Source organism: Nycticebus coucang, chromosome X (genome assembly GCF_027406575.1).
Source record: "Nycticebus coucang isolate mNycCou1 chromosome X, mNycCou1.pri, whole genome shotgun sequence".
Lineage (NCBI taxonomy): Eukaryota > Metazoa > Chordata > Mammalia > Primates > Lorisidae > Nycticebus > Nycticebus coucang.
The window spans coordinates 59,306,420-59,449,677 of NC_069804.1; the positions used below are offsets into that span (position 1 = coordinate 59,306,420).

Consider the following 143,258-nt stretch of genomic DNA (forward strand, 5'->3'; position numbering starts at 1 on the left):
TGGCATACACTACCCAGGGTGACAGAGTGAGACTCTGTCTAAAAAAGCAAAAAAGGAAGAAAAGAAAAAGAAAACATTAAGTGAATGAAAAGTTAAGGTTTTTTCTGTATTGCCTTGAAAGTCTTCTGATTATCACTCTTGGTTAAGTGAATTGCTATTATTTTACAATAACCTATGATTCTGTTTTGATCAAATGTTTTGAGCCTTTTAACACCTTTGACAAATGTCTACTAAATCTAGGCAATTTGAATGTGTAGCTACCTGTAAGCTTTTATTTTCCTGTCATTATAGGAACTAGACAGGACTTATAACTTTTTTGTTTTATAATATTGTTTGTTCACTCTGATGCAACAGTCTCTAAATCCTTAGTTCGACTGGTTTTTAACAAATGTTTATGTTTTGTAAAGGAAATTCCTACACGGCTGACAGTAGCTTGATGTTATAGATAAGTTAATCTTATAACCTTGCTTTTGGCATTTAGTTTCTTTTTCTCATATGTTGCTTAAAAGGTTTTAAAGTTTGATAAATGCCTGTCCACCTCCATTCTCATCTTCCCTAGAACAGTTAATTGGCTATAAGTCTTTTGACTTTAAGCCCTTTGGCCATAGGGTCTCACCTAAGGACAGTATGGAATAGAGACAGGTAATAGCCACACCACCCCAGCAATGATGGGGCAAAACCAAAGTTTGGCCATTGATGTTGCCTCTGGAAAATCTTGGCCAAAAGGATGTAAATGTAAACTGAAATAAAATCCTAGGCATCTCTCCCACTCCCTAGGGGACCACAAGGACAAAACCTCAAAACTGAATTCCAGGCCACGAAGGGGAAAGGAGGTTGGACATGCCTCATTAGTTTATTCCCACCATAGAGGCCAAACGGAAAAAAACATCTGGAACCCACAAATACTAGTTTTTTCAAGATCTAAAGGCAATAAACTAAATAGTGGCAGATATTCTTCCTATAATACCTAACCTTATATTCTCCTTACCACCTTATCTGGAAATTTTGCCTGATTTTCAGTAATATATGTGAAGGTTGTTTTCTTTGGCATTCCTCTTGCTCCTGAATCCTAAGTAGAATTTGCTTTTGAATGGGAAGACTTAAAGTCTAAAGCCAAATGCCAACACTGCTGGACTGGTACTTCTTCAGGGGTTTAAAATAAAAGGTCCTAAACAATCATTGGAAAATTCTGGCCAGAGACTTGAGGGAAATAATTTTAGGCAACAAAATGATTTTACAGTATGTAGACAATACTCTGCTTAGCCAGTGAGACTGAACCTGAATCAAGGCAACAGGCTGTCATTGTATTAAATTTACTACTGACAAAGGATATAAATCTTTTCAGAAAAAGCTCCAATCTCACTTCCCACTGTCAAAATACTTGGGGTTTCAATTGTCTCTTGAAACTTAGAACCCCCTTCCAGAATGGAGAGAGGCTGTAAATCAAACAGCAGTCCATACCACCCATAAGCAGTTGCAAGGATTCTTGGGTATGGCCAGGATTTTCTGGATTTAGATTCCTAACTTCAGGCTAATAGCAAAACCACTCTATAAAGCCTAAAAGGGGGAAGAAAAAGAACTGCTTATTTGGACCAAAAATGCCACAAGGCTTTCTTTTTTTTTTTTTTTTTTTTTTTTTTTTTTTTTAATTTTTTTATTAAATCATAAGTGTATACAATGATATGATTATGGGGCATCATACACTCACTTCATAAACCATTTGACACATTTTTATCCCAGTGGTTAACATAGCCTTTCCGGCGTTATCTCAGTTACTGTGCCAAAACATTTATATTCTACATTTACCAAGTTTCGCAAATACCCCTGTAATATGCACCACAGGCACAAGGCTTTCTTGACTGTTAAAAATGACTGTTGCAGGCTTGGCCAGACACATACCCCGAGGGTGGCGGGTTTGAACCCGGCCTGGGGCCAACTAAACAACCGCAATAAAAAAAAATGGCCAGGTGTTGTGGCAGCTGTAGTCCCAGCTACTTGAGAGGCTGAGGCAATAGACTCGCTTAAGCCCAAGAGTTGGAGGTTGCTGTGAACTGTGACGCTATGGCACTCTACTGAGGGCAACATAGTGAGACTCTGTCTCAAAAAAAAAAACAAATGATTGTCCCTGCCTTGGGCCCCCTAGGCTTACATTAGCCTTTTGATTTGTTCATTCACAAAAGTCGAGGAACTGGACTCAGATTATTGACACAAACTTTGCAGGATCGTAAGCAACCGGTACCATATTTCTCTGAGCAATTGGATGTGATAACGAAAGGCTGGCCCAGTTGTCTGAGAACAGTAGCTGCTACTTAGGATAGTTTATAGGAAGTTGAAAAGTTTACCTCGGGGCAAATGGTGAATGTTCACACTGTGTATTATGTATTACCTCTACTAGAACAAAAGGGGGGCTTTTGGTTCCTGGCAAGTGACCAGATGGGTAAATATCAGGCTATTTTGTGAGACAATCCTAATGTAACTCTGAAGCTGGTGTCCTAATGTAACGCTGAAGCTGGTGTCCACCTTAAATCCAGCCACCTCGCTGCCTATGGACTCTCCTTTCCCCATTCTATGAATACATTCAGATAATTGACCAATTGTATTCTACTCTCCAGGATTTGATTGATAAGCCCCTGTCAGACCTAGATAAGGAGCTCTTTATGGATGGAAGCAGCATTAAAGAACAGGGACAATACAAAGCTGGGTGGTGGGTATGCTGTGGTCAATGGTCAAAAGGTAACTGAGGCCCAGGCCTGACTCCCTGGGATATCTGAAAACATATACACTGTGTGCCTAGCTTGTACTTTGCAGATTTTCATTTTCCTGGTAAAACAACTCTTTCGTTAAGATCTCTCAATCTATAGTCTCTTTCGCTAACCTATCTCTTTGCTGGATCAGCTACCTAAAATTGTTTTCATATATGACTAGGGGAATTTTAGCATGGAGATTCCATCTGGAAAACACTGGGCCAATATTTCCTGGGAGGGATCCCAGACAGGGATGGGTACTTCTTTCGATAGACTTTACTGCCTTGGTGGGGAGAGGTGGCAACTGAAGAGAAATCAGAGCATTGTGGCCCATCCTTTAAAAACCCATGATATCTCTCAGTTGGAGAGATGGATTTGAGGCAGCTTCTCCCATTCTCCTGATAACGTCTGTCATATTAATAATTCCTTTCTTCCTTGGCAATCCTTGGCAGACCTCATTGTCTCTTAGTTGGATCTCTGTGCGAGGAGCAACTAAACTAGACTGAAGCCACCTTGTGATTTCAACACTTTTCTCCTAAACATGGGTTTCTGCTCAAATGCCACATTCTCAGAAAGACCTTCCTTGATCATTCTTTCTGGAAATGCTCCTCCTCTCTCTATTTCATTATCCTGACTTAATTTTCATTACAGGAATTAGCCACTGCCTGACAAATTTCGTACTTACATTTTTGTGCTGTATGATCCCAACAAAATGTAAGCTCCTTGAGGGCAGGGTATTTTGTTTCTTTCCACATTGCTGTTTTCCTAACAGCTATAACAACGTTCTGTCACATAGTTTGGACAGAACGAGTGAATGAATAAACAAATGCAAAGTTATGGTGAGAGACATAGCTAGACAGGTTTAGAATTCTGCTAGGGAACATGTTCAGGAGCGACAAAATTTATTTGACCTACTCAGTGTCTTTGGGGACACTGGGAGATGACTCTTTCCCTAACAGAATCCAGAGCTCCTGCTGTCCCCTTCCTCCATTACTGACAGTCAGGGACAGAGGCCTAGTCCGCATCAGGCCTTGTAGTCCACATCAGGTCTTCTGACCCTAGTCAGGTACTCCATTCCTCCTGCCCCTTGGGCGACTGTGGCTGGGTTCCCAGGCCTTCTATTAGACCTATTCTGCATTACCCAGGGAGGTACAAGGGAGTACCACGCCTAGCATGTGTTAAGCGCTAGAGAGCGCTCGCTATTGTTAAAGGTGGGTGCTGCAGAGAGGTAAATGTCAGCTTAGGAAGACCTTTTTCTGTGCTTAATAATGCAGTAAGCATGCAGTCAGTTTTCGTCCTGTCTTTGTTCTCTCACGCTTTGGGGACCAGTCTGTGGCTAGCAGCATCAACCAGCTGTTCCTTTTTTGCCCCGTCAGGGGGCGTGTGCAATGGAACGGTTCTGTCCTGGGACATACCACCGAGGGGCCCAGAGGTAAGACAGTCTACTGTGGGAGGTACCACAGGGGAGGCTCCTGAAACCCACGTGGAACACCAATCACAGTTTCCAACGTAGGCACTAATGGCTCCGTTCACTCCATCCTTACCTGCCATCTCCGTTCTCCAGACCTGGCCCATTTGAACCTGCTACAGCCATCACTTCACCCTTTCTTTTCTGCAGAGGGAATCAAGCCGGGGACTGCGAAAGACCAAGCGACTGGCTCGGAGATGTGAAGGGCGGGGTTCTGGGCTGTGATTGGCTACCGCGGAAGCGCCCGACCAAGCCTTTTCGTGGGTGTGAAACAGCTCAGATGGAGGCCACAGTCCCTGCCTCCCTCCTCAGGTTCCTGGTTCCCATTGGCCGTCCGCTTGGGGCAGGCCCTACGCTTGCAGACTTGAAGTTCCAACGCGGGATGGGGACGGGTGGAGGCATGGCTTTGTAGACTACAGAGTTTTTTGGACTACTCACCGACTGACCCAACTCGCTGTCCCAAAGGGGCTGAAGATGCTACCAGGGCCGGGTTCGCCCTAGTCCCTTGCTTGTAGCCAGAGTCTGACGCTGAATCCGCGGGATGACAGGTGCTTTCCTGACGTGAGCCCTTTTAAGTCTTCTTTACCTGTAACTCAGTCACAAGCCTAGTCAGGCGCTTTTAGTGCTGCACCATTGTTCCTCCAGATACACTCAATTACCTTCCAGGTAGCTGTCTCTGAGCGTGTTTGACAGTTGTGTCGCTACGTATGGCATCTCAGATACTGTTTGGGCGTATTTAATCACCTGATCAGGGCCGTTTGGGGCCCAGATTGTGTCTGAGTGGGATATTTTATCTGAGTGAATTTTGTGTGCCATGGTATGAGGTCTCTGGGTGTGACTTTTCTGAGCTTTTTCATCATTTGTATCCCTCGATGTCAGATCTCTGTGTAGGCATCTGCATCGCAGAGTATGAGGTCTCTGAACCGCTTGTGATTCTCGGTCCCAAGTTATGATTTCTGAGCTTGTGGGGTGCCCGGAACGGCCTTGTCTTAAGGTGTAAACTGTAAAGTATCTGAGCTGTTTGGGAGTCTCTGTCCAGGACGTAGGTTCTCTGATTTGTCTGAGGATTTTATCATAAGGTTATGTGATGTTTCTGAGTTATTTGAACCTCTGTATTTCTGTCTTGGGGGTCTGTCTCGAGGGTGTGAGGTATCTAAACAGTGTTAATATTTTTCCCCAGAGTGAGAACATTGGTCTGTTGTGTGTGCGGGTGTTTGTCACAGTGTGGTTGGTCTCTGTTCTGTTTGAGGATCTGTGTCTCAAGCTATGAGCAGGGATTTTTGGAGTGTGTCTTAAGTTGCAAGTTCAGCGAGCTGTTCTTGGTATCTCTGAGATCTGAGCTGTTCGGGAAGTCTAATGCCTCAGGAGTGAAATCTTTTACCTTTCTGGTTGTGAGGTCTCTGTGCAGCAACTGTGGGTTTTGGAACCTGGCAGACATGATTCCAAAGCCTGGAGCCCCCAAGTCCTGGTTATGTGACATTGGGCTAGTCACTTGTCTCCTTGAACTTTGATATAGAGAGTGGTGCAAAAAAAATACTACTAATAATGTATGCACATTTTAAGGAAGGAAAAAACTGTATTAAAATTGTTAATACTCAAGTCATGTCTAGCTTCTGCAATTACGAGAGATACTCAAACATGACTTGTATTTACCTATCATTATCTGCTTAGTCTTAGTATCACAATTTTAATACAATTTTTTCCTTCCTTAAAATGTGTATATATTTCTTGGCACTATATATATATACATATATATATATATCATAATTAATAAAATGGGACCAACGTCCATCTTAATAGGTATCTGTGTATCTTAGGAATGTGTGTAAAGAGCTCCACTCCCAGCCATTCTTCAACAAGAATTTTCTGAGCACCTGCTATGTGCGTAAGTATTGTTCTAGGGTTCTGGGGATACAACAGGACTCAAAACTAACAGTGTCCCTGATTTCTTAGAGTTGGCAAGTAAATATATAGCACATCACAGGATGGCAGGTGGTATGTAGAAAGTTACGACAGAGTCAGGGGAAAGGGTAAGTCAGCAGGACGTCATCATTTTATTTAGGGGACACAGGGAAGGCACCCCTGAAAAAGTGATGACAGTCCAAAGACCTGGAGGAAGTGAGGAAGCAGGTCATGTGATTCCCTGGGAGGAAGAGCATTCCAGTTTAAAGGAACAGCACATCCAACAGCCCTGGGGGTGAGGGAGTAGCGCTTGGTGGGTTCCTGGACATCAAGGAATCAGGAATCCTGTGGTAAGTGGCAGGGCCTCATCCCAGGTTTTGGCACGTAGCACTCATTGAAAGGTGCTTGATGTCCCCATCTCTATTTTTTCCACAACCTGTGAGGGAGGTGGGGATATCCCTATGATGCAGATGAAGGACCTGAAGCTCAGAGAAGTGACCTACTGCATCATGGGAGACAGGGGGCTTGAGCCCCACAGCTAGAGGGAGGATGCCATCCACATGGAATGTCAGCCAACCAGCCAGTATAAATTATAAATTATACTACAGGAACCATGGCCATCATAACATCTCTACTTTTGATGAAGGCCAGGACTTCAGGAATGAGAAAGGAATTGGGGTGGAAGAGAGAGGGGAAAAGGGGGAACTGTGAGGAAAAACAATCTGACTGGGAGGGGACACTGAGGACTTCTGGGATGATGACGGGCCCTGAACTTTATGGTCGTTTCCTGAATGTGCAACTTATTAATTGTAATTAAAAGTTACATCTATGTTTTATACCCTCTCAGGGATAAAAGCCCACAAGTGAAATAAAGTGCAGCGAGAAGTGGGAGCAGCATGACTGTCTGTGACTCCCACACAGTCTCTTGCCCTACCCACCGCCATCTCCTGGCCTAGACCCTGAAGTGTAGGTGGCCTACTTCCTTCAGAATTTCCCTGGGCTCTTGGTCTTGTATTCAAGCCTGGAAGCTGCAGAGGCTTTCCCAGCCCTGTTTGTGGAGATCGTCTTGTGGGGAATCATTGATCCTGTGTCTCCTGACACCAACCATGGAACAGGGACAGCTATCTGTCATGGGATGGGCAGGACCTCTCCGTTTTGTCCTCAGATGTTGGGATGTATTTGTCTTTGGGCCTCATTCACACCTTCAATAGCCGAAGACACATGCGCTTTGGAGCCTGGCAGACCTCAGTTGATAGCCTGAAACTCCAAGCGCTGGTTGTGTGACCTTGAGCAAGACACCTGTGCTCTCAGTTCCCCATTTATAAAAGGGGGCTATAGCCCACTGGGCTGAGTAGGTGTGGGCCCTGGGGAAAACATATGACCCTTGCCTGAGCCCACGTTTGATGATCTAGTGGTTGAGGCAGTGCTGCTGGGTGGGCAGGGGCAGGGACTGGAGTGACACAGGCCAGGACCAGACTGCCCCCCTGCCACACAGTGGGCGAGTGACTTTAGCTCTCTGTGCCCTCTCTGCTTATCTGTCATTGGGTTAATAGCTTCCACTCCTTGCAGGGTTATGTGAGGAAGAAAGGAGACAACTCGTCAGTGACCAAGTGTAGCACCTGGCACAGAGCAAGACTGAGTGCATGCTCACTTTTACCATCCTCGCTAGAATAGGTTCTAGGGATTAATGGACGAGGACATGTTGGGGAGGGGGGGTCATTACTCTGCTTACCACATACACTCTCCCTTGGCAAGCCTTTATGGTAACTGTCCCCACACTGAGACCACAGGGGTGTAGAGATGGGACTTACTCTCCAAGGGAGCAAGATGCCCGCCCTGTAGAAGAGAAAAACAGACTGATTCCTGTTAGACTATTGTGATGGTTAATTTTTGGCATCAACTTGACTGGTTTAAGGAATACCCAAGTCGCTGGCAAAGCATTATTTCTGGATATGCCTGTGAGAGTGTTTCCAGGCATTTGAATCAGTGGACTGAGTAAGGAAGATCTGCCCTCAGCCGGTGTGAGCAGGCATCATCAGATCCCTTGAGGGCTCAGGTAGAACATGAAGGCAGAAGGCAGGCAAACTTACTTTCTCTTCTGGAGTAGGAACACCCATCTTCTCCTGTCCTTGGACATCAGAACTCCAGGTTTTGATGTCCAAGGACAGGAGACCTTCAAACTCTAGGACTTACATCACTGGTTCCCCTGGTTCTAGGACTTCAAGTCCTAGATCTTCAAACTCTAGGACTTACATCACTGGTTCCCCTGGTTCTCCAGCTTTTGAACTCAAATGGAATTAGACCACTGGCTTCCCTGGGTCTCCAGCTTGCAGACAGCAGATCATGGGACTTCTCAGCCCCCATAATCACACGAGCCAATTTCCATAATAAGTCTCCTCTTACATAGCTACATCTGTAGATATATACCCTGTTGGTTCTGTTTCTCCAGAGAACTCTGACTAATATGTGACTATCTTATAACAATACCATCAACATTTACCTCACAATTGCACTGTGCTAGGCACCAGCTGACCACTTAACATAAATCATGCTTTTCTCTGTCCACCAGAATACCCGTGGGTCTTCGATGGGCAAGGACAGTATATGAACCTTCCCCAACCCAGGTTCCTCAACCGAGTGGTGGCTGCTCAACAAAAAAGAAGTCAATGATTAAATGATGGGATTCTAGGCATTAGACAGGGGGAGATGTTTGGGTGAGTGTAGATAAGCAGGAGACAACAGGTGGGTTCTTAACACAGTGAACGTCTCACCAAGCGTTTATTAAGCCCTGACTGTCTTCAGAGCTCTACGGGAAGTGCTGGAGATGCAAGACTGGGTTCCGGTTGTCCTGGGGGAGCACACCTGCACTCAGGGCATCAGAGATGGGCCAGCGTGTGTGCGTCCCCCAGGTGGATGCAGCTCACCAGCTGGGCACACGACAGCCTCAGTCCCTGATTCCACAGCCTTGTTGCTGGTTATGCCCGTGGGCAGATGGCCCTGTCCTAGTCCAGGTCTCCTGGTGGGGGATAGAGCCAGGGAGATGTCTATGCTCCTTCAGTCTGCATGAAGACCTCTGGCAACTGTAGAGCCCCACACGCGACCCTCCCCATGCCCTGTAAAGCTGAATTCGGCACTGAGAAGGCAGGGGCAGTTCTACTCCCCAGGGATGGGGAGGATGAGAGTAAGGAACAGCTGGGAAATTGGTGTCCCTGTATCAGCTCTTCATCTGTGCCACGTACCCCTATCCTGCCTCTGGCACAACACTTTAAACCCCTTCCCAGTCTCCTTCATCTACCTCTGATTCACTCACTCACTCACTCACTCGCAAAGGATCTACAGGTGCCCTGTTCAGGGCAAAGGACCTAGAGGAAGCCAGGTGTCCACAGGGCCTCCTGACTGCATTTGCTCAGGAGGCCGAAGCAGTGCTGTTCAGGGCAGATAGGATAGGATGTCACCAAGCGGTCCGTGGAGGTTGTGGGATGCCTGGCCCTAGTGGCCTCTAGCACTCCTGTGAGCAGCACAGGCCCATCCTCCTGTTTCACCTGGGCAGACACCCCCTCTCCACACTGAGCAGTGGCTCCTCAGCACAGGAGCAGCTGGGGCCTTAGTCAAAGCGGGAGTCCCCTTGGAGGACGGCATGGCTCCCCTCAAACCTAGAATGTATCTCCACTATCATTGCCCAGAAATGGCCTCTGATGGCAGAACCTGGGGTCTTCCTTCCCCCTGGAAGAGGTGCCTGACCCAGGGTCCTGAGGGAGGGGCTAACTCACTACCCTAAATCTCATCCTGCCCACACTTCCTTTCATTCTCTCTGTCTCACTCATGAGACTCGGTGGTACATCACTGTGGCTCTGTTCTAACATGTGTCCTGTACGGGGTGACTTTTTGCATGTCGCTAAGGCAAGATGTCATTCCAGGGTCTGTGTCCATATTTGACCTTTTAGGAGGTCCGTGGCACAGGTTGTGAGGTCTCTGAGCTGCTTCCAGTCTTCGTCCAGGCCACGAGGTCTCTGACCTGGGCCTTGTGTCCAGAGAGAAGAGTTCCCTGGGCTGGTTAAGGGTCTTTCTCCCAGTGTTGTGATGTATCTGATCCGTTTTAGGTGCTGTGTATAGAATGCAAGTTATCAGTGCAGTTCTCCTTCTGTATTTAAAGAAGTAGAGCTTGAGCTGTCCTGAGGGTCTGTCAAGGAAGTGACATATTTGAGTCCCTTAGGGCTCCATATCCCATAAGAGGAGGTGGCTGTGACCCCTTGAGGGCTTCGCCTCCTGGTGTGACCTCTCTGGCCTGGTTGCAAATTTGCATCCCAGGGATTGGGGTTGCTGACGTTTTGAGGGGTTTACTGTGTCTCAGGTTGCAAATTCTGGGCTGTGTGTGTTTGTGTACCCCACACTGAGGTGTCTTTCGTGTGTGCTGCACATTAACGTGTGCCCAAGGTCTCTGTCTTCCCTGTCCCAGTCCTCTCAGCTGTTTATGTGTGTGCTTCCCAGGCTGTGTGCTCTAAGATTTTGTGGGCTTCTGGGTCCAGGGTTTGAGGACTGCAAGGTAATTGGGCTACTGTGTCACAGGTTCTGAAGTTAATAAAATGCATGTGGGCATTCTAGAATCTGATGTCTCTGATCTCGTTCATTGGATTCCTCTGAGGAGTTTGAGTTCTGTGAATTGTTCAATGCTGTGTCTACAGTCTTGACACGTAGAAGCTTGCTCTTTCCTGAGTTGGTTTTCGGATTCCATTTGTTGTTGGGGGCATTTTGGTTTTGTGACAGCCAGTGTGAGGTCCCAGAAGTATTTGGGAGTCTTGGTCCAGGGTAGGATGTTTCAGAACTGCGTCCCACAGTGAGGTCTGGTCTGTCTTTGGTTCTACGTGTCAGGAATTGAAATGGCTAAGATATTTGGGGGGATTATCTCAAGATGAGAAGACATCACAGAGCAAAGTTTCAGGCATGAGCTGCTTGTGACCTCCTTCTGATGTTTCAGTCTGACAACTGTCCAGAAAGACAGTGTGAGACTGTCCTGAATTGAATGTCTTGAGAATTTGTCCACTCCAGCTCCCCACATCCCAGCTTCGCCATCACTCTCCCCCAGGGCAGGAATCATGCCACTGTCACAGGGTTTCCCTCAACCCTGCCTGTAAAAATCTCATCGTGGGGAAGAATTTATCCTGCACCTCTGACAAAAGACTCAGAGCAGGGATCCCCTCTCTCGGGATCAGCGCCCACCCATCTTGTCCTCCATTGTGTGGTCTGTGTGCTGCCAGACCTCACTGACAGCCAGAAAATAACCTGGAAGTGACTTCCAGGTTGCAGCTCTACAGAACACACACTTCCAAGCCTGGATCCCCTCTGCCCTGGTGGGATGGTAGGAGATTCTAACTCTTTGGATCACCTGTCCAAACCTTAACTTGACCTTCACATGATGCGGTTCTAAAGAACTGCATCTCAGCCGTTTCCCCAAGTCACACACATTCTCTGAAAGCAGAATTCAGGGCTGGGGTGGGAGGGGATGCAGGTGAACCCAATCTCCAGCTAGGGAAAACATATGCACCCGAGACTGTCTCAGTTGGAATGTAGGAGCAATGTGTGCAGACCATTCAGTAGAAATGTGTTTGAGCTGAGCAATTAACCTATCCCATCTCCAAGAAACACATGCATGCCTTCTATTACCTTGTGAGGACCTTTGTGACGCACTCTGCACCACAAGGCAAGGATTCAGAGTGAGAAAAAGCATTGTTCCTTTTCTGGAAACATACAACCGGAGACAAGCCAGACAGGTGTGTAACTTCCCTTGCCCTTCCATAAATTGCACACGTTGGGCTCACCTGGCATGTGGAGTTGAGTTTTTCTGCCACCGCTGGGCTGGTGTTTTAAGCTGCTTTCAATAGAGCAGGAAGCTTTGTCCTCCCTACTAAGCGCTGTTTTGTAATACACCCTTTATCTGATGTAAACCAACCCCTTTCTTCATTTTCATGTGTTCCCAAGCCTGGGAAGGCTCAACGCCTCTGCAGCAAGGCTGTCAGGCAAGAGCACCCCTGTCTCCCCAGTGCTGGGAAAACATCCTTCTCGTTGACATGTTAGCTCTTCAGAAACTCTCCTTCCTGCCTGAGCCCTGCTGTGGTCATGGTCATGGCCCCGCTGGTCAGTTCTTTGGCCAGGTGAAGCCTGGGACACCTCCTACCCTGAGGCGGGCAGGGGAAAGGGAGGTCACTCCCCAAGGGAACACATCAGAGCATTTCTAGCTTCTCCTGAAATGTTCTCTAAAATGCAGTAAGGGACATATCAAATGTTGATGAGTTAGTTCAGAACCCTTTACATCAAAGCATGCTGAGCCAATGCTTGGTAACAGACATGGAAATCATCCTGCAGGGAGGTGAGTGGCAGGAAGTAGGATGTCGACCACAATGGGAGCAAGTCAGCTGAAACACTGGGCGTGTGTGTGTAGGAGGAGGGGTACACTGGTACCTTTCTCCTCCTTTTTGAAAGAGGATGTTTTAAAAAATAAAAAGCTTACAAGTGAAAATAACTGGAGGAAAAAGCAGCTATACACACAACGAGACTGAAGCATTTCACACTGGCCTAATCAAATTAATCACAAACATTGATCAATCGCTGAAGTGTTTTCGTAAATTGCTACAATTTGTTTTCAGTAGTTGAACATATCAAGAAATAACTTGAAGCTCCAAAGTAAAGCCACAATAGTGAACAAATCTCAATACCTGAAAACTGTTTGGGTTTAAAATCAAGCTCAAAGTCGAGGCCCTCTCATTCAGATCACAGCAGTTGAGGGGCAGCAGTTGTGCCTGACACCAATGCAGCTTCGGCCAGAAGGGGACTATGCCTGAGCACTCCAAAGGCTCCATCACATGGGGGAGAACCAGACCCTGCTCGAGGATTTGGCATAGACACATCAGTGAACCTAATCAACTGAAAGCCCTTCCCTGGATCTCACATTGCTCCAAGGGTAAGCCATAGGTGGCAGACAATAAATGCTCCATGTGGTAATTTAATAAACTGGACAGTACAGTAGAAGGTGATGCCGGCAGTGCAAAGAAAGAAACATGTAGATCGTGGTAACAGACTCGGGAATGCAGGGAGGAACTGGGTGAGCCTCAGATGAAACTGTTAAACAAAGCAACCTGGGGAGGCTACATTGAGAAGGTGACATTTTGACAAAGTCGTGAATGGGGTGAAGAGTCAGCCAATTATTTCAGATAATGTGGGGACAGGGCTTTCCAGACAGAGGGGACAGCTGGGAAGAGCCTGCTGGCACAGCAAAGACACTATTACAAGGATGTCAGTGCAGCTGGAAGCAGGAGTGAGGGCTGAACGGGGATGGGAAGTGACAGGGATAGGATCCTGCTGTACCGACTAAGTTTCTGGTCGGTCAGCCAGACCAAAAAGGACACCCAAGGGGCACAGATACTGAGGGCAGGTCTGTGTGGCACAGCCAAGTTCAGGCAAAGCAGGGACGCAGGGGAAGAGCAGTCTGAGAACAAGATAGTTTGGGCAAATAGCCAGGAAATCCAGGTGAGGCTGACAGATGCCACCTGGACTTGACTCAACCTCTTCATCTGGTCTTCACGTCCTGGTCTCCTGTGCATCTGTGCTGAAGCCACAGAACCACATATTCAATTAGCAGGCCTGAATTCATTAAAACATCTTCCCAGGGAACAGATCCTTGGGGGTGGAGAGGAGGGGCTGCTAGGTGCACTGGCCACTGGGACTTGGGAAAATTTTTTTTTTTTTTTTTTTTGAGATAGCGTCTCACTCAGTCACCCTGAGGAGAGTGCTGTGGCATCACAGCTCACAGCAACCTCAAACTCTTGGGCTCAAGAGATCCTCTTGCCGCGGCCTCCCGAACAGCTGGGACTACGGCACCCAACACCACGCCTGGCTAATTTTCCTATTTTTAGTTGAGATTGGGGTCTCGCTCTTGCTCAGGCTGGTCTGGAACTCCTGAGTTCAAGAAATCCACCTGCCTCGGCCTCCCAGGGTGCTAGGATTACAGGCATGAGCCACCGTGCCTGGCTTGGGACTCGGGAAACTTTTGATGACTGACCACTACGGTTCCACTGGGAAGCTAGAGCTGAGCCTGACAGTGGAACAGATTGGCCAAGATGTTACCTAAAGAATGTTGTAGCCTCCTTTATTGTGAGTTCTGGAATTAGGGATGGGATAAAAGATACAATCCTCCTCCCTCACCCAAATGGAAGAGAATGTGACTACAGAGATGCCCTCTGTTCACTCCGTTCTCCTCTATCTAATTTCTACGCAGAAAAAACTGCTGCAATAACAGCTGCCCATTACTGACCAGCACCATGGCTCAAGGTCCTTCATTCACCCAACAGACACATCCCAAGAGCCAAATGGACACTGGGTCTCTACATACCGGATGTGGGTGGGGGATGCAGGGACGCACCAGGCTATCTCCTTGTGGGCAGATGACCCCCGCACTGCCCACAGTGTTGGGGAGGAGAGCAATGGCAGATCTCAACTCACAGTATCTTCAAAACACAGAGGGGAGCAACTTACTCCTCGCCTGAGGGGTCCATGTGAGAGAGGGTCTGGTCAGGACAGATTTCTCTGCCGTGGGGAGGGGAGGTTTGTGCAGTAGACCCTTTGATTATTCACACTTTGCACTTGAGAGCGCTGAGAACAAAGAACTCAACACAAGAGGAGCCTGGTTTCCATCTTTGGTTTTTGGAGTCTGATCAACTCCAGAGCCGTGTTGCAGCCACTAAAAACACTCTGCCTGGCTCTGTTTGTCTCCAGATTCACATTATCTGTTAAACGGAGTGAGGCTTATGGAGACATAATTTGGGGTTTGGATTGCAAAAGTCTCTTTCATGTGGCAAAGTACCTCTTCCAGAGTAGCCCTAGAAGTGAAAGTCCCGCTGGGCTGCAAACTCTGAGGCAAGCCTTTCACACCAGGGGAATCCAGGGAAGTTCCTCGGATGGTAGACACAGAGCATTTTAGGATCTTTCCAGGTGGCTCTGGCGGGCAATTCACAGGTGGACACAGTGTTGGAACGATGCTATCCCATCATGGGACAATACCTGCATCTCGGCAAGGGGAACTTAAGCAAAGTTTGTCGTGAACAATGTGTCAGTGGAGTGGACAAAGGTCTGGCTGTAGAGTCAAAGAGATTCCCCAGTACAGCCTTTTCAGTATCAGCTACCTGACCTCTTTCGGTTTGGGTCCTTGTCTGTAGACGGGGAGTCTGACACTTAACCTCTCCGAGTCTTTGGGAAATAAGAAGTGTACATGCGCGGTACACAGTAAGTCCTCAGTAGCCAGGCTCCAGAAAGAGCCATTCACACAGTGCCATGTGTTAGGAACACATCAGTATGGAGGCAAGCACCCCAGGGTCCCAGAAAACCCTGCCCTCAGATTGTATTTCCCATTCATTGGCCCTTTTGGGGAATCTCAATGAATCTCTATCACGTGTCCTTCAGTAAAAATAGGGGACCCGGTGTGCCTTTTCATCTAGGTAGGTAAAATGGAAATGGTTCTCCTTAACCTGAGGTCTGAAGGTGAGCAGGCAGCAGGCAGAGGAGGAAAAAAGAAGTGCAAGCCAGACAGGTGTGAGGTTGTAGACATCAGAGAGACAGAGAAAGAGAGGACATGGTGTGGGCCATCTGACGAACAGAAAGAGGTTTAGATCGTCTGGAACGCTGAGTGTGAGGAGCAGCATCAGGAGGCATCTGCCACGGGTGAGGCATTTTAGGGTAGGTCAGGCCAGATGCGCCTAGTCCAAGAGGCCAGGCATTATCCTAAGGGCAGCAGGGAGGTCCTGCAGGATTTGGGCAGGGGAGAGATGACCCCACTAGGAGTTATGAAAGGTCCCTCAGGCACTGGGACAGAGAATGTGTGAGAAGGGGTCAAGGCAGGCAGCAAGACTAGCTACGATGGCCCTGGCAGTCATCAAGGAAAGAGATGAGGGTTTGAGTGGACTAGGGAACTTGCTGTTCTAATGGAGAGAAATAAATGTAAAGGCCTTATTTAGCCATGAGAGGTCGAAGTGGCCAGGTGTGGTGATTGTGGGGGTGATGACAGAAAGACGGCAATCAGGATGGCTTTAAAGGTCTCCGGCCTAAGCTATTAGGTAGAAGGTGGTGCTTTACACTGAGTTAGTGACCACTGGAGGAGGGACAGGTGTGCAGAGAATGGGGGTGGATGGGTACAGCTTGGGACATGTAGATTATTAGTTATTCTGGGACTCGAGCACCTTAAAACCTGAGTGACTTTGGGGAGCTGACCTAACTACCCTCTCTGTGCCCAAGAAACTTCATCTGTTAAGAGGAGAATGACAATAAATATTAGGAATAATGACTAATTTGTTGCATTTGTTCAGTAGAGGAAAATGTTCTTTTCAATATAGGAGAGTGGTGGTTTTCCTGTCAGGTTCTCCCAGATAAAATGGGAAATTGTCTACTTATTCATGTTATCAGCTTGATTTTACATACCTGCTCTTGAGCACTTTCACTGTTCAGCAGGCATCGCCAGTGCTAGAAAAAAATAAGTAAATAAATTCAACGTATTAATCACACGCGTGTATTATCACGTGCAGTATGACAGCCCATCAGCCTCTCTTTTGAAGAAACCCTCCACTCCTCAAATACACTCATCTACCTCTTGTAGCCTATCTCTCCCTCCAGAGGGTGGGGTAGGGCCTTTGGGACCCTGGGTCTCTAACACTCTTCTCTCTGAAGTCACCTCCACTGGCCAGGGAGTTGTCTTGGATCCTTTGAGTACAGTCTGCCTTCCGGGTGGCAGTTGGCTCAGGATGTCTGCAGTTTAGGAGACATGACTGAGCCGGATGTGTGAATCTGGAAATGACAGGTGGGTGGCTGTATAGCAGCGGGGGTGTTGAAGACACCCGGATTTGAATCAAGCCTCCACTATTTATTCCTTGTGTGACTTTGGGCACTCTCTGGCTCAGATACGTCACTTGTAAAGTGAGGATGATGATACTATTCTGGGGTAATGTTTTTAACGAAAAAATTTTCATTTAGACCACAAAAAATATTAAGTTTTAAAAACTGTAACGTGCTGTTCGTGAATCGGTTACTTCCACAGGAAAAGGAGAATCTCTCTACTTATTCCTGCATGTGCCTTTGACAGGCATGAAAGATGCCTTGCTTATTTTTACCTTGTGCAGACAATGAGGAACTTCACCTGATAACTGAAATAAGCCACGGTAAATAAGGGCTGACCAAAAAGGATTACTCTTCTTCGTGTGACTTAGATAGAGGCTGCCGTCTGGCCACTCTGTGCCAGGACACTCCTGAGACTCCCAGAGGACAGGACACCCCACCCCCACCCCCGACCCGTCCACTTCTTGTTCTTTGTCTCATGAATGATCCATCATATCATGGAGATGGGAAGTTTGTCTTCCTGAAAGTAGCTACCCACAGAGATAAACATTCTCTGTTCGGCTGACTGAGACTTCCCCGGATACCAAAGCACCCTCCTCCGTAGACATCCCCGCTAAAACTTGTCTACGCCTTCCTATGAAAGTAACAGGCAAAAGCACCCCGCCCAGACTCTGTGATCGCCCTAATGCGGTAGCCTGAATAAGTTCGATTTCTTGGCATGTTTGATCTCTTTCTTTATGGGTTGCCCACGCACAGACCATCCGTAAATACACTAATTCAAAGAGCTGGGGCCACTTCTCACGTGTGCACTGAATGCCAGAACTCTCAGCCAGTCACCAGAGAAGTGGGCCTCCTCTGATCACTCTAGCCGGTTCCCACCCCCCTCGCCTGTGAAGTCACCTCCGACGCCTGTAATTTCTTCCCACGGCCCCAGGAAGCATTCGTCGCGTCCAGGAACCAGGCTCCCGGGAGGGCCGACCTCTACGCCTTCTCTCGGGAGAGCTGAGCCGGGCCTGGCCGGCCTGGGTCGCCACAATTCACCAGGCCGCCCACGCAGAGACGCCCACAACCCTCTCTCTCCCGGGGCGCCCTGCGGCCCGCGGCAGCCAATCGAACTCCCCGTTTCTCTCAGGCGTCCCCATCCCTGTGACGTCAGAACAGGCCCGCAGACTCCGCCTTCCGCGGTGCAGCCTCTCTAGCCGGCCGGAGGAGGGCTCTTCTCCGTGGTCTTAACCCTTCTTTTCCGAGCGGGCTGCGCTGCGTCTCAAGGCGGAGGAGAAGAGGCAGCGCGCTGGCGTCTGGACGGCGGGAACCGGCTCCGGAGCAAGAACACGCGTGAGAGAGCCCGAGAGAGGGAGACTGAGAGAGAATGAGCCCGGGAGACAGGGGGAGAGCGCGAGCGAGAGAGACGGATGGAGAAGGGGGGTGGGAGAGAGACAGCGAGATACAGCCTTCCTAGATCCGGGCAGGTGTGCGTTAGTGTCACCAGACTAGAATCCTTCTGTTTGGCCAACCGGGAACGGTGCTTTCGGAGAGATCACCTGCTTTCCTCCGACGCCCTTCTCTCTTCAGCGTGAGAATGGCGGTGGTACAAATCGGCGCGTGTCGTATTTCTCTTTCCCTAGTTGGCGATGGCCGATTTTAAGCGGAGAAAGCCCATCCTGAAACTTGCTGTGGGCACTTGCAGGCACCGGGATATAATCCGGCTGGAATCAGTGTTCAACAGGTTCAGAAAGAACCAGTTTCCTTGGCATCACCTCTCTCCCCACCCCACGTCCCACCCCACAATAGAAGACAGAATGACAGAAGTGTTTTCAAAGAAAACTACATTTCCAGTATTGAAACCCTCAGAGAAACTCTTTCTAGGACGTGTGAGAGAGATTTGGCATGTGAAAAGACAAGCATTCCTTAGGCTCTGTGGTTGCTGCCTTAGTGTGCAAATTAGGTTGACCTAATATTTTTGTTTTGTTTTGTGCTTTAAATCAAGTAACTATCCAAGCTGCAGTGTTTAATATTTAGAGAAGGAAGGCATCTTTGCTTGTCCACTTTGCTGGGGTGCAGCCAATTCTGGGCAGCAGACCTCTGTGCCATCCAAAACTTGTTTTTATGATTAGTCACGGATTTCCCTTTACATTTCCAATACCATTTCCCCATATCTACGTTTCCCTATTGGGTGTATAGAATGTGTGCGGGTGGGTGGGTTGTTGTGTGTTTATGTTACAAAAAAAAAAAAAATAGGGAATGGTTCTCAGGGTCCCGGCAAGGGAGAAAGGGGACATAAAGAGTGGATTTCTGTATTTTTAGGAGAAGCATTTCAAGTGTTGCCTGTCAAAGGGGCAGTGTCTCTTATCTGGAACTCCTTGGCATTTTATAACATGTTTTGTAAATACTTTTCATGGGGAAGCACTGGTTTTACTGTTTCTAGTTGGATATTGATTACATGTAAAAAAAGAAAAATCGTGCTTCAGATTGGGTGAAATAGCCAAGTTAAAACTGTAAATTGGAGTGATCCATTTCCTCTATCCAGCCTTTGGGTGGAATAAAACTCAAGATAAATAAATGTTCACTTCTGGACTGGGCAGTCGTGTGTGGCAAGGGAAATTTAGTTTTCTTCAGTCAAAGGCCTGACGTGCTAAAATGCAATCCATACTGTATTTAGCAGGTTATAAGAATTTGAAGGTAAGGAGAGCCACAGGTAAGTATATGACAGTGAATGTGAATTAAAACAGGTGACAACATGAAGAGAGAGAAATTGGTGTACTGAATATAGTGCAGAGACTTTGCATTTTAACAGACCTGAGTGAGAAATTGTTCCCTACCACAACCGAGCTGTGTGACCTTGAGTAAGTTACTCAACCACTCTGATCCTCAAGTTACCTCATCTGCAAGTGGGGATGGTAACATCATGTAATATATTGGACCCTGGCAGAATCTGTTCCCCACCAATCTGTTCCTCTGCTTTCCAGACCTCCCCTGGCTCAGGCCAGTCATGGCTCTCATCGCTAGTTCTGTCCTTATCTTCCCTGCGGCTCCCTGTTCCCCCAGACCGTGAGCTCCCCGAGCACTGTTATCCTGCAGGAACCATTCCCATCTGTGCAACATGTACCCAAGCACAGGACCTGGAACTGGGCACTCAGCAGGGCAATGATGACCTGTGCTCTCCACTCAGTGCTGCTTAGCTATCACTAGACCGGGAGTTTGTTGACTGTAAATGATACACAGTCAGCTCTCTGTACCCCTAAGTCCCATATCCCAGGATTCAGCCAACCTGGAATCAAAAAGAGTAGAAAAGAAACAATACAGATAGTACAAATTTTATAAAATTCAGTACAGGCCAGATGTGGTGACTCAATGCCTATAGTCCTAGCACTCTGGGAGGCCAAGGCACGAGGATTGCTTTAGGTCAGGAGTTGGAGACCAGCCTGAGCAAGAGCGAGACCCCGTCTCTACTAAAAACAGAAAAATTAGCCAGGCATGTGGTGTCATCAGCCTATGGTCCCAGCTACTCAGGAGGCTGAGGCTAGGGGGATCACTTGAGCCCAGGAGTTGGAGATTACTATGACCTAGGGCAAGGTCATGGAACTCTAGTCTGGGCAAGAGAGCGAAGAGTCTGTCTCAAGACAAGAAAGGAAGAGGAAAGGAAAGGAAAGGAAAAAGAAATACAGCTACAGAAACTGTTTGCATAGCATTTACATTGCATGAGGTAGCATAAGTAATCTGGAGATGGTATACTGCATGATAATACTATGCCATTTTATATCAGGGAGGTGACCACTGGAGGATTTTGGTATCAGTGCAGGTCCTAACCAATGCCCCATGGACAGACAGAGAGGTACCACGGTATTGTAAATGAGTACACAGAGCAAATATCTTGGCTTAATTTTCTGTTAATCCTAAGGGTGCTTGTGTCTTTTTCCCCCCACACTATCCAGAACCATATGATACCCACATAGTCCCCTTCACTGTGTGTAGCTATTGTTATACCAGCTGTTTCTCCACCGGAAATAATATACTGTGAATGAGCAAAGACGGCCAATCCCGTGCTGAAATTTCTGTTCATTCGGGGATGTGAGGAACACTGTGTTCTCTGTCCCCACTCTATCCATAAGTGCCTAGTGTCAGTGTATTCCCTGCTGTTTTCCCTTCGTGCTATACCTTGGTCAAGATTTTACTTCCTTAGACTAGATGAGTCCTGGGGATGGGGCTGCGTTGGATAATCCACTGAAGAGATCACCGAATAGAGTGGGCCCACAGGAAACACCTGTGGGGCGAATACACCCTGGCCAGTCAGGTCATTTTATTTTGTAGGTGAGAGGTGTAGCGGTCACTCTGGCCTGTATCAGCAGAACTGATGACGCGAACCCAGTGATGGTTGACCTTGGGTGAGTCCACATGAGCTCTTCTCTCACAGGAGACTTTCTCCTTGGCTGGCTCTTGCTGCTTTGGCCCCTCCTCCCTGTGGCCCTTTCTCAGTGCCCCTCCCTTGCACTCCCATTGCTCTTCTGTGGATTGTGTATGTCTCTGTCCCACTTGCTGTGAGACCCCCTAAGACAGGGAGCCCGTTTCCTTGGTCTCTCCCTTTTCACCTTTCACACTCAAAAGTGGGCATCGGTGGGTGTTTACTGACTTAACTGTTCTTTTGTAATGGCGCTGCTAAGAAGAGTATCCCCTCCATTCTAGACCCAGTAGGGTAGGGGTTATCAGGGTAAGCGTAAAAGACAGAGAACACCTGTGCCTGGTGCAGGACAGATGCTTGTACTAATCTAGGTGGTGGTGCGAGGCTGGAACTCTGACTCCTTATTCCCTGGCCATGTCCGAGGTTGGGAGCACAGTTCTCAGCACCCAGCCACCTTGCAGGAATCCCAGTCACTCAGCTGTAGGATTTTGCCATTTCTGGAAAAGAGTCGAACTACTATTTAATGGATGTTATTAAATGAAATTTGTTTCTTTCAACTGGAATAAATTGATTTCACACCATTGTGTAACGTTGAGGAAAGTATCACTTGTCACTGCCTTAATTGTCCAAATGAATACAATGCTATTCGTGGCCGGCCTCGCCTGGACATACTGTAGTATGTGTTTACTTGCTTAGCTATTTCCTTTCTACTTTCCCACATGAGAATCAAGCTAAGGAGAGCAAGCAGCTTGTGAGGTTTGTTCTGTGCAGCAGTTCCTGGCACTGAGAACACAGCCTAGCACTAGAAAGTGATACGAAGTAGTTGCAGGGTCAGTTACCCGACCCCTGGACCAGCTCTGCACACACAAGCCCCAGCCCCCAGGACTTTCCTGTGAAGTCTCTCCCTTGGGATGGCTTTCTAGCTTAGGCATCCAGTGGGGCTGAGAATGTGGAGAGGCAGTGCCAGCAAGGGTGGCTACTTCTTGAGTCAGGCAGACCTAGGACGGAATTCTGTTTCTGGCTGGTTGTGTGATCTTAGGGACATTACATAACCTCTCAACACAGGAATGTCCACCTTTGCAAGACGGGAAAATATGGATTCTGCGGGGCCGACAGACTAAGTGAGACATTTATCAAGGGGCCCCAGATTCTCCTCCTTTTATCTGATAGATGTTTGTGAGTGTCCACTGGGATCGAGGCTCTGTGATGGGTGAAGAAGACAGACAAAAATTCCTGTGTACCGTCAGCTCCTGGGCTGGTGAGTGGGACAGATAGATAACCACTTGTTGACAGATGGGTGGGGCTGGAACTGGGACAGGGGAGGTGCAGGGTGTTATAGCAGCTTAAAGGAAGGTCCCCGGTTCAGGGCTGGTGAAGGAGGTCAGGGAAGGCTTTCAAGGGGGGAAGTACTGTCTCAGCTAAGTCCAGAAGGGTGAATAAGAGGTGAAAGTCTTGCAAGGAGCCTGTCCAGTCCCAAGCCTTTCATCTAAGATCGCCATGGTCATCCCATTCCCCTTGTCCAAGACTCATTGAGGAATGGGCCTGGGGCCCAGCGCTGGCCCATGGGCAAAGGAAGAAACTGTCTGCTGGGGGGCTTCTGGGATACCTCCTTCCTCACGGGAATGCTACAGGAATGGAAAGTGCCTTTCCGCACTTGGATATCCCCATACCTGGATGTCAGTCCTAGAGCAAATGTAACAGAAAACAACAGATCAGAGAGATGGTCCTTGAGGGCAACAGTGGGTCATAGATTGTACTGTGCCTGGGCCCACCCTTCCCCCCTGACTTTCTTTTGTAAGATGAATTGGCTTTGTGCTTTGGCCTGATAGAGGATGAGTTTTCTCTTTACTCATAGCCAAAAGCAGACTTCCTGCTACAGGGAGCACTGTGGCATGCTTTTGGAAGGAGCAAGGCAACTTAGTGGTGAAGGACACCAGCTGTGCTTCTGGACAGACTTCCGTCCAGCCCAGTTCTGCTGCTTGCAATCATATCATCTTGAGAAAATTACCCTCCTCACCCACGAAATGGATTTTTTATTGTTAATACTAATAATACCAAACTGAGAGGGGTATGTTTGTGAGTACGTAAGGAAATATGCAAGGAAAGTTTGTAAAAACGAGCCTGACAGGTAACTTCTGGTCACAACTACTGGTGAGGCCATGGGATAGTTTAGAGAAAGGCCTTTACAAAGCTGCATGCCCCATAGCGATCTCATTAGATTTTTTCTGGCCATCCTTAGAGCCTCTTTCATTCTCTGCCCTACCATTCTCAGGTTTTCCCTCATGCACTGAAGACCTCTCCCCCAGAAGGCTGGCCGTTCCCCTGTGTGCTTCCGCATGTGGAAGCCACAAATACACGTCATCTTATATTGAGTGGATCCATTCACTTCAGCTCCAGTTCTGTCCTCAGGTAGGTTGAGGCTGCTGCTGGTTTGGAAGATGCCCGGGTGCAAGTCACAGAGTGCGTGATTCTTTGCTGCCCTCACGTGGCATTGGAAGCTCTCCGTGACCTGGTCCCACCTTGTCTCTCCAAACTCCTCCTCCCCCCCCCCCCCCCCCCGTTCCAGATCCCAGAGTATTCACTCACACTATCTTGCAACATGGACCCTGGCAATGAAGTCTTTCTCCTTAAGCCTCAAATTCCTCATAAAATGGTAAAATGACACTAACTCTACCTACTTGAGAGGTTTGCTGGGGAGACCTACATGAGATAAGGGATGTAAGACTCCTAGCTCACCTTACCTGGCATGTGGAAGGCACCAAATACACAAACGTTGTTTTCAATAACCCTGGTTTTAGTACAGATTACCAGGCATGTGATAATATGGTTACTTGGTAAATGTTTTTGTATTGGAAAGATGTGGTATGTTGTGGAAATATTAGTCAGGGTTTTCTTGAGAGGAAAAGAACCAATAGGCTATCTATACATCTATACAACTCTCTCTCCCTTTCTCTCTCTCTATCAGGAGATTGATTTATCTTAAGGAGTTGGCTCATGGGATTGCGGGTACGGGCAAGTCCGAAATCCAGGGGGCAGGCCGTGTGAGTTGATGTTGCAGTCTTGAGTCTGAAATCTGCAGGCCAGCTGGCATGCTGAAAGCTCAGGCAGGGTTTCTGTGTTGCAGTCTTTGGGCCAAGTAGTTTCTTGGGAGGCCTAAGCCTCCTCGGTCTTTGTTCTTAAGGCCTTCAACCGATTGGATGAAGCCTTCCCCCATTGTGGAGGGGAATATGCTTTGCTTAAAGTCTCGTGATTGTAAATGTTAATCACGCCCACAAATACCTTCCCTGCAACATCTACAGTAGTGTTTGACCAAACGACTGGCAGCATAGCCTAGCCGAGTTGACATGTGACATGAACCATCACAGTGGGGAAACCATACACCGAGGGACATCCCCTCCCCCACTGAAGCTCTGGCCAGTGCTCTTTCTGGATTCACTCATGTCTGGTGTCTTTTTCCTCTCTTTGGAAGCTACGTATGATGCAGGAAATTGGAGGCCATGGTGTATTAAGCAGGTTTGTTGTAACATCCTTATCCCTCTGAGGCAGGTGACTGCTGAAGGAATCAAATGGGGCGAGATGATGAGGGAAGGGAAGTCGCATTTACTGCCCCAGCTGCTCCCCTCTCCCCACAGAGGGGACTTCTCTAGGTTTCATTGTCCTTGATGTCTCTTTAAAGGATCATGAGTAGCTTCGTGGGGGTGGTTTGAGAAACTAGTGGTGCACCCAGAGATAGGACAGCAAAATATTTCATTTCACAGAGTCGGCAGAGGGAAAAAGAGAGGAAAGAGTGATGAAAACATGGGCCAGTCATGAGTTGATGTCTCCAAAGGCTCAATGTTTCTTCATACAAAAGTGTTTGTGTGGCCAGGTGCAGGGGCTCCCGCCTGTAATCCTAGCACTCTGGCAGGCTGAGGTGGGTGAATTGATTGCTTGAGCTCAGGAGTTCCAGACCAGCCCGAAGAAGAGGGAGACACCATCTCTACTAAAAATAGAAGAAAAACTACCCGGGTGTCATGGCGGGCACCCGGAGTCCCAGCTACTAGGGAGGCTGAGGTAAAAGGATCTCTTGAGTCCGAGAGTTTGAAGTTGCTGTAAGCTATGATGATGCCACAGCACTCTCCCCAGAGTGACAGAGTAAGACTCTGTCTTAAAAAAACAAACCAAAGGGAAAAAAAGTGTTTGCGAGGTGTTTTGTTTTTTTGTTTTTCTCCTTTCTTTCTCTGAGAATTGGCTACGTGCATGAAGAAATATCATATGTTACTGAGAGAGACCTTGTGACATGTGAAAATTGGTTGGGAAACGTTTGGGTTAGGAGGATCATCTTCCAAATGTTTCACACACTGAGTGTTTGTGTAGGCTAGTGATGGCCCAGAGGATGTAACTGAGCTTAACTAGCCAGAAACATAGATTTCAATTACTGAAATGTTAAGAGCCTCTCTTTCTGGGATGTATGTTTGTGTTTGGATGTGTGCACAGTGAGGGCATATGATTCAAAATATTTCCAATATTGTTCTGTGTTTCCTGCCTCGGCATGTGCTGGTAGACACGATTCAGTAATAAAAATTTCTAAGTGCCAGTATCCTCTGAACAAAACTAGTGAATTCTTGGTTTCCAACGTTGCTAAAAGAAGAGAACCTGGGACATGATCAAACGTTTCAATTTAGCATTTATCGTAAATTATTTCCAGATTCATCTGAGATGTGTTTATTGAAAGAACGTAGAGCGATGCCCTTATTCCAAACTATACCAGTGGGGTTTTTAAATTGACATACAGCAAGACTGACGTACTTCTTTGGAGCTTTAACACACACATAGATGCTTGTAACCACCAGCATAACCAAGATCCAGAAGCGTCCCCGAACTCCAAAACATACATTTGGAGCTACCCCTTTGTAGTTAACGCCTTCCTCACCTCTACTGCCTGACAACAAGTGATCTGTTTCCTTCTCTGTAGTTTTGTCTTGTAGAAAGGGTCAGCAATGAAACCATACAACCATACATTTTCTAGCCTTATGAGGTGGGTTTCTTTCCTTCAGCATAATGCAACATCTGGAATGAGTCTCAAATGCCTCTATGGATAGTCTGTTCTTTTTTACTGCTGAGCAGTATTCCATTTCCTGCAATACCAAGTCGGTTTTTCCATTCTTCCATTGGAGGACATTTGTGTTGTCTCCAGTTTGGGGTTATTGTGAACAGAGCTGCTTTTACCATTCATATACAGGCTTTTGTGCAAACCTAAGTTTTCATTTCTCTAGGGCAGTGTTTTTCAACCATTTTTATCTCACGGCACACTTGAACCTATAGTCAAACTTATGCGGCACACTTACATTGATCCAAAAAAAGAATATGCTTTACTGCGCTTTGAACTTCTTTTGAAAATAATTTAGTTAATGATCTTTAAAAATGTTTGCAGCACACCTAAGGTCCTCTCACGGCACACCAGTGTGCCACGGCACACCGGTTGAAAATCACTGCTCTAAGAGGGACAGAGGGAGGGGGATGGGGCCTTGGTGTGTGTCACACTTTATGGGGGCAAGACATTATTGCAAGAGGGACTTTACCTAACAATTGCAATCAGTGTAACCTGGCTTATTGTACCCTCAATGAATCCCCAACAATAAAAAAAAAAAAAAAGAAAGAAAAGAAAATCACTGCTCTAGGGTAAATAACCAGGAGTGGGATTGATGGGTCCTATGGTAAATGTCAGTTGAACTTCAAGGAAACCACCACACTGCTTCTCAAAGTGGCTGTCCTACTCACTTTCCCACCGAAAGTGTGAGGGTTCCAGTGGCTCGGCATGCCAGGATGTCGTCTTTTAGAAAAAGCACATGATATTGCCAGTACTATTAGCTGTTCTAATAGATGTGATGGGGTATCTCATCTCGGTTTTAATTTGCATTCCCCTAGTGGTTGATGATGGTGAATATTGTTTCAGAGGCTCATGTTCAAGTCTTTCCCCCGTTTTCTAACCAGGATGTTGGTTTTCTTACTGTTGTGTTTTGAAAACGCTTTCTGTATTCTGGAGATAAGACCTTTGCCAGGACTGTGATTTACCGATATTTTCTCTTAATGTGCGGCTTCACTTTTCATTCTCTTCGCACGCTGTCTTTCACAGAGCCGGAGTTTTAGATCTTGCTGAAGTCCACTTTGCCCATTTTTCCCTTACATGCATCATGCTTTCTGTGACATATCAATGACTTGCCTTTCTTCAGCTCACAAAGATGTTCTCCCACAGTTGGTTTCTTCTGAAAGTCGTGAGATCGTACCTTTGGCGTGTGCATCTCTGAACCCTTTTCAGTTAATTGCATATAAATGTTGAGGTTCAGGTTCATGTTTTTCCGCTTGGATATGCAATGCCATTTATCATAAAGATCATCCCTTCTGCACTGAACTTCCTTTTGCATCCCTATCAAAACTCATATGGCCATATTTGCGTGGGTCTGTTTATGGACTCTCTATATTCTTCCATTGATCTGCGTGTCTACCCCTTTCTAAGACAGGAGTCCTGAGTACTACAGCTTTATAGCAAGTCTAAAAATTGGATAATGAGATTTCTCCAAATCTTTTCATCTTTTTGAAAAATTGAAATTTCCACATGAATCGAAGAATCAGCTTGTTGATATGTATATAGATTTCCATCAAGGATTTCAATCGGCCAGGGCATTAATTCTACACATACAAGGCAAGTTGAGCATAATTGAATTTTTTCCTTGTTGAATTTTTCAATCCACGAACGCATTGTTGCTCTCCATTTAACTAGGTCCTCTCTGCTTTCCTTCTTTAGCATTGTGTACTCATCAGCGTACAGATCCTGTAAATATTTTCTTAGTTTTATATGTAACTATTCCAGTGCATTTGTGACTATTACAATGTTGTTTCTTAAATTTAGATTTCCAGTCTCTCCTATGATTGTTCTCTGTGTGTTGACTTTGCCTTCTGTGTCTTTGTAACCTCACTTGTTCCCTCCAGGAGTTTGGGGTAGATACATTGGAGTGTTCTGCGTAGAGGATCATGTGATCTACGAAAGGGTCACTTTTACTTCTTGCCTTCTCGTTTGTGTGGTTTCTGTGCCGTTTGCTTTTCTGGCATTATTGCCCTGTCTGGGGACTCCAACATGAAGTTGAATAGTCACGGGGAGAGTGGACATCCTTGCTTTGTTCCCACCCTCAGGGAGAAAGCATTCGGTCTTTGACCATTAAGTGGGGTGTCAGTTGTACGTTTTTCTGTACATGCCCTGTGTCAGGTTTTGGAAGCTGTCTTCCACTCTTCGTGTGCTAGAGTTTTTATATCATCGGTGGACTTTGAATCTTGTCAAATGGCTTTTCTGCACGTGCTGATGTGATCCTGTCATTTTTCTTCTTCATCTGATCTCTCAATCTGTGGATTATGTTGGTTGATTTTCAGTTATCAAAGGAATATCCCTTGTGTTCTTGTTATAAAACGTCCTCAATCACAGTTTACATGTACTATCCTTTTCATTTATTGCTAGATTTGAACTGCTATTTTGTTGTTGAAGAAGAATTTTGTGCCTGTTATGTAGTTTTCTTGGTAACAGTATTGTGCTAGCCTCACAAAATCAGTTGGAAATGTTCCCTCTGCCTTGTTTTCTGGAAGAAATTGTACAGAATTGGTGTTATTTCTCCTTTCAACATTTGTCAGGGATATTTTTGCAAAGGTTTTTACCTACAAACTCAGTTTCTTTAAGAGACACAGGACTGAGCATACAGTTTGATGTTTGAACTACATCTTGGGTGAGTTTCAGTAGCTTATGGTTTTCCAGTAAGGGGTCCATTTCACCTAATTTGTAGAATTTATAGAGAGAGTTGTTTGCAGGATTAAGACATTGTCCCTTTTATGTTTTCTGGGTCTGTAGTGAAATCTCTTTTTTGATTCCTGGTATTGGTAACTTGTTGCTTCTCTCTGTTTTTCCCTGTCAGTGTTGCTACAGATTCATCAATCATACTGATCATTTCAAAGAACCAGCTTTTGGCTTAAGTGAAGTTACCTATTTTGTATCTGTTTGAAATTTCCTGGTTTTATTTTGCTCCTATATTTTTAGGAAAATAAACTCTCACTTACACACACTGGGAGTTGTGAAATGATTTCCATAGCACGAGCAGCCTTTTCGACTAGATGTAAAATTGGTGATCACAAAGGGGAAAATCCAAAAGAATGTAGCCCTGGGGTATGACATTCAGGAAACGTCTACTTTATGAAAGGAGATGAATGCTTGTGAGAAGAGCACGTGCTAGTCACGCATTGATTGTTCTTAAAATTACGCTTGAGGATGGGTTGGAAAGTGTCAGCAAGGAATTAACATCGCTGAATGCACCGCACCCTTTTGTATTCCCTGGGACAGGGATGCAATGATTGGTATCATTTCTAACACCTTTCCTGTATGCCATCCATATTCTAAGCTCTTGAGATGTATTATCTCAGTTAATCCTCAGAAGACTAGGCAGTGGGTCTCCTGATTGTCCACCTTTTACACCCAGGAAGTGGAAGGACAGAGAGGTTAAGTAAGGTGAATAATGACAGCTTTCCTTTCTTTTCTTATTACTCTTGTTTCAGACTGGTCACACACCTTCCTCGCTACCTTCAGGGTGTTTGAAAACCTCCAGCCTCACCTTCCTTTCCAGACACAAGGGCCAAGCAGAGCTTCCAGCTCAGACTAGACCTCCATGGATCCACTCCAGAAATGGAATCCAGCGTTGACCTCGGAATCTTCTCAGCTGACAGCTTCAGAGACTTCGCAGGAGGGCACAGTAGCTTCTTGGCCTTCCTCCTCAGAGCAGCTGATGATGGGCCTGGGTAACCCACGCCCTAGTCCCGGCACCAGCCACCCTGCACCTCAGCCAGAGGGGCTGCTCCAACAGCGATACCGAGAGGAGAAGAGCCTGCAAGAGAGGCGGTGGGAAAGGTTGGCATTCCCTCAGAGGAAGAAAGCATTCCTGGGGCACCTGAGGCGGAGACACCGCGACCACATGGCACCTTACCCGGTTGAGAGGGAACCCAGGATCTCTCCCTCAGGGAACAGAGATCAGAATCGATTCCGATGTGAATGTCGATACTGCCAGAGCCATAGGCCAACTCTTTCTGGGATCCCTGCGGAGAGGAGCGGGGCTCCTCCTGCTTCTTCCTGGGAGACGCTAGTGCAGGGCCTCAGTGGTCTGACCCTCAGCCTGGGTGGTAGTAGTAGCCAGCCCGGCCTTCTGCCAGAAGGGGCTCTCCAGCAGCAGGAGAGAGAGGAGAAGTGCCAACTGGAGAGGCAGCAGGAGAGCAAAAGAGTGTTCCAGAGGCTGCTCAAACAGTGGTTAGAAGAATACTGAGATGCTTGTCATCACACTATGGAGGTCGGAAGGGGTTCAGACATAGATGCGGTGTTGCCAGCTCCTGGGCGTGGGACCAGACAGTAAGCTCTAGTTGGAGGACTACCGAGACCTGTGTCATGACTGGAATCCTCCCAGCGTGATGCTGGAAGGAAGTTCCTACTCTCTTGTGCCTGTCATTCCTGGATCGCTGTGAGGCATTCTGTGACAAGGGGAACTGCATACCAGTGGTCCTCACCTCATCTCATGTGGCTCCCGTGGTGCATGTTTCCCACCCTGGATCTCCATCTTTCCTCTCTACCTTGTTGTCAGTAAGAGATAAAATGTCTGTGCAGTGTGATTGCCTTGTTGCTGTCCCTGTGCTTTTGTGCCATTTAACTGACTGCCTCCCAGAAGCAGCACTAGGTCTGTTGAAATGCGCTGTGCTCCGCAGGTCCCACCTGCGGTGCATCTTACAAGGGTACACGTGAAGCTTAGTAAATGTAGAATATAAATGTCTTAACACAATAACTAAGAAAATGTCAGGAAGGCTATGTTAAACCAGTGTGATGGAAATGTGTCAAACGGTCTATAAAACCAGTGTATGGTGCCCCATGATCGCATTAATGTACGCAGCCATGATTTAATAATAATAATGAAAAAAAGAAATGCACTGTGCTAACCTGAGGTCCAGTTTCAAATACCAGAAGCTAAGCAAGTGTGGGAAAGGGATGTGGAAAAGAGAACTTGATGGTTCACCATTGTACTGTTTGTGTAAACTATTATGAATATGATAAGCTAAATGTAAGTAAATGTTTCCCTGCTCTTTAACAATCGAGTAGTATTCTCCCTTGCAGGAATTCCCGATGGGGTACCTCATCGTCAATACCAAATAAATATATGTATGAAAGAAAGTAACTGTAGAATTCAGGTTTGTTTATCAACAGTGGCTTGTTTCCTGTCAGATCTGAGAACAATACCTTGAAATTCCCCAGCAGCGGCTCAGAACTCACCAAGAGGAGCTCTGTCCTGTGGAGATGCGGAACAGGGGAGTAGGGGGTGCACCAGAGAATACAGTCCAGTCACTGCTGGAGGACCTGTGGCGGGACCAGCATCCAGACTGGCCAGGCAGTGCAAATGGAAGAGAGTCTTCCTGCCCACAGGAGACGTGGAAGCAGAGCCTGCTGCCCACTGTGGGACCCCTGCCCGTTGGTACTAATGCCCTGGCTTAAGGGATCCAGGGACCATACCCTGTTGTCTGGTGTGCCTGGATGAGGGACCACAAATAGCGGTTTTGTACCTGCTTTGTGAGAACCAGAGCATCCTTATTTCAAAATCGTATCGGCATTCAGACACGTGTCTTTTAATTTCGAGAGACACAATTGATTAAATCTACCTTTTTCGCCCCTACAGAATCCTGAGATGTGTGCCCAGCAAGTGAGCGCGTGATTCTCCTGAACTGAAAGCAAATTCTGCTTTGTGTCAGTCTGTGTTTTTAGGTAGCCCCCAGACCTGTGTTGCCACAAAAAAATCTATGCATCTCCTGCTGACAGAAAGGGCTTGAAAACAGGTGTGATTCTCAGAATTTGAACTTGGGATCTCATCAGAGAGCTTGACAGTTAAACTGACCCTGCCAGGATTTCCCTCCCAGCTCCAGGGTGAAGGTAATTAAAGCAGGGCTTTTCTTTCTTGAAGCTCAAAGGCCTAAATTCAGATCTGTGAATCGGGGGAGAGTATGGAAGGCATAGTAACATGGCATTGCACGTAGGCTGATATCTACTAGGTTTCTGTGGGTATTTTTGAATGTTAGCTCTTTTTGTCCTCTTCCACAAACCCATCGTCTAGCAACATTTTCAGTCCTGTTTTATGAATTCAGAAAGCAGAGCGTAGAGAGGTAGGGAACTTGCCCAAGGTCACACAGGCAATAAGAGGTGGAACTGGCATGCAAACCTGGGCAGGCTGGATTCACAGCTAGCACCCTCAACCCTTTTACCTCCATAAGGGCTAGGGGTGAAGGACGAAAAGTGCTGGGGGCTCCAGTGGACCTCTCATAGCTGGTAATGCCGCATCTTGGTAAGATGCATTGTTGAATTCCCACCAGAATGCAGTGGGGCTGGTATAATTATCCCCATGCAGAGAGTTCCTAGAGGTCATAAAGTGGTGCCCAGAGACACAGGCCTTTGTCTGACTCCCCAAATACCGAATTGCTTACTGTCGACCTTCCAAGTCAATTCAGATCCATGCCGCTGGTGACAGTCAATCGTTTAACCAATCATCAGTTTTTTAGTTTGCTCACTTTGCCTCCCCCCCCCCCCATTCTGTGCTATGCTATACTGGTCATTGTGAGCAAGTGAGGGGGCATTGTAGAGGTCGTCCCTGCCCTCAGGAATTGAGCATTTAATCAGGGAGAGTTTGCAACAAAATACTGCAGACCAGGTGCTGTGGTTTGGATATGGTTTGTTTTTCCCCACCATAACTGATGTTGAAGTTTGAGCCCCAGTGTGGCAGTGTTGGGGGGCGGGCCTCGGTGGGAGTTGTTAGGGTCTTGAGGGAGGATCCATTATCAATAGATGAATGTCCTCTGAAGCCCCCGCCTGCTGGGGTGAGGCAGTTACCACTCTCACAGGAATGGATTGGTTGTCAGGAGAGCAGGTTGGTAAAAACAGTCTGGCTTCCTCACTTTCCCTCTCGAGCTTCCTCTCTTGCGATGTGATCTCTTTGCACACACTGGTTCCCCTTCCACTTTCTGACATGAGCTGAAAAACAGCCCAAGGCCATGAGGAGGTGCAGATGTCCAATCTTGAACGTTCCAGCTGCCAGAACCATGAGCCAAACAAACTTGTTTCCATTATGTATTACCCAATCTCAGGTATTCTGTTATGGCAACATAAGATAGATGAACACACTGGGTAATTGATAAAGAAGAGAAACTTATTTCTCATACTTCTGGATGGCTAGGCAGTTCAAGATCAAGGTTGCATTGGAGATTAACTTTTCAACATGAGTCTTGGAGAGGACAAAAGTATTCACACCATACCAGACAACCATAGATGTGTCAGAGATAAGGTGATTGATCCAGCTGTGTGGCATGAGTTGCCAGGGAATGAGAGCAGTGAGAAGGATTTGGGTCGGACAAAGTGGACGTGGGGGTGTTTGCTGGGGGGAAGTCATAGCTGCAGGGTGACCCATGGTCTGCAAGAGGACTTCTGGAGAATGGCTGGGTGGGTGTAACTGAGGGAGTCAGCTCGCCCTTCGCATCCCCACTGCCAGGTCTTTGCCCCCATTCCCATGTATGCAGTGTAGGAGTTGCAGACTAGGAGCTGAAATCCAGCAATGTCCGCAGATGTCCAGGACTTCGAATGCTAGACCAGAGACCCATCCAAAGGCACCGGCAGGCAACAAAATATTGGGATAGAGTGGGGAGCAAATGTGATAATACAATTAGAAAATCTGAGTAAACCTGGAGCAAGTAAGGAAATCAAAGGAGTAAATTAAAAATCATCCCACCAGACAGCCTAGGGCCAGCTGGCTTCATTAGCGAATTTTACCCGACATTTGCGAAAGAAACAATACCAGTGTTTCACAGGCTCTTCTGGACTATAGAAGAGGGGGCGCTGTTTCCTGACACATCCTATGGGAATACTATTACCCTGCTCCTACAGTCACACAGAGACACACAACCGTCCTATGGTCCACTATCCATCATGCATGTGCATATGGATGCCAGAAATCTCAACAAAATATTAGCAAACCAAGTCCAGCATCATATACAAAAGGTTATACAATGTGACCAAATAAGATTTATCCTAGGAATGCCAGATTGGTTAAAATATTCAAAATACCATTGAGGTAATATACTCACTTAATATGTTAGACCATCTTCATAGGCAAAGAGAAAGCATTTGACAAAGTCTAAGACCCATTCGTCGTAAAAACAAAAAACAAGCCTCAAGAAACTATGTATACATAGGAAGGTCCTCAACCTATAAAGGATATCTACGAGATAGCCACAGCTCACGTTATATTTAATAATGAAGAAATGAATTGTTTTCCCTTGACATCCAGAACAAGGCAAAGATGTCTACTCCCTCCACTTCTCTCCAAAATTGTGCTACAGGTTCTAGCCGCAGAAAGCATGCAAGAAAAAGAAGTGACACCACAGAGAAATTAGAAAGAAAAACATCTGTCTGCAGAAAGGCACCCACTGGGATGTTCACAGCAGCATTTTGCATAAAGCCCCACAGCAGAAACAATGTAAATGTCTACCAGTTGGTTAAGGGCTAAACAAGATGAGGTATAGCCAAACAGCAGAAAAAATACTGAAGGAACAAACTACTGATACACGTACAGCATGTTTGAATCCCAAAACATGCTGAGTGATAGAAGCCAGACACAAAAGACCACGTATTGCTTGGCCAGCTTATAGGAAATGCCCAGAATCTGCAGGCTCAGAAAGTAGATTTGTGCTGGCCTGGGGCTGGAGGTAGTGATGGGGATTGACTGCTGATGGGCGTGAAGGGTCTTACTGGGGTGATGGATGTGCTCTCAGACAGGAGTGTGGTGGGTTCCCTAACTATGTAAATTGACTAAAATTCACTGTTCGCTTTAGGGGAGTGACATTTTCCAGATGTCTCCCTTTAGGAATAGTGAATTTTATGGTTGGAAATTAGACCTCAAGAAAGCTGTTTTTAAAAATGTAATGCAAATGTGAATGCAAGTCATGGATGAAAAGGTACTCAATAGTAAGTTTGGGGTTTGGGGGCAGGGTTGGGATTTTCTTATTTGGTTTTTGGTTTTTGTTTCTTGCTTTATGACAGTAAGGTATCCCCCTCACCTTTTCCATGGTCTAGGTCTTTCCTGCATGTCTCACCTCATTGCCTGCCTCCTGCTTGTGGACTTGATGCTCCAGCTAGCTGGAGTCACTGTGCACATCTGGGCAGAAGGAGTGCTGGTCGGTGCATGTGTCCACATGTGAGTCTACGTCTATGTGTCTGTATGCCTTTGTGTGTGCCAGTGTGACTCACCATTTTGTGTCTGTGGGCAGGCTCGCATAATTCATCCTGCACCCTGAATTCCACTTATGAGCTTTCCTATTCACACATCCCAGGGGCTCGGCTTTGGTTGCCCTGGTAACCAGCCTCAGCCCTTAGCTTCAACCTCTGGTCACAGGAAGACATGGAGAGTGGGGAGGGGTGGTGTCTCACCCACAGGGCCCCTGCCTGAGTTGAGTGACCTCATGAGGGGTGAGCTGCAGTGCAGTTGCCAAGACAACGGGACTCTGGATCCCTTTCTACCTGTGAGGCCCTTCTCCCTCCTCTCGACCTGCTAGCTGTCAAGTAGGAAAGGAGAAGCGGTGGCATAAACAACACCCCTGAGGCCTTGAAGCTGTTCTACACATGGCTGTAGAATAGACATGTCAAAAATAGCTCTTGAAAAGAAGGCACCTAATGAAATGATTTTTGTTGTTGTTGTTTTGAGATAGTCTCACTATGTTGCCCTGGTTAGAGTGCCATGGCATCATAGCTCACAGCAACCTCCAAATCTTGGGCTTAAGTGGTTCTCTTGCCTCAGCCTCCCAAGTAGTTGGGACTCCAGGCGCCCGCCACAACGCCTGGCTTTGTTGTTGTTGTTTTGGTTGTAGTTGTCCTTGTTGTTTGGCAGGCCTGAGCTGGATTTGAACCCGCCAGCTCCAGTGTATGTGGCTGGCGCCCTAGCCGCTGAGCTATAGGCACCGAACCATGAAATGATTTTTTTAAACTCAGTAACAACACACAAGGCTATACAGTTCAAGATTGTCCTGACAAACTGGTCAGGACAAGGGAAGTGGAATGTGTGCCTATGTCCCTCAACCTCAGCTGTGTATTCAGATCTCCCGAGGGGCAGATACCGGACACCATCCCATTAGCATGTCTGGAACATGGCCCTGACATGAGTATCATTTCACAAGTCCGCTCGGGAAGGTCTGGGCTGCAGCTGTGGAAACTGGAAACATCGTTAAAGGAAGGAAACCAGCATTGGAAATTGGGGGCCCGTCTTCAAAGAGGAAAGCAGGTCTTCATCATTCCTTGCTGTGCTAGGCAGATTTTTAGAGCTAGGGAGAGAAAAAAAGTTTCAAAGTACTGCAAGTGCATGTTTTAAATCTTACACTGTACTTGCTGTTTGTTCTCAATATTCCTGAATCAAAATTTTGAGGCAAAGTCTCTGCATCTACTAATGAAATATACTACTTAATTTTTATTTCTTGTGACCGATCCCTTATGCTCGAGTTATTCTCAAAGTTAGTAAACTTTTGGTAGGTACTGCACGAGACATATCGCAATAGTTCTTTGAAAACTAAAGATGTCTCAGAGTTGTATCAGTTGATGCGGATGAATCAGCTCTTAGGCTTATTTGCTAAGTGTGTTGAGTTGCATTTTTTCATGTTACTCTAGTTAGTTTTATCAAATGAATTCATGTGCTTAGACAAAAGCCTGAACAGAACCAGGAAATGTATGATGAAAAATAACATCCAGCAATCCCTCATTTCATGCACAGCCATGGAGATGTGCTTTTCCAGACTTGCTTTTCTATAGCCATTTCTTCTGGATATCAACCTCCATGTTTCTGGATGATGGACACCCACTGCTATGTCCTGATTTATCTAATTATGTGTTATCTATTGAGTTCTTAGAGAAGGTGAGGATTTCAGTCTCTCAGTATATTACAGGGCCCTGAGTTCCTGGTGGGGGGGCCACCCATTCCAGGGCATACGCCTCTACTCAGGATGCCTTCAGAGCATCTGTGCCAAGAACGAGGCCCTCACCGAGACTTTTGGTGAGACTGTGGCAATGCGGGAGCCATGGTTGGCCTTTTACAGAGCATTCCAGGGGAGTCATGGGGTGAGCAAGGTCAAACCTAGGAGCCTTCCCAGGTTTGAGGAATTGTGTGGATGGCAGTGCCCACCCATGAGACAGGGGACACAGGTTTGGGGTCCACTTGCTGATTTGTAGGGCTCTTGGAATATCTGAGTGGAGATGCCCTCTAAGCCATGGCCTGTAGGGACTATGGGGCTCAGCTGAGATTTCCTAGGTAGAGCTGGTGATGGGAGAAGCCATGAGCATACCGGGGGTAAGGATGGAAACAAGTCAGATTGGTTTCCAATAGCTCTGGATGGTGATGCGAACACCAGGGATCCACGTACAGAGTGGGAAGAGCCCAGGGAAAAGGTCGGGAGCCAGGAAAAAACCGAGATTTTTGAGGCAATCAAAGAAAAAGGGCCAACCAGGAGACTCCGAAGTAATGGACTGAGGGGGAGGAGGAAAGCCAGGGGGTGGCTATCACAGGGGCTGAGAAAGCAGAGTGTTTTGAAAGAAAGGATGTCAACTGTGGCCAAGACAGCACGGGGTACTTTGGTTTCTCAAGGTGAAGCTAGCAGGAGACTTTAGCTGGGGAATGTTTCATAGAGGTGGGTGTGTATCGAGGGTGGGAGGGAGAGGTATCCAAATAAATATGCTGGTGTAGTCTATACTTTGTACAAGCTTGACTTGAAAGACATCGGAGACGCAGAGTTGTAGCAGTCAGAGGGCTGTGGACTTTTCAGGGTGTGTCATTGTCTGTTCCCTCAAAATGTGAGAGGAAAACAACGGGAAGCAGGTGCCAGAAATCCGTGATGATCGGGACAATTTTGGACTAGGTAACCTTGTCATGGAGAGGGGAAGGAGCCTCAAGTGTGTTTCTCCTAAGTTGAAGATCGAGAGCAGTGGTTTCCAAGCACCCACGGAGTTGCAGGAAGGCTATCATCATCTCTCTCCTGCCCCCAGGTCTCCTTGCTGTGGCCCGTGGTGGTAGGGGCTGGGAGATACAACATTTTCCGTGAAAAAAGGCTTGAATGGGTGGTAATGGTGGAGAGTCCAAGACTGAGTTAAGTCAGCAGAGCTTGAAATTGAGGGGTAAGGGTTGGGAGAGCATCAGAGGGAACATCAGAGGGAGAAGGAAGCCACTAGGGGAATGCAGAGCAGTCTTGTGTGATAGGGGTGGGTATGAGTGGCTCAGGTTTTGGGTGATAGGCACTGTATACATGGGACCTTGGCTGGCCTGTGATTCAGAACACATGTCCATTACGAAGATGGTTCTTTGTCCAGGATGATAGATGCAGGGGGAGCTATCAGAAGCCAGAAGAGGTTTGCCTTGTCTGCAGCCCTGGCCAGGATGAATCGGAAGCCCCTGTAAAACTCAACACCACATGAGATTGGCCCTGATGTCTCATATCTGGTGGCAAGGAGGCTATGCTTTGGGGACCTCGAGGGGAGGATCAGAGATGCTGAGCCACAAAAGCAATGCCACAGAACTCCCCTGTCATTCTGGCCTCTGCAAAGCTGGGACATCCAAGTCTGAGACCTCAGATCACCAGGAAGGGGATGCAGAGGCTCAGCTCCCCGGCGGTGTTGGGAAGTGCAAGAAGAGGCCCGAGTCTGGAGGTTCAGCAGTCTTTCAGGGGGTCACCTATATCAGACCACCATCAAATAACTGAGGTGTGCAGAGTCCACTCTAAAAGAAGAGTCTTGCCATGGCTACCTGGGCATAGCCCAGGCACTATCAGGAAATGAAGGTCTTTGCCAAGGAAACCCCATTGTTACAAAGCTTCTTAAATTCTCTTTGGGTGATGGGGAGTGTCAGGGCGCCTGATCTGAGAAGAAGCCCCAAAGAGGAAAGGAGACCAGATAAGGCATGTCTGTGTCAAGAGGAGAAGCAAGCCCTTCCTCCAAAGTGACCCTTTTAGAGATCCCCAGATTGAGATGCAAGAGCCCTGATAGTCTCTTTGGGCCTGGTCCCTGGTTTACATTTGCCAGACTCGAGGGCCTCAGAGTGCTGCTGTTCTATCAAGAGAAAGTGGGGCAGACGGCATGATTTTCTGAGGTTTGAGAACCAAAGGAGGCAATGGTTACATAAACGTTTCTAAATCATCTGGCTCCGTATAAAGAAAGAACATTATTACTGACATTGTTCCTGCTGTTGTTGTTGCTTCTATTATTAAATAGGTTCTCCTAGATGGAAAACACACTCAAAGGGGCCCAGTCTAGCCAACTTGCTCAGAAGTGGAGAGGGGACACGTGTCCTTGGCTAGGAGCGTATGATTGTTTTCCCCCGTGACCAAGGGCAGTGCCCTTGTAGGAGGGCACGTGACATCTAGGAGAAATGGGGAGATTCTGCCTTGAAGAATGGGCAAAAGATCTCAGGAGATAATTTTGGGTGCATCAGGAACACGTGAAATTCTCATCCATCCCTCAACTCTTGGGAGGAAACTGGCATTATTGTTCTTTAAAAGAAATGAGAAGCAAAAGGCCTCCTTCTTTGAATAAGAGGCTTTGGCTTACTGCATTTTTTTTTTTTTTTTGCAACTATCTTTTTTCTGGCACTGACACATTTTTTTGATTCCATGCTGCACTGCTCAGACCCTGGGAAGCGGGGTCTGTGGAGCCTGGCATCGCTTGGGGAGGACAGTGCTGGGCCTTGAGGAGGCCCTGCTCACCTCACCAGTAACTTTCATCAGTTACTCCACTCTGTGTGTCTGTTTGGTCCTGTCCTCGTTCTGTGCTCTGTTTTTGAGGCCCACGTATGCGGGGTTAAAATTGTCCTTGGTTAAAGGAAAAGAGCAGGCAAGCCCCCACCACCACCACCACCACCATACCCCTGTAACATGGACTGGTAAGATGGTAGGCAGAGGTGGAGCCGGAGGAGATGGTTCACAGAGACCCCACGGGCATTTGGTTCATTTATTTGCTCAGACTGATCTTGTGTTCATCCTGAGTGTCTGCCCTCTGGAATGGATAGTTAAGGGCGGGAACCCACTGGATTTTTATCTAATCTAGTGTCATCTGATGCAGTCATGTGACTGGCCAGTTTGTACGAAGGCACAATCTGTTTGATGAAAATGTTCTCTTGGATTTCCACCCCACCCCCCTTTTCCTTTCCAAAATGGGGAATGGGTCTCCCTGGTGATAGGGACAGGGGATCTATAACATCTTTTGTTTTTTACAGTGTCCTCGTTGGTCTCTAAGGGAAGGATGACTCTTGGGGATCCTGCTGGTGGTGCTGACCTGCTCACCCATGTCTGTCGCTGGTGTAACTTGCATTTTTGTCTCTCATGTTGGCAAGGACCTGGTGCTCCTTGGCTGACTCAGCCTCAGCCCACTTGTGCAGGCACCTGCAGACCCCTCTAAGTCTGGGTCTCATCCTCCACCCTGTCTCTGGCCAAGGCTTTCCACTCCAGAGCAGTGGACAGTGTTACCCAGCCCCTGGCCACATTTGGCTTCCTTCATGGTAGTACCCCTGGATCTCAAATCAGCCACTTTCCACTGCCCACCTCCCAGAGAATGTAGCCCCCTAGGGTCTCACTTACAACACAGTAGAACCCGAGGTCAGCTCCAGAAAGCTAAATTCCTACACTCCAGCCATCCCTCTGCCCAAAGAGGCTACTGGGTCATTTCTGCAAAGTGAACTCCCTTGCCCAAATATGTGTGGGGCAAAACCCTCCTTTACCTGGAGCTCCTCTCCACTTCACTGACACACCTTCCTCATCTGGGATGTCTAATTCTGTCTGCTGCTGCCCCTGGCGACTCTGGGATGTCTAATTCTGTCTGCCGCTGCCCCGGCGACTCTGGGATGTCTAATTCTGTCTGCCACTGCCCCTGGTGACCTCTTACCTCCTGTGACTGGAACAGGACACTTTCTTTGGTTTACCTTTCATGTTGACCCAAGATTGGCCATACTATATCCAGGTCAAAAGGGGCCTACTTTGGAATTTGTACTTTGTCAGGAACAACAGGAGAATATATTGCTATGATTCCCTCTTCTCAAACAGAGAGAGAGAGCACTAAAGCAATGAATGGTCAAACGTGCCAAAGGTATCTGAAGAGGTTGAGTCAGATGTGCATAAGGGAGGTGGGCAATATGGTTATTACTGGCGTCCTTGACGAGACCAGTTTCCTTGCCATGAGAGAGACAAAAGCTCTATTAAAGGGAGTTGAGGAGCAAACATTCTCAGCAGTTGAAGTAGTTTTGCGTTGAAGGGCAACACATTATGTGCCAGTAGCTGCTGAAGGACATGTGGGAAGAGAGTGAGTCCCTCCACCCCCTTTGTTTGTGGAATGCCCCCAATATAGAGGGAGCAGTTGAATATTCAGAAGAGAGAAGTGGTCGCCGCAGGAGCAACGTCTTAGGAGGTGGGAGGCATGGGATCCTGAGCTGAGGTGAAGGAGCTGCTTTCTAGTGAGAACTATATGCAGAAAGGAGGCAGAAAATGCCAGGGCAAGGACAAGTAGATTGGATTTGGGAAGCTCTGAGAATTCCCACCTGATTGCTACCGTCTTCTCAATGAGTCAGTAGGGGAGGCCATTGCAATGGAGGAGGGTTGTAGTTAGAGGTATAAGTAGGAGGAGAGTCAGAGTGAGGAGCAATCCTCCCGTGGTCATAGACCCGTGCAAAATGATTCCGTAGGGCTTTAAGGTTTTCCTTATCAGTGCTCAGGTACTCAGTTACAGGCAGGGTGCCCATCCATAATTGGACTGAAAGAACCAGACCAGTGCCATCTTAACAGTTAAGTTTTGCTCCCTGCCGCCATTTCACTCAGTAAGTTTACTTTCCAGACAAGCCCAGGCAAGCCCAGGAAATTCCCCGAAATCATGAGACAACCACCCACCAATCAGGGACCCCCCACCTAACCAATCCAGAAGCGCCCCCTTTGTTTCAAGCTGTGCACGCCCACCCGCTGCGTGGGACCTTAAAAACCCCCTGCTCCAGAGCTCGGGGCTCCTGGCTCGGATCCGTTGCAACGGAGTCCCCTGGGAGCCAAGTTCAAACTTGCAATAAATGGCCCTTTTGCTTTTGCATCAGACTCGGCTCCCTGGTGATCTTTGTGGGGGATTTCGAGATCTGTGCACAACATTTAGTGCATTGGCTGGGAAGTCCCTCAAGACACCCTGAGGACCCCGACCCGCAGGGCCGCTACATGGTAAGTGTCTGTCTGTCTTGTCTGCCGTGGTTGTTTTTGGAAATCTGGAACCTGTAAAAGTGGTCGGTGTAAAGCCAAAGCAGATGCGCTGGAGGCTGCCGGCCAGGGGAGCCGAGGAGACGTCCCAGCCCCTTCTGGAAGGGACCTTGCCCCCCCACCCCCGACTGAGACGTGGAAACCTCAGGGCGTGGGATGCACACAGCCCCTCTTGTAGTTTTTCTAGGTGGACGAAGTGGGTCGCTCCCGCAGCACGTCAGAGACCATCGTCCTATTGTTTCTGCTGACCGTGGATTTTGTATGTCCTCAGTGTGTTATGTGTTATGTGTTACATTAGTATCTCAGCGGCTGAACTCAGAGCTCAAAATTTAGGACTTGTGGTGGAAAAAAAAAAGAGCTAAACTGATTACTTTTTGCAGGACCCAGAGGCCAACCTTCAGTGTTGGCTGGCCTCCAGAGGGAACTTTGCATCTCCCCCTCCCTGGCTGAAAGCACTTCCCGAGCAGTTAGGTTCTCGCAGTGCACAAGAATGTCCTAAGTCCCCTAACAAGAAACCCCACAAACCTGTGCCGTTTTACTCCGTTTTGCAGGATAGTGCAGACCAAGATCTACTTTGCTCTCCTCCGTATCACCCCTCGCTGAACCCCCCTCCCGGCGGGAGTTGCGCCAGTGCTCTCCCAGGGGCTGGGCCACCCCTCCCATGGCGCAGCGCGACTCTCCCCCATCCCCTTCGCGTTAGCCCTCCATCCTGGCAGTGATGGGGCGAGGACACCATGAGGGCAGGGTGGGGGCGGGGCAGACTGTCCCCAGTGTGCAGTGGGCAGGTCGTGCCTTCGGCCCGGGGGACTATTTTTATTTTCTCTCCAGGGGCCACGCGAGAAAAAAAGCCAAGCGAGCGCATGGGGTGGGTGGCGACGTTGGCCACCCACCCGACCCGTCTTGAAACACAGACCAAGAAGTCTAACACGTGCGTGAGTCAGGGACTCGCATGAAAGCCACGGCAGGGGATTGTCCCCCGGCCGGCGACCGGCCACCACCGGGCGCATTTCCACTGGCTCCAGGACGGCTGAAAAGGCCCAGCGGGGAAGGTAGCTGGGGGCCCCCCTGCCCTTCGTGGGGCGGGCCTGCCTCCCAAGTGTTACAGCCCCCAGACAGCAGCACTGGCGGAATCCCAAGGGTGAGGTTTAGAACCTTTATTATTGGCCCTTTGCCACTAGTAATTTGTATAAATAAAAAAATATTTTTAAAAACTGAATCTTTGTCAACGGATAAGATTCTTGCCTTTTAAACCTTCTAATTATCAGTTTGGCTGAGTGAATAGGTGACTTCATGGTAAACTGGGATCCTGTTTTGTGGAAAGTGAGTTTTTGAGAGTAAGAGAAATTAAACAGAAAGGAGAATGGCATTGTGTAAAGAAAGAATCTTGTGTGATAAATTTTGTCCTGAAACAGAATAGTTGTGTAAGAAAGTAAAAGGCAGGGCAAAAGTTCAAGAAAGTTTAGAATGTTTGTAGATGGTCTGTGCAGGTTAAATGAAGCTCATAAAAGAGAATTTGTGAAAGAATTTACATGTGATCCAGTTGACTATGTATTTCCTTTAAAATCTTTTGACTTGTAATTTTCTTTAAACAAATGTTTTAAGCCTTTGATATTTGACAAACCTTCCAAAATAAAAACTCAAAATCTGGGGTTTGGCGCCCATAGGGCAGTGGTTGCAGCGCTGGCCACATGCACTGAGACTGGCGAGTTCAAACTTGGCCCAGGCCAACAACAAAAAGATACAACTTTAAGTTTGGTCTTCTTGAAATATTAAGACCACTGAAAGTAATGGGAAAACAAATTAAACCTATTTAATTTATTAAAAATATATAAGAAACATTGTCAAATATGAAATGATGATCAATTTTATGTGGATTATGGTTATGTATGTTCTAATATTATAAAGCATTGGTCTGTCCTAATGTATAAGACATTGATCTGTCCTAACATATGTTGTCGGTAATAATTTTAATTCATCTACAAAAAAAAAAAAAAAGTATTTTTTATGTAACTGGCTGAGTCCAAAGTTTATCCTAAAAAGAAATATTAAGAGAGGCCGACGAATTCTCTCGAATTCAAATTACTGATGTCTTTGGAAATTGAATACCTTCGGACTAAAAGCAGATGTTTAGAACTTTCATTAAAAAGATAACGTGTCTATGAGTATTGCTAACTTAACTTCAAAAAGAACAGACATCAGTTATGTGGAACTGGGCTAGTTTGTAATGGCTTTTTGTTCGAAATATTGTTAATTCTTTCTGTGTTCTGTTTTCCAGAAGTCAAGAAATAATGTTCTGTCTTTTGAGCTATTTGTAGCTTTTTGAGCAATGTGTGTACTTATGAGCAGAGTTTAAAACATGTATTTTCTTCTCTCTCCTTGATTTCTCTAGAATGTGAAAGCCATTTGTAAGTATTCTTAATTTCTGACAATACAGTTATTTGCATAAGATCAATAAGAATCTGTTTTGTTTTATAGGACATGATGATGGCACTGGTTATTTTACCAAGGCTTTGGCTGGAACAGCAATTCCAGAGGTGTCCAGACTGCATTAAAGAATTCAGGTTGACTTTATAAGGCCAATTAAGAAAAGCCCTTTGGAAAACTGGCCAGATACCCATCAGTAACATTTCCTGATCTGTGGTAAGTAACAAAGGTCCGGAAATCAAAATGTGCTTGGGAACCTCAAGAGAAGAGGGATTTACCCAATGCATACAGGTATCTAACAGCACAGATGAAACCTGGGCTCTGAAAGGCTTTCAAAAAGTCCAGCCTGAGATTCCTTATAAAAGGTTCCAGCAAAGCCAAATTTAAAAGAAAAAGAGCCTAAATGGCTAATAATTAATTATTCTTACTGCACTTTATGCAAATAATCAGACCCTGTATATTAAAGGTACAGTTTATTTTGGCAAATAAGTTAGTTCTACTATAATTTGCCTTTAGTAAAGAGAGAAATAAGAGAGAGAGAAACAGTTTAAAAGGAGGAAAAAGAGGCCGTGGTCTGGTCCACCTGTATTTAGATCCCAGCCTTGTCTGTACTCATAAAATGAGACATAACTGTTTTACTAAGTTGATCTATTAAATGAGACTAAGAGACTGGCCAAAAAGTATAGAATTATATGTAATAGTTATATTTACTCTGAAACCTTAAGACTCAACAAAGGTCACCTGTTGGCTACACTGGAAAACTTGTGCAGTATTAAATGTTATCTAAAATTTCCCAGAAAATAATGTAACTGTAAACACTGCATTCTACTCTGCTGAATCTGTTGCCAGCAGAAGCCAAATGGCCCACTTGTCTGAACTTAGAAGAGGCCTTTTTCAGTATAAGGCTGGCTCTGGGAAGCCAGAAGCTGTTTGCATTCCAGTGAGAGAGACCAGACATAGAAACAGTACACATGGACCAGGTTGCCACAGGGGTTCAAAACACCTACAATTTTTGAAAAAACGCTGGCTCGTGACCTCCAGAAATTCCTGGCTGAGGAATCAGAATGTGTGCTGTTCCAATATGTCGATGACCTCCTTTCAGGACACCCTACCCAGGAAGGCTGCGCCTGAGGCATGGACTGTCTTTTATGACATCTAGAGATATGTGGCTATAAAGTGTCTAAGTGGAAGGCCCAGGTCTGCCAGCAGCAAGTACATTATCTAAGATTTACTATTCAGCAAGGGGAAAAAAATCTAGGCATGGAACGAAGGCAGGTCATTAATCGCCTCCCCACCTCCAAGAGCCGAAAGCAGGTTCGGGAATTCGTAGGCCCAGTCGGCTTCTGTCGTCTTTAGATCCCCAACTTTGCCGTCTTAGCTAAGCCCTTGTATGAGGCAACTAAAAGAGAAGAGGGAGAGCCCTTGGAGTGGGAAGGAAAATAGGAACATGCCTTCTCCCAGCTAAAGATGAGGCTGATGGCTGCACCTGCATTGGGACTGCCAAACTTGACCAAGCCCTTTACTCTGTATGTCTCAGAGAGAGATAAAATGGCTGTGGGTGTGTTAACCCAGCTGATTAAGTCCTGGCCAAGGCCTGTAGCCTACCTCTCTAAGCAGTTAGATAAAGTGGCAAAAGGATGGCCACCCTGTTTACGGGCTCTAGCTGCTACTGCTCTCCTTGTGCAAGAAAATAATAAGCTGACTCTGGGCAGGATCTCAGAGTGAAAGTACCCCACTCTGTGGTCAATTTAATGGACACTAAGGGACATTTTTGGCTCTCTAATGCGACACTCTGAACCAAGCCATGCTCCTTCCAGTCAGTGGAAGAGAGACTGAGCATAACTGTACAGAAATTATGGATAATGTATACTCTAGCAGACCTGACTTGCGTGACCAACCCTGGACAGATGCAGACTAGAACTTGTATGTAGATGGAAGCAGTTACATGACCGCGCAAGGTGAGCGGTGGGCTGGGTATGCAGTGGTCACCTTAACAGAGACTGTGGAGGGTAAGCCCCTCCTTCAAGGGACATTGACTCAGAAGGCTGAGTTAATTGCCTGAGTTAACTAAATCAAGGGGAAAATTTGAATGCTTTTCTGACTCTTCAAATACACAGGACATTGTACAAGGAGAAGGGACTATTAAATTCTGAAAGAAAAAAAAAGGACATTAAATATCAGCAGGAGATAACTTCCGTTGTTAGAGGCAGTATGGAAACCCCAGAAAGTGGCTGTTATGCACTGTCATGGACATCAAAGAAATGCTTCCACCATCGCTAAAGGGAACACCAGAGCCAATACTGAGGCAAAAAGGGCTGCCTCCCAGCCATACCAGGTGTCACCAGTGGCTCCCCTCATCCCTTGGGTCCCAAAGCTCACCCCTATCTACTCCCGGAAGGAGAAGGAATGGTTAGCAGCAGAGGGGAACCAGGAAGCAGAGGGAGGATGAACGAAAATGCCAGATGCACGAGTAGCAGTTCCCCAGATTCTAAGAGCCACCGTAGTGACAGGAGTGTTTGATGAAGTTGCTGGGCCAGTACTTCTACATCTCCTACCTGGCAGCCCTGGCCAAAACTGTCAGTCTACAGTGTGTCACCTGCAGGCAGTTCAACGTGTGCCAAGGACCAATGGTACCACCAGGAATTCAGTTGTATGGAGCAACACCCTTCGAAAACTTCCAGATCAAGGGACCAAATTTAGGTCTGGAATCAGAACATGGTCCCCCTCAAACCAAGGTAAAAAAGACTTTACACCATCATCTTGACCACACGCACGGCAGTAAAGATGAAAATAAATCTTCACCTGGAGTCATCACAGCTAGCTGAATAAAGCTTCACTGCCCCTTGAGAAGTAAAGGTAACTTTTAAGACATCCAACATGCCCTGCTCCAGCCACATACTGGGAGCTGGTTGGTCAACACACGGCTGAAGCCTGAGGAAACTCCTCGAGGAACTTGCCTTAATTGAACTTTGGACTTTAAAAAAAAAAAAAAGAGGTTTGTGCGCTGCTCTAAGTGAAAAATGCTGTTTTTACACTGATCACTCAGGAATAATGAAAGAATCAATGGTCCTTGTGCGGGAGAGCTTGCACAAGCGTAAAGTAGAAAGAGGAAATAATCAGAGCTGGTCTCTGATGGCTAACAACTCTGATATCAGCCCTGGCTGGTCCCCTAGTGTTATTACTTCTACTCCTGACTGTGGGCCCTTGCATTATCAATAGGCTCATCACTTTTGTACAGGACCGTGTAAGAGCCGTACAACTTCTGGTCTTAAAAGGCCAATATCGGCCCCTTTCATACAGAAAGCTAGAGCTGACACACACGGTACCGGACCCATGATTGGGTCCTTGAATTTACAAGTAGAGGGGGGAATGAAAGAACCAGACCAGCGCCACTTAAAAGTTAAGTTTCGCTCCCCCTGCCATTTCACTCAGTAAGTTTACTTTCCAGACAAGCCCAGGCAAGCCTAGGCAATTCCCCGAAATCATGAGACAACCGCCCACCAATCAGGGACCCCCCACCTAACCAATCCAGAAGCACCCCCTTTGTTTCAAGCTGTGCACACCCACCCGCTGAGCGGGACCAGAAGAACCCCCTGCTCCAGAGCTCAGGGTTCCTGGCTCAGACCCCTTGCAACGGATTCCCCCGGGAGCCCAAGTTCGAACTTGCTTTTGCATCGGACTCGGCTCCCTGGTGGTCTTTGTGGGGGATTTCGAGATCTGGGCACAACAGGATACCATGGAGGGGCGCGGTCTTCCCTGAGGCCCAGGGTATAACTGCGGGCGGCGGAAGACTTAGGTCGGGAGAAAGAGAATATCCTGAGGACCCAGCGGCTCCGGTGGTGGTGGCCTGGCCAGCCTCCTGGGCGCTGAGGTGGCCGGGAAGGATCAGAGGGAGAGAGGCCTGAAAGGAAGAGTACACCACGTAATAGGTGGGAGGAGAATGACAGGGGATTGGCACAGGTCTCGAATGTGGGAAAGTCGTGCCCGAGGTCCTGGACATCAGCGGTCCGCCCCTTAGGCGACAGCTCACCACCCAGTAGGGAAAGAAACTCCCAGAAAGGCAGCGAGAGCAAGAGCGGCACCGACTGCACCTGGCCCGACAGGCAGGCCCGGAACCCGCCAATCCTGGGCCAACCCCGCCCCGCGCTGCGTATTTCCGGTGGCGCTGGGACGTCCAGCTGCTGTTGCTATAGTTGCGAGGGCGGGACTCCGGTGGCTTTTGTTCAGGGTACGGTTCGTTGGGGCGGGTTCGCTGGGACCCTTCTGGCCAGTCCCGGTCCATTATCTGGTCTTCACCTTCATCCCGCTGGGCTTCCCTAGCTCTCCCCAGCCAAGATCTTCAGGACTAGACCGAAAACTGGCCGAGTAGTTGGATTTTCCTCTGAGGCTGATGGCGCTTGAGTCTCCAGCCTGCAGATGGCAGTGTTGTACCGTGGGGGGGGGCCATCCTTGCCACCCCCGCCCTTCGTGCTTGAAAAAACTCTGCGGTGTCGTTTCAGAGAGAAAAGGCCTTTTTGTCCTCATTTCTGGGCCGGTTGAGTCCTGCATTTTGACAGGTCGCCCTCGGAAGGGGGTGGGGGCGGGCGGGAGGTGGGTCCCTGGCTAAAATTCAGCGCCAGAGCACAAAGGCCTTTTGCTTTTCAAACTGGCTTTCCCGCCCACCCCCACCCCCACCCCCACCCCCGCGGTCTCTTAGCAACCTTTATTCTGCTTCTCTGAATGGTCTTGTCGTTCTTTTCCCCAGCTTGTGGGGGTGGAGGGGGGTGGGGTTGGGGGGAGGGAGGGTGTTATGGGCCTTTATCAATATAGTCTTTCATTATGGACGTCATTCAACCTCATTGTAGGAAATTTGGTGCATAGATAAAGTATAATGAAGAAAACTAATCTGATCTACGGCCCCACACCCAGAGGTGACCATTAATTATATTTTGTGTTGAATTTCCTTGGAGCGTTTTGCGTCCAAAAGGTGCATTGTATAAGTGATGAGATTCGCGTTTGCATGATTGCTTTTAATTTTCTTAAACTACTCTTAATTAGGGTATTACTCTCTCCCAAGAATTATTTGAAAAAGAGTTGAAAATATTTTATTCTTTTTTGTTCTGTAGTCCAGTTGGGTAAGAATTTGTTGTCTTCTTCAAACAATATGTAATTTATACAGGTAATAAAAATTCTTTAATGATTGAGATAGAAATCAGAATTACCGTTCTCTATGTGAAAGGTTTATTTCATAGGGTAGTTTTTCTAAGTATAGGAGGTACATTTTTTTCTTCACCATTGTATTTTTAGCACACCATCAGAACATGTCTTGTCAATATAGATATTTGTTTGCATAAAAGTACAAGTAATTGATTTTTTTCCAGGTGTTTTTCTTTCTATATGTTTCATTTAACAATACTTCATATTGTTTGATCAGTTTTCTACATGGCTTATTTTATCTTTCCATTTAGTAGTTTAGTGTGTAATGACTGTTAATTACCATTAAAAAATTTTTATGTTGGCCCGGTGCCCATAGCTCTTTTTCATACCCTGTTCATCATTTATATTTTATATTAAAATAATTTTCTTATTGATTTTAATAATTGTCTATGCAAAAATTAATTTTTTTTGAGACAGTCTCACTCTGTCATCCTGGGTAGAGTACCATGGCATCATACTCACAGCAACCTCAAACTCTTGGGCTTGAGCAGTCTTCTTGCCACAGCCTCCCAAGTAGCTGAGACTACAGGTGCCCACCACAATGCCAGCTAGGTTTTCTATTTTAAGTGGAGATGGGGGGGCGGGTGTCTCATTCTTGCTCAGGCAGGTCTTAAACTCCTGAGTTCAAGCGAACCACCAACCTTGGCTAGGATTACAGGCGTGATCCACTTTTATGTACATTGCAAATACTCTGTTTTTTTTTTTTTTCTTTTTCATTATGTTTGTGGTTTTCAGATGCATAGATAATGTCATTTTTATATAACCAAATCTGTCAGTCTTTTTTTGCATTGCTTCACTCTTTGGTACAAAGCTGAAATGGTCTTCCTGATCTACCTGTCCTGTTTCTTGTGTTTATCCCTATTCTTTGTTTTTCCAGTCTTCTGTCTGAACTCCCCACTAAAATGCCTTAAAGACACACAACAAATTAAATTTCACAATATCTAGGTAGTTGGGATTGTCCCTAAACTACCTGGCAGAATCTCAGAGGATTTTCTACTTCGTATAAGACTGATTCTCCTAGGACCCTAAAATGTATTTGTTCCTATGACTATGGACTTGAAATTTAAAACACTTAGATGGTCTCTTATAATCTTATCACCGAATTTAGGTTTCAGCTTTCTCTTACCAGAAACGTTCCACTACACATTCTGATCAATAAGTCACGCAGGCATGAACATTTTAAAACTCCATTTGTAAAGGCAGAGATGGAAGTTGTGGAAAGAGATCTCTTCTTCAGAATGGATGGGAAAGAGTAAGAGTTCTTGGGGAGGGGCAGGTTAAGAGATGATTTTGCTATCAAAAATGAGGAGAGGGTGTGGATTAGAGTAGTACCTTCCATATACCAGAATTGTTCTACCATTTCCACACTAAAGGCCATTTCAATTTTGCACAGAAGACCTGCATGAAATCCACTTAATTTTCTCTGTCTTCTAGCAACCGTATTTCTTTGTCCCCACAGAGAGGGAGGACTGCTCCTTAAATCCTGTCTAGTGGGTATGGGAGTTTATAAAACCTGCTGAGATATTTTCATATATTCACTCAATTATTTTTCCCTTAGCTACAAAGGTAATTCTTTTCTATTGTAGTCATTTTGGAATACAAAGAAAAGAACAAAGAAAAAAGTAGTCATCCTTAACCCAAGTACTCACAGACAACCATTTTCAACATGTTTTGCTGATCACCTTCATTTTTACAGATGTGGTATTTGAGATAGTACAGTATCCAGTATTGAATTCTGAATTTTTTCCTTGACATTAGGTAATTAGCATATTTTTTTATTTTTTAAGACAGGCATGGAACAAGGTTTATTGATGAAGAGAAAGAGAGGTTTACAGAGTAAGAAAGTTTACAAAGCAAGATACATTCATCACAGACAGCAAACAGGCTGCTATTGCCAGGGCAGGTAAGACAAAGAGACAAGGGTTATGGCCAGTGCTTCTTTTTTATACTGACTGGGTCAGGCCTGCCACATGGTTCAGAGGTGAAGTCACCTTGAAACCTAGCCTATTTTCTTAAAATTCAAATTTCCCAATACTCTAGCATAGGTATCTTTCATAATATATTTAACAATTCCTACATTGTTTTGAAATATAAAAAATAATCCTACCACAAACTTTTTGAATGAATCATTGCCCACATTTTAGATAACTTCCTTGCATGGATTCTTACAAGTTGACATATTGCCAAATTCCTTTGACCAAGAACATATTCAAGCATTTGCATCATTATATCCTGAGATTTTGCAACTGCTTGCTAAGTTGAGGTAAAAAAAAAATATGTTTTTGATGTAAAATAATATTTTTAATTATTTGTGAAATTCAATATCCTTTTATACATTTAATATGCACACATTTATTTTTATATCTTCCTCATATAAAATGGATTTACAAGAATTCATAAAAGAAGATCTAGTTAGTCTTCAATGAATACTTGAGAAAATTGGAAAAAGGTGAACAGAGAATTATACAAAATGAAGCTAGATAGAAGTAAAGTTAATTCACTAAATACTGCCTCCTTCCCTTTTTTTTCCTTCCCACATTTTCTGCTCCCCCCAACCTTGACACATCACAATGATTAGAAAAACAGTTCTCAAAGGACCATTCTGACAGCTACAGGCATGAGACTGTACCACAAATATAAGCAAGAGGCAAGAAAAAGTGGAATAAATTGCCAACCTCTCTAACTGCAAATGTTGCAGCAGTTACAGATAAAGAAAACTGCATCCTGGACAGACCACAGTCATATACCCCTTCTATGTAAACTCTAATTCTGCTTTAGCTTGGGAGTTACATGGTCTCAAGTTGCTCCTTAATGCACATCGTTGAATACAATCTTTAACCTGTATTTGAGTCGCTTTATTTTTTTCCCCTGACAATATGGTGCCTTGGCTTGGATAGGTCTGAACAAAGCACATAGACTCCATTTTGGGGGACCACTGTCAGGTGGAAAGGCAAGTTCTTCTCCTGATCATATGCTATGGGGTCTCTTTGTAGCCTGAAGTTTGCAGACTTTGATTCTTAGAAACTAGTTAACTTACTGCCTGACAATCATCTTTAGGGTTTCTATGGCCCAGTGGAGAATTAGATGATGGTTCTAAGATAGGACAATCTCCTACTTCTACCACTAGAAACTTTCTTCTTTTTTTTTTTTTTTTGTTAAATCATAGCTGTGTACATTAGTGCAATCAAGGGGTACAATGTGCTGGTTTTATATACAATCTGAAATATTCTCATCAAACTGTTCAACGTAGCCTTCATGGCATTTTCTTAGTTATTGTATGTAGACATTTGTATTCTGCCTTTAGTAAGTTTCGCCTGTACCCATTCTAAGAGGCACCATAGGTGTGGCCCCACCCATTAACCTCCCTCCACCCTAACCTCCCCCTCCCTTCCCCTTCCTTGGCCCTTTTGTGCTATAGTTGGGTTATATATCCTTCATGTGAAAGCTATAATTTAGCTTTACAGTAGGGCTGAATACATTGGATACTTTTTCTTCCATTCCTGAGATACTTTGCTAAGAAGAATATGTTCCAGCTCCATCCATGTATAGAAACTTTCAATGTACCTGAGAGAGGATACCCGAAAAGGTTGAGATCTAGAACAGGTCTTCTCCAGGAGACCACAAGGATACACCTGCAGGGTCCTCTCCTTGGTGACACAGCTCTTGGGAATTTGTAAACTTAACTTCCTGAAACTTGGAAATTTCCAAGTTCTGTGAAATCCTGTAGTTCTGTAGGGGCTGGAATAGCATCTCCCGCTAGATTCAAACTGACCAATGAGAAGGGTACCTATGGATTGGAACTTTTTGACTGTCGATAAAAAGGGAAAGACCAAGCCAGTTAGGGAGCATGGCCATTTGGAATTCTTTTATGCCATAAGCTCCTGGTTGGTGAATAAAGCCCTTCCTCTTATAAACGTGGTTTTTGGGTGCTCTTTCTCTCCATTGGGCCTCGTCTTCCTGCAACATACCCAATCAGGGGGGACCCCCACTCTGGGCAAATGTTTGGCCACTAGGGTCCTGTTCAACTTCTATTTAATTGGAGTGACTTCAGGAAAGACTATCTTGAATCTTGACAGAGTCCCTTTGAGGCTTTGGGGACATGACAAAACTTGTCAATTGGCTTTGCCCCTTAGACCAAAAAGAATGTAAAAATAACTTGCTCTCTTCCATAGGCAGTGGCAGCAATTGCTTATTTGGCATCGTGGGTGCCCTCAGACCCCTTGTGAAGCCCAAGATTATCAAAAAGAGAACCAAGAAGTTCATCTAGCACCAATATGTCAAAATGAAGCTTAACTGCAGGAAACCCAGGGGCTCCTATTGTCAATAGACAATAGGGTTTGGAGAAGATTCAAGAGCCAGATCTTGATGCCCAACATTGGTTATAGGATCAACAAGAAAACAAAGCATATGCTGCCCAGTGGTTTCTTAAAGTTCCTTGTCCACAATGTCAAGGAGCTAGAAGTACTGCTGATGTGCAACAAATCTTGCTGTGCAGAGACTGCTCGTGTTTCCTCCAAGAACTGCAAAGTCCTTGTGGAAAGAGCTGGCCATCAGAGTCACCAATCCCAATGCAGGCTGTGCAGGAAAGAAAATGAATAGACCATTCATATGCATATTTTACTGGTATTTAAATAAAACTATAAAACTGCAATAAAATTAAATAAAAATAACTAACTTAAAAAATAGCTAGTTGGGCGGCGCCTGTGGCTCAAGGAGTAGGGCGCCGGTCCCACATGCCAGAGGTGGTAGGTTCAAACCTAGCCCCGGCCAAAAAAAAAAATAGCTAACTTATAATAGGCTACTTTCTTGACTTTCATTAATTGGTAGACAGAAATCTGGAACCCTCCAAGAAAAGAAACAATCCAGGCAGATTTAAACCTGGGGAGGTCTCTTTGAAACAACATCAGCCTTCTCCCTACAACAAACTCTTCTCCTCAGTCTAACTCTGCTTCTGCCTCTTACAACCCTTGAAGCACATCAGCTGGATAAAGCCTTTAAATTCTATCTGAATCACTTTAATAGTACTTTTTCTGACAAGTTCTACCAACAATTTGATCCCAATTTCCTAGCAGCCAATGAAAGGGTTTACATGTAGATGACCACTTGCATAACCATAGTCCCCATCAGGCCAAAACTAAGTAGCAGTTTTCTCACCAAGATTTCTATGATGAATGAGGAGAATAGTACATGTAAAGGTCTTAGTAAAGTATCTGATGCATAGTATATATTCAATACATTTTAGCCATATGATTTTGACAAATATTTATAAGACTATAGTAGCCAGGGCGGCGCCTGTGGCTCAAGGAGTAGGGTGCCGGTCCCATATGCCGGAGGTGGTGGGTTCAAACCCAGCCCTGGCCAAAAATCACAAAAAAAAAAAAAAAAAAAAAAAAGACTATAGTAGCCAAAACAGTGTGGTGCTGGCATAAAGACAGAAACAGACCAACAAATATTCAACAAAATAGAGCCTCAAAATAAACTCTTACATATATCATTAAAGGATCTTTAGCAAGGGTGCCAAGACCACTCAAAAGGGAAAGAAACACACAAGAGCACAAGCTCTGAAATCATGTTAGAGCCAGTAAATACTTTCCACTCCATCTTTTAAAATGCAAACAAAGGGTGTCTGTACCAAAATAATACAACCTAAGATGCCATTAGGAAACAAATATAGGAAAATTTATGATTTGTTATTTGGAAAAGCTGTATCAAGAAAAACTTGGTAAATTGAAAAAAAGGACTCAGATTTCTAGAAAGTTTGGATTTCAGTGATGTTGCAGTACATACACTTATAAAACTAGGAAGGGTGCAGGCTAGTCTATTTTAATACGACAGTGAAAATATATTACCATAAAAAAGATAAAATTTTTTCTTCAAATAATGTTTTGATTAAGTCAAGGACTTCTATAGTAGCTTGACAGTATTGGGGACACAAATTTATTTTTTTTTTGTTTCATATTTTCTTTGTATTTCTCTTCAATAGTTGATTGACCCAACATCTTTCCGTCGGCTCTATACAATGAAAATACAAACTAAATGAGAATAGAAAAAGTAATTAAAGCATTGAATTGTACAAATTACAAATCTGTTTCAAAATATACTTACATTAAATAAAATACGCATTTCATTAAGAGATCTACAATGGATGACTCTATGCATTCTGGAAAGCTTCACAACACATAGGCAGGGCCAACATTTGTGGAAGAAGCTAAGAGAATTTGCATCCAATCACAGTTTGTAGCGGGTTTCTTATTGCCAATCTGCAAGTTACACTGAACACATCATTAGCGTCACTAGTGCAGGAAACCAATTTTGTTTGGGGAAAGGGTAAGCAAGCTCTAGCCTCAATTTTGAGTTCATTACAACTTTCAAGAATTTCACCAACAACCTATACAGTACAATTTCAAAAAAGTAAACATGTTAAGGTAAGCAGACAATTCTTTAGAAGCCCAGACACATATTCTTGCTGTGTTTACATTGAATTCTCCATCTACAATGGGCAGTAATGAAGATGATCTCCTTAGGACAACATGGTCACAGGGCTGGAACAATCCAGAGGGGCTGAGGGAGCCTAAGGATGGGGAGCGAAGGAGCCACCTCTTGCTGCTTCACGTTGGAGACAAGCTGCGTCCAGTCCGTGGGCCTGCACGCGTCCCCTTCATCATCTGGCGTAGCGCTTGATGTAGTCGTCCACTTTGTTCCTGAAGTCCTCCTTGTCCCACAGGTGATGCTCTGCAGCCTCAATGTTGGGTGGGTCATCAAAATTCAAAAGATCAGTAAACAAAGAGTTTAATCCCCAAACAACATCCTTCAGTGTTCATGTGGGAGCCCAGGCAGTGCCATCGATCCAGTACTCTCAGTAAACTTAGGCAAATTTCACCTGTCTCTGTGATATTGGGGTGCCAGATCCTGGTCAAGCATTTCAACTTGGGAGGCACCATGTTCTATGCATGGGGGACTTCAGTTTCAAACTGAAACTTTCCAACCTGGTAGTAACCCTCATCTGGGCACCCGCAGACAGGCGAGGCGGCCCGGCGCCCAACACCATGCCCGGCCCGGGGGGCGGCAGAGAGACGCGGCCACAGCCACACCGGCACCAAGCGGTGGGACCGGAAGTGGCAGGCGGGGACTCGGCCGCTCTCGCCTGCTTGGAACACAAATTTAGAGATTACTCTTCACTGTCTGATACTCTTAAAGATGGCTGAGTCTACTAATTTTATAATTTCATTTATTTCCCATATTCCTTTTATATCTGAGAGATAAAACAATGAAACAGATACATAAGGGGACATGGTGACAATTATCTTTGGATCATGACTTAATGAATTACGAACTAGTTTATTTATTTATTTATTTATTTTGCTGTTTCTGGCCAGGGCTAGGTTTTGCCACTTATGGCATATGGGACCAGCGCTCTACTCCGTAGAGCCACAGGCGCTGACTGAATTATGAACTAGTTTTACATAAAATTGCAATAGTCCACAAAATGTTTCTATTACTTTTCCAATAAAAGACTAAAACTATGGAAACAATTTTTCAAAAATGCAAAACAGTTTTAAAAGAAAGCTATAAAAGCAATCATGCAAACGCGAATCTCATCACTTATACAATGCACCTTTTGGACGCAAAACGCTCCAAGGAAATTCAACACAAAATATAATTAATGGTCACCTCTGGGTGTGGGGCCGTAGATCAGATTAGTTTTCTTCATTATACTTTATCTATGCACCAAATTTCCTACAATGAGGTTGAATGACGTCCATAATGAAAGACTATATTGATAAAGGCCCATAACACCCTCCCTCCCCCCAACCCCACCCCCCTCCACCCCCACAAGCTGGGGAAAAGAACGACAAGACCATTCAGAGAAGCAGAATAAAGGTTGCTAAGAGACCGCGGGGGTGGGGGTGGGGGTGGGGGTGGGCGGGAAAGCCAGTTTGAAAAGCAAAAGGCCTTTGTGCTCTGGCGCTGAATTTTAGCCAGGGACCCACCTCCCGCCCGCCCCCACCCCCTTCCGAGGGCGACCTGTCAAAATGCAGGACTCAACCGGCCCAGAAATGAGGACAAAAAGGCCTTTTCTCTCTGAAACGACACCGCAGAGTTTTTTCAAGCACGAAGGGCGGGGGTGGCAAGGATGGCCCCCCCCCACGGTACAACACTGCCATCTGCAGGCTGGAGACTCAAGCGCCATCAGCCTCAGAGGAAAATCCAACTACTCGGCCAGTTTTCGGTCTAGTCCTGAAGATCTTGGCTGGGGAGAGCTAGGGAAGCCCAGCGGGATGAAGGTGAAGACCAGATAATGGACCGGGACTGGCCAGAAGGGTCCCAGCGAACCCGCCCCAACGAACCGTACCCTGAACAAAAGCCACCGGAGTCCCGCCCTCGCAACTATAGCAACAGCAGCTGGACGTCCCAGCGCCACCGGAAATACGCAGCGCGGGGCGGGGTTGGCCCAGGATTGGCGGGTTCCGGGCCTGCCTGTCGGGCCAGGTGCAGTCGGTGCCGCTCTTGCTCTCGCTGCCTTTCTGGGAGTTTCTTTCCCTACTGGGTGGTGAGCTGTCGCCTAAGGGGCGGACCGCTGATGTCCAGGACCTCGGGCACGACTTTCCCACATTCGAGACCTGTGCCAATCCCCTGTCATTCTCCTCCCACCTATTACGTGGTGTACTCTTCCTTTCAGGCCTCTCTCCCTCTGATCCTTCCCGGCCACCTCAGCGCCCAGGAGGCTGGCCAGGCCACCACCACCGGAGCCGCTGGGTCCTCAGGATATTCTCTTTCTCCCGACCTAAGTCTTCCGCCGCCCGCAGTTATACCCTGGGCCTCAGGGAAGACCGCGCCCCTCCATGGTATCCTGTTGTGCCCAGATCTCGAAATCCCCCACAAAGACCACCAGGGAGCCGAGTCCGATGCAAAAGCAAGTTCGAACTTGGGCTCCCGGGGGAATCCGTTGCAAGGGGTCTGAGCCAGGAACCCTGAGCTCTGGAGCAGGGGGTTCTTCTGGTCCCGCTCAGCGGGTGGGTGTGCACAGCTTGAAACAAAGGGGGTGCTTCTGGATTGGTTAGGTGGGGGGTCCCTGATTGGTGGGCGGTTGTCTCATGATTTCGGGGAATTGCCTAGGCTTGCCTGGGCTTGTCTGGAAAGTAAACTTACTGAGTGAAATGGCAGGGGGAGCGAAACTTAACTTTTAAGTGGCGCTGGTCTGGTTCTTTCATTCCCCCCTCTACTTGTAAATTCAAGGACCCAATCATGGGTCCGGTACCGTGTGTGTCAGCTCTAGCTTTCTGTATGAAAGGGGCCGATATTGGCCTTTTAAGACCAGAAGTTGTACGGCTCTTACACGGTCCTGTACAAAAGTGATGAGCCTATTGATAATGCAAGGGCCCACAGTCAGGAGTAGAAGTAATAACACTAGGGGACCAGCCAGGGCTGATATCAGAGTTGTTAGCCATCAGAGACCAGCTCTGATTATTTCCTCTTTCTACTTTACGCTTGTGCAAGCTCTCCCGCACAAGGACCATTGATTCTTTCATTATTCCTGAGTGATCAGTGTAAAAACAGCATTTTTCACTTAGAGCAGCGCACAAACCTCTTTTTTTTTTTTTTAAAGTCCAAAGTTCAATTAAGGCAAGTTCCTCGAGGAGTTTCCTCAGGCTTCAGCCGTGTGTTGACCAACCAGCTCCCAGTATGTGGCTGGAGCAGGGCATGTTGGATGTCTTAAAAGTTACCTTTACTTCTCAAGGGGCAGTGAAGCTTTATTCAGCTAGCTGTGATGACTCCAGGTGAAGATTTATTTTCATCTTTACTGCCGTGCGTGTGGTCAAGATGATGGTGTAAAGTCTTTTTTACCTTGGTTTGAGGGGGACCATGTTCTGATTCCAGACCTAAATTTGGTCCCTTGATCTGGAAGTTTTCGAAGGGTGTTGCTCCATACAACTGAATTCCTGGTGGTACCATTGGTCCTTGGCACACGTTGAACTGCCTGCAGGTGACACACTGTAGACTGACAGTTTTGGCCAGGGCTGCCAGGTAGGAGATGTAGAAGTACTGGCCCAGCAACTTCATCAAACACTCCTGTCACTACGGTGGCTCTTAGAATCTGGGGAACTGCTACTCGTGCATCTGGCATTTTCGTTCATCCTCCCTCTGCTTCCTGGTTCCCCTCTGCTGCTAACCATTCCTTCTCCTTCCGGGAGTAGATAGGGGTGAGCTTTGGGACCCAAGGGATGAGGGGAGCCACTGGTGACACCTGGTATGGCTGGGAGGCAGCCCTTTTTGCCTCAGTATTGGCTCTGGTGTTCCCTTTAGCGATGGTGGAAGCATTTCTTTGATGTCCATGACAGTGCATAACAGCCACTTTCTGGGGTTTCCATACTGCCTCTAACAACGGAAGTTATCTCCTGCTGATATTTAATGTCCTTTTTTTTTCTTTCAGAATTTAATAGTCCCTTCTCCTTGTACAATGTCCTGTGTATTTGAAGAGTCAGAAAAGCATTCAAATTTTCCCCTTGATTTAGTTAACTCAGGCAATTAACTCAGCCTTCTGAGTCAATGTCCCTTGAAGGAGGGGCTTACCCTCCACAGTCTCTGTTAAGGTGACCACTGCATACCCAGCCCACCGCTCACCTTGCGCGGTCATGTAACTGCTTCCATCTACATACAAGTTCTAGTCTGCATCTGTCCAGGGTTGGTCACGCAAGTCAGGTCTGCTAGAGTATACATTATCCATAATTTCTGTACAGTTATGCTCAGTCTCTCTTCCACTGACTGGAAGGAGCATGGCTTGGTTCAGAGTGTCGCATTAGAGAGCCAAAAATGTCCCTTAGTGTCCATTAAATTGACCACAGAGTGGGGTACTTTCACTCTGAGATCCTGCCCAGAGTCAGCTTATTATTTTCTTGCACAAGGAGAGCAGTAGCAGCTAGAGCCCGTAAACAGGGTGGCCATCCTTTTGCCACTTTATCTAACTGCTTAGAGAGGTAGGCTACAGGCCTTGGCCAGGACTTAATCAGCTGGGTTAACACACCCACAGCCATTTTATCTCTCTCTGAGACATACAGAGTAAAGGGCTTGGTCAAGTTTGGCAGTCCCAATGCAGGTGCAGCCATCAGCCTCATCTTTAGCTGGGAGAAGGCATGTTCCTATTTTCCTTCCCACTCCAAGGGCTCTCCCTCTTCTCTTTTAGTTGCCTCATACAAGGGCTTAGCTAAGACGGCAAAGTTGGGGATCTAAAGACGACAGAAGCCGACTGGGCCTACGAATTCCCGAACCTGCTTTCGGCTCTTGGAGGTGGGGAGGCGATTAATGACCTGCCTTCGTTCCATGCCTAGATTTTTTTCCCCTTGCTGAATAGTAAATCTTAGATAATGTACTTGCTGCTGGCAGACCTGGGCCTTCCACTTAGACACTTTATAGCCACATATCTCTAGATGTCATAAAAGACAGTCCATGCCTCAGGCGCAGCCTTCCTGGGTAGGGTGTCCTGAAAGGAGGTCATCGACATATTGGAACAGCACACATTCTGATTCCTCAGCCAGGAATTTCTGGAGGTCACGAGCCAGCGTTTTTTCAAAAATTGTAGGTGTTTTGAACCCCTGTGGCAACCTGGTCCATGTGTACTGTTTCTATGTCTGGTCTCTCTCACTGGAATGCAAACAGCTTCTGGCTTCCCAGAGCCAGCCTTATACTGAAAAAGGCCTCTTCTAAGTTCAGACAAGTGGGCCATTTGGCTTCTGCTGGCAACAGATTCAGCAGAGTAGAATGCAGTGTTTACAGTTACATTATTTTCTGGGAAATTTTAGATAACATTTAATACTGCACAAGTTTTCCAGTGTAGCCAACAGGTGACCTTTGTTGAGTCTTAAGGTTTCAGAGTAAATATAACTATTACATATAATTCTATACTTTTTGGCCAGTCTCTTAGTCTCATTTAATAGATCAACTTAGTAAAACAGTTATGTCTCATTTTATGAGTACAGACAAGGCTGGGATCTAAATACAGGTGGACCAGACCACGGCCTCTTTTTCCTCCTTTTAAACTGTTTCTCTCTCTCTTATTTCTCTCTTTACTAAAGGCAAATTATAGTAGAACTAACTTATTTGCCAAAATAAACTGTACCTTTAATATACAGGGTCTGATTATTTGCATAAAGTGCAGTAAGAATAATTAATTATTAGCCATTTAGGCTCTTTTTCTTTTAAATTTGGCTTTGCTGGAACCTTTTATAAGGAATCTCAGGCTGGACTTTTTGAAAGCCTTTCAGAGCCCAGGTTTCATCTGTGCTGTTAGATACCTGTATGCATTGGGTAAATCCCTCTTCTCTTGAGGTTCCCAAGCACATTTTGATTTCCGGACCTTTGTTACTTACCACAGATCAGGAAATGTTACTGATGGGTATCTGGCCAGTTTTCCAAAGGGCTTTTCTTAATTGGCCTTATAAAGTCAACCTGAATTCTTTAATGCAGTCTGGACACCTCTGGAATTGCTGTTCCAGCCAAAGCCTTGGTAAAATAACCAGTGCCATCATCATGTCCTATAAAACAAAACAGATTCTTATTGATCTTATGCAAATAACTGTATTGTCAGAAATTAAGAATACTTACAAATGGCTTTCACATTCTAGAGAAATCAAGGAGAGAGAAGAAAATACATGTTTTAAACTCTGCTCATAAGTACACACATTGCTCAAAAAGCTACAAATAGCTCAAAAGACAGAACATTATTTCTTGACTTCTGGAAAACAGAACACAGAAAGAATTAACAATATTTCGAACAAAAAGCCATTACAAACTAGCCCAGTTCCACATAACTGATGTCTGTTCTTTTTGAAGTTAAGTTAGCAATACTCATAGACACGTTATCTTTTTAATGAAAGTTCTAAACATCTGCTTTTAGTCCGAAGGTATTCAATTTCCAAAGACATCAGTAATTTGAATTCGAGAGAATTCGTCGGCCTCTCTTAATATTTCTTTTTAGGATAAACTTTGGACTCAGCCAGTTACATAAAAAATACTTTTTTTTTTTTTTTGTAGATGAATTAAAATTATTACCGACAACATATGTTAGGACAGATCAATGTCTTATACATTAGGACAGACCAATGCTTTATAATATTAGAACATACATAACCATAATCCACATAAAATTGATCATCATTTCATATTTGACAATGTTTCTTATATATTTTTAATAAATTAAATAGGTTTAATTTGTTTTCCCATTACTTTCAGTGGTCTTAATATTTCAAGAAGACCAAACTTAAAGTTGTATCTTTTTGTTGTTGGCCTGGGCCAAGTTTGAACTCGCCAGTCTCAGTGCATGTGGCCAGCGCTGCAACCACTGCCCTATGGGCGCCAAACCCCAGATTTTGAGTTTTTATTTTGGAAGGTTTGTCAAATATCAAAGGCTTAAAACATTTGTTTAAAGAAAATTACAAGTCAAAAGATTTTAAAGGAAATACATAGTCAACTGGATCACATGTAAATTCTTTCACAAATTCTCTTTTATGAGCTTCATTTAACCTGCACAGACCATCTACAAACATTCTAAACTTTCTTGAACTTTTGCCCTGCCTTTTACTTTCTTACACAACTATTCTGTTTCAGGACAAAATTTATCACACAAGATTCTTTCTTTACACAATGCCATTCTCCTTTCTGTTTAATTTCTCTTACTCTCAAAAACTCACTTTCCACAAAACAGGATCCCAGTTTACCATGAAGTCACCTATTCACTCAGCCAAACTGATAATTAGAAGGTTTAAAAGGCAAGAATCTTATCCGTTGACAAAGATTCAGTTTTTAAAAATATTTTTTTATTTATACAAATTACTAGTGGCAAAGGGCCAATAATAAAGGTTCTAAACCTCACCCTTGGGATTCCGCCAGTGCTGCTGTCTGGGGGCTGTAACACTTGGGAGGCAGGCCCGCCCCACGAAGGGCAGGGGGGCCCCCAGCTACCTTCCCCGCTGGGCCTTTTCAGCCGTCCTGGAGCCAGTGGAAATGCGCCCGGTGGTGGCCGGTCGCCGGCCGGGGGACAATCCCCTGCCGTGGCTTTCATGCGAGTCCCTGACTCACGCACGTGTTAGACTTCTTGGTCTGTGTTTCAAGACGGGTCGGGTGGGTGGCCAACGTCGCCACCCACCCCATGCGCTCGCTTGGCTTTTTTTCTCGCGTGGCCCCTGGAGAGAAAATAAAAATAGTCCCCCGGGCCGAAGGCACGACCTGCCCACTGCACACTGGGGACAGTCTGCCCCGCCCCCACCCTGCCCTCATGGTGTCCTCGCCCCATCACTGCCAGGATGGAGGGCTAACGCGAAGGGGATGGGGGAGAGTCGCGCTGCGCCATGGGAGGGGTGGCCCAGCCCCTGGGAGAGCACTGGCGCAACTCCCGCCGGGAGGGGGGTTCAGCGAGGGGTGATACGGAGGAGAGCAAAGTAGATCTTGGTCTGCACTATCCTGCAAAACGGAGTAAAACGGCACAGGTTTGTGGGGTTTCTTGTTAGGGGACTTAGGACATTCTTGTGCACTGCGAGAACCTAACTGCTCGGGAAGTGCTTTCAGCCAGGGAGGGGGAGATGCAAAGTTCCCTCTGGAGGCCAGCCAACACTGAAGGTTGGCCTCTGGGTCCTGCAAAAAGTAATCAGTTTAGCTCTTTTTTTTTTCCACCACAAGTCCTAAATTTTGAGCTCTGAGTTCAGCCGCTGAGATACTAATGTAACACATAACACATAACACACTGAGGACATACAAAATCCACGGTCAGCAGAAACAATAGGACGATGGTCTCTGACGTGCTGCGGGAGCGACCCACTTCGTCCACCTAGAAAAACTACAAGAGGGGCTGTGTGCATCCCACGCCCTGAGGTTTCCACGTCTCAGTCGGGGGTGGGGGGGCAAGGTCCCTTCCAGAAGGGGCTGGGACGTCTCCTCGGCTCCCCTGGCCGGCAGCCTCCAGCGCATCTGCTTTGGCTTTACACCGACCACTTTTACAGGTTCCAGATTTCCAAAAACAACCACGGCAGACAAGACAGACAGACACTTACCATGTAGCGGCCCTGCGGGTCGGGGTCCTCAGGGTGTCTTGAGGGACTTCCCAGCCAATGCACTAAATGTTGTGCACAGATCTCGAAATCCCCCACAAAGATCACCAGGGAGCCGAGTCTGATGCAAAAGCAAAAGGGCCATTTATTGCAAGTTTGAACTTGGCTCCCAGGGGACTCCGTTGCAACGGATCCGAGCCAGGAGCCCCGAGCTCTGGAGCAGGGGGTTTTTAAGGTCCCACGCAGCGGGTGGGCGTGCACAGCTTGAAACAAAGGGGGCGCTTCTGGATTGGTTAGGTGGGGGGTCCCTGATTGGTGGGTGGTTGTCTCATGATTTCGGGGAATTTCCTGGGCTTGCCTGGGCTTGTCTGGAAAGTAAACTTACTGAGTGAAATGGCGGCAGGGAGCAAAACTTAACTGTTAAGATGGCACTGGTCTGGTTCTTTCAGTCCAATTATGGATGGGCACCCTGCCTGTAACTGAGTACCTGAGCACTGATAAGGAAAACCTTAAAGCCCTACGGAATCATTTTGCACGGGTCTATGACCACGGGAGGATTGCTCCTCACTCTGACTCTCCTCCTACTTATACCTCTAACTACAACCCTCCTCCATTGCAATGGCCTCCCCTACTGACTCATTGAGAAGACGGTAGCAATCAGGTGGGAATTCTCAGAGCTTCCCAAATCCAATCTACTTGTCCTTGCCCTGGCATTTTCTGCCTCCTTTCTGCATATAGTTCTCACTAGAAAGCAGCTCCTTCACCTCAGCTCAGGATCCCATGCCTCCCACCTCCTAAGACGTTGCTCCTGCGGCGACCACTTCTCTCTTCTGAATATTCAACTGCTCCCTCTATATTGGGGGCATTCCACAAACAAAGGGGGTGGAGGGACTCACTCTCTTCCCACATGTCCTTCAGCAGCTACTGGCACATAATGTGTTGCCCTTCAACGCAAAACTACTTCAACTGCTGAGAATGTTTGCTCCTCAACTCCCTTTAATAGAGCTTTTGTCTCTCTCATGGCAAGGAAACTGGTCTCGTCAAGGACGCCAGTAATAACCATATTGCCCACCTCCCTTATGCACATCTGACTCAACCTCTTCAGATACCTTTGGCACGTTTGACCATTCATTGCTTTAGTGCTCTCTCTCTCTGTTTGAGAAGAGGGAATCATAGCAATATATTCTCCTGTTGTTCCTGACAAAGTACAAATTCCAAAGTAGGCCCCTTTTGACCTGGATATAGTATGGCCAATCTTGGGTCAACATGAAAGGTAAACCAAAGAAAGTGTCCTGTTCCAGTCACAGGAGGTAAGAGGTCACCAGGGGCAGTGGCAGACAGAATTAGACATCCCAGAGTCGCCGGGGCAGCGGCAGACAGAATTAGACATCCCAGAGTCGCCAGGGGCAGCAGCAGACAGAATTAGACATCCCAGATGAGGAAGGTGTGTCAGTGAAGTGGAGAGGAGCTCCAGGTAAAGGAGGGTTTTGCCCCACACATATTTGGGCAAGGGAGTTCACTTTGCAGAAATGACCCAGTAGCCTCTTTGGGCAGAGGGATGGCTGGAGTGTAGGAATTTAGCTTTCTGGAGCTGACCTCGGGTTCTACTGTGTTGTAAGTGAGACCCTAGGGGGCTACATTCTCTGGGAGGTGGGCAGTGGAAAGTGGCTGATTTGAGATCCAGGGGTACTACCATGAAGGAAGCCAAATGTGGCCAGGGGCTGGGTAACACTGTCCACTGCTCTGGAGTGGAAAGCCTTGGCCAGAGACAGGGTGGAGGATGAGACCCAGACTTAGAGGGGTCTGCAGGTGCCTGCACAAGTGGGCTGAGGCTGAGTCAGCCAAGGAGCACCAGGTCCTTGCCAACATGAGAGACAAAAATGCAAGTTACACCAGCGACAGACATGGGTGAGCAGGTCAGCACCACCAGCAGGATCCCCAAGAGTCATCCTTCCCTTAGAGACCAACGAGGACACTGTAAAAAACAAAAGATGTTATAGATCCCCTGTCCCTATCACCAGGGAGACCCATTCCCCATTTTGGAAAGGAAAAGGGGGGTGGGGTGGAAATCCAAGAGAACATTTTCATCAAACAGATTGTGCCTTCGTACAAACTGGCCAGTCACATGACTGCATCAGATGACACTAGATTAGATAAAAATCCAGTGGGTTCCCGCCCTTAACTATCCATTCCAGAGGGCAGACACTCAGGATGAACACAAGATCAGTCTGAGCAAATAAATGAACCAAATGCCCGTGGGGTCTCTGTGAACCATCTCCTCCGGCTCCACCTCTGCCTACCATCTTACCAGTCCATGTTACAGGGGTATGGTGGTGGTGGTGGTGGTGGGGGCTTGCCTGCTCTTTTCCTTTAACCAAGGACAATTTTAACCCCGCATACGTGGGCCTCAAAAACAGAGCACAGAACGAGGACAGGACCAAACAGACACACAGAGTGGAGTAACTGATGAAAGTTACTGGTGAGGTGAGCAGGGCCTCCTCAAGGCCCAGCACTGTCCTCCCCAAGCGATGCCAGGCTCCACAGACCCCGCTTCCCAGGGTCTGAGCAGTGCAGCATGGAATCAAAAAAATGTGTCAGTGCCAGAAAAAAGATAGTTGCAAAAAAAAAAAAAAAATGCAGTAAGCCAAAGCCTCTTATTCAAAGAAGGAGGCCTTTTGCTTCTCATTTCTTTTAAAGAACAATAATGCCAGTTTCCTCCCAAGAGTTGAGGGATGGATGAGAATTTCACGTGTTCCTGATGCACCCAAAATTATCTCCTGAGATCTTTTGCCCATTCTTCAAGGCAGAATCTCCCCATTTCTCCTAGATGTCACGTGCCCTCCTACAAGGGCACTGCCCTTGGTCACGGGGGAAAACAATCATACGCTCCTAGCCAAGGACACGTGTCCCCTCTCCACTTCTGAGCAAGTTGGCTAGACTGGGCCCCTTTGAGTGTGTTTTCCATCTAGGAGAACCTATTTAATAATAGAAGCAACAACAACAGCAGGAACAATGTCAGTAATAATGTTCTTTCTTTATACGGAGCCAGATGATTTAGAAACGTTTATGTAACCATTGCCTCCTTTGGTTCTCAAACCTCAGAAAATCATGCCGTCTGCCCCACTTTCTCTTGATAGAACAGCAGCACTCTGAGGCCCTCGAGTCTGGCAAATGTAAACCAGGGACCAGGCCCAAAGAGACTATCAGGGCTCTTGCATCTCAATCTGGGGATCTCTAAAAGGGTCACTTTGGAGGAAGGGCTTGCTTCTCCTCTTGACACAGACATGCCTTATCTGGTCTCCTTTCCTCTTTGGGGCTTCTTCTCAGATCAGGCGCCCTGACACTCCCCATCACCCAAAGAGAATTTAAGAAGCTTTGTAACAATGGGGTTTCCTTGGCAAAGACCTTCATTTCCTGATAGTGCCTGGGCTATGCCCAGGTAGCCATGGCAAGACTCTTCTTTTAGAGTGGACTCTGCACACCTCAGTTATTTGATGGTGGTCTGATATAGGTGACCCCCTGAAAGACTGCTGAACCTCCAGACTCGGGCCTCTTCTTGCACTTCCCAACACCGCCGGGGAGCTGAGCCTCTGCATCCCCTTCCTGGTGATCTGAGGTCTCAGACTTGGATGTCCCAGCTTTGCAGAGGCCAGAATGACAGGGGAGTTCTGTGGCATTGCTTTTGTGGCTCAGCATCTCTGATCCTCCCCTCGAGGTCCCCAAAGCATAGCCTCCTTGCCACCAGATATGAGACATCAGGGCCAATCTCATGTGGTGTTGAGTTTTACAGGGGCTTCCGATTCATCCTGGCCAGGGCTGCAGACAAGGCAAACCTCTTCTGGCTTCTGATAGCTCCCCCTGCATCTATCATCCTGGACAAAGAACCATCTTCGTAATGGACATGTGTTCTGAATCACAGGCCAGCCAAGGTCCCATGTATACAGTGCCTATCACCCAAAACCTGAGCCACTCATACCCACCCCTATCACACAAGACTGCTCTGCATTCCCCTAGTGGCTTCCTTCTCCCTCTGATGTTCCCTCTGATGCTCTCCCAACCCTTACCCCTCAATTTCAAGCTCTGCTGACTTAACTCAGTCTTGGACTCTCCACCATTACCACCCATTCAAGCCTTTTTTCACGGAAAATGTTGTATCTCCCAGCCCCTACCACCACGGGCCACAGCAAGGAGACCTGGGGGCAGGAGAGAGATGATGATAGCCTTCCTGCAACTCCGTGGGTGCTTGGAAACCACTGCTCTCGATCTTCAACTTAGGAGAAACACACTTGAGGCTCCTTCCCCTCTCCATGACAAGGTTACCTAGTCCAAAATTGTCCCGATCATCACGGATTTCTGGCACCTGCTTCCCGTTGTTTTCCTCTCACATTTTGAGGGAACAGACAATGACACACCCTGAAAAGTCCACAGCCCTCTGACTGCTACAACTCTGCGTCTCCGATGTCTTTCAAGTCAAGCTTGTACAAAGTATAGACTACACCAGCATATTTATTTGGATACCTCTCCCTCCCACCCTCGATACACACCCACCTCTATGAAACATTCCCCAGCTAAAGTCTCCTGCTAGCTTCACCTTGAGAAACCAAAGTACCCCGTGCTGTCTTGGCCACAGTTGACATCCTTTCTTTCAAAACACTCTGCTTTCTCAGCCCCTGTGATAGCCACCCCCTGGCTTTCCTCCTCCCCCTCAGTCCATTACTTCGGAGTCTCCTGGTTGGCCCTTTTTCTTTGATTGCCTCAAAAATCTCGGTTTTTTCCTGGCTCCCGACCTTTTCCCTGGGCTCTTCCCACTCTGTACGTGGATCCCTGGTGTTCGCATCACCATCCAGAGCTATTGGAAACCAATCTGACTTGTTTCCATCCTTACCCCCGGTATGCTCATGGCTTCTCCCATCACCAGCTCTACCTAGGAAATCTCAGCTGAGCCCCATAGTCCCTACAGGCCATGGCTTAGAGGGCATCTCCACTCAGATATTCCAAGAGCCCTACAAATCAGCAAGCGGACCCCAAACCTGTGTCCCCTGTCTCATGGGTGGGCACTGCCATCCACACAATTCCTCAAACCTGGGAAGGCTCCTAGGTTTGACCTTGCTCACCCCATGACTCCCCTGGAATGCTCTGTAAAAGGCCAACCATGGCTCCCGCATTGCCACAGTCTCACCAAAAGTCTCGGTGAGGGCCTCGTTCTTGGCACAGATGCTCTGAAGGCATCCTGAGTAGAGGCGTATGCCCTGGAATGGGTGGCCCCCCCACCAGGAACTCAGGGCCCTGTAATATACTGAGAGACTGAAATCCTCACCTTCTCTAAGAACTCAATAGATAACACATAATTAGATAAATCAGGACATAGCAGTGGGTGTCCATCATCCAGAAACATGGAGGTTGATATCCAGAAGAAATGGCTATAGAAAAGCAAGTCTGGAAAAGCACATCTCCATGGCTGTGCATGAAATGAGGGATTGCTGGATGTTATTTTTCATCATACATTTCCTGGTTCTGTTCAGGCTTTTGTCTAAGCACATGAATTCATTTGATAAAACTAACTAGAGTAACATGAAAAAATGCAACTCAACACACTTAGCAAATAAGCCTAAGAGCTGATTCATCCGCATCAACTGATACAACTCTGAGACATCTTTAGTTTTCAAAGAACTATTGCGATATGTCTCGTGCAGTACCTACCAAAAGTTTACTAACTTTGAGAATAACTCGAGCATAAGGGATCGGTCACAAGAAATAAAAATTAAGTAGTATATTTCATTAGTAGATGCAGAGACTTTGCCTCAAAATTTTGATTCAGGAATATTGAGAACAAACAGCAAGTACAGTGTAAGATTTAAAACATGCACTTGCAGTACTTTGAAACTTTTTTTCTCTCCCTAGCTCTAAAAATCTGCCTAGCACAGCAAGGAATGATGAAGACCTGCTTTCCTCTTTGAAGACGGGCCCCCAATTTCCAATGCTGGTTTCCTTCCTTTAACGATGTTTCCAGTTTCCACAGCTGCAGCCCAGACCTTCCCGAGCGGACTTGTGAAATGATACTCATGTCAGGGCCATGTTCCAGACATGCTAATGGGATGGTGTCCGGTATCTGCCCCTCGGGAGATCTGAATACACAGCTGAGGTTGAGGGACATAGGCACACATTCCACTTCCCTTGTCCTGACCAGTTTGTCAGGACAATCTTGAACTGTATAGCCTTGTGTGTTGTTACTGAGTTTAAAAAAATCATTTCATGGCTCGGTGCCTATAGCTCAGCGGCTAGGGCGCCAGCCACATACACTGGAGCTGGCGGGTTCAAATCCAGCTCAGGCCTGCCAAACAACAAGGACAACTACAACCAAAACAACAACAACAAAGCCAGGCGTTGTGGCGGGCGCCTGGAGTCCCAACTACTTGGGAGGCTGAGGCAAGAGAACCACTTAAGCCCAAGATTTGGAGGTTGCTGTGAGCTATGATGCCATGGCACTCTAACCAGGGCAACATAGTGAGACTATCTCAAAACAACAACAACAAAAATCATTTCATTAGGTGCCTTCTTTTCAAGAGCTATTTTTGACATGTCTATTCTACAGCCATGTGTAGAACAGCTTCAAGGCCTCAGGGGTGTTGTTTATGCCACCGCTTCTCCTTTCCTACTTGACAGCTAGCAGGTCGAGAGGAGGGAGAAGGGCCTCACAGGTAGAAAGGGATCCAGAGTCCCGTTGTCTTGGCAACTGCACTGCAGCTCACCCCTCATGAGGTCACTCAACTCAGGCAGGGGCCCTGTGGGTGAGACACCACCCCTCCCCACTCTCCATGTCTTCCTGTGACCAGAGGTTGAAGCTAAGGGCTGAGGCTGGTTACCAGGGCAACCAAAGCCGAGCCCCTGGGATGTGTGAATAGGAAAGCTCATAAGTGGAATTCAGGGTGCAGGATGAATTATGCGAGCCTGCCCACAGACACAAAATGGTGAGTCACACTGGCACACACAAAGGCATACAGACACATAGACGTAGACTCACATGTGGACACATGCACCGACCAGCACTCCTTCTGCCCAGATGTGCACAGTGACTCCAGCTAGCTGGAGCATCAAGTCCACAAGCAGGAGGCAGGCAATGAGGTGAGACATGCAGGAAAGACCTAGACCATGGAAAAGGTGAGGGGGATACCTTACTGTCATAAAGCAAGAAACAAAAACCAAAAACCAAATAAGAAAATCCCAACCCTGCCCCCAAACCCCAAACTTACTATTGAGTACCTTTTCATCCATGACTTGCATTCACATTTGCATTACATTTTTAAAAACAGCTTTCTTGAGGTCTAATTTCCAACCATAAAATTCACTATTCCTAAAGGGAGACATCTGGAAAATGTCACTCCCCTAAAGCGAACAGTGAATTTTAGTCAATTTACATAGTTAGGGAACCCACCACACTCCTGTCTGAGAGCACATCCATCACCCCAGTAAGACCCTTCACGCCCATCAGCAGTCAATCCCCATCACTACCTCCAGCCCCAGGCCAGCACAAATCTACTTTCTGAGCCTGCAGATTCTGGGCATTTCCTATAAGCTGGCCAAGCAATACGTGGTCTTTTGTGTCTGGCTTCTATCACTCAGCATGTTTTGGGATTCAAACATGCTGTACGTGTATCAGTAGTTTGTTCCTTCAGTATTTTTTCTGCTGTTTGGCTATACCTCATCTTGTTTAGCCCTTAACCAACTGGTAGACATTTACATTGTTTCTGCTGTGGGGCTTTATGCAAAATGCTGCTGTGAACATCCCAGTGGGTGCCTTTCTGCAGACAGATGTTTTTCTTTCTAATTTCTCTGTGGTGTCACTTCTTTTTCTTGCATGCTTTCTGCGGCTAGAACCTGTAGCACAATTTTGGAGAGAAGTGGAGGGAGTAGACATCTTTGCCTTGTTCTGGATGTCAAGGGAAAACAATTCATTTCTTCATTATTAAATATAACGTGAGCTGTGGCTATCTCGTAGATATCCTTTATAGGTTGAGGACCTTCCTATGTATACATAGTTTCTTGAGGCTTGTTTTTTGTTTTTACGACGAATGGGTCTTAGACTTTGTCAAATGCTTTCTCTTTGCCTATGAAGATGGTCTAACATATTAAGTGAGTATATTACCTCAATGGTATTTTGAATATTTTAACCAATCTGGCATTCCTAGGATAAATCTTATTTGGTCACATTGTATAACCTTTTGTATATGATGCTGGACTTGGTTTGCTAATATTTTGTTGAGATTTCTGGCATCCATATGCACATGCATGATGGATAGTGGACCATAGGACGGTTGTGTGTCTCTGTGTGACTGTAGGAGCAGGGTAATAGTATTCCCATAGGATGTGTCAGGAAACAGCGCCCCCTCTTCTATAGTCCAGAAGAGCCTGTGAAACACTGGTATTGTTTCTTTCGCAAATGTCGGGTAAAATTCGCTAATGAAGCCAGCTGGCCCTAGGCTGTCTGGTGGGATGATTTTTAATTTACTCCTTTGATTTCCTTACTTGCTCCAGGTTTACTCAGATTTTCTAATTGTATTATCACATTTGCTCCCCACTCTATCCCAATATTTTGTTGCCTGCCGGTGCCTTTGGATGGGTCTCTGGTCTAGCATTCGAAGTCCTGGACATCTGCGGACATTGCTGGATTTCAGCTCCTAGTCTGCAACTCCTACACTGCATACATGGGAATGGGGGCAAAGACCTGGCAGTGGGGATGCGAAGGGCGAGCTGACTCCCTCAGTTACACCCACCCAGCCATTCTCCAGAAGTCCTCTTGCAGACCATGGGTCACCCTGCAGCTATGACTTCCCCCCAGCAAACACCCCCACGTCCACTTTGTCCGACCCAAATCCTTCTCACTGCTCTCATTCCCTGGCAACTCATGCCACACAGCTGGATCAATCACCTTATCTCTGACACATCTATGGTTGTCTGGTATGGTGTGAATACTTTTGTCCTCTCCAAGACTCATGTTGAAAAGTTAATCTCCAATGCAACCTTGATCTTGAACTGCCTAGCCATCCAGAAGTATGAGAAATAAGTTTCTCTTCTTTATCAATTACCCAGTGTGTTCATCTATCTTATGTTGCCATAACAGAATACCTGAGATTGGGTAATACATAATGGAAACAAGTTTGTTTGGCTCATGGTTCTGGCAGCTGGAACGTTCAAGATTGGACATCTGCACCTCCTCATGGCCTTGGGCTGTTTTTCAGCTCATGTCAGAAAGTGGAAGGGGAACCAGTGTGTGCAAAGAGATCACATCGCAAGAGAGGAAGCTCGAGAGGGAAAGTGAGGAAGCCAGACTGTTTTTACCAACCTGCTCTCCTGACAACCAATCCATTCCTGTGAGAGTGGTAACTGCCTCACCCCAGCAGGCGGGGGCTTCAGAGGACATTCATCTATTGATAATGGATCCTCCCTCAAGACCCTAACAACTCCCACCGAGGCCCGCCCCCCAACACTGCCACACTGGGGCTCAAACTTCAACATCAGTTATGGTGGGGAAAAACAAACCATATCCAAACCACAGCACCTGGTCTGCAGTATTTTGTTGCAAACTCTCCCTGATTAAATGCTCAATTCCTGAGGGCAGGGACGACCTCTACAATGCCCCCTCACTTGCTCACAATGACCAGTATAGCATAGCACAGAATGGGGGGGGGGGAGGCAAAGTGAGCAAACTAAAAAACTGATGATTGGTTAAACGATTGACTGTCACCAGCGGCATGGATCTGAATTGACTTGGAAGGTCGACAGTAAGCAATTCGGTATTTGGGGAGTCAGACAAAGGCCTGTGTCTCTGGGCACCACTTTATGACCTCTAGGAACTCTCTGCATGGGGATAATTATACCAGCCCCACTGCATTCTGGTGGGAATTCAACAATGCATCTTACCAAGATGCGGCATTACCAGCTATGAGAGGTCCACTGGAGCCCCCAGCACTTTTCGTCCTTCACCCCTAGCCCTTATGGAGGTAAAAGGGTTGAGGGTGCTAGCTGTGAATCCAGCCTGCCCAGGTTTGCATGCCAGTTCCACCTCTTATTGCCTGTGTGACCTTGGGCAAGTTCCCTACCTCTCTACGCTCTGCTTTCTGAATTCATAAAACAGGACTGAAAATGTTGCTAGACGATGGGTTTGTGGAAGAGGACAAAAAGAGCTAACATTCAAAAATACCCACAGAAACCTAGTAGATATCAGCCTACGTGCAATGCCATGTTACTATGCCTTCCATACTCTCCCCCGATTCACAGATCTGAATTTAGGCCTTTGAGCTTCAAGAAAGAAAAGCCCTGCTTTAATTACCTTCACCCTGGAGCTGGGAGGGAAATCCTGGCAGGGTCAGTTTAACTGTCAAGCTCTCTGATGAGATCCCAAGTTCAAATTCTGAGAATCACACCTGTTTTCAAGCCCTTTCTGTCAGCAGGAGATGCATAGATTTTTTTGTGGCAACACAGGTCTGGGGGCTACCTAAAAACACAGACTGACACAAAGCAGAATTTGCTTTCAGTTCAGGAGAATCACGCGCTCACTTGCTGGGCACACATCTCAGGATTCTGTAGGGGCGAAAAAGGTAGATTTAATCAATTGTGTCTCTCGAAATTAAAAGACACGTGTCTGAATGCCGATACGATTTTGAAATAAGGATGCTCTGGTTCTCACAAAGCAGGTACAAAACCGCTATTTGTGGTCCCTCATCCAGGCACACCAGACAACAGGGTATGGTCCCTGGATCCCTTAAGCCAGGGCATTAGTACCAACGGGCAGGGGTCCCACAGTGGGCAGCAGGCTCTGCTTCCACGTCTCCTGTGGGCAGGAAGACTCTCTTCCATTTGCACTGCCTGGCCAGTCTGGATGCTGGTCCCGCCACAGGTCCTCCAGCAGTGACTGGACTGTATTCTCTGGTGCACCCCCTACTCCCCTGTTCCGCATCTCCACAGGACAGAGCTCCTCTTGGTGAGTTCTGAGCCGCTGCTGGGGAATTTCAAGGTATTGTTCTCAGATCTGACAGGAAACAAGCCACTGTTGATAAACAAACCTGAATTCTACAGTTACTTTCTTTCATACATATATTTATTTGGTATTGACGATGAGGTACCCCATCGGGAATTCCTGCAAGGGAGAATACTACTCGATTGTTAAAGAGCAGGGAAACATTTACTTACATTTAGCTTATCATATTCATAATAGTTTACACAAACAGTACAATGGTGAACCATCAAGTTCTCTTTTCCACATCCCTTTCCCACACTTGCTTAGCTTCTGGTATTTGAAACTGGACCTCAGGTTAGCACAGTGCATTTCTTTTTTTCATTATTATTATTAAATCATGGCTGCGTACATTAATGCGATCATGGGGCACCATACACTGGTTTTATAGACCGTTTGACACATTTCCATCACACTGGTTTAACATAGCCTTCCTGACATTTTCTTAGTTATTGTGTTAAGACATTTATATTCTACATTTACTAAGCTTCACGTGTACCCTTGTAAGATGCACCGCAGGTGGGACCTGCGGAGCACAGCGCATTTCAACAGACCTAGTGCTGCTTCTGGGAGGCAGTCAGTTAAATGGCACAAAAGCACAGGGACAGCAACAAGGCAATCACACTGCACAGACATTTTATCTCTTACTGACAACAAGGTAGAGAGGAAAGATGGAGATCCAGGGTGGGAAACATGCACCACGGGAGCCACATGAGATGAGGTGAGGACCACTGGTATGCAGTTCCCCTTGTCACAGAATGCCTCACAGCGATCCAGGAATGACAGGCACAAGAGAGTAGGAACTTCCTTCCAGCATCACGCTGGGAGGATTCCAGTCATGACACAGGTCTCGGTAGTCCTCCAACTAGAGCTTACTGTCTGGTCCCACGCCCAGGAGCTGGCAACACCGCATCTATGTCTGAACCCCTTCCGACCTCCGTAGTGTGATGACAAGCATCTCAGTATTCTTCTAACCACTGTTTGAGCAGCCTCTGGAACACTCTTTTGCTCTCCTGCTGCCTCTCCAGTTGGCACTTCTCCTCTCTCTCCTGCTGCTGGAGAGCCCCTTCTGGCAGAAGGCCGGGCTGGCTACTACTACCACCCAGGCTGAGGGTCAGACCACTGAGGCCCTGCACTAGCGTCTCCCAGGAAGAAGCAGGAGGAGCCCCGCTCCTCTCCGCAGGGATCCCAGAAAGAGTTGGCCTATGGCTCTGGCAGTATCGACATTCACATCGGAATCGATTCTGATCTCTGTTCCCTGAGGGAGAGATCCTGGGTTCCCTCTCAACCGGGTAAGGTGCCATGTGGTCGCGGTGTCTCCGCCTCAGGTGCCCCAGGAATGCTTTCTTCCTCTGAGGGAATGCCAACCTTTCCCACCGCCTCTCTTGCAGGCTCTTCTCCTCTCGGTATCGCTGTTGGAGCAGCCCCTCTGGCTGAGGTGCAGGGTGGCTGGTGCCGGGACTAGGGCGTGGGTTACCCAGGCCCATCATCAGCTGCTCTGAGGAGGAAGGCCAAGAAGCTACTGTGCCCTCCTGCGAAGTCTCTGAAGCTGTCAGCTGAGAAGATTCCGAGGTCAACGCTGGATTCCATTTCTGGAGTGGATCCATGGAGGTCTAGTCTGAGCTGGAAGCTCTGCTTGGCCCTTGTGTCTGGAAAGGAAGGTGAGGCTGGAGGTTTTCAAACACCCTGAAGGTAGCGAGGAAGGTGTGTGACCAGTCTGAAACAAGAGTAATAAGAAAAGAAAGGAAAGCTGTCATTATTCACCTTACTTAACCTCTCTGTCCTTCCACTTCCTGGGTGTAAAAGGTGGACAATCAGGAGACCCACTGCCTAGTCTTCTGAGGATTAACTGAGATAATACATCTCAAGAGCTTAGAATATGGATGGCATACAGGAAAGGTGTTAGAAATGATACCAATCATTGCATCCCTGTCCCAGGGAATACAAAAGGGTGCGGTGCATTCAGCGATGTTAATTCCTTGCTGACACTTTCCAACCCATCCTCAAGCGTAATTTTAAGAACAATCAATGCGTGACTAGCACGTGCTCTTCTCACAAGCATTCATCTCCTTTCATAAAGTAGACGTTTCCTGAATGTCATACCCCAGGGCTACATTCTTTTGGATTTTCCCCTTTGTGATCACCAATTTTACATCTAGTCGAAAAGGCTGCTCGTGCTATGGAAATCATTTCACAACTCCCAGTGTGTGTAAGTGAGAGTTTATTTTCCTAAAAATATAGGAGCAAAATAAAACCAGGAAATTTCAAACAGATACAAAATAGGTAACTTCACTTAAGCCAAAAGCTGGTTCTTTGAAATGATCAGTATGATTGATGAATCTGTAGCAACACTGACAGGGAAAAACAGAGAGAAGCAACAAGTTACCAATACCAGGAATCAAAAAAGAGATTTCACTACAGACCCAGAAAACATAAAAGGGACAATGTCTTAATCCTGCAAACAACTCTCTCTATAAATTCTACAAATTAGGTGAAATGGACCCCTTACTGGAAAACCATAAGCTACTGAAACTCACCCAAGATGTAGTTCAAACATCAAACTGTATGCTCAGTCCTGTGTCTCTTAAAGAAACTGAGTTTGTAGGTAAAAACCTTTGCAAAAATATCCCTGACAAATGTTGAAAGGAGAAATAACACCAATTCTGTACAATTTCTTCCAGAAAACAAGGCAGAGGGAACATTTCCAACTGATTTTGTGAGGCTAGCACAATACCGTTACCAAGAAAACTACATAACAGGCACAAAATTCTTCTTCAACAACAAAATAGCAGTTCAAATCTAGCAATAAATGAAAAGGATAGTACATGTAAACTGTGATTGAGGACGTTTTATAACAAGAACACAAGGGATATTCCTTTGATAACTGAAAATCAACCAACATAATCCACAGATTGAGAGATCAGATGAAGAAGAAAAATGACAGGATCACATCAGCACGTGCAGAAAAGCCATTTGACAAGATTCAAAGTCCACCGATGATATAAAAACTCTAGCACACGAAGAGTGGAAGACAGCTTCCAAAACCTGACACAGGGCATGTACAGAAAAACCTACAACTGACACCCCACTTAATGGTCAAAGACCGAATGCTTTCTCCCTGAGGGTGGGAACAAAGCAAGGATGTCCACTCTCCCCGTGACTATTCAACTTCATGTTGGAGTCCCCAGACAGGGCAATAATGCCAGAAAAGCAAACGGCACAGAAACCACACAAACGAGAAGGCAAGAAGTAAAAGTGACCCTTTCGTAGATCACATGATCCTCTACGCAGAACACTCCAATGTATCTACCCCAAACTCCTGGAGGGAACAAGTGAGGTTACAAAGACACAGAAGGCAAAGTCAACACACAGAGAACAATCATAGGAGAGACTGGAAATCTAAATTTAAGAAACAACATTGTAATAGTCACAAATGCACTGGAATAGTTACATATAAAACTAAGAAAATATTTACAGGATCTGTACGCTGATGAGTACACAATGCTAAAGAAGGAAAGCAGAGAGGACCTAGTTAAATGGAGAGCAACAATGCGTTCGTGGATTGAAAAATTCAACAAGGAAAAAATTCAATTATGCTCAACTTGCCTTGTATGTGTAGAATTAATGCCCTGGCCGATTGAAATCCTTGATGGAAATCTATATACATATCAACAAGCTGATTCTTCGATTCATGTGGAAATTTCAATTTTTCAAAAAGATGAAAAGATTTGGAGAAATCTCATTATCCAATTTTTAGACTTGCTATAAAGCTGTAGTACTCAGGACTCCTGTCTTAGAAAGGGGTAGACACGCAGATCAATGGAAGAATATAGAGAGTCCATAAACAGACCCACGCAAATATGGCCATATGAGTTTTGATAGGGATGCAAAAGGAAGTTCAGTGCAGAAGGGATGATCTTTATGATAAATGGCATTGCATATCCAAGCGGAAAAACATGAACCTGAACCTCAACATTTATATGCAATTAACTGAAAAGGGTTCAGAGATGCACACGCCAAAGGTACGATCTCACGACTTTCAGAAGAAACCAACTGTGGGAGAACATCTTTGTGAGCTGAAGAAAGGCAAGTCATTGATATGTCACAGAAAGCATGATGCATGTAAGGGAAAAATGGGCAAAGTGGACTTCAGCAAGATCTAAAACTCCGGCTCTGTGAAAGACAGCGTGCGAAGAGAATGAAAAGTGAAGCCGCACATTAAGAGAAAATATCGGTAAATCACAGTCCTGGCAAAGGTCTTATCTCCAGAATACAGAAAGCGTTTTCAAAACACAACAGTAAGAAAACCAACATCCTGGTTAGAAAACGGGGGAAAGACTTGAACATGAGCCTCTGAAACAATATTCACCATCATCAACCACTAGGGGAATGCAAATTAAAACCGAGATGAGATACCCCATCACATCTATTAGAACAGCTAATAGTACTGGCAATATCATGTGCTTTTTCTAAAAGACGACATCCTGGCATGCCGAGCCACTGGAACCCTCACACTTTCGGTGGGAAAGTGAGTAGGACAGCCACTTTGAGAAGCAGTGTGGTGGTTTCCTTGAAGTTCAACTGACATTTACCATAGGACCCATCAATCCCACTCCTGGTTATTTACCCTAGAGCAGTGATTTTCTTTTCTTTCTTTTTTTTTTTTTTTATTGTTGGGGATTCATTGAGGGTACAATAAGCCAGGTTACACTGATTGCAATTGTTAGGTAAAGTCCCTCTTGCAATAATGTCTTGCCCCCATAAAGTGTGACACACACCAAGGCCCCATCCCCCTCCCTCTGTCCCTCTTAGAGCAGTGATTTTCAACCGGTGTGCCGTGGCACACTGGTGTGCCGTGAGAGGACCTTAGGTGTGCTGCAAACATTTTTAAAGATCATTAACTAAATTATTTTCAAAAGAAGTTCAAAGCGCAGTAAAGCATATTCTTTTTTTGGATCAATGTAAGTGTGCCGCATAAGTTTGACTATAGGTTCAAGTGTGCCGTGAGATAAAAATGGTTGAAAAACACTGCCCTAGAGAAATGAAAACTTAGGTTTGCACAAAAGCCTGTATATGAATGGTAAAAGCAGCTCTGTTCACAATAACCCCAAACTGGAGACAACACAAATGTCCTCCAATGGAAGAATGGAAAAACCGACTTGGTATTGCAGGCAATGGAATACTGCTCAGCAGTAAAAAAGAACAGACTATCCATAGAGGCATTTGAGACTCATTCCAGATGTTGCATTATGCTGAAGGAAAGAAACCCACCTCATAAGGCTAGAAAATGTATGGTTGTATGGTTTCATTGCTGACCCTTTCTACAAGACAAAACTACAGAGAAGGAAACAGATCACTTGTTGTCAGGCAGTAGAGGTGAGGAAGGCGTTAACTACAAAGGGGTAGCTCCAAATGTATGTTTTGGAGTTCGGGGACGCTTCTGGATCTTGGTTATGCTGGTGGTTACAAGCATCTATGTGCGTGTTAAAGCTCCAAAGAAGTACGTCAGTCTTGCTGTATGTCAATTTAAAAACCCCACTGGTATAGTTTGGAATAAGGGCATCGCTCTACGTTCTTTCAATAAACACATCTCAGATGAATCTGGAAATAATTTACGATAAATGCTAAATTGAAACGTTTGATCATGTCCCAGGTTCTCTTCTTTTAGCAACGTTGGAAACCAAGAATTCACTAGTTTTGTTCAGAGGATACTGGCACTTAGAAATTTTTATTACTGAATCGTGTCTACCAGCACATGCCGAGGCAGGAAACACAGAACAATATTGGAAATATTTTGAATCATATGCCCTCACTGTGCACACATCCAAACACAAACATACATCCCAGAAAGAGAGGCTCTTAACATTTCAGTAATTGAAATCTATGTTTCTGGCTAGTTAAGCTCAGTTACATCCTCTGGGCCATCACTAGCCTACACAAACACTCAGTGTGTGAAACATTTGGAAGATGATCCTCCTAACCCAAACGTTTCCCAACCAATTTTCACATGTCACAAGGTCTCTCTCAGTAACATATGATATTTCTTCATGCACGTAGCCAATTCTCAGAGAAAGAAAGGAGAAAAACAAAAAAACAAAACACCTCGCAAACACTTTTTTTCCCTTTGGTTTGTTTTTTTAAGACAGAGTCTTACTCTGTCACTCTGGGGAGAGTGCTGTGGCATCATCATAGCTTACAGCAACTTCAAACTCTCGGACTCAAGAGATCCTTTTACCTCAGCCTCCCTAGTAGCTGGGACTCCAGGTGCCCGCCATGACACCCGGGTAGTTTTTCTTCTATTTTTAGTAGAGATGGTGTCTCCCTCTTCTTCGGGCTGGTCTGGAACTCCTGAGCTCAAGCAATCAATTCACCCACCTCAGCCTGCCAGAGTGCTAGGATTACAGGCGGGAGCCCCTGCACCTGGCCACACAAACACTTTTGTATGAAGAAACATTGAGCCTTTGGAGACATCAACTCATGACTGGCCCATGTTTTCATCACTCTTTCCTCTCTTTTTCCCTCTGCCGACTCTGTGAAATGAAATATTTTGCTGTCCTATCTCTGGGTGCACCACTAGTTTCTCAAACCACCCCCACGAAGCTACTCATGATCCTTTAAAGAGACATCAAGGACAATGAAACCTAGAGAAGTCCCCTCTGTGGGGAGAGGGGAGCAGCTGGGGCAGTAAATGCGACTTCCCTTCCCTCATCATCTCGCCCCATTTGATTCCTTCAGCAGTCACCTGCCTCAGAGGGATAAGGATGTTACAACAAACCTGCTTAATACACCATGGCCTCCAATTTCCTGCATCATACGTAGCTTCCAAAGAGAGGAAAAAGACACCAGACATGAGTGAATCCAGAAAGAGCACTGGCCAGAGCTTCAGTGGGGGAGGGGATGTCCCTCGGTGTATGGTTTCCCCACTGTGATGGTTCATGTCACATGTCAACTCGGCTAGGCTATGCTGCCAGTCGTTTGGTCAAACACTACTGTAGATGTTGCAGGGAAGGTATTTGTGGGCGTGATTAACATTTACAATCACGAGACTTTAAGCAAAGCATATTCCCCTCCACAATGGGGGAAGGCTTCATCCAATCGGTTGAAGGCCTTAAGAACAAAGACCGAGGAGGCTTAGGCCTCCCAAGAAACTACTTGGCCCAAAGACTGCAACACAGAAACCCTGCCTGAGCTTTCAGCATGCCAGCTGGCCTGCAGATTTCAGACTCAAGACTGCAACATCAACTCACACGGCCTGCCCCCTGGATTTCGGACTTGCCCGTACCCGCAATCCCATGAGCCAACTCCTTAAGATAAATCAATCTCCTGATAGAGAGAGAGAAAGGGAGAGAGAGTTGTATAGATGTATAGATAGCCTATTGGTTCTTTTCCTCTCAAGAAAACCCTGACTAATATTTCCACAACATACCACATCTTTCCAATACAAAAACATTTACCAAGTAACCATATTATCACATGCCTGGTAATCTGTACTAAAACCAGGGTTATTGAAAACAACGTTTGTGTATTTGGTGCCTTCCACATGCCAGGTAAGGTGAGCTAGGAGTCTTACATCCCTTATCTCATGTAGGTCTCCCCAGCAAACCTCTCAAGTAGGTAGAGTTAGTGTCATTTTACCATTTTATGAGGAATTTGAGGCTTAAGGAGAAAGACTTCATTGCCAGGGTCCATGTTGCAAGATAGTGTGAGTGAATACTCTGGGATCTGGAACGGGGGGGGGGGGGGGGAGGAGGAGTTTGGAGAGACAAGGTGGGACCAGGTCACGGAGAGCTTCCAATGCCACGTGAGGGCAGCAAAGAATCACGCACTCTGTGACTTGCACCCGGGCATCTTCCAAACCAGCAGCAGCCTCAACCTACCTGAGGACAGAACTGGAGCTGAAGTGAATGGATCCACTCAATATAAGATGACGTGTATTTGTGGCTTCCACATGCGGAAGCACACAGGGGAACGGCCAGCCTTCTGGGGGAGAGGTCTTCAGTGCATGAGGGAAAACCTGAGAATGGTAGGGCAGAGAATGAAAGAGGCTCTAAGGATGGCCAGAAAAAATCTAATGAGATCGCTATGGGGCATGCAGCTTTGTAAAGGCCTTTCTCTAAACTATCCCATGGCCTCACCAGTAGTTGTGACCAGAAGTTACCTGTCAGGCTCGTTTTTACAAACTTTCCTTGCATATTTCCTTACGTACTCACAAACATACCCCTCTCAGTTTGGTATTATTAGTATTAACAATAAAAAATCCATTTCGTGGGTGAGGAGGGTAATTTTCTCAAGATGATATGATTGCAAGCAGCAGAACTGGGCTGGACGGAAGTCTGTCCAGAAGCACAGCTGGTGTCCTTCACCACTAAGTTGCCTTGCTCCTTCCAAAAGCATGCCACAGTGCTCCCTGTAGCAGGAAGTCTGCTTTTGGCTATGAGTAAAGAGAAAACTCATCCTCTATCAGGCCAAAGCACAAAGCCAATTCATCTTACAAAAGAAAGTCAGGGGGGAAGGGTGGGCCCAGGCACAGTACAATCTATGACCCACTGTTGCCCTCAAGGACCATCTCTCTGATCTGTTGTTTTCTGTTACATTTGCTCTAGGACTGACATCCAGGTATGGGGATATCCAAGTGCGGAAAGGCACTTTCCATTCCTGTAGCATTCCCGTGAGGAAGGAGGTATCCCAGAAGCCCCCCAGCAGACAGTTTCTTCCTTTGCCCATGGGCCAGCGCTGGGCCCCAGGCCCATTCCTCAATGAGTCTTGGACAAGGGGAATGGGATGACCATGGCGATCTTAGATGAAAGGCTTGGGACTGGACAGGCTCCTTGCAAGACTTTCACCTCTTATTCACCCTTCTGGACTTAGCTGAGACAGTACTTCCCCCCTTGAAAGCCTTCCCTGACCTCCTTCACCAGCCCTGAACCGGGGACCTTCCTTTAAGCTGCTATAACACCCTGCACCTCCCCTGTCCCAGTTCCAGCCCCACCCATCTGTCAACAAGTGGTTATCTATCTGTCCCACTCACCAGCCCAGGAGCTGACGGTACACAGGAATTTTTGTCTGTCTTCTTCACCCATCACAGAGCCTCGATCCCAGTGGACACTCACAAACATCTATCAGATAAAAGGAGGAGAATCTGGGGCCCCTTGATAAATGTCTCACTTAGTCTGTCGGCCCCGCAGAATCCATATTTTCCCGTCTTGCAAAGGTGGACATTCCTGTGTTGAGAGGTTATGTAATGTCCCTAAGATCACACAACCAGCCAGAAACAGAATTCCGTCCTAGGTCTGCCTGACTCAAGAAGTAGCCACCCTTGCTGGCACTGCCTCTCCACATTCTCAGCCCCACTGGATGCCTAAGCTAGAAAGCCATCCCAAGGGAGAGACTTCACAGGAAAGTCCTGGGGGCTGGGGCTTGTGTGTGCAGAGCTGGTCCAGGGGTCGGGTAACTGACCCTGCAACTACTTCGTATCACTTTCTAGTGCTAGGCTGTGTTCTCAGTGCCAGGAACTGCTGCACAGAACAAACCTCACAAGCTGCTTGCTCTCCTTAGCTTGATTCTCATGTGGGAAAGTAGAAAGGAAATAGCTAAGCAAGTAAACACATACTACAGTATGTCCAGGCGAGGCCGGCCACGAATAGCATTGTATTCATTTGGACAATTAAGGCAGTGACAAGTGATACTTTCCTCAACGTTACACAATGGTGTGAAATCAATTTATTCCAGTTGAAAGAAACAAATTTCATTTAATAACATCCATTAAATAGTAGTTCGACTCTTTTCCAGAAATGGCAAAATCCTACAGCTGAGTGACTGGGATTCCTGCAAGGTGGCTGGGTGCTGAGAACTGTGCTCCCAACCTCGGACATGGCCAGGGAATAAGGAGTCAGAGTTCCAGCCTCGCACCACCACCTAGATTAGTACAAGCATCTGTCCTGCACCAGGCACAGGTGTTCTCTGTCTTTTACGCTTACCCTGATAACCCCTACCCTACTGGGTCTAGAATGGAGGGGATACTCTTCTTAGCAGCGCCATTACAAAAGAACAGTTAAGTCAGTAAACACCCACCGATGCCCACTTTTGAGTGTGAAAGGTGAAAAGGGAGAGACCAAGGAAACGGGCTCCCTGTCTTAGGGGGTCTCACAGCAAGTGGGACAGAGACATACACAATCCACAGAAGAGCAATGGGAGTGCAAGGGAGGGGCACTGAGAAAGGGCCACAGGGAGGAGGGGCCAAAGCAGCAAGAGCCAGCCAAGGAGAAAGTCTCCTGTGAGAGAAGAGCTCATGTGGACTCACCCAAGGTCAACCATCACTGGGTTCGCGTCATCAGTTCTGCTGATACAGGCCAGAGTGACCGCTACACCTCTCACCTACAAAATAAAATGACCTGACTGGCCAGGGTGTATTCGCCCCACAGGTGTTTCCTGTGGGCCCACTCTATTCGGTGATCTCTTCAGTGGATTATCCAACGCAGCCCCATCCCCAGGACTCATCTAGTCTAAGGAAGTAAAATCTTGACCAAGGTATAGCACGAAGGGAAAACAGCAGGGAATACACTGACACTAGGCACTTATGGATAGAGTGGGGACAGAGAACACAGTGTTCCTCACATCCCCGAATGAACAGAAATTTCAGCACGGGATTGGCCGTCTTTGCTCATTCACAGTATATTATTTCCGGTGGAGAAACAGCTGGTATAACAATAGCTACACACAGTGAAGGGGACTATGTGGGTATCATATGGTTCTGGATAGTGTGGGGGGAAAAAGACACAAGCACCCTTAGGATTAACAGAAAATTAAGCCAAGATATTTGCTCTGTGTACTCATTTACAATACCGTGGTACCTCTCTGTCTGTCCATGGGGCATTGGTTAGGACCTGCACTGATACCAAAATCCTCCAGTGGTCACCTCCCTGATATAAAATGGCATAGTATTATCATGCAGTATACCATCTCCAGATTACTTATGCTACCTCATGCAATGTAAATGCTATGCAAACAGTTTCTGTAGCTGTATTTCTTTTTCCTTTCCTTTCCTTTCCTCTTCCTTTCTTGTCTTGAGACAGACTCTTCGCTCTCTTGCCCAGACTAGAGTTCCATGACCTTGCCCTAGGTCATAGTAATCTCCAACTCCTGGGCTCAAGTGATCCCCCTAGCCTCAGCCTCCTGAGTAGCTGGGACCATAGGCTGATGACACCACATGCCTGGCTAATTTTTCTGTTTTTAGTAGAGACGGGGTCTCGCTCTTGCTCAGGCTGGTCTCCAACTCCTGACCTAAAGCAATCCTCGTGCCTTGGCCTCCCAGAGTGCTAGGACTATAGGCATTGAGTCACCACATCTGGCCTGTACTGAATTTTATAAAATTTGTACTATCTGTATTGTTTCTTTTCTACTCTTTTTGATTCCAGGTTGGCTGAATCCTGGGATATGGGACTTAGGGGTACAGAGAGCTGACTGTGTATCATTTACAGTCAACAAACTCCCGGTCTAGTGATAGCTAAGCAGCACTGAGTGGAGAGCACAGGTCATCATTGCCCTGCTGAGTGCCCAGTTCCAGGTCCTGTGCTTGGGTACATGTTGCACAGATGGGAATGGTTCCTGCAGGATAACAGTGCTCGGGGAGCTCACGGTCTGGGGGAACAGGGAGCCGCAGGGAAGATAAGGACAGAACTAGCGATGAGAGCCATGACTGGCCTGAGCCAGGGGAGGTCTGGAAAGCAGAGGAACAGATTGGTGGGGAACAGATTCTGCCAGGGTCCAATATATTACATGATGTTACCATCCCCACTTGCAGATGAGGTAACTTGAGGATCAGAGTGGTTGAGTAACTTACTCAAGGTCACACAGCTCGGTTGTGGTAGGGAACAATTTCTCACTCAGGTCTGTTAAAATGCAAAGTCTCTGCACTATATTCAGTACACCAATTTCTCTCTCTTCATGTTGTCACCTGTTTTAATTCACATTCACTGTCATATACTTACCTGTGGCTCTCCTTACCTTCAAATTCTTATAACCTGCTAAATACAGTATGGATTGCATTTTAGCACGTCAGGCCTTTGACTGAAGAAAACTAAATTTCCCTTGCCACACACGACTGCCCAGTCCAGAAGTGAACATTTATTTATCTTGAGTTTTATTCCACCCAAAGGCTGGATAGAGGAAATGGATCACTCCAATTTACAGTTTTAACTTGGCTATTTCACCCAATCTGAAGCACGATTTTTCTTTTTTTACATGTAATCAATATCCAACTAGAAACAGTAAAACCAGTGCTTCCCCATGAAAAGTATTTACAAAACATGTTATAAAATGCCAAGGAGTTCCAGATAAGAGACACTGCCCCTTTGACAGGCAACACTTGAAATGCTTCTCCTAAAAATACAGAAATCCACTCTTTATGTCCCCTTTCTCCCTTGCCGGGACCCTGAGAACCATTCCCTATTTTTTTTTTTTTTGTAACATAAACACACAACAACCCACCCACCCGCACACATTCTATACACCCAATAGGGAAACGTAGATATGGGGAAATGGTATTGGAAATGTAAAGGGAAATCCGTGACTAATCATAAAAACAAGTTTTGGATGGCACAGAGGTCTGCTGCCCAGAATTGGCTGCACCCCAGCAAAGTGGACAAGCAAAGATGCCTTCCTTCTCTAAATATTAAACACTGCAGCTTGGATAGTTACTTGATTTAAAGCACAAAACAAAACAAAAATATTAGGTCAACCTAATTTGCACACTAAGGCAGCAACCACAGAGCCTAAGGAATGCTTGTCTTTTCACATGCCAAATCTCTCTCACACGTCCTAGAAAGAGTTTCTCTGAGGGTTTCAATACTGGAAATGTAGTTTTCTTTGAAAACACTTCTGTCATTCTGTCTTCTATTGTGGGGTGGGACGTGGGGTGGGGAGAGAGGTGATGCCAAGGAAACTGGTTCTTTCTGAACCTGTTGAACACTGATTCCAGCCGGATTATATCCCGGTGCCTGCAAGTGCCCACAGCAAGTTTCAGGATGGGCTTTCTCCGCTTAAAATCGGCCATCGCCAACTAGGGAAAGAGAAATACGACACGCGCCGATTTGTACCACCGCCATTCTCACGCTGAAGAGAGAAGGGCGTCGGAGGAAAGCAGGTGATCTCTCCGAAAGCACCGTTCCCGGTTGGCCAAACAGAAGGATTCTAGTCTGGTGACACTAACGCACACCTGCCCGGATCTAGGAAGGCTGTATCTCGCTGTCTCTCTCCCACCCCCCTTCTCCATCCGTCTCTCTCGCTCGCGCTCTCCCCCTGTCTCCCGGGCTCATTCTCTCTCAGTCTCCCTCTCTCGGGCTCTCTCACGCGTGTTCTTGCTCCGGAGCCGGTTCCCGCCGTCCAGACGCCAGCGCGCTGCCTCTTCTCCTCCGCCTTGAGACGCAGCGCAGCCCGCTCGGAAAAGAAGGGTTAAGACCACGGAGAAGAGCCCTCCTCCGGCCGGCTAGAGAGGCTGCACCGCGGAAGGCGGAGTCTGCGGGCCTGTTCTGACGTCACAGGGATGGGGACGCCTGAGAGAAACGGGGAGTTCGATTGGCTGCCGCGGGCCGCAGGGCGCCCCGGGAGAGAGAGGGTTGTGGGCGTCTCTGCGTGGGCGGCCTGGTGAATTGTGGCGACCCAGGCCGGCCAGGCCCGGCTCAGCTCTCCCGAGAGAAGGCGTAGAGGTCGGCCCTCCCGGGAGCCTGGTTCCTGGACGCGACGAATGCTTCCTGGGGCCGTGGGAAGAAATTACAGGCGTCGGAGGTGACTTCACAGGCGAGGGGGGTGGGAACCGGCTAGAGTGATCAGAGGAGGCCCACTTCTCTGGTGACTGGCTGAGAGTTCTGGCATTCAGTGCACACGTGAGAAGTGGCCCCAGCTCTTTGAATTAGTGTATTTACGGATGGTCTGTGCGTGGGCAACCCATAAAGAAAGAGATCAAACATGCCAAGAAATCGAACTTATTCAGGCTACCGCATTAGGGCGATCACAGAGTCTGGGCGGGGTGCTTTTGCCTGTTACTTTCATAGGAAGGCGTAGACAAGTTTTAGCGGGGATGTCTACGGAGGAGGGTGCTTTGGTATCCGGGGAAGTCTCAGTCAGCCGAACAGAGAATGTTTATCTCTGTGGGTAGCTACTTTCAGGAAGACAAACTTCCCATCTCCATGATATGATGGATCATTCATGAGACAAAGAACAAGAAGTGGACGGGTCGGGGGTGGGGGTGGGGTGTCCTGTCCTCTGGGAGTCTCAGGAGTGTCCTGGCACAGAGTGGCCAGACGGCAGCCTCTATCTAAGTCACACGAAGAAGAGTAATCCTTTTTGGTCAGCCCTTATTTACCGTGGCTTATTTCAGTTATCAGGTGAAGTTCCTCATTGTCTGCACAAGGTAAAAATAAGCAAGGCATCTTTCATGCCTGTCAAAGGCACATGCAGGAATAAGTAGAGAGATTCTCCTTTTCCTGTGGAAGTAACCGATTCACGAACAGCACGTTACAGTTTTTAAAACTTAATATTTTTTGTGGTCTAAATGAAAATTTTTTCGTTAAAAACATTACCCCAGAATAGTATCATCATCCTCACTTTACAAGTGACGTATCTGAGCCAGAGAGTGCCCAAAGTCACACAAGGAATAAATAGTGGAGGCTTGATTCAAATCCGGGTGTCTTCAACACCCCCGCTGCTATACAGCCACCCACCTGTCATTTCCAGATTCACACATCCGGCTCAGTCATGTCTCCTAAACTGCAGACATCCTGAGCCAACTGCCACCCGGAAGGCAGACTGTACTCAAAGGATCCAAGACAACTCCCTGGCCAGTGGAGGTGACTTCAGAGAGAAGAGTGTTAGAGACCCAGGGTCCCAAAGGCCCTACCCCACCCTCTGGAGGGAGAGATAGGCTACAAGAGGTAGATGAGTGTATTTGAGGAGTGGAGGGTTTCTTCAAAAGAGAGGCTGATGGGCTGTCATACTGCACGTGATAATACACGCGTGTGATTAATACGTTGAATTTATTTACATATTTTTTTCTAGCACTGGCGATGCCTGCTGAACAGTGAAAGTGCTCAAGAGCAGGTATGTAAAATCAAGCTGATAACATGAATAAGTAGACAATTTCCCATTTTATCTGGGAGAACCTGACAGGAAAACCACCACTCTCCTATATTGAAAAGAACATTTTCCTCTACTGAACAAATGCAACAAATTAGTCATTATTCCTAATATTTATTGTCATTCTCCTCTTAACAGATGAAGTTTCTTGGGCACAGAGAGGGTAGTTAGGTCAGCTCCCCAAAGTCACTCAGGTTTTAAGGTGCTCGAGTCCCAGAATAACTAATAATCTACATGTCCCAAGCTGTACCCATCCACCCCCATTCTCTGCACACCTGTCCCTCCTCCAGTGGTCACTAACTCAGTGTAAAGCACCACCTTCTACCTAATAGCTTAGGCCGGAGACCTTTAAAGCCATCCTGATTGCCGTCTTTCTGTCATCACCCCCACAATCACCACACCTGGCCACTTCGACCTCTCATGGCTAAATAAGGCCTTTACATTTATTTCTCTCCATTAGAACAGCAAGTTCCCTAGTCCACTCAAACCCTCATCTCTTTCCTTGATGACTGCCAGGGCCATCGTAGCTAGTCTTGCTGCCTGCCTTGACCCCTTCTCACACATTCTCTGTCCCAGTGCCTGAGGGACCTTTCATAACTCCTAGTGGGGTCATCTCTCCCCTGCCCAAATCCTGCAGGACCTCCCTGCTGCCCTTAGGATAATGCCTGGCCTCTTGGACTAGGCGCATCTGGCCTGACCTACCCTAAAATGCCTCACCCGTGGCAGATGCCTCCTGATGCTGCTCCTCACACTCAGCGTTCCAGACGATCTAAACCTCTTTCTGTTCGTCAGATGGCCCACACCATGTCCTCTCTTTCTCTGTCTCTCTGATGTCTACAACCTCACACCTGTCTGGCTTGCACTTCTTTTTTCCTCCTCTGCCTGCTGCCTGCTCACCTTCAGACCTCAGGTTAAGGAGAACCATTTCCATTTTACCTACCTAGATGAAAAGGCACACCGGGTCCCCTATTTTTACTGAAGGACACGTGATAGAGATTCATTGAGATTCCCCAAAAGGGCCAATGAATGGGAAATACAATCTGAGGGCAGGGTTTTCTGGGACCCTGGGGTGCTTGCCTCCATACTGATGTGTTCCTAACACATGGCACTGTGTGAATGGCTCTTTCTGGAGCCTGGCTACTGAGGACTTACTGTGTACCGTGCATGTACACTTCTTATTTCCCAAAGACTCGGAGAGGTTAAGTGTCAGACTCCCCGTCTACAGACAAGGACCCAAACCGAAAGAGGTCAGGTAGCTGATACTGAAAAGGCTGTACTGGGGAATCTCTTTGACTCTACAGCCAGACCTTTGTCCACTCCACTGACACATTGTTCACGACAAACTTTGCTTAAGTTCCCCTTGCCGAGATGCAGGTATTGTCCCATGATGGGATAGCATCGTTCCAACACTGTGTCCACCTGTGAATTGCCCGCCAGAGCCACCTGGAAAGATCCTAAAATGCTCTGTGTCTACCATCCGAGGAACTTCCCTGGATTCCCCTGGTGTGAAAGGCTTGCCTCAGAGTTTGCAGCCCAGCGGGACTTTCACTTCTAGGGCTACTCTGGAAGAGGTACTTTGCCACATGAAAGAGACTTTTGCAATCCAAACCCCAAATTATGTCTCCATAAGCCTCACTCCGTTTAACAGATAATGTGAATCTGGAGACAAACAGAGCCAGGCAGAGTGTTTTTAGTGGCTGCAACACGGCTCTGGAGTTGATCAGACTCCAAAAACCAAAGATGGAAACCAGGCTCCTCTTGTGTTGAGTTCTTTGTTCTCAGCGCTCTCAAGTGCAAAGTGTGAATAATCAAAGGGTCTACTGCACAAACCTCCCCTCCCCACGGCAGAGAAATCTGTCCTGACCAGACCCTCTCTCACATGGACCCCTCAGGCGAGGAGTAAGTTGCTCCCCTCTGTGTTTTGAAGATACTGTGAGTTGAGATCTGCCATTGCTCTCCTCCCCAACACTGTGGGCAGTGCGGGGGTCATCTGCCCACAAGGAGATAGCCTGGTGCGTCCCTGCATCCCCCACCCACATCCGGTATGTAGAGACCCAGTGTCCATTTGGCTCTTGGGATGTGTCTGTTGGGTGAATGAAGGACCTTGAGCCATGGTGCTGGTCAGTAATGGGCAGCTGTTATTGCAGCAGTTTTTTCTGCGTAGAAATTAGATAGAGGAGAACGGAGTGAACAGAGGGCATCTCTGTAGTCACATTCTCTTCCATTTGGGTGAGGGAGGAGGATTGTATCTTTTATCCCATCCCTAATTCCAGAACTCACAATAAAGGAGGCTACAACATTCTTTAGGTAACATCTTGGCCAATCTGTTCCACTGTCAGGCTCAGCTCTAGCTTCCCAGTGGAACCGTAGTGGTCAGTCATCAAAAGTTTCCCGAGTCCCAAGCCAGGCACGGTGGCTCATGCCTGTAATCCTAGCACCCTGGGAGGCCGAGGCAGGTGGATTTCTTGAACTCAGGAGTTCCAGACCAGCCTGAGCAAGAGCGAGACCCCAATCTCAACTAAAAATAGGAAAATTAGCCAGGCGTGGTGTTGGGTGCCGTAGTCCCAGCTGTTCGGGAGGCCGCGGCAAGAGGATCTCTTGAGCCCAAGAGTTTGAGGTTGCTGTGAGCTGTGATGCCACAGCACTCTCCTCAGGGTGACTGAGTGAGACGCTATCTCAAAAAAAAAAAAAAAAAAAATTTTCCCAAGTCCCAGTGGCCAGTGCACCTAGCAGCCCCTCCTCTCCACCCCCAAGGATCTGTTCCCTGGGAAGATGTTTTAATGAATTCAGGCCTGCTAATTGAATATGTGGTTCTGTGGCTTCAGCACAGATGCACAGGAGACCAGGACGTGAAGACCAGATGAAGAGGTTGAGTCAAGTCCAGGTGGCATCTGTCAGCCTCACCTGGATTTCCTGGCTATTTGCCCAAACTATCTTGTTCTCAGACTGCTCTTCCCCTGCGTCCCTGCTTTGCCTGAACTTGGCTGTGCCACACAGACCTGCCCTCAGTATCTGTGCCCCTTGGGTGTCCTTTTTGGTCTGGCTGACCGACCAGAAACTTAGTCGGTACAGCAGGATCCTATCCCTGTCACTTCCCATCCCCGTTCAGCCCTCACTCCTGCTTCCAGCTGCACTGACATCCTTGTAATAGTGTCTTTGCTGTGCCAGCAGGCTCTTCCCAGCTGTCCCCTCTGTCTGGAAAGCCCTGTCCCCACATTATCTGAAATAATTGGCTGACTCTTCACCCCATTCACGACTTTGTCAAAATGTCACCTTCTCAATGTAGCCTCCCCAGGTTGCTTTGTTTAACAGTTTCATCTGAGGCTCACCCAGTTCCTCCCTGCATTCCCGAGTCTGTTACCACGATCTACATGTTTCTTTCTTTGCACTGCCGGCATCACCTTCTACTGTACTGTCCAGTTTATTAAATTACCACATGGAGCATTTATTGTCTGCCACCTATGGCTTACCCTTGGAGCAATGTGAGATCCAGGGAAGGGCTTTCAGTTGATTAGGTTCACTGATGTGTCTATGCCAAATCCTCGAGCAGGGTCTGGTTCTCCCCCATGTGATGGAGCCTTTGGAGTGCTCAGGCATAGTCCCCTTCTGGCCGAAGCTGCATTGGTGTCAGGCACAACTGCTGCCCCTCAACTGCTGTGATCTGAATGAGAGGGCCTCGACTTTGAGCTTGATTTTAAACCCAAACAGTTTTCAGGTATTGAGATTTGTTCACTATTGTGGCTTTACTTTGGAGCTTCAAGTTATTTCTTGATATGTTCAACTACTGAAAACAAATTGTAGCAATTTACGAAAACACTTCAGCGATTGATCAATGTTTGTGATTAATTTGATTAGGCCAGTGTGAAATGCTTCAGTCTCGTTGTGTGTATAGCTGCTTTTTCCTCCAGTTATTTTCACTTGTAAGCTTTTTATTTTTTAAAACATCCTCTTTCAAAAAGGAGGAGAAAGGTACCAGTGTACCCCTCCTCCTACACACACACGCCCAGTGTTTCAGCTGACTTGCTCCCATTGTGGTCGACATCCTACTTCCTGCCACTCACCTCCCTGCAGGATGATTTCCATGTCTGTTACCAAGCATTGGCTCAGCATGCTTTGATGTAAAGGGTTCTGAACTAACTCATCAACATTTGATATGTCCCTTACTGCATTTTAGAGAACATTTCAGGAGAAGCTAGAAATGCTCTGATGTGTTCCCTTGGGGAGTGACCTCCCTTTCCCCTGCCCGCCTCAGGGTAGGAGGTGTCCCAGGCTTCACCTGGCCAAAGAACTGACCAGCGGGGCCATGACCATGACCACAGCAGGGCTCAGGCAGGAAGGAGAGTTTCTGAAGAGCTAACATGTCAACGAGAAGGATGTTTTCCCAGCACTGGGGAGACAGGGGTGCTCTTGCCTGACAGCCTTGCTGCAGAGGCGTTGAGCCTTCCCAGGCTTGGGAACACATGAAAATGAAGAAAGGGGTTGGTTTACATCAGATAAAGGGTGTATTACAAAACAGCGCTTAGTAGGGAGGACAAAGCTTCCTGCTCTATTGAAAGCAGCTTAAAACACCAGCCCAGCGGTGGCAGAAAAACTCAACTCCACATGCCAGGTGAGCCCAACGTGTGCAATTTATGGAAGGGCAAGGGAAGTTACACACCTGTCTGGCTTGTCTCCGGTTGTATGTTTCCAGAAAAGGAACAATGCTTTTTCTCACTCTGAATCCTTGCCTTGTGGTGCAGAGTGCGTCACAAAGGTCCTCACAAGGTAATAGAAGGCATGCATGTGTTTCTTGGAGATGGGATAGGTTAATTGCTCAGCTCAAACACATTTCTACTGAATGGTCTGCACACATTGCTCCTACATTCCAACTGAGACAGTCTCGGGTGCATATGTTTTCCCTAGCTGGAGATTGGGTTCACCTGCATCCCCTCCCACCCCAGCCCTGAATTCTGCTTTCAGAGAATGTGTGTGACTTGGGGAAACGGCTGAGATGCAGTTCTTTAGAACCGCATCATGTGAAGGTCAAGTTAAGGTTTGGACAGGTGATCCAAAGAGTTAGAATCTCCTACCATCCCACCAGGGCAGAGGGGATCCAGGCTTGGAAGTGTGTGTTCTGTAGAGCTGCAACCTGGAAGTCACTTCCAGGTTATTTTCTGGCTGTCAGTGAGGTCTGGCAGCACACAGACCACACAATGGAGGACAAGATGGGTGGGCGCTGATCCCGAGAGAGGGGATCCCTGCTCTGAGTCTTTTGTCAGAGGTGCAGGATAAATTCTTCCCCACGATGAGATTTTTACAGGCAGGGTTGAGGGAAACCCTGTGACAGTGGCATGATTCCTGCCCTGGGGGAGAGTGATGGCGAAGCTGGGATGTGGGGAGCTGGAGTGGACAAATTCTCAAGACATTCAATTCAGGACAGTCTCACACTGTCTTTCTGGACAGTTGTCAGACTGAAACATCAGAAGGAGGTCACAAGCAGCTCATGCCTGAAACTTTGCTCTGTGATGTCTTCTCATCTTGAGATAATCCCCCCAAATATCTTAGCCATTTCAATTCCTGACACGTAGAACCAAAGACAGACCAGACCTCACTGTGGGACGCAGTTCTGAAACATCCTACCCTGGACCAAGACTCCCAAATACTTCTGGGACCTCACACTGGCTGTCACAAAACCAAAATGCCCCCAACAACAAATGGAATCCGAAAACCAACTCAGGAAAGAGCAAGCTTCTACGTGTCAAGACTGTAGACACAGCATTGAACAATTCACAGAACTCAAACTCCTCAGAGGAATCCAATGAACGAGATCAGAGACATCAGATTCTAGAATGCCCACATGCATTTTATTAACTTCAGAACCTGTGACACAGTAGCCCAATTACCTTGCAGTCCTCAAACCCTGGACCCAGAAGCCCACAAAATCTTAGAGCACACAGCCTGGGAAGCACACACATAAACAGCTGAGAGGACTGGGACAGGGAAGACAGAGACCTTGGGCACACGTTAATGTGCAGCACACACGAAAGACACCTCAGTGTGGGGTACACAAACACACACAGCCCAGAATTTGCAACCTGAGACACAGTAAACCCCTCAAAACGTCAGCAACCCCAATCCCTGGGATGCAAATTTGCAACCAGGCCAGAGAGGTCACACCAGGAGGCGAAGCCCTCAAGGGGTCACAGCCACCTCCTCTTATGGGATATGGAGCCCTAAGGGACTCAAATATGTCACTTCCTTGACAGACCCTCAGGACAGCTCAAGCTCTACTTCTTTAAATACAGAAGGAGAACTGCACTGATAACTTGCATTCTATACACAGCACCTAAAACGGATCAGATACATCACAACACTGGGAGAAAGACCCTTAACCAGCCCAGGGAACTCTTCTCTCTGGACACAAGGCCCAGGTCAGAGACCTCGTGGCCTGGACGAAGACTGGAAGCAGCTCAGAGACCTCACAACCTGTGCCACGGACCTCCTAAAAGGTCAAATATGGACACAGACCCTGGAATGACATCTTGCCTTAGCGACATGCAAAAAGTCACCCCGTACAGGACACATGTTAGAACAGAGCCACAGTGATGTACCACCGAGTCTCATGAGTGAGACAGAGAGAATGAAAGGAAGTGTGGGCAGGATGAGATTTAGGGTAGTGAGTTAGCCCCTCCCTCAGGACCCTGGGTCAGGCACCTCTTCCAGGGGGAAGGAAGACCCCAGGTTCTGCCATCAGAGGCCATTTCTGGGCAATGATAGTGGAGATACATTCTAGGTTTGAGGGGAGCCATGCCGTCCTCCAAGGGGACTCCCGCTTTGACTAAGGCCCCAGCTGCTCCTGTGCTGAGGAGCCACTGCTCAGTGTGGAGAGGGGGTGTCTGCCCAGGTGAAACAGGAGGATGGGCCTGTGCTGCTCACAGGAGTGCTAGAGGCCACTAGGGCCAGGCATCCCACAACCTCCACGGACCGCTTGGTGACATCCTATCCTATCTGCCCTGAACAGCACTGCTTCGGCCTCCTGAGCAAATGCAGTCAGGAGGCCCTGTGGACACCTGGCTTCCTCTAGGTCCTTTGCCCTGAACAGGGCACCTGTAGATCCTTTGCGAGTGAGTGAGTGAGTGAGTGAATCAGAGGTAGATGAAGGAGACTGGGAAGGGGTTTAAAGTGTTGTGCCAGAGGCAGGATAGGGGTACGTGGCACAGATGAAGAGCTGATACAGGGACACCAATTTCCCAGCTGTTCCTTACTCTCATCCTCCCCATCCCTGGGGAGTAGAACTGCCCCTGCCTTCTCAGTGCCGAATTCAGCTTTACAGGGCATGGGGAGGGTCGCGTGTGGGGCTCTACAGTTGCCAGAGGTCTTCATGCAGACTGAAGGAGCATAGACATCTCCCTGGCTCTATCCCCCACCAGGAGACCTGGACTAGGACAGGGCCATCTGCCCACGGGCATAACCAGCAACAAGGCTGTGGAATCAGGGACTGAGGCTGTCGTGTGCCCAGCTGGTGAGCTGCATCCACCTGGGGGACGCACACACGCTGGCCCATCTCTGATGCCCTGAGTGCAGGTGTGCTCCCCCAGGACAACCGGAACCCAGTCTTGCATCTCCAGCACTTCCCGTAGAGCTCTGAAGACAGTCAGGGCTTAATAAACGCTTGGTGAGACGTTCACTGTGTTAAGAACCCACCTGTTGTCTCCTGCTTATCTACACTCACCCAAACATCTCCCCCTGTCTAATGCCTAGAATCCCATCATTTAATCATTGACTTCTTTTTTGTTGAGCAGCCACCACTCGGTTGAGGAACCTGGGTTGGGGAAGGTTCATATACTGTCCTTGCCCATCGAAGACCCACGGGTATTCTGGTGGACAGAGAAAAGCATGATTTATGTTAAGTGGTCAGCTGGTGCCTAGCACAGTGCAATTGTGAGGTAAATGTTGATGGTATTGTTATAAGATAGTCACATATTAGTCAGAGTTCTCTGGAGAAACAGAACCAACAGGGTATATATCTACAGATGTAGCTATGTAAGAGGAGACTTATTATGGAAATTGGCTCGTGTGATTATGGGGGCTGAGAAGTCCCATGATCTGCTGTCTGCAAGCTGGAGACCCAGGGAAGCCAGTGGTCTAATTCCATTTGAGTTCAAAAGCTGGAGAACCAGGGGAACCAGTGATGTAAGTCCTAGAGTTTGAAGATCTAGGACTTGAAGTCCTAGAACCAGGGGAACCAGTGATGTAAGTCCTAGAGTTTGAAGGTCTCCTGTCCTTGGACATCAAAACCTGGAGTTCTGATGTCCAAGGACAGGAGAAGATGGGTGTTCCTACTCCAGAAGAGAAAGTAAGTTTGCCTGCCTTCTGCCTTCATGTTCTACCTGAGCCCTCAAGGGATCTGATGATGCCTGCTCACACCGGCTGAGGGCAGATCTTCCTTACTCAGTCCACTGATTCAAATGCCTGGAAACACTCTCACAGGCATATCCAGAAATAATGCTTTGCCAGCGACTTGGGTATTCCTTAAACCAGTCAAGTTGATGCCAAAAATTAACCATCACAATAGTCTAACAGGAATCAGTCTGTTTTTCTCTTCTACAGGGCGGGCATCTTGCTCCCTTGGAGAGTAAGTCCCATCTCTACACCCCTGTGGTCTCAGTGTGGGGACAGTTACCATAAAGGCTTGCCAAGGGAGAGTGTATGTGGTAAGCAGAGTAATGACCCCCCCTCCCCAACATGTCCTCGTCCATTAATCCCTAGAACCTATTCTAGCGAGGATGGTAAAAGTGAGCATGCACTCAGTCTTGCTCTGTGCCAGGTGCTACACTTGGTCACTGACGAGTTGTCTCCTTTCTTCCTCACATAACCCTGCAAGGAGTGGAAGCTATTAACCCAATGACAGATAAGCAGAGAGGGCACAGAGAGCTAAAGTCACTCGCCCACTGTGTGGCAGGGGGGCAGTCTGGTCCTGGCCTGTGTCACTCCAGTCCCTGCCCCTGCCCACCCAGCAGCACTGCCTCAACCACTAGATCATCAAACGTGGGCTCAGGCAAGGGTCATATGTTTTCCCCAGGGCCCACACCTACTCAGCCCAGTGGGCTATAGCCCCCTTTTATAAATGGGGAACTGAGAGCACAGGTGTCTTGCTCAAGGTCACACAACCAGCGCTTGGAGTTTCAGGCTATCAACTGAGGTCTGCCAGGCTCCAAAGCGCATGTGTCTTCGGCTATTGAAGGTGTGAATGAGGCCCAAAGACAAATACATCCCAACATCTGAGGACAAAACGGAGAGGTCCTGCCCATCCCATGACAGATAGCTGTCCCTGTTCCATGGTTGGTGTCAGGAGACACAGGATCAATGATTCCCCACAAGACGATCTCCACAAACAGGGCTGGGAAAGCCTCTGCAGCTTCCAGGCTTGAATACAAGACCAAGAGCCCAGGGAAATTCTGAAGGAAGTAGGCCACCTACACTTCAGGGTCTAGGCCAGGAGATGGCGGTGGGTAGGGCAAGAGACTGTGTGGGAGTCACAGACAGTCATGCTGCTCCCACTTCTCGCTGCACTTTATTTCACTTGTGGGCTTTTATCCCTGAGAGGGTATAAAACATAGATGTAACTTTTAATTACAATTAATAAGTTGCACATTCAGGAAACGACCATAAAGTTCAGGGCCCGTCATCATCCCAGAAGTCCTCAGTGTCCCCTCCCAGTCAGATTGTTTTTCCTCACAGTTCCCCCTTTTCCCCTCTCTCTTCCACCCCAATTCCTTTCTCATTCCTGAAGTCCTGGCCTTCATCAAAAGTAGAGATGTTATGATGGCCATGGTTCCTGTAGTATAATTTATAATTTATACTGGCTGGTTGGCTGACATTCCATGTGGATGGCATCCTCCCTCTAGCTGTGGGGCTCAAGCCCCCTGTCTCCCATGATGCAGTAGGTCACTTCTCTGAGCTTCAGGTCCTTCATCTGCATCATAGGGATATCCCCACCTCCCTCACAGGTTGTGGAAAAAATAGAGATGGGGACATCAAGCACCTTTCAATGAGTGCTACGTGCCAAAACCTGGGATGAGGCCCTGCCACTTACCACAGGATTCCTGATTCCTTGATGTCCAGGAACCCACCAAGCGCTACTCCCTCACCCCCAGGGCTGTTGGATGTGCTGTTCCTTTAAACTGGAATGCTCTTCCTCCCAGGGAATCACATGACCTGCTTCCTCACTTCCTCCAGGTCTTTGGACTGTCATCACTTTTTCAGGGGTGCCTTCCCTGTGTCCCCTAAATAAAATGATGACGTCCTGCTGACTTACCCTTTCCCCTGACTCTGTCGTAACTTTCTACATACCACCTGCCATCCTGTGATGTGCTATATATTTACTTGCCAACTCTAAGAAATCAGGGACACTGTTAGTTTTGAGTCCTGTTGTATCCCCAGAACCCTAGAACAATACTTACGCACATAGCAGGTGCTCAGAAAATTCTTGTTGAAGAATGGCTGGGAGTGGAGCTCTTTACACACATTCCTAAGATACACAGATACCTATTAAGATGGACGTTGGTCCCATTTTATTAATTATGATATATATATATATGTATATATATATAGTGCCAAGAAATATATACACATTTTAAGGAAGGAAAAAATTGTATTAAAATTGTGATACTAAGACTAAGCAGATAATGATAGGTAAATACAAGTCATGTTTGAGTATCTCTCGTAATTGCAGAAGCTAGACATGACTTGAGTATTAACAATTTTAATACAGTTTTTTCCTTCCTTAAAATGTGCATACATTATTAGTAGTATTTTTTTTGCACCACTCTCTATATCAAAGTTCAAGGAGACAAGTGACTAGCCCAATGTCACATAACCAGGACTTGGGGGCTCCAGGCTTTGGAATCATGTCTGCCAGGTTCCAAAACCCACAGTTGCTGCACAGAGACCTCACAACCAGAAAGGTAAAAGATTTCACTCCTGAGGCATTAGACTTCCCGAACAGCTCAGATCTCAGAGATACCAAGAACAGCTCGCTGAACTTGCAACTTAAGACACACTCCAAAAATCCCTGCTCATAGCTTGAGACACAGATCCTCAAACAGAACAGAGACCAACCACACTGTGACAAACACCCGCACACACAACAGACCAATGTTCTCACTCTGGGGAAAAATATTAACACTGTTTAGATACCTCACACCCTCGAGACAGACCCCCAAGACAGAAATACAGAGGTTCAAATAACTCAGAAACATCACATAACCTTATGATAAAATCCTCAGACAAATCAGAGAACCTACGTCCTGGACAGAGACTCCCAAACAGCTCAGATACTTTACAGTTTACACCTTAAGACAAGGCCGTTCCGGGCACCCCACAAGCTCAGAAATCATAACTTGGGACCGAGAATCACAAGCGGTTCAGAGACCTCATACTCTGCGATGCAGATGCCTACACAGAGATCTGACATCGAGGGATACAAATGATGAAAAAGCTCAGAAAAGTCACACCCAGAGACCTCATACCATGGCACACAAAATTCACTCAGATAAAATATCCCACTCAGACACAATCTGGGCCCCAAACGGCCCTGATCAGGTGATTAAATACGCCCAAACAGTATCTGAGATGCCATACGTAGCGACACAACTGTCAAACACGCTCAGAGACAGCTACCTGGAAGGTAATTGAGTGTATCTGGAGGAACAATGGTGCAGCACTAAAAGCGCCTGACTAGGCTTGTGACTGAGTTACAGGTAAAGAAGACTTAAAAGGGCTCACGTCAGGAAAGCACCTGTCATCCCGCGGATTCAGCGTCAGACTCTGGCTACAAGCAAGGGACTAGGGCGAACCCGGCCCTGGTAGCATCTTCAGCCCCTTTGGGACAGCGAGTTGGGTCAGTCGGTGAGTAGTCCAAAAAACTCTGTAGTCTACAAAGCCATGCCTCCACCCGTCCCCATCCCGCGTTGGAACTTCAAGTCTGCAAGCGTAGGGCCTGCCCCAAGCGGACGGCCAATGGGAACCAGGAACCTGAGGAGGGAGGCAGGGACTGTGGCCTCCATCTGAGCTGTTTCACACCCACGAAAAGGCTTGGTCGGGCGCTTCCGCGGTAGCCAATCACAGCCCAGAACCCCGCCCTTCACATCTCCGAGCCAGTCGCTTGGTCTTTCGCAGTCCCCGGCTTGATTCCCTCTGCAGAAAAGAAAGGGTGAAGTGATGGCTGTAGCAGGTTCAAATGGGCCAGGTCTGGAGAACGGAGATGGCAGGTAAGGATGGAGTGAACGGAGCCATTAGTGCCTACGTTGGAAACTGTGATTGGTGTTCCACGTGGGTTTCAGGAGCCTCCCCTGTGGTACCTCCCACAGTAGACTGTCTTACCTCTGGGCCCCTCGGTGGTATGTCCCAGGACAGAACCGTTCCATTGCACACGCCCCCTGACGGGGCAAAAAAGGAACAGCTGGTTGATGCTGCTAGCCACAGACTGGTCCCCAAAGCGTGAGAGAACAAAGACAGGACGAAAACTGACTGCATGCTTACTGCATTATTAAGCACAGAAAAAGGTCTTCCTAAGCTGACATTTACCTCTCTGCAGCACCCACCTTTAACAATAGCGAGCGCTCTCTAGCGCTTAACACATGCTAGGCGTGGTACTCCCTTGTACCTCCCTGGGTAATGCAGAATAGGTCTAATAGAAGGCCTGGGAACCCAGCCACAGTCGCCCAAGGGGCAGGAGGAATGGAGTACCTGACTAGGGTCAGAAGACCTGATGTGGACTACAAGGCCTGATGCGGACTAGGCCTCTGTCCCTGACTGTCAGTAATGGAGGAAGGGGACAGCAGGAGCTCTGGATTCTGTTAGGGAAAGAGTCATCTCCCAGTGTCCCCAAAGACACTGAGTAGGTCAAATAAATTTTGTCGCTCCTGAACATGTTCCCTAGCAGAATTCTAAACCTGTCTAGCTATGTCTCTCACCATAACTTTGCATTTGTTTATTCATTCACTCGTTCTGTCCAAACTATGTGACAGAACGTTGTTATAGCTGTTAGGAAAACAGCAATGTGGAAAGAAACAAAATACCCTGCCCTCAAGGAGCTTACATTTTGTTGGGATCATACAGCACAAAAATGTAAGTACGAAATTTGTCAGGCAGTGGCTAATTCCTGTAATGAAAATTAAGTCAGGATAATGAAATAGAGAGAGGAGGAGCATTTCCAGAAAGAATGATCAAGGAAGGTCTTTCTGAGAATGTGGCATTTGAGCAGAAACCCATGTTTAGGAGAAAAGTGTTGAAATCACAAGGTGGCTTCAGTCTAGTTTAGTTGCTCCTCGCACAGAGATCCAACTAAGAGACAATGAGGTCTGCCAAGGATTGCCAAGGAAGAAAGGAATTATTAATATGACAGACGTTATCAGGAGAATGGGAGAAGCTGCCTCAAATCCATCTCTCCAACTGAGAGATATCATGGGCTTTTAAAGGATGGGCCACAATGCTCTGATTTCTCTTCAGTTGCCACCTCTCCCCACCAAGGCAGTAAAGTCTATCGAAAGAAGTACCCATCCCTGTCTGGGATCCCTCCCAGGAAATATTGGCCCAGTGTTTTCCAGATGGAATCTCCATGCTAAAATTCCCCTAGTCATATATGAAAACAATTTTAGGTAGCTGATCCAGCAAAGAGATAGGTTAGCGAAAGAGACTATAGATTGAGAGATCTTAACGAAAGAGTTGTTTTACCAGGAAAATGAAAATCTGCAAAGTACAAGCTAGGCACACAGTGTATATGTTTTCAGATATCCCAGGGAGTCAGGCCTGGGCCTCAGTTACCTTTTGACCATTGACCACAGCATACCCACCACCCAGCTTTGTATTGTCCCTGTTCTTTAATGCTGCTTCCATCCATAAAGAGCTCCTTATCTAGGTCTGACAGGGGCTTATCAATCAAATCCTGGAGAGTAGAATACAATTGGTCAATTATCTGAATGTATTCATAGAATGGGGAAAGGAGAGTCCATAGGCAGCGAGGTGGCTGGATTTAAGGTGGACACCAGCTTCAGCGTTACATTAGGACACCAGCTTCAGAGTTACATTAGGATTGTCTCACAAAATAGCCTGATATTTACCCATCTGGTCACTTGCCAGGAACCAAAAGCCCCCCTTTTGTTCTAGTAGAGGTAATACATAATACACAGTGTGAACATTCACCATTTGCCCCGAGGTAAACTTTTCAACTTCCTATAAACTATCCTAAGTAGCAGCTACTGTTCTCAGACAACTGGGCCAGCCTTTCGTTATCACATCCAATTGCTCAGAGAAATATGGTACCGGTTGCTTACGATCCTGCAAAGTTTGTGTCAATAATCTGAGTCCAGTTCCTCGACTTTTGTGAATGAACAAATCAAAAGGCTAATGTAAGCCTAGGGGGCCCAAGGCAGGGACAATCATTTGTTTTTTTTTTTGAGACAGAGTCTCACTATGTTGCCCTCAGTAGAGTGCCATAGCGTCACAGTTCACAGCAACCTCCAACTCTTGGGCTTAAGCGAGTCTATTGCCTCAGCCTCTCAAGTAGCTGGGACTACAGCTGCCACAACACCTGGCCATTTTTTTTTATTGCGGTTGTTTAGTTGGCCCCAGGCCGGGTTCAAACCCGCCACCCTCGGGGTATGTGTCTGGCCAAGCCTGCAACAGTCATTTTTAACAGTCAAGAAAGCCTTGTGGCATTTTTGGTCCAAATAAGCAGTTCTTTTTCTTCCCCCTTTTAGGCTTTATAGAGTGGTTTTGCTATTAGCCTGAAGTTAGGAATCTAAATCCAGAAAATCCTGGCCATACCCAAGAATCCTTGCAACTGCTTATGGGTGGTATGGACTGCTGTTTGATTTACAGCCTCTCTCCATTCTGGAAGGGGGTTCTAAGTTTCAAGAGACAATTGAAACCCCAAGTATTTTGACAGTGGGAAGTGAGATTGGAGCTTTTTCTGAAAAGATTTATATCCTTTGTCAGTAGTAAATTTAATACAATGACAGCCTGTTGCCTTGATTCAGGTTCAGTCTCACTGGCTAAGCAGAGTATTGTCTACATACTGTAAAATCATTTTGTTGCCTAAAATTATTTCCCTCAAGTCTCTGGCCAGAATTTTCCAATGATTGTTTAGGACCTTTTATTTTAAACCCCTGAAGAAGTACCAGTCCAGCAGTGTTGGCATTTGGCTTTAGACTTTAAGTCTTCCCATTCAAAAGCAAATTCTACTTAGGATTCAGGAGCAAGAGGAATGCCAAAGAAAACAACCTTCACATATATTACTGAAAATCAGGCAAAATTTCCAGATAAGGTGGTAAGGAGAATATAAGGTTAGGTATTATAGGAAGAATATCTGCCACTATTTAGTTTATTGCCTTTAGATCTTGAAAAAACTAGTATTTGTGGGTTCCAGATGTTTTTTTCCGTTTGGCCTCTATGGTGGGAATAAACTAATGAGGCATGTCCAACCTCCTTTCCCCTTCGTGGCCTGGAATTCAGTTTTGAGGTTTTGTCCTTGTGGTCCCCTAGGGAGTGGGAGAGATGCCTAGGATTTTATTTCAGTTTACATTTACATCCTTTTGGCCAAGATTTTCCAGAGGCAACATCAATGGCCAAACTTTGGTTTTGCCCCATCATTGCTGGGGTGGTGTGGCTATTACCTGTCTCTATTCCATACTGTCCTTAGGTGAGACCCTATGGCCAAAGGGCTTAAAGTCAAAAGACTTATAGCCAATTAACTGTTCTAGGGAAGATGAGAATGGAGGTGGACAGGCATTTATCAAACTTTAAAACCTTTTAAGCAACATATGAGAAAAAGAAACTAAATGCCAAAAGCAAGGTTATAAGATTAACTTATCTATAACATCAAGCTACTGTCAGCCGTGTAGGAATTTCCTTTACAAAACATAAACATTTGTTAAAAACCAGTCGAACTAAGGATTTAGAGACTGTTGCATCAGAGTGAACAAACAATATTATAAAACAAAAAAGTTATAAGTCCTGTCTAGTTCCTATAATGACAGGAAAATAAAAGCTTACAGGTAGCTACACATTCAAATTGCCTAGATTTAGTAGACATTTGTCAAAGGTGTTAAAAGGCTCAAAACATTTGATCAAAACAGAATCATAGGTTATTGTAAAATAATAGCAATTCACTTAACCAAGAGTGATAATCAGAAGACTTTCAAGGCAATACAGAAAAAACCTTAACTTTTCATTCACTTAATGTTTTCTTTTTCTTTTCTTCCTTTTTTGCTTTTTTAGACAGAGTCTCACTCTGTCACCCTGGGTAGTGTATGCCATGGTGTCATCATAGCTCACAGCAACCTCAGTCTCAAATAATCCTCTTCTCTCATCCTCCCAAGTACCTGGGACTACAGGTGCCCGTTGCGACGCCTTGCTATTTTTTCTTTTTCTTTCTTTCTTTCTTATTTTATTTTAGTAGAGACAGGGTCTCACTCCTGCTCAGTCTGGTCTCTAAGCTAAGGGAAGCTTTTGTTCTCTCCCTGCTCCACAAGCACCAAACCATGCTTGGAAGAGCCCTGTTGAAACTGCTTTTTGGCCTAGGTTCACTTGCTCTTCACACAAAGATGTAACTATGAAGACAAGGAGGACTGCGAAGGATTGCCAAGGAAGAGTGAATTTTTAATAGACAGACATATAACAGGAGAAGCTGTATTTCCAACTAAGGGACATTATGGGCTTTTCAAGGAGGGACCACATGCTTTGGCACAGGTTGTGGAGTATCTCACAAGGGGCTAAATTCATTGGGGACAGGTTGCAGGGGATGGCGAATCTTGGTGTCAGGGAGTCTGTTCAGGGACCTTCAGAATCTCCACTCCTTTGTCTTGTAGAAAAGCCACCATTTCTGATGGTCAGGTAGTTAGTTAAGGGAGAGGATTACATAGGGGGTCATTGAAATTTGTTCAATAGGGAGCTGGTTATAAAGCATTCTAGGTAGAGGTAAGAGCCAGTGCAGAAGGGCTGAGATAGAACTCTGCCCAGCATGTGTGAGGTACAGTGTGGAGGCCAGTGTGGCTGCTACAGCTCCATCAAGGGAGAAGGAAGTAAGAGGTGAGGTCAGAGAGGTGATGAGAGCCACGTTATGCAGAACCTTCTGGGCCATGGCAAGGACTTTGACTTACTCTGAGTGAGTCGTGGGAGGGCTTTTTAGCAGAGAAGCCCCTATGCTGCTTTCAGAGGCCAGAAGCCCAGGTCACTCAACATATAGGGAGGAGCTCCAAGTTTTCCCCCAAGGAAAGATCCCTTCCAAGCCCCTCTGCAGCTGAAATGCCTTCTCTGGACAATCACTTAGACACAGAGGGGATTCCCCACAACTGCTCCACACCCAAATCCATGTCAGAGAATACCCTTAGGAAAGCCTGATGGAGGGCCATCATGGCATGAATGAGGTCCCAGCAAGTTCCATGTGTGGGAGAGACAAAGTAACAAACACAGAGAGAAAAGAAAGGAAGGAGGGAGGGAGGGAAGGAAGGAAGGAAGGAAGGAAGGAAGGAAGGAAGGAAGGAAGGAAGGAAGGAAGGAAGGAAGGAAGGAAGGAAGGAAGGAGAGAGGGAAAGAAGGAAGGAAAGAAGATCACTAGAGAGACAGAGATGGGGACAGGGAGAGTCTTTCTGGCAGCCTACAATTGCTGCTGAATTAGCAGCCACAGCTCTGGACCCCATCCATGGTACTGGGTGCTGTGCCTGACTCTATGTGGGAAAGGAAGACCCTCCCTAGGGTCTTTTTCTTAGGAGTGACTCAGCTGCCCTTGGCCTGGGCCTCAGTCATGATGAAAGACCATTGCCTTGAAACATGTGGGACCCTCTGCACATCAATACATGGACATTTTCCAGTCATGGGGAGGCTCGTGCTGTATACAGAGTCCCTCACAGCCCCTCAAGCCCTTGACAGCTCTCCTGTGGCTCTGAGTGATGAAAAATCCTTTAAAGGGGGAAGTGGAGACAGAGATCTCCACTACAGAGTGGATGTAGGGAGATGTAGGGAGATGAGTCTCCCTACATCTTCTGGGGGACTTATGCAAATTGACGAGTCTGAGGTATTTACCCACCTGTGTGGAGGCTTTTATCTCTACCTTCACTGGTAATGTTCAGATCACATTCTGTATCAAGTACCAAACAGAGTGTGTGGCAGAGAGACAGATATCCTGATAATGAGTCAGTTACAGGGTCCTTAAGGCCCTGGGTGAAACTTTCCCTTTCCCCACCTTTTTGTGGTCATCCCCCACCTGGCCTCACCTGTGCCTGAGTCTTCCCTTGATTCCTCCAGTGTGTCCAGCTGTACATTCCCCTGATTCCTCCAGTGTGTCCGGCTGTACATCCCTCCAATGAAGGTGGCCTCTTCATTGGGTATTGGCAGAATAATTGAGTTAATATGTGTACATGCGTTTGTCACAGGGCTTGGACCCGAACTAGGATGAGGTTGATGTCAGCAGATGTTTGTTAGTCTTTTTAGTCTTTTTACCATAGGCTCCTACATGCTGCATATGACTGAGGACTTGCCCTCCCTGAGAATGGTGATCCTATGTTTTCATCTCTGTGGTACCAGAGCATGTGTGATGTCACAGGTGCTGTGAGAGAAAGGTCTATCCTATCTTCCTCACCAAAACATCCTGGAATGCAGATACAGGAAAGCCTCAAAGACCTAACTCTCTAGACAAAGACACCCCCCCACCTCCAATAGTTCAGAGACCCCATGCCCTGGGACAGAGACCCACAAACAATTCAGAAACCTCTCAGCCTAGACACCAACCACCAAACACCTCAAGGATGCCACAGTTGAGGACACAGACCCTCCCCCCCAAAATCAGCTCAGAGAATTTTTATCTCTAGGTAACAGCTACCCAAGAGCTCAAAGACCTCTCAGGTAAACCCCAAAAGAGCTTACAACCTACACCCTGGGACACCAACCCACAAAGATTCAGCTCAAGGTTGCTGTGTGCACAGTGACACTGAATCTCTGTGTCATCTAATCCTGCTGGTGAGAGGCCTCGGTTCCTGCAGTTCCCCTGCTGTCTGCAGTGAGCACCACATTGCCGTGAGGAAGGTGGGTTCACACTGGTAATGGGGAGGACTCTCTGAGACCGAGACGTTCTGAGAGTGAGCTCTCGTATATAGGTCCCAGGAATAGCCAACATCTGACCAACTCTGGTCACCTCTGGTCATGGAGACTTTTGTATCCTGCCCCATGAAAGGTTCAGGGCAAATCCCAGAGCACAATAGGAAACTTGTGGACCCAGTCATCTCTGCCATCTCTTAGCATTCACTGTGGGCTACTGGATCCTGGAGAGAGAGGAGCGGTCCTCCTGTCACACTGCTGATGGCAACCCCCATTAAGGGCCCTCTGAACATCCTGATTTTATCCCCAAACCCTATCTCCTGGTAGCAGCTGCCACACCTCCTCTCTCTCCCCAAATCCTCACCCTTGTGGGCCACTAAGCCTCCCCTTCCACCCTAGGGACCCCTGTACCCCTCTACCCTAGCCCTAGTCACAGGTCTCAGTTACACCTTCGCACTCACTCCCATTTGTATCCTCTCACCTAACACCCAGGCCTGCCTCAGAGGACCCCCTCAGCACCCTCCCTGAGAGTGAAGATCACTGTGAAAGACAGACTTCCCTCTTGCCTCCATGCAGGGCTCTGTCACAACGCTTCAGTTAGGGCAGAGTGGAAAACATCTCCGGGCTCCAGATGAAACTGGAGACCCAGACTGCTCCAGAGTTCAGGGCCATCTCCAAGGGCTGAGGGGTGAGAATCTTGAGGAAGGAGCTTCCCTGAGTGCCCTCTCAGGAGATGGATGACACTGCAGCACTAGGTCTATGAGGACAGGAGAGAGACCTGGGGAGGGGCTGGGGCAGTGCAAACATGGGGGTGACGGTACTGCCGCCTTCTCTGTGCCTCAGTGTCCTGGTGAGTGACAGGGATGACAGGGTTTCCTTCCAAGGGTCCTAGTGAGGATTAAGTGAGATAATGCATGAGAAGTGCTTAGGGCACCGCAAACCAGATCTACGATTACCTAAAACTTAGCTCCTCACACTCGGAGCGCCAGCTGACTCCTAGGGAGAGATCTCGCAGCCCCGCCTCTGAATGGGTAAGAGATCTCGCAGCCTCCTTTAGCTCTGTTACTGGACAGCAGACTGTGTCTGGGAGACTAGATTCAACTGGTCCTCCAGTCTTTAAAGCCCGGCCCGCATCAGGAACTCCCGCCCACCAACTACTGCGCCTGACGGCCTGCGAGGGAGGGCAGGGCCCGGGCTTTGGGGGTCTCTCCCGCTGTGCCCTTGAGCACCAGCGCGGGCAGTGCCGGGTGAACCTCCCCAAGCTTTCCTTGATTCCTCGCCTTCTCCTCCCACAACCAATCGATTGCCCCTTTGCAGGCTCCCGCTTTATTCGAATCCATAAAATGGACAGGCGTGGCCCAAAATTGGACTAGAGGGGGTCTCTGGAGAAGTCAGAGAATGAGTGTTCCCTTGTGGCCGGGTGGAAACCAGGAGGACAGATTATCGGCCGTGGCTGTCAACCCGGAGTCGTCCGTACTTCTGTCAAAAGGTGGGGCCGATCACGGCCGGGTGGGCTGGGCAATTTTATTGTCCCTCCATGCACAGTATTTGTATTCCTACAAAATAGAACCTTTCCTCCCCTGTAATGGTGTGTGCGTTCATTCCCGGTACCCGCAATGGTATGTTCCAGGAGGGGACAGTTGCATCCTTCACGCCCCTTGTCCCTCCTTGTGGACCCAGTCATCTCTGTGGACCCCACCTCCCCGTACACTCCCTAGAGGTGAGATCCAAGAGGGGTTGTTTCATACACTTGTCCTGTGGATTATTCTGATGTTTCTCAAACCTTAGTGTGCATCAGAATCACCTAGAGGGCTTGTTAAAACACCCATTGCTGGGCCCCACGTCTGCATTGCTAACCACTTCCAGCCTCCTTTTGCACAACTAAGTGGACCTATTCTCATCTCCCTCCACTGTATCTTTAGCAAAGGGAGCCCAAACCGGCCCTTCTCCCTCTCTCCCTACCCACCTCACCCTCCACACACCCAAATGAAGCCTTACCACTGGACCCTGAATATCTTAAAGAGAGCAATGGTCTAAGCATCCAATGCCCTGCCACAGAGCTCCTGCCCCATGAGTGATGTTAGGACGCCAGTAGGCAAGCTCTTCTCCTGTGCTACTGATGGACAGCCTCCTGGCAGCATTCATCAAAATGAAAACTCCTTAGATTTAAGCCCTCAGGATGTTACATCCGTGAAGACAGGGACCTTTTTCTGTCCAGTTTCCTCAAGCTCCTCAGTGCCCAGCACATAGCAGGCGCTTACTGGATGATTGTTGAACGACTGAACTGTTTGACTTAACAATCCCATTTAAAAAGAATGTGCAATAAAGAACCACACACATGCACACAGCTGGGTGCACAAGGAGTGAATAATTGGGGAAAACCTCTAAATGTCCGTTAATTGTTAATCGTCATCGGATGGCAAATGGAGGATGAGGGATTCATGTTATTTTATTTATTTATTTTTTTATTAAATCATAGCTGTGTACATTGATATGATCATGGGGCATCATTCACTAGCTTTACAGACCATTTACCAAGTTTCACAGATACCCTTGTAAGATGCACCCCTGGTGTAGGGATTCATGTTAGACCGAGGAACTTCCACAGGCCATGGAACAGAATGAAGGTACCAGTCTGTACTGGTCAAGGGGATCTGCTTCAGGACATGCTGTTAATATGTGGAGAGAAGAAAGAAATGGGAGAATGCTCATAGTGGGGCCTGGGAGTGTATGTGTGCGTGTGTGCGTGTGTGCATGTGTGTGTGTGTGTGTGTGTGTGTAAATACAGAGAAATGTGTTTGAAAGAAAACAAGGAAATGCCCAGATCTTACCCCAGTGGTAGGCTGGGGAGGGAGAGAGCGTGGAGGAAGAGCATGGCCTGTATAGTCCATGTACTGATGTATTCATGGAGTCTTTTACACCAGGCCTGTATTCACTTAATATTACAGTAACTCTTTATATAGCAAAGTCACGTGATGAGAGCAATATCTGCACCACAGAGCAGCTTTGTGTGAGGGTATCTGGAGGGTGTCCAGGAACAGAGTTCTGGGTGTATATGCCCCAGGGCCAGACAGTTAATGTGCATAGGAGCAACCAGTTCATCTCAAGGTAAGGAAGAGAAGCACAATGGGTGTGATGAATATTCCCTCCCACTCAGCCTCTGGACTGGGTAGTGCAGACCCCACACCCCACATCCCATCTCAGGGGGCATCTACAGTGCAGCTACCGCCTCCTGTCCTTGTACAGAAAGGAGATCCCTGCATGGCCAGGCCTTGTGATTTTCCCAAAGAAGCTGGAATTCTGGGTTTTTGGCATCTCCCATTGTGTTAAGTGATAGAAACACATTAAATCGACAAATATTATAGTTCGGTCCACCTCTGTATAACCCGCATAGAATAATGTATCTAGGAGTGGGAGTGGGTCTGTAGGCTCCATTCTGAGGCAAGTCTATCTGGATCCTTTTGGAGTCTTTTAGCAAGAAAGCAGAGATTCAGGAAGTGCCTTTTGAATGAATGAATGAATTCAGGAACTAACATCCAGACTTGTAGAAGGGTTCCTATTCTCAGTCAGTGGTGTCCCCTGTGATGCCCGCCCCTGGCATCTAAGGCCTCTTTCTTCCTGGCCCTAGAGTCTTGGATCTACACTAGAATCCTCATCATCTGGTCGGCATGATCACCTGCCCCCAACCCCTTTCCTCCACTTGCGTCTTCCCAGTACTCTCTGCCCACAGCAGATTTCTCTAAAAAGATTTTAGCCCCAGCAGAAGGCCCCCTACCCGGAATAGAGCCCTCCATACCCTTTTCTTCCATCCTCAGCAGTGGTCAGGAGCCTAGGTTCTGATGTTTCCCTGAGTGAACATCCCAGCTTCTCCTCTTCACATCAGCTGTGTGACTGGAGAGCATTCCCTTATCCTCTGTACCTCAGTCTTCTCTGCTGTGAAACCGTGTCAATCCTCACAAATTGTAGTGAAGAGTCGGTGAGATGATTCCAGTAAGAGTTTTCACAGAGCCTGGCACAAAATAAAAGTGAGATAAACATTAGCCAGTGTTATTATTGTTCTGCTGTTGTTATTATTATTTCCAGAGATGCTTTATTTTAATCATCATTAACTCCTTTAATACTGGTAACTTCTCTGGGAGGTGGTTATTATTATTAATTGCCATTTGACAGATGAGTAAACTGAGGCACTGTGCATCAGCTAACTAATTTACTCAGGCTCACCAGAGCCATAGGGGAAATACCAGCAGTATTTAGGTCTGTCTGGCCCCAGAGTTCCTGCCCAGAACCCCTTGCTGTGCCTTATTCTACAACAGTTTCAGTGATAGTGATAGCCACTGAGGTCACAAATATGGCCAAAGCTGAGCAATGGCCCCATCTGCAAATGGGGTCACCCTGAGAGAAATGCAATCCCCACAACATGCTGAGGATAGACCAGATAGTTGAAGTACTCTCAGTCTCAGCAAGCCACTCCTTCCTGTGTGTGTCCTGTGGACTTGGTGCTGTGCTCCAGGGACATCTGAGCCACTTGAAGGATCCTGTCCAAAGCTGACTTAAGCAATACTCATCTTTCCCTGCACTTCTGGGCAGACCATGTCGAGGCCTCCTGTTCTAGGGACTTTCTGCCCCTGGGTCCAGCTGATTCCTTATGGTCTCCTTACTTCACTCTCCCCTTTAAGTGGCTGCAACAGCCGACATTCACCCCTGATTCTGTTATTAGAGCTGTGGATAAGGAGACCCAGGTACCACGGGTTAGACCACTTGCCCCGAGGCCCTCCACGGGTTTATGGCAGAGCCTTTACACCGCCTTTGTGTCTGTCACGTTCTTCTCACTCATGACAGGGACCCACTTCCAGCTCTCTGGAATTGCACTAAATTGCACTAAAAGTTCTTAAATAAACTTTCCTATTGTCACACTAAAGCCTGCGAAAAATTACTTTTGATTTCACTTCAGGATTCACGCTGCTTGCCTGGCTCCTGTTTTGCTTTTGGTTTCTATGTACTTTCACTTGTATTTGAGCCATGTCTTGGTTGAACTTGCTAGTTCCACCCAGGAATCAAACCAGGTCAGCTGAATTCAGAGAACCAGACTCCTTCCTATACCCCCAACACTTCCCATTTTAAAGAACTAAAAATTTGGAAGAAACTCTTTTAGGACATGGTACAACAGGTAGTGCAGGCATTGTTACCTGAAAGAAGGGGGAAATGAAGTGGGTACTACAACTGCCCCCAAATTCCTTCCTAGAGAGAGTTTCTAGGTGTCACTGCAGGGAAAGGAAACCCAGAAGCCACGGTTGAGAAAACAGAGTTAAGAATTCAGGGAGACCAAGACAGAATTCATAGAGCAGAGGTTCTAAGAAAAAAGTTACATGGAGAGGAAAGAGCTGCAGAGAGAGCTGTGGAGATCTGCCCAGGGTCCCCTTTAGTTGTCAGCTAAATTCCCATCAGCACAAGCCTAGGAATACTGTGATTCTCTAACCTCAGCATAGGAGGAAACTACCCAAGGCTGCAAAAAGAAACATCAAAAAGAAGTGGGTTGAATAATCCCAGAACTCACAAAGGAATGAAAATACTTTATCTTCGTACCTGCCAGAGAGGAGAAAATTTCATACCATACAGGCTTTTAGGTAGAATATTCAGCAAGATATTACCTCAATAGTAGGGCAAATTAGCTCTAAAGACTGCCCTTGTCCCAATTAACAATGTTTTAAAGAAAGCCACAAAAGGATTATTATTGTTGTTGTTGTTATTATTATTATTAAGTCTAGACCCCAACAAGGCAAAATTCACAATGTCTGGCACCTAATAAAAAATTTTTAGGCATGCACAGAAGCAGAAAAATATGGCCAATTACTAGGAGGAAGAAAATCCAGTCAACAGAAACAGACACAGAAAAAACACAGATGATGAAGTTAACTGACAAGGACATTTTAAATTATACATGTATCCTATATAGAGAAGATAAAGGAAAGATTGAGCATGTTAAGAGGAATTATGAAGTTATGTAAAAAGGCCAAAACTGGACTTCTAGAGACGGAAGTGCGCGGTCTAAAATGAATAACACATTGGATGAGATTAATAGCAGATTAGACATTGCAGAAGAAAAGCATAGTGAACGTGAATACATATGAAGTGTTTTAAACACCAAAATGAAGCACGCAAAGGAAAAAATGAAGTCTGTTAGAAACTGAATGAAGCAACAGTGAGCTGTGCACAAATTCAAGCAGCCTAACACACATATTATTGGAATTGCTGAAGAGAAGTGGACACAAAAAATATTGATGAAAATAATAGCTGATATTTCCCCAAATTTGGGGGAAAGCATAAACCCCCATGTTCAAGAAGCTCAGTGAATTCGAAGTACAAGAAACATAAAGAAAAGCACATCGAAGCACAATACAATCAAAAACTTTAGAAGCTGCAAAAAAGAGAAAATCTTAAAAGCAGCCAGAGGCTAAAAGCTTATTATTATGTAAAGTGGAGCAAGCATTAAAAACAAAAACAAAACAAACAAACAAACAAAAAGGTAGCACACTCCCTGGGTGTAGGAACAAGTACAACTCTGACTTTTACCTGCCATGTGTCAATTATATAACCTAATGGTTTATGCCCTCATATTAATCTGAAATTTCTTTAAAAAAGGGGAAAAATACGTTGCCGGGAAGGATAACAAGAAGAGGGTGTCCCCAGGGAGAAGAGGATACTGCGTGGGTGGAGGGACAAGGTGGTAGAGGTGAGGGCTGGGTTACTGGGGGGATTGAGCAAACAGAGACATAGAGGAGAATGGAGTCAGGACTCATCCAGTCAGAGAATGGAGTGGCAAAGGCAGAAAAGGAAGATTAGAATAACCCTGTAGGGTCAAATTGGAAACTAGGATGGTTTACAAATAGCTGACTTGTAACCTTCCAAGTGTCAAGGGAACAAGCGAGTCAGAAGTGGCTGAGTCATGGAAAAAGCCCAAGTGCCCATCGATCCACGAATGGATTAATAAATTGTGGTATATGTATACCATGGAATACTATGCAGCCTTAAAGAAAGATGGAGACTTTACCTCTTTCATGTTTACATGGATGGAGCTGGAACATATTCTTCTTAGTAAAGTATCCCAAGAATGGAAGAAAAAGTACCCAATGTACACAGCCCTACTATGAAACTAATTTGGGACTCTCACATGAAAGCTATAACCCAGCTACAACTTAACAATAGGGGGAAGTGGGAAAGGGGGGGTGGGTAGAGGGAGGGGGATCGGTGGGATCACACCTGTGGTGCATCTTACAGGGGTATTTGCGAAACTTGGTAAATGTAGAATGTAAATGTTTTGGCACAGTAACTGAGATAACGCCAGAAAGGCTATGTTAACCACTGTGATAAAAATGTGTCAAATGGTTTATGAAGCGAGTGTATGATGCCCCATGATCATATCAATGTATACAATTATGATTTAATAAAAAAAAAATAAAAATGATTCACAAATACAAAAAAAAAAAAAAAAGAAGTGGCTGAGGAGACTGAGGAGGCTCAAAAGCTGAATGCAGAGAGTGATGGGGACATCATGGACCCTCCTGCTGGGAAAGGGACAGTCAGCCCCACCCAGGAGGCCCCGAGCAGTGGCTGATAGTTGTGGACCAATACCTGTGGCCTGGCTTTGATGGTGTCCCTGGTTCTGTAGGGGACGCCCTGTCTGTGGGCAGAAGTGTCCTGGGTGAGGGGTGTTAGGTGGGCAGCTTACCCTCAAATGATTCAGGCAAAATGTTCCTTGTATTCTTCTAACTTTTCAGTAACTGTGTTTGCTTCAGAATTAAAAGTGAAACTGTTGAGTGTCTCAACAGGGAGAAAAGGCCACAAAGGAAGTGTTTCCTCTTCAGAGGAGCAAGGGGTGAGGAGGGGGAAGGCCCACATGAGGGACTGGTATGTCCCACACTTGCTGGCTTTGTGCTGAATTTCTAAACAGTACACATACATTTTATCCTCTTCTCTCTCTGTATATATATGTCATACTTAAAAATGAGGGGCTATATGAGTTTTCTTTTATGTGGGGTACACAGAACAAGGCTGTCTGGGAGTGGATGGATGTCTGAACTCACAGTGAGGGGAAGACGGGCTGTCCTTTCCTGGAGGGTAGGGTCAGGTCCTCCTCACTTTACCCTCAGCTCCTGCAAGATACTCAGCTGTCAGGAGCCATTTAATGAGCAAGTGACAGCATAAGTGACACTCCATTAATGGCATGCAGCTCACACTTCTTGAGCACGCACATGTGCTGCCACTGCTCTGCCCATGCCACACGTCTAACATCAAATGTGTGGGCTATCCATGACAAGAAGTTCTCCAGTCCTCTTTGGACACTAGCTGGGTGTCCTATGATTCACTCCAATTCTGAGACTACCTGCAGTTATTGCAGACCTCACAGGTTGAGGGCTCAGTCACACAAATGCCCCCCACTTCAGACACCCCCATGATACCCACACTTCTGCCTAACTTGGCTGCCAATCGGGGGCACCTACAACCCCCCTCCTCAGCTTGATAATTTGCTGTAAGGGCTCACGGAACTCAGGAACACACTTTATTTACATTTACCAATTTATTATAAAGGACATTACAAAGGATGCAGATGAGGAGCCAGACGTAGGGGTGAACGGGGTGAGGCCCAGAAGGGCCCCGAGCACAGGAGCATCTGTGCCCTGTGCAGCTGGGGTGTACCACCCTGCCGGCATATGCATGTTCACCAACCCAGAAGCTCTCCAGACCTCATAGTCTGAGGATTCCTATGGCAGCTACATCATGTAGATGTGGTCAGTTATTAACAAATCTCCAGCCTCTCCCCTCCGCAGAGGCTGCTAATCATGGCTTGGTCTTTCTGGTGACCAGCCCCCAAGCTGAAGCTATCCAGGACCCCACCAAGAGTCACCTCATCACAATAGGAAATTCCAAGGGATTCAGAAGCTCTGTGTCAGACACTCCTATCACCCCATCACTCAGGAAATTGCAAGAGTTCTGAGAGCTCTGTATCAGGGACTCGGGGCAGAGACCAAGTGTATGTTTCTCATGAGATCGCAACATGATAGCCAGGCACCGCCGTGTTCGTACATGAGAATCAGCTAAGTATGTCCTCACCCAGTGCTGTCATTTCACAGTGGGGGACCGAGGCAGCACAGGCGCATGGCCTTCCTTGGAGCACACTAAGGTAAGTGGCAACGACGGGTTTGTTTCCAGCTGCCGTGCTCCATGTTTAATGTTCTTGTATTCCAGTTTATTTTTTTTATTAAATCATAGCTGTGTACATTATTATGATCATGGGGCATCATACACTTGGTTCATAGACCGTTTGACACATTTTCATCACACTAGTTAACAAAGCTTTTGTGTCATTTTCTTAGTTATTTTGCTAAGACCTTTACATCCCACATTTACTAGGATTCACATATACCCTTGTAAGATGCACCGCAGGTGTAATCCCATTAATCCCCCTACCTCCACCTACCTCCCCCCTCCTTCCCCTCCCTTTCCACCTTCTCCCTATTCTTAGGTTGTAACTGGGTTATAGCTTTCATGTGGAAGTCCTACATTAGTTTCATAATAAGGGTGAGTACATTGGGTAGTTTTTCTTCCATTCTTGAGACACTTTACTAAGAAGAATATGTTCCAGCTCCATCCATGTAAACATGAAAGAGGTAAAGTCTCCATCTTTTTTTAAGGCTGCATAATATTCCATGGTGTACATATACCACAATTTACTAATCCATTCGTGGATTGATGGGCACTTGGGCTTTTTCCATGACTTAGCAATTATGAATAGGGCTGCAATAAATATTCTGATACAAATATCTTTGTTATGATGTGATTTTTGGTCTTCTGGGTATATGCCCAGTAGAGGGATTACAGGATTGAATGGCAGATCTATTTTTAGATCTCTAAGTGTTCTCCATATCTCTTTCCAAAAGGAATGTATTAATTTGCATTCCCACCAGCAGTGCAAAAGTGTTCCCTTTTCTCCACATCCTCGCCAACATCTCTGGTCTTGGGATTTTGTGATGTAGGCTAGTCTCACTGGAGTTAGATGATATCTCAAAGTAGTTTTGATTTGCATTTCTCTGATGATTAAAGATGATGAGCATTTTTTCATATGTCCGAAGGCCGTGCGCCTGTCTTCTTCAGAGAAGTTTCTCTTCAAGTCCTTTGCCCAGCCTGCGATGGGATCCCTTGTTCTTTTCTTGCTAATGCGTTTGAGTTCTCTGTGGACTCTGGTTATTAAACCTTTGTCGGAGACATAACCTGCAAATATCTTTTCCCATTCTGAGGGCTGTTTGCTTCCTTTACTTACTGTGTTCTTGGCTGTGCAGAAGTTTTTAGTTTGATCAAGTCCCAGTAGTGTATTTTTGAAGCAGCTTCAATTGCCCGGGGGGTCCTTCTCATAAAAACCTCGCCCAACCCAATTTCTTCAAGGGTTTTCCCTGCACTCTCTTCTACTATTTTTATAGTTTCATGTCTTAGGTTTAAATCTTTAATCCAGGGAGAGTCTATCTTGGTTAATTGTGAGAGGTGTGGGTCCAGTTTCAGTCTTCTACAGGTTGCCAGCCAGTTCAGCCAGCACCATTTGTTAAATAGGGAATCTTTTCCCCATTGAATGTTTTTAATTGGCTTGTCAAAGATTAAATAACGGTAAGGAGCTGGATTCATCTCTTGGTTCTCTATTCTGTTCCAGACATCTACTTGTCTGTTTTTGTGCCAGTACCATGCTGTTTTGATTACTATCGATTTGTAGTATAGTCTGAGGTCTGGTAGCGTGATTCCTCCTGCTTTGTTTTTATTTTTGAGTAATGTCTTGGCTATTTGAGGTTTTTTCTGATTCCATATAAAACGAAGTATTGTTTTTTCAAGATCTTTAAAGTATGACAGTGGAGCTTTAATGGGGATTGCGTTGAAATGATATATTGCTTTGGGTAGTATGGACATTTTAACAATGTTGATTCTTCCCAACCATGAGCATGGTATATTTTTCCATTTGTTAACATTCTCAGCTATCTCTTTTCTTAGAGTTTCATAGTTCTCTTTATATAGATCTTTCACGTCCTTTGTTAGATAAACTCCCAAGTATTTCATCTTCTTTGGCAACTGTGAATAGGATAGAGTGCTTAATTGTTTTTTCAACTTGACTATTGTTGGTATACATAAAGGCTACCAATTTATGAATGTTGATTTTGTAACCTGAGACGCTGCTGTATTCCTTGATCACTTCTAAGAGTTTTGTAGTAGAGTCCCTAGTATTTTCCAGATATACAATCATATCATCTGTGAAGAGCGAAAGTTTGATCTCTTCTGACCCTATGTGGATATCCTTGATCGCCTTTTCTTCCCTCATTGCGGTGGCTAAAACTTCCATTAGAATGTTAAAGAGCAATGGAGACAATGGGCAGCCTTGTCTGGTTCCTGATCTGAGTGGAAAGGATTCCAATTGAACTCCATTCAGTATGATATTGGCTGTAGGTTTGCTGTAGATGGCCTCTACCAGTTTAAGAAATGTCCCTTCTATACCAATTTTCTTAAGTGTTCTGATCATGAAGGGATGTTGGATGTTATCAAAAGCTTTTTCTGCATCGATTGAGAGAATCATATGGTCTTTGTTTTTTAATTTGTTTATGTGCTGAATTACATTTATAGATTTACGTATATTGAACCAGCCTTGAGACCCTGGGGTAAAACCAACTTGGTCATGATGTATGATTTGCTTGATACGTTGCTGGATTCTGTTTGTTAGAATCTTGTTGAATATTTTTGCATCTATATTCATTAGTGATATTGGTCTATAATTTTCTTTTCTTGTTGGGTCTTTTCCTGGTTTGGGGATCAGGGTGATGTTTGCTTCATAGAACGTGTTGGGTAGTCTTCCTTCTTTTTCTACCTTTTGGAACAGGTTGAGTAATATAGGTACTAATTCCTCTTTAAAGGTTTGGTAGAATTCTGACGTGAAACCATCTGGTCCCGGGCTTTTCTTTTTGGGGAGATTTTGTATGGTTGATGTTATTTCCGAACTTGATATGAGCCTGTTCATCATTTCCACTTGATTTTGGTTAAGTCTTGGAAGGTGACATACTTCCAAATAACGGTCAATTTCTTTCAGATTTTTGTATTTCTGAGAGTAAAGTTTTTTGTAATATTCATTAAGGATTTTTTGGATTTCTGAGGAGTCTGTTGTTATTTCGCGTTTGTTATTTCTGATTGATGAGATTAGAGATTTTACTCTTTTTTTCCTGATTAGGTTGGCCAAAGGTTTATCTATTTTGTTGACCTTTTCAAAAAACCAGCTTTTTGATTTATTCATCTGTTGTATTATTCTTTTGTTTTCAATTTCTTTTTTTTTTTTTCTTTTTTTTTTATTAAGTCATAACTGTATACAATGATATGATTATGGGGCATCATACACTCACTTCATAAGCCATTTGACACATTTTTATCACAGTGGTTAACATAGCCTTTCCGGCGTTATCTCAGTTACTGTGCCAAAACATTTACATTCTACATTTACCAAGTTTCACAAATACCCCTGTAATATGCACCACAGGTGTGATCCCTCCGATTCCCCTCCCTCTACCCACCCCCCCTTTCCCACTTCCCCCTATTGTTAAGTTGTAGCTGGGTTATAGTTTTCATGTGAGAGTCCCAAATTAGTTTCATAGTAGGGCTGTGTACATTGGGTATTTTTTCTTCCATTCTTGGGATACTTTACTAAGAAGAATATGTTCCAGCTCCATCCATGTAAACATGAAAGAGGTAAAGTCTCCATCTTTCTTTAAGGCTGCATAGTATTCCATGGTATACATATACCACAATTTATTAATCCATTCGTGGATCGATGGGCACTTGGGCTTTTTCCATGACTTAGCTATTATGAATTGGGCTGCAATAAACATTCTGGTACAAATATCTCTGTTATGTTGTGATTTTTGGTCTTCTGGGTATATGCCCAGCAGAGGGATTACAGGATTGAATGGCAGATCTATTTTTAGATCTCTGAGTGTTCTCCATATATCTTTCCAAAAGGAATGTATTAATTTGCATTCCCACCAGCAGTGCAGAAGTGTTCCCTTTTCTCCGCATCCACGGCCAACATCTCTGTTCTTGAGATTTTGTGATATAGGCTAGTCTCATTGGAGTTAGATGATATCTCGAAGTAGTTTTGATTTGCATTTCTCTGATGATTAAAGATGATGAGCATTTTTTCATATGTCTGAAGGCCGTGCGCCTGTCTTCTTCAGAGAAGTTTCTCTTTAAATCCCTTGCCCAGCCTGCGATGGGATCCCTTGTTTTTTTCTTGCTGATGCGTTTGAGTTGTCTGTGGATTCTGGTTATTAAACCTTTGTCAGAGATATACCCTGCAAATATCTTCTCCCATTCTGAGGGCTGTCTGCTTGCTCTGCTTACTGTGTTCTTAGCTGTGCAGAAGTTTTTAGTTTGATCAAGTCCCAGTAGTGTATTTTTGAAGCTGCTTCAATTGCCCGGGGGGTTCTCCTCATGAAATACCCACCCAGACCAATTTCTTCAAGGGTTTTCTCTGCATTCTCCTCTAGTATTTTTATAGTTTCATGTCTTAAGTTTAAATCTTTAATCCAATGAGAGTCTATCTTAGTTAATGGTGAAAGGTGTGGGTCCAATTTCAGTCTTCTGCAGGTTGCCAGCCAGTTCACCCAGCACCATTTGTTAAATAGGGAATCTTTTCCCCACTGAATGTTTTTAATTGGCTTGTCAAAAATCAAATAGCGGTAAGGAGCTGGATTCATCTCTTGGTTGTCTATTCTGTTCCAGATATCTACTTCTCTGTTTTTGTGCCAATACCATGCTGTTTTGATCACTATCGATTTGTAGTAAAGTCTGAGGTCTGGTAGTGTGATTCCTCCTGTTTTGTTTTTATTTCTGAGTAATGTCTTGGCTATTCGAGGTTTTTTCTGATTCCATATAAAATGAAGTAATGTTTTTTCAAGATCTTTAAAATATGACAGTGGAGCTTTAATAGGGAGTGCGTTGAAATTATATATTGCTTTGGGTAGTATGGACATTTTGATAATGTTGATTCTTCCTAGCCATGAGCATGTTATGTTTTTCCATTTGTTAACATTTTCAGCTATTTCTTTTCTTAGAGTTTCATAGTTCTCTTTATAGAGATCTTTCACGTCTTTTGTTAGGTAAATTCCCAAATATTTCATCTTCTTTGGCACTACTGTGAATGGGATAGAGTCCTTAACTGCTTTTTCAATTTGACTGTTGTTGGTGTATATAAAGGCTACCGATTTATGAATGTTGATTTTGTAACCTGAGACGCTGCTGTATTCCTTGATCACTTCTAGGAGTTTTGTAGTAGAGTCCCTAGTGTTTTCCAGATACACAATCATATCATCTGCGAAGAGCGAGAGTTTGATCTCTTCTGACCCTATATGGATACCCTTGATCGCCTTTTCTTCCCTAATTGCGGTGGCTAAAACTTCCATTACAATGTTGAAAAGCAATGGAGACAATGGGCAGCCTTGTCTGGTTCCTGATCTGAGTGGAAATGATTCCAATTTAACTCCATTCAATATGATATTGGCTGTGGGTTTGCTGTAGATAGCCTCTATCAGTTTAAGAAAAGTCCCTTCTAGACCAATTTTCTTGAGTGTTCTGATCATGAAGGGATGCTGGATATTATCAAAAGCTTTTTCTGCATCAATTGAGAGAATCATATGGTCTTTGTTTTTTAATTTGTTTATGTGCTGAATTACATTTATAGATTTACGTATATTGAACCAGCCTTGACACCCTGGGATAAAACCAACTTGGTCATGATGTATAATTTGTTTGATGTGTTGCTGGATTCTGTTTGTTAGGATCTTGTTGAATATTTTTGCATCTATATTCATTAGTGATATTGGTCTATAATTTTCTTTTCTTGTTGGGTCTTTTCCTGGTTTGGGGATCAGGGTGATGTGTGCTTCATAGAACGTGTTGGGTAGTCTTCCTTCTTTTTCTACCTTTTGGAACAGGTTGAGTAATATAGGTACTAATTCCTCTTTAAAGGTTTGGTAGAATTCTGACGTGAAACCATCTGGTCCCGGGCTTTTCTTTTTGGGGAGATTTTGTATGGTTGATGTTATTTCCGAACTTGATATGAGCCTGTTCATCATTTCCACTTGATTTTGGTTAAGTCTTGGAAGGTGACATACTTCCAAATAACGGTCAATTTCTTTCAGATTTTTGTATTTCTGAGAGTAAAGTTTTTTGTAATATTCATTAAGGATTTTTTGGATTTCTGAGGAGTCTGTTGTTATTTCGCATTTGTTATTTCTAATTGATGAGATTAGAGATTTTACTCTTTTTTTCCTGATTAGGTTGGCCAAAGGTTTATCTATTTTGTTGACCTTTTCAAAAAACCAGCTTTTTGATTTATTCATCTGTTGTATTATTCTTTTGTTTTCAATTTCATTTAGTTCTGCTCTGATTTTGGTTACTTCTTTTCTTCTACTGGATTTGGGGTTGGAGTGTTCTTCCATTTCCAGTCTCTTGAGATGTTCCATTAAGTTTCTTACTTTCTCTCTTTCTGTTCTCCTGAGGAAGGCCTGCAGTGCTATAAATTTCCCTCTTAGAACTGCATTTGCGGGGTCCTAGAGGTTCTGATAGTTCGTGTCTTCATTGTCATTTTGTTCCAGAAATTTGGCAATTTCCTTCTTGATCTCATCTCTGACATAGCTATTATTCAGCATAAGGTTATTTAACTTCCATGTCTTTGTATGAGTATGCAGATTCCTGTTGTTACTCATCTCAAGTTTTATTCCATGATGGTCCTTAAAGATGCATGGAATAATTTCTATTCCTTTAAATTTACTGAGGTTAGACTTGTGACCTAAGATGTGATCAGTTTTGGAGTAAGTTCCGTGGGCTGATGAGAAGTATGTGTATTCAGTTTTGTTGGGATGAAATGTTCTGTAGATGTCTGCTAAATTTAAATGCTGGATGGTTAGATTTAAATCTAGAATTTCTTTACTCAGCTTTTTGTTGGAGGATCAATCCATCACTGCCACAGGAGTGTTAAAATGTCCGACTATTATGGAGTTGGAGGAAATCAAGTTGCTCATGTCTGTTAGAGTTTCTCTTATAAATTGAGGTGCTTTCTGGTTGGGTGCATAGATAATAATAATTGAAATCTCATCATATTGAGTCTTACCCTTAACAAATATGAAGTGACCATTTTTGTCCTTCCTTACTTTTGTTGGTTTAAAGCCTATTGTATCCGCATATAAAATTGCAACATCTGCTTTTTTCTAGTTACCATTTGCCTGAAATATGGATGACCATCCTTTCACCCTGAGTCTGTATTTGTCCTTTAAGTTAAGATGTGACTCTTGTATGCAACAAATGTCTGGCCTGAGTTTCTGTATCCAGTCAGCTAACCTATGTCTCTTTTTAGGGCAGTTTAAGCCATTCACTAATGGAGAGTATTGATAAGTTTGGTGAAATTTTGTGTGTTTAGTTTTTCGAAAGTCTAGTGGGCATTTTTTTTATTATTTTATTAAATCATAGCTGTTTACATTAGTATGATCATGAGACACCATACACTTGGTTCATAGACCGTTTGACACATTTTCATCTCACTAGTTAACATAGCTTTCCTGGCATTTTCTTAGTTATTTTGCTAAGACCTTTATATTCCACATTTACTAAGATTCAGTTTTGAGGGCTTCTGGCCAGGCAGGAAGAAAGGGAAACAGATAAGAGGAAAATAAAGCTGCGGAGAGATGTTTAAGGACTGTAGAATGTGGGATGAGGCATATTAGAGTAAAGCTATTAGGTTTGGAATTAGGATTCAGAAGGATCTAAAAAGATTTAAGTTTCCCTTTTTTCTCTTAAGAAAATTTTATTTTTGGGCAGCGCCTGTGGCTCAAGGAGTAGGGCGCCGGTCCCATATGCCGGAGGTGGCGGGTTCAAACCCAGCCCCAGCCAAAAACCACGCAAAAAAAAAAAAAAAAAGAAGTAAGAAAATTTTATTTTTAATTTTTTTATAAATCATAGCTGTATACATTAGTATGATCATGGGGCACCGTAAACTTGGTTCATAGACCGTTTGACACATTTTCATTACACTAGTTAACATAGCTTTCGTGGCATTCTCTTAGTTATTTTGCTAAGACCTTTACATTCCACTTTTACTAGGATTCACATATACCCTTGTAAGATGCACCGCAGGTGTAATCCCATTAATCCCCCTCCCTCCACCTACCTCCCCCCTCCCTCCCCTCCCTTTCCCCCTTCTCAATATTCTTAGGTTGTAACTGGGTTATAGCTTTCATGTGAATGTCCTACATTAGTTTCATAATAAGGGTGAGTACATTTTCTTCCATTCTTGAGACACTTTACTAAGAAGAATATGTTCCAGCTCCACCCATGTAAACCTGAAAGAGGTAAAGTCTCCATCTTTTTTAAGGCTGCATAATATTCCATGGTGTACATATACCACAATTTATTAATCCATTCGTGGATCGATGGGCACTTGGGCTTTTTCCATAACTTTGCAATTATGAATAGGGCTGCAATAAATATTCTGATACAAATATCTTTGTTATGATGTGATTTTTGGTCTTCTGGGTATATGCCCAGTAGAGGGATTACAGGACTGAATGGCAGATCTATTTTTAGATCTCTAAGTGTTCTCCATATCTCTTTCCAAAAGGAATGTATTAATTTGCATTCCCACCAGCAGTGCAAAAGTGTTCCCTTTTCTCCACATCCTTGCCAACATCTCTGGTCTTGGGATTTTGTGATGTAGGCTAGTCTCACTGGAGTTAGATGATATCTCAAAGTAGTTTTGATTTGCATTTCTCTGATGATTAAAGATGATGAGCATTTTTTCATATGTCTGAAGGCCGTGCACCTGTCTTCTTCAGAGAAGTTTCTCTTCAAGTCCTTTGCCCAGCCTGCGATGGGATCCCTTGTTCTTTTCTTGCTAATGCGTTTGAGTTCTCTGTGGATTCTGGTTATTAAACCTTTGTCGGAGACATAACCTGCAAATATCTTTTCCCATTCTGAGGGCTGTTTGCTTCCTTTACTTACTGTGTTCTTGGCTGTACAGAAGCTTTTCAGTTTGATCAAGTCCCAATAGTGTAGTTTTGAAGCAGCTTCAATTGACCGTTGGGTCCTTCTCATGAAAAACTGGCCCAACCCAATTTCTTCAAGGGTTTTCCCTGCACTCTCTTGTAGTGTTTTTATAGTTTCTTGTCTTAGTTTAAATCTTTAATCCAGTGAGAGTCTATCTTGGTTAATGGTGAGAGGTGTGGGTCCCGTTTCAGTCTTCTACAGGTTGTCAACCAGTTCACCCAGCACGATTTGTTAAATAGGGAGTCTTTTCCCCATTCAATGTTTTCAATTTGCTTTTCAAAGATCAAATAATGGTAATTAGCTGGATTCATCTCTTGTTTCTCTATTCTGTTCCAGACGTCTAATTCTCTGTTTTTGTGCCAGTACCATGTTGTTTTGATCACTATCGATTTGTAGTATAGTCTGAGGTCTGGTAGCGTGATTACTCCTGCTTTCTTTTTATTTCTGAGTAATGTCTTGGCTATTTGAAGTTTTTTCTGATTCCATATAAAACGAAGTATTGTTTTTTCAAGATCTTTAAAGTATGACAGTGGAGCTTTAATGGGGATTGCGTTGAAATTATTTATTGCTTTGGGTAGTATGGACATTTTAACAATGTTGATTCTTCCCAACCATGAGCGTGGTATATTTTTCCATTTGTTAAAATTCTTTTCTTAGAGTTTCATACTTCTCTTTATATAGATCTTTCACGTCCTTAGTTAGAAAAACTCCCAAGTCTTTCATCTTCTTTGGCAATACTGTGAATGGGATAGAGTCCTTAATTGTTTTTTCAACTTGACTTTTGTTGGTATATATAAAGGCTACCGATTAATGAATGTTGATTTTGAACCTGAGTCGCTGCTGTATTCCTTGATCACTTCTAAGAGTTTTGTAATAGAGTCCCTAGTATTTTCCAGATATACAAACATATCATCTGCAAAGAGCGAAAGTTTGATCTCTTCTGACTCTATGTGAATACCCTTGATCACCATTTCTTTCCTAATTGAGGTGGCTATAACTTCCATTACAATGTTAAAGAGCAATGGAGATAATGGGCAGCCTTCTCTGGTTCCAGATCTGAGTGGAAATGATTCCAATTTAACTCCATTCAATATGATATTGGCTGTAGGTTTGCTGTAGATGGCCTCTACCAGTTTAAGAAATGTCCCTTCTATACCAATTTTCTTAAGTGTTCTGATCATGAAGGGATGTTGGATGTTATCAAAAGCTTTTTCTGCATCAATTGAGAGAATCATATGGTCTTTGTTTTTTAATTTGTTTATGTGCTGAATTACATCTATAGATTTACGTGTATTGAACCAGCCTTGAGACCCTCTAATAAAACCGACTTGGTCATAATGTATGATTTGTTGTATATGTTGCAGGATTCTGTTTGTTAGAATCTTGTTGAATATTTTTGCATCTATATTCATTAGTGATATTGGTCTATAATTTTCTTTTCTTGTTGGATCTTTTCCTGGTTTGGGGATCAGGGTGATGTTTGCTTCATAGAACATATTGGGTAGTCTTCCTTCTTTTTGTACCTTTTGGAACAGGTTGAGTAATATAGGTACTAATTGCTGTTTAAAGGATTGGTAGAATTCTGACGTGAAACCTTCTGGTCCCAGGCTTTTCTTTTTGGGGAGATTTTGTATGGTTGATGTTATTTCCGAACTTGATATGGGCCTGTTCATCATTTCCACTTGATTTTGGTTAAGTCTTGGAAGGTGACATAGTTCCAAGTAACAGTCAATTTCCTTCAGCTTTTTGTATTTCTGAGAATAAAGTTTCTTGTAATATTCATTAAAGATTTTTTGGATTTCTGAGGAGTCTGTTGTTATTTCGTTTTTGTCATTTCTGATTGATGAGATTAGACATTTTACTCTTTTTTCCTGATTAGGTTGGCCAACGGTTTATCTATTTTGTTGACCTTTTCAAAAAACCAGCTTTTTGATTTATTGATCTGTTGTATTGTTCTTTTGTTTTCAATTTCATTTAGTTCTGCTGTGATGTTGGTTATTTCTTTTCTTATACTGGGTTTGGGGTTGGAGTGTTCTTCCTTTTCCAGTTGCTTGAAATGTCCCATTAAGTTGCTAACTTCCTCTCTTTCTGTTCTCCTGAGGAAGGCTTGCAGCACTATAAATTTCCCTCTTAGATCTGCCTTTGTGGTGTCCTAGAGGTTCTGATAGTTCGTGTCTTCATTGTCGTTTAGTTCCAGAAATTTTGCACTTTCCTTCTTGATCTCATCTCTGACCCAGCTATTGTTCAGCATGAGGTTATTTAACTTCCATGTTTTTGTATGGGTATGCAGATTCCTGTTTTTACTCAGCTCAAGTTTTATTCCATGATTGTCCGAGAAGATGCATGGAATAGTTTCTATTCCTTTAAATTTACTGAGGTTAGATTTGTGACCTAAGATGTGATCAATTTTGGAGTAAGTTCCGTGGGCTGATGAGAAGTATGTGTATTCAGTTTTGTTAGGGTGAAATGTTCTGTAGATGTCTGCTAGATCTAAATGCTGGATGGTTAGATTTAAATCTAAAATTTGTTTACTCAGCTTTTTGTTGGAGGATCGATCCCTTATTGCCAAAGGAGTATTAAAATCTCTGACTATTATGGAGCTGGAGTAAATCAAATTGCTCATGTCTGTTAGAGTTTCTCTTATGAATTGAGGTGCATTCTGATTTGGTGCATAGATATTAATAATTGAAATCTCATCATATTGAGTATTATCCTTAACAAATATGAAGTGACCATTCTTGTCCTTCCTTAGTTTTGTTGCTTTAAAGCCTATTGAGTCTGCAAATAAAATGGCAACACCTGCTTTTTTCTGGTTATCATTTGCCTGAAATATGGATGACCATCCTTTCACCCTGAGTCTGTATTTGTCTTTTAAGTTAAGATGTGACTCTTGTAAGCAACAGATATCTGGTCTGAGTTTTTGTATCCAGTCAGCTAACCTATGTCTCTTTAGAGGACAGTTTAAGCCATTCACATTATTGGAGATTATTGATAAATTTGGTGAAATTTTGGGTATCGAGTTTTTCAAAAGTCCGGTGGACGAATTTAATCTTTTCTCCATTGTAGAAATTGGAGTTTGATCAGGAGTTTCTGAGTGAGCTTACGTTTGTAGTAGAGGATTGGGTTGGTCATTATGGAAGATAGGTCTGAGAATATCCTGAAGGGCTGGTTTGGTTGTGGCAAATTTCTTCAACATATGAATGTCGTTAAAGTATTTAATTTCTCCATCATAGATGAAACTCAGTTTAGCTGGGTACAAGATCCGGTGTTGAAAGTTATTTTGCTTTCGGAGATTAAAAGTTGATGACCACCCTCTTCTGGCTTGAAAAGTTTCAGCAGAGATTTCTGCAGTCATTCTAATGTTCTTACCTTTGTAGGTAATGGCTTTCTTTCACCTGATAACCTTGAGAATTTTCTCCTTCATGTTGACTTTAGTGAAGCTAATTATGATATGTCTGGGGGATGACTTATTGGGGTTGAATCGTGCTGGAGTTCTGAAACTGTCTGCTATCTGAATTTCAGAATCTCTAGACATGTCTGGAAAGTTCTCTTTCATAATTTCATGCAGAAGGGCCTCTGTGCCCCTCGATGCCACTTCATCATTTTCCGGAACTCCTATTATTCGTATGTTTGCCTTCTTCGAATTATCCCAGAGCTCTCTAAGAGAAAGATCCATTTTTGCTCTCCATTTCTCTTCCTCTTTGAGAGTTTGGGAGCGTTTGAAGGCTTTATCTTAGATGTCAGAAATCCTTTCTTCTGCTTGGTCCATTCTGTTGCTGAGGGATTCTACTGTATTTTTCATATCTTTAAGGGCTGAAAATTCTTGCTTCAGTGTGTCTAAGTCTTTGGTGGTTTTGTCTTTAAATTCATTAAATTCTTGAGACAACTTTTGAATTTCTCCTCCGATTCCTAATTCCATTTTATCGATCTTGTATGCAATCCAAATTCTGAATTGGATTTCTGACATGTCTGCCAGTTGTTTATGAATGGGATCTTCAATTACATCCGCCATTTCTTTTCTGGGGGGGGGGTGATCTATTCTGGTTATTCGTGTTACCGGAGTTTTTCCGCTGATTCCGCCCCATGGGTGTTTTACTCCCTTTGATTTTCCCCCTAGGGTTTTGTTGAGGGCCCGTTCAGTGTTGTAGCCTGAGAGACTGGGGCCCTGTCTGATGTGGTGGGGCTGAGTGGTTCTGACTTCTTGTCAGCTGGCTTCTGTTTGACCTCAGTGAAGCACTTACTCTGGGTTGAAGTTTCAGTTCTCTGAGTCGGCCCTATCCTAGATGTTTCCAGGGTCTGTGAGTCACCTCAGGCAGATCCTATACTCAGGGGTGGCCTCCTCTGGTTGCCCAGGGAGGCAGGGGGTATGGCTTAAGCCGCGTCAGGGAACTGCCGCTCTGATTTGGGTCTCCCCCAGCCTCACTCCTGTGTCTCAGAGTCAGGACCGAGAAGCTGCAGTTCGGGCACTGTCCATGCCTCGACAAATCCCTCAAGAATCTGGACTCCCGGGGGGACAGGCCTCCAGATCCCAGAGTGTGGGTGGGGTGGGGTGCTGGGAACTCAGAGCCACCGGCAGCAAGCTCACTCCTTTTCTCCCAATCTTTGGCTCCACTGCACCGCCACAGCCCTAGCCTCCAGGCTTCAGAGTGTGGGGGGGGTGGGGGAGTGGCTGGAGCCCAGGACTGCCAAGCAGCAAACAGACTCAGCTCCACCCAGTTCCCTGCCCGGCCACATGGCAGACGCTTAGGTCTCCAGAGCACAGAGTGAGGGCGGCGAGAGCTCCAGGAGCCCAGAGCCAGCAGGGGCTCCAAGCCGCAGGGAGCCCAGTCGGCAGCGAGCAAATTCAGTTCCTGCCAGACTCTTGCCCGGTTGTACCGCCAGAGCTCAAGCCTTCAGGCTTCAGAGTGGGGGCGTAGTGGAGGGAGCGGCTGGAGCCCAGAAACACCGGGCAGCGAACAGACTCAGCTCCACCCAGTTCCCTGCCTGGTCACAGGGCAGGCACTCAGGTCTCCGGACCACAGAGCAAGGGTGGGGCGAGCGCTGGGACCCCAGAGCCAGTAAGGGATCAGAGCTGCAGGGAGCCCAGTCAGCAGTGAGCAAATTCAGTTTCTCCCAGTCTTTCGTGCAGTTGTACCGCCGCAGCTCAAGCCCTCAGGCTTCAGAGTGTGGGTGGGGGGAGGGAGCGGCTGGAGCCCAGAAACGCGCAGGCGCTCAGGTCTCCGGACCACAGCGCGAGGGCAGGGCGAGCGCCAGGAGCCCAGAGCCAGCAAGGGCTCAGAGCTGCAGGGAGCCCAGTTGGCAGTGAGCAAATTCAGTTTCTCCCAGTCTCTCGCCCGGTTATACCACCATAGCTCAAGCCTTCAGGCTTCAGAGTGGGGGCGGGGTGGGGGGGAGCGGCTGGAGCCCAGAACCGCTGGGCAGTGAACAGACTCGACTACCCCCAGTTCCCTGCCCAGCCACACGGCAGGCGTTCAGGTCTCCAGACCACAGAGTGAGGGCGGGGGAGCGCCTGGAGCTCAGAGCCAGCAGGGAATCCGAGCCATAGGGAGCCTGGTCGACAGCGAGCAGATTCAGTTTCTCCCAGTCTCTCGCCCGGCTGTACTGCCGCAGCTCAAGCGTTCAGGCTTCAGAGTGGGTGCGCGGTGGAGGGAGCAGCTGGAGCCCAGAACCGCACAGGCGTTCAGGTCTCTGGACCACAGAGCGAGGGCGGGGTGAGCACCGGGAGCCCGGAGCCAGAGCCCAGTTGGCAGTGAGCAAATTCAGTTTCTTCCAGTCTCTTGCCTGGTTATACCACCGTAGCTCAAGCCTTCAGGCTTCAGAGTGGGGGCAGGGTGGGAGGGAGCGGCTGGAACCCAGAACCGCTGGGCAGCGAACAGACTCGGCTATACCCAGTTCCCTGCCCAGCCACACAGCAGGCGTTCAGGTCTCCGGACCACAGAGTGAGGGCAGGGGGAACGCCAGGCACTCAGAGCTGCTGGTAGCGAGTTCAACTCAGCTATATGCCTGGTTGTATTGTTGCCCAAGGAGGGCTGCTGCAGCTCGCCTTGGGGAAGCACCACCCTGGTGACGGTCTCCCTCTGCTGACTGTCCAGACCTCTCTCCCGTGCCCCAGAATCAGCGCTGACTAGCTGCAGCTCAGGGACTTTCCTCTCCCCTTTAGGAGTCACCCAAGAATCTGAACTCCTGGGGGACAAGCTTTCAGACCTCAGAGAGAGTGGAGGGAAGTGCTGGGCGCTCAGAGTTACTGGCAAAGGATATTTACAGATTTATACAGTTTTATGCCCGGCAGGATAATGCCTAGGCATCCTAGTAAGGGAGGTAGGTCCAGTTTGTAGTAGGTCTCTCCCGCGAAGTGTAGTGGGAAGGACTTTGATTTCTACCCTTTTGTTTGTGGGGCCCTTAAGCCGATCAAGTGGGGGAGGGGGGACTCCTGTCCGCTTGGTGATGGGTTTTGTACCTTTTGTTTGCTTCCTTGTGGTCGCAGCTCTCCTCAGCGGGGTTGATGTGCGTTCTTCAAATTTCTTGCTTGGTGTTGCTGGAATCCATCAGGTTACTTGCTAAATTTTCATCCGCTAACTCTCCTTCAGGACAGGAGCCTCTGTGGAAAGCTGGCTTCAGTCCGCCATCTTCCCATCATCCCCCCGTTTGACACATTTTCATCACACTAGTTAACAAAGCTTTTGTGGCATTTTCTTAGTTATTTTGCTAAGACCTTTACATTCCACATTTACTGGGATTCACATATACCCTTGTAAGATGCACCGCACGTGTAATACCATTAATCCACCTCCCTCCACCTACCTCCCCCCACCCTTTCCACCTTCTCCCTATTCTTAGGTTGTAACTGGGCTATGGCTTTCATGTAGAGGTCCTACATTAGTTTCATAATAAGGGTGAGTACATTGGGTAGATTTTCTTCCATTCTTGAGACACTTTACTAAGAAGAATATGTTCCAGCTCCATCCATGTAAACATGAAAGAGGTAAAGTCTCCATCTTTTCTTTTTTTTTTTTTTTATTGTTGGGGATTCATTGAGGGTACAATAAGCCAGTTACACTGATTGCAATTGTTAGGTAAAGTCCCTCTTGCAATCATGTCTTGCCCCCATAAAGTGTGACACACACTAAGGCCCCACACCCCTCCCTCCATCCCTCTTTCTGCTCCCCCCCCATAACCTTAATTGTCATTAATTGTCCTCATATCAAGATTGAGTACATAGGATTCATGCTTCTCCATTCTTGTGATGCTTTACTAAGAATAATGTCTTCCACTTCCATCCAGGTTAATACGAAGGATGTAAAGTCTCCATTTTTTTTAATGGCTGAATAGTATTCCATGGTATACATATACCACAGCTTGTTAATCCATTCCTGGGTTGGTGGGCATTTAGGCTGTTTCCACATTTTGGCGATTGTAAATTGAGCTGCAATAAACAGTCTAGTACAAGTGTCCTTATGATAAAAGGATTTTTTTCCTTCTGGGTAGATGCCCAGTAATGGGATTGCAGGATCGAATGGGAAGTCTAGCTTGAGTGCTTTGAGGTTTCTCCATACTTCCTTCCAGAAAGGTCGTACTAGTTTGCAGTCCCACCAGCAGTGTAAAAGTGTTCCCTTCTCTCCACATCCACGCCAGCAACTGCAGTTTTGAGATTTTGTGATGTGGGCAATTCTCACTGGGGTTAGATGATATCTCAGGGATGTTTTGATTTGCATTTCTCTAATATATAGAGATGATGAACATTTTTTCATGTGTTTGTTAGCCATTCGTCTGTCGTCTTTAGAGAAAGTTCTATTCATGTCTCTTGCCCATTGATATAAGGGATTGTTGGCTTTTTTCATGTGGATTAATTTGAGTTCTCTATAGATCCTGGTTATCAAGCTTTTGTCTGATTGAAAATAGGCAAATATCCTTTCCCATTGTGTAGGTTGTCTCTTTGCCTTGGGTAATTGTCTCCTTAGCTGTACAGAAGCTTTTCAGTTTAATGAAGTCCCATTTGTTTATTTTTGTTGTTGTTGCAATTGCCATGGCAGTCTTCTTCATGAAGTCTTCCCCCAGGCCAATATCTTCCAGTGTTTTTCCTATGCTTTCTTTGAGGATTTTTATTGTTTCATGCCTTAAATTTAAGTCCTTTATCCATCTTGAATCAATTTTTGTGAGTGGGGAAAGGTGTGGGTCCAGTTTCAGTCTTTTACATGTAGACATCCAGTTCTCCCAACACCATTTATTGAATAGGGAGTCTTTCCCCCAAGGTAAGTTCTTGTTTGGATTATCGAAGATTAGGTGGTTGTAAGATGTTAGTTTCATTTCTTGGTGTTCAATTCGATTCCAAGTGTCTATGTCTCTGTTTTTGTGCCAGTACCATGCTGTCTTGAGCACTATGGCTTTGTAGTACAGACTAAAATCTGGTATGCTGATGCCCCCAGCTTTATTTTTGTTACTAAGAACTGCCTTAGCTATACGGGGTTTTTTCCGGTTCCATACAAAACGCAGAATCATTTTTTCCAAATCTTGAAAGTACGATGTAGGTACTTTGATAGGAATGGCATTGAATAGGTAGATTGCTTTGGGAAGTATAGACATTTTAACAATGTTGATTCTTCCCATCCATGAGCATGGTATGTTCTTCCATTTGTTAATATCCTCTGCTATTTCCTTTCTGATCTACATCAATTTTAAAGGTTAGCATAGCAGGATATAGAATTCGGGCTGGAAATTGTTCTGTTTAAGTAGATTCAGTGTTCTAATTAGAAAAGGATGCTGGATTTTATCAAATGCTTTTTCTGCATCTATTGAGAGGATCATGTGATCTTTATTTTTGCCTCTGTTAATATGGTGGATAACGTTTATGGACTTGCGTATGTTAAACCAGCCTTGCATCCCTGGGATGAAGCCTACTTGATCATGATGAATGACTTTTTTGATGATAAGCTGTAATCTATTGGCTAGGATTTTGTTGAGAATTTTTCCATCTACATTCATGAGTGAGATTGGTCTGAAATTTTCCTTTTTGTTTGGGTCTTTTCCTGGTTTTGGTATCAGGGTGATGTTTGCTTCATAGAATGTGTTGGGGAAGATTTCTTCTTCCTCAGTTTTTTGGAATAATTTCTGCAGGACAGGAATAACCTCTTCCTTGAAGGTTTGATAGAATTCTGGAGTGAAGCCATCTGGACCAGGGCATTTTTTAGTTGGAAGCTTTTTTATTGTTTCTTTGATCTCAGTGCTAGAAATTGGTCTGTTCAGGAGGTCTATTTCTTCCTGGCTAAGTCTAGAGAGAGGGTGTGATTCCAAATATTGATCCATTTCTTTCACATTGTCAAATTTCTGGGCATAGAATTTCTGGTAGTATTCAGAGATGATCTCTTGTATCTCTGTGGGATCAGTTGTTATTTCCCCTTTATCGTTTCTGATTGAGGTTACTAGAGATTTTACTTTTCTATTTCTAGTTGGTCTGGCCAATGGTTTATCTATTTTATTTATTTTTTCAAAAAACCAACTCCTTGTTTCATTAATTTTCTGAATGATTCTTTTGTTTTCAGTTTCATTGATCTCTGATTTGATTTTGGATATTTCTTTTCTTCTACTGAGTTTAGGCTTAGATTGTTCTTCTTTTTCCAATTCCATAAGATCTCTTGTGAGATTGTTGATGTGCTCTCTTTCAGTTTTTCGAATGTAGGCATCTAAAGCGATGAATTTTCCTCTCAAAACTGCTTTTGCAGTATCCCACAGGTTTTGGTAGCTTGTGTCTTCATTGTTGTTATGCTCAAGGAAGTTAATGATTTCCTGTTTTATTTCTTCCTGCACCCATCTGTTATTCAACAGAAGATTGTTTAATTTCCATGCCTTTGGGTGGGCTTGAGCATTTTTGTTAGAGTTGAGTTCCACCTTTAGTGCCTTATGGTCTGAGAAGATACAAGGTAAAATTTCAATTCTTTTGATTCTGTTGATATTTGTTTTGTGTCCCAGGATATGATCAATTTTGGAGAATGTTCCATGGGGTGATGAGAAGAGTGTATATTCTTTATCTTTGGGGTGGAGTGTTCTATATGCGTCTATCAAGCATAGTTGTTCTAGGGTCTCATTTAAATCTCTTATATCTTTGTTTAATTTCTGTTTAGAGGATCTGTCCAGCTCTGTAAGAGGTGTGTTAAAGTCCCCTGTTATGATGGTGTTATCAGATATCATATTGCTCAGACTGAGTAAGGTCTGCTTCAAGACTCTGGGAGCATTTAAATTGGGTGCATAAATATTTAGAATTGAAATGTCTTCTTGTTGTAGTTTTCCCTTGACCAATATAAAGTGACCATCTTTGTCTTTTTTGACTTTAGTTGCTTTAAATCCACATGTATCTGAAAATAAGATTGCAACTCCTCTTTTCTTCTGAATTCCATTTGCCTGAGAAATTGTCTTCCAACCCTTGACTCGGAGCTTTAATTTGTCTTTTGAAGCCAGGTGTGTTTCTTGCAGACAGCAAATGGATGGCTTGTGTTTTTTAATCCAGTTAACCAATCTGTGTCTCTTCAGTGGGGAATTCAAGCCATTAACATTTATGGAGATAATTGATAAGTGTGGTAGTATTCTATTCGTCTTATTTGGTGAGAGTCCATTGCTTAGTTTTATCTTTTGCATCAGTGTGGAGGTTAGGTTCTGTCCTTTGATTTCTGAGTTCTTACTTTGCTGCTGATCCATTGTGGTCGTCAGTGTGCAGAACAGGTTGAATTATTTCCTGTAGAGCTGGTCTTGTTGTGGCGAATTTCCTCAATGTTTGTATATCCTTAAATGATTTGATTTCTCCGTCAATTTTGAAGCTTAGCTTAGCAGGGTACAGAATTCTGGGCTGAAAATTGTTCTGTTTAAGTAGATTAAAGGTAGATGACCATTGTCTTCTTGCTTGGAAAGTTTCATTAGAGAAGTCTGCGGTCACTCTGATGGATTTGCCCCTGTAGGTCAACTGGCGCTTACTCCTGGCAGCTTGCAGAATCTTTTCTTTTGTCTTGACTTTGGACAGGTTCATCACAATGTGTCTTGGAGAAGCTCGGTTAGAGTTGAGGCGACCTGGGGTCCGATATCCCTCTGAAAGCAGTGTGTCAGAATCTTTGGTGATGTTTGGGAAATTTTCTTTTATAATATTCTCTAGTATGGCTTACATTCCTCTGGGGCATTCTTCTTCCCCTTCTGGAATTCCTATAACTCGTATGTTGGAACGCTTCATAAAGTCCCATAATTCTGACAGTGAACGTTCTGCTTTCTCTCTCTTCTGTTCTGCCTCTTTTACTATCTGAGTTATCTCAAAAACTTTGTCTTCTACCTCTGAAATTCTTTCTTCTGCATGGTCTAACCTGTTGCTGATACTTTCCATTGCATCTTTAAGTTCCCTGATTGACTGTTTCATTTCCTTCAGCTCTGCTATATCCTTTTTATATTCTTCATATCGTTCTTCTCTGATTTTATTCTGTTTTTGGATTTCCTTTTGGTTATTTTCCACTTTATTAGCAGTTTCCTTCATTGTTTCCATCATTTCTTTCATTGTTTTCAACATGTGTATTCTAAATTCCCTTTCTGTCATTCCTAACATTTCTGTATAGGTGGAATCCTCTGCAGTAGCTACCTCATGGTCCCTTGGCGGGGTTGTTCTGGACTGGTTCTTCATGTTGCCTGAAGTTTTCTGCTGATTCTTCCTCATGAGTGATTTCTTTTATCTGTTTCCTTGCCCTAGTTTTCCTTTCACTTCCTCTTGCTCCTTAAGTTCTTGTGCCTGTGGAAGTTGTGGGTGGGTTTAGACGGATTGAACACACGTGACCACTTGCCGGTTTTCCACTGTTTTAGTCCTCTTCTTGGGGTCCAGAAATCTCTTGCTGACTCCCTGTATTCTCATAGGAGTGATGATAGGCAGTTCTCACCAGCCAGAGATGCCTGGAGTCCTATCTCCCCAGACGCACCATGCCCAGATGCAAGGAAGCTGTTACTCGGCTGCCATTTTGCTCCGCCTCGTCTCCATCTTTTCTTAAGGCTGCATAATATTCCATGGTGTACATATACCACAATTTATTAATCCATTCGTGGATTGATGGGCACTTGGGCTTTTTCCATGACTTAGCAATTATGAATAGGGCTGCAATAAATATTCTGATACAAATATCTTTGTTATGATGTGATTTTTGGTCTTCTGGGTATATGCCCAGTAGAGGGATTACAGGATTGAATGGCAGATCTATTTTTAGATCTCTAAGTGTTCTCCATATCTCTTTCCAAAAGGAATGTATTAATTTGCATTCCCACCAGCAGTGCAGAAGTGTTCCCTTTTCTCCACATCCTCGCCAACATCTCTGGTCTTGGGATTTTGTGATGTAGGCTAGTCTCACTGGAGTTAGATGATATCTCAAAGTAGTTTTGATTTGCATTTCTCTGATGATTAAAGATGATGAGCATTTTTTCATATGTCTGAAGGCCGTGCGCCTGTCTTCTTCAGAGAAGTTTCTCTTCAAGTCGCTTGCCCAGCCTGCGATGGGATCCCTTGTTCTTTTCTTGCTAATGCGTTTGAGTTCTCTGTTTACTCTGGTTATTAAACCTTTGTCGGAGACATAACCTGCAAACATCTTTTCCCATTCTGAGGGCTTTTTGCTTCCTTTACTGACTGTGCTCTTGGCTGTGCAGAAGCTTTTTAGTTTGATCAAGTCCCAGTAGTGTATTTTTGAAGCAGCTTCTATTGCCCGGGGGGTCCTTCTCATAAAAACCTCGCCCAACCCAATTTCTTCAAGGGTTTTCCCTGCACTCTCTTCTACTATTTTTATAGTTTCATGTCTTAGGTTTAAATCTTTAATCCAGTGAGAGTCTATCTTGGTTAATGGTGAGAGGTGTGGGTCCAGTTTCAGTCTTCTACAGGTTGCCAGCCAGTTCAGCCAGCACCATTTGTTAAATAGGGAATCTTTTCCCCATTGAATGTTTTTAATTGGCTTGTCAAAGATTAAATAACGGTAAGGAGCTGGATTCATCTCTTGGTTCTCTGTTCTGTTCCAGACATCTACTTCTCTGTTTTTGTGCCAGTACCATGCTGTTTTGATCACTATCGATTTTTAGTGTTGTCTGAGGTCTGGTAGTGTGATTCCCCCTGCTTTGTTTTTATTTTTGAGTAATGTCTTGGCTTTACGAGGTTTTTTCTGATTCCATATAAAACGAAGTATTGTTTTTTCAAGATCTTTAAAGTATGACAGTGGAGCTTTAATGGGGATTGCGTTGAAATGATATATTGCTTTGGGTAGTATGGACATTTTAACAATGTTGATTCTTCCCAACCATGAGTATGGTATATTTTTCCATTTGTTAACATTCTCAGCTATCTCTTTTCTTAGAGTTTCATAGTTCTCTTTATATAGATCTTTCATGTCCTTTGTTAGATAAACTCCCATGTATTTCATCTTCTTTGGCAACTGTGAATAGGATAGAGTGCTTAATTGTTTTTTCAACTTGACTATTGTTGGTATATATAAAGGCTACCAATTTATGAATGTTGATTTTGTAACCTGAGACTCTGCTGTATTCGTTGATCACTTCTCAGAGTTTTGTAGTAGAGTCCCTAGTATTTTTCAGATATACAATCATATCATCTGCGAAGAGCGAAAGTTTGATCTCTTCTGACCCTATGTGGATATCCTTGATCGCCTTTTCTTCCCTCATTGCGGTGGCTAAAACTTCCATTAGAATGTTAAAGAGCATGGAGACAATGGGCAGCCTTGTCTGGTTCCTGATCTGAGTGGAAATGATTCCAATTTAACTCCATTCAATATGATATTGGCTGTGGGTTTGCTGTAGATGACCTCTACCAGTTTAAGAAATGTCCCCTCTATACCAATTTTCTTAAGTTTCTGATCATGAAGGAATGTTGGATGTTATCAAAACCTTTTTCTTCATCGATTGAGAGAATCATATGGTCTTTGTTTTTTAATTTTTTTATGCGCTGAATTACATTTATAGATTTACGTACATTGAACCAGCCTTGAGACCCTGTGATAAAACCAACTTGGTCATGATGTATGATTTGTTTGATATGTTATTGGATTCTATTTGTTAGAATCTTGTTGAATATTTTTGCATCTGTATTCATTAGTGATATTGGTCTATAATTTTCTTTTCTTGTTGGGTCTTTTCCTGGTTTGGGGATCAGGGTGATGTGTGCTTCATAGAACGTGTTGGGTAGTCTTCCTTCTTTTTCTACCTTTTGAAACTGGTTGAGTAATATAGGTACTAATTCCTCTTTAAAGGTTTGGTAGAATTCTGACGTGAAACCATCTGGTCCCGGGCTTTTCTTTTTGGGGAGATTTTGTATGGTTGATGTTATTTCCGAACTTGATAGGGGCTTGTTCATCATTTCCAGTTGATTTTGGTTAAGTCTTCGAAGGTGTCGTGCTTCCAAGTAACGGTCAATTTCCTTCAGATTTTCGTGTTTCTGAGAGTAAAGTTTCTTGTAATATTCATTAAGGATTTTTTGGATTTCTGAGGATTCTGTTTTTATTTCGCCTTTGTTATTTCTGATCGATGAGATTAGAGATTTTACCCTTTTTTTCCT

At 45.6% G+C, this 143,258-nt stretch overlaps 2 protein-coding genes and 4 long non-coding RNA genes across 20 annotated transcripts; 3 read left to right on the forward strand and 3 right to left on the reverse strand.

The window, feature by feature from the left end:
• Positions 1 to 13,093: 13,093 nt before the first annotated feature.
• Positions 13,094 to 18,075, reverse strand: LOC128577756 (uncharacterized). Of its 3 annotated transcripts, none has more exons than XR_008377622.1 (3): positions 17,887 to 18,075; positions 14,498 to 16,617; positions 13,094 to 13,714 (listed from the first exon to the last, which is right to left on the reverse strand). It is a non-coding gene; the product is annotated as an uncharacterized LOC128577756 (long non-coding RNA). The 3 variants fall into 3 exon arrangements; XR_008377623.1 differs by having other exon boundaries at positions 13,094 to 15,185; positions 16,576 to 16,617; positions 17,887 to 18,074; XR_008377621.1 differs by having other exon boundaries at positions 13,094 to 16,617; positions 17,887 to 18,065.
• Positions 18,076 to 18,190: 115 nt separating this feature from the next.
• On the forward strand, positions 18,191 to 31,363 carry FAM156B (family with sequence similarity 156 member B). Of its 6 annotated transcripts, none has more exons than XM_053580076.1 (5): positions 18,191 to 18,321; positions 21,295 to 21,368; positions 22,448 to 22,640; positions 23,655 to 23,791; positions 29,954 to 31,363. In XM_053580076.1, exon 5 carries the CDS (start codon positions 30,064 to 30,066, stop codon positions 30,709 to 30,711), a length of 648 nt encoding a protein of 215 aa, XP_053436051.1. In that variant the 5' UTR covers positions 18,191 to 18,321; positions 21,295 to 21,368; positions 22,448 to 22,640; positions 23,655 to 23,791; positions 29,954 to 30,063; the 3' UTR covers positions 30,712 to 31,363. The 6 variants fall into 6 exon arrangements, with proteins under 6 accessions (XP_053436051.1, XP_053436049.1, XP_053436054.1 ...); XM_053580074.1 differs by having other exon boundaries at positions 22,553 to 22,640; XM_053580077.1 differs by having other exon boundaries at positions 18,246 to 19,829.
• An 11,037-nt stretch (positions 31,364 to 42,400) lies between these two features.
• On the forward strand, positions 42,401 to 57,486 carry LOC128577494 (uncharacterized). Its single transcript, XR_008377579.1, has 3 exons — positions 42,401 to 42,679; positions 43,544 to 43,853; positions 45,191 to 57,486. It is a non-coding gene; the product is annotated as an uncharacterized LOC128577494 (long non-coding RNA).
• Positions 57,487 to 57,615: 129 nt separating this feature from the next.
• LOC128577493 (uncharacterized) lies at positions 57,616 to 65,654 on the reverse strand. The gene is made up of 3 exons (XR_008377578.1): positions 65,377 to 65,654; positions 64,203 to 64,512; positions 57,616 to 62,865 (listed from the first exon to the last, which is right to left on the reverse strand). It is a non-coding gene; the product is annotated as an uncharacterized LOC128577493 (long non-coding RNA).
• Positions 65,655 to 76,691: 11,037 nt separating this feature from the next.
• On the reverse strand, positions 76,692 to 89,862 carry LOC128577694 (protein FAM156A/FAM156B-like). Of its 6 annotated transcripts, none has more exons than XM_053579973.1 (5): positions 89,732 to 89,862; positions 86,685 to 86,758; positions 85,413 to 85,500; positions 84,262 to 84,398; positions 76,692 to 78,101 (listed from the first exon to the last, which is right to left on the reverse strand). In XM_053579973.1, the coding sequence occupies exon 5, from the start codon at positions 77,989 to 77,991 to the stop codon at positions 77,344 to 77,346; it is 648 nt and encodes a 215-aa protein (XP_053435948.1). In that variant the 5' UTR covers positions 77,992 to 78,101; positions 84,262 to 84,398; positions 85,413 to 85,500; positions 86,685 to 86,758; positions 89,732 to 89,862; the 3' UTR covers positions 76,692 to 77,343. The 6 variants fall into 6 exon arrangements, with proteins under 6 accessions (XP_053435948.1, XP_053435950.1, XP_053435949.1 ...); XM_053579975.1 differs by having other exon boundaries at positions 85,413 to 85,605; XM_053579974.1 differs by lacking the exon at positions 89,732 to 89,862 and adding an exon at positions 88,224 to 88,854.
• A 118-nt stretch (positions 89,863 to 89,980) lies between these two features.
• Positions 89,981 to 94,959, forward strand: LOC128577695 (uncharacterized). Of its 3 annotated transcripts, XR_008377614.1 has the most exons (4): positions 89,981 to 90,166; positions 91,436 to 91,477; positions 92,868 to 93,555; positions 94,339 to 94,959. It is a non-coding gene; the product is annotated as an uncharacterized LOC128577695 (long non-coding RNA). The 3 variants fall into 3 exon arrangements; XR_008377612.1 differs by having other exon boundaries at positions 89,982 to 90,166; positions 92,868 to 94,959; XR_008377613.1 differs by having other exon boundaries at positions 89,985 to 90,166; positions 92,951 to 94,959.
• Positions 94,960 to 143,258: the final 48,299 nt, after the last annotated feature.

Coding starts and splice junctions, on each gene's coding strand:
- FAM156B (XM_053580076.1), top strand. CDS start 30,064: ATGGATCCACTCCAGAAATGGAATCCAGCGTTGACCTCGGAATCTTCT.
- LOC128577694 (XM_053579978.1), bottom strand. CDS start 77,991: ATGGATCCACTCCAGAAATGGAATCCAGCGTTGACCTCGGAATCTTCT.